The sequence below is a fragment of the Myotis nattereri genome (genome assembly GCF_964212035.1).
Source record: "Myotis nattereri genome assembly, chromosome: 12".
Lineage (NCBI taxonomy): Eukaryota > Metazoa > Chordata > Mammalia > Chiroptera > Vespertilionidae > Myotis > Myotis nattereri.
Window position 1 is genome coordinate 5,612,558 of NC_138087.1, and position 142,341 is coordinate 5,754,898.

General features: G+C 53.5%; 1 protein-coding gene and 1 long non-coding RNA gene across 3 annotated transcripts; both read right to left on the reverse strand.

The window, feature by feature from the left end:
* Positions 1 to 10,997: 10,997 nt before the first annotated feature.
* SYK (spleen associated tyrosine kinase) lies at positions 10,998 to 95,433 on the reverse strand. Its single transcript, XM_081103986.1, has 14 exons — positions 95,319 to 95,433; positions 55,205 to 55,643; positions 52,976 to 53,136; positions 41,005 to 41,143; positions 37,673 to 37,754; positions 37,249 to 37,298; positions 35,827 to 35,895; positions 29,050 to 29,134; positions 28,201 to 28,378; positions 24,754 to 24,963; positions 23,760 to 23,949; positions 19,301 to 19,441; positions 18,553 to 18,665; positions 10,998 to 12,495 (listed from the first exon to the last, which is right to left on the reverse strand). Exons 2-14 carry the CDS (start codon positions 55,607 to 55,609, stop codon positions 12,423 to 12,425), a joined length of 1,896 nt encoding a protein of 631 aa, XP_080960112.1. The 5' UTR covers positions 55,610 to 55,643; positions 95,319 to 95,433; the 3' UTR covers positions 10,998 to 12,422.
* Positions 95,434 to 133,801: 38,368 nt separating this feature from the next.
* LOC308528156 lies at positions 133,802 to 137,304 on the reverse strand. 2 transcript variants are annotated; one of them, XR_013996677.1, is made up of 3 exons: positions 136,896 to 137,304; positions 134,664 to 134,857; positions 133,802 to 134,363 (listed from the first exon to the last, which is right to left on the reverse strand). It is a non-coding gene; the product is annotated as an uncharacterized lncRNA (long non-coding RNA). The 2 variants fall into 2 exon arrangements; XR_013996678.1 differs by lacking the exon at positions 136,896 to 137,304 and adding an exon at positions 136,073 to 136,295.
* Between the last annotated feature and the right edge of the window lie 5,037 nt (positions 137,305 to 142,341).

The following is a 142,341-nucleotide window of genomic DNA, read 5'->3' on the forward strand; positions in this document are numbered from 1 at the left end:
GGAGTGGGGGCGGGGGGAGCTGAGGGGTCATCCCTCCAGACACCCCCACTCGGTGAGGTGGTTTGGGCAGGGCTCAGAGCCCCTGAACACCTAACGTTCTCAGGAGTGGCCCAGGCCAAACCTTGCCCCCCTCTGGCCTAGAAGGAAGGAGAAGACAGCAGCCTGGGCAGAGGGTGGGAGGCGAGAACCCCCGGGGTCTCCTCACAGACCTGGCAGGGCCACCTGGAGCCAGGCAGGCCTGGGGTGTGTGGAGAGGCCGGCCGTCCCAGGGCTGTGGGCACCTGGCCCAGCGGGAAGCTCCGGAGGCCGGAGGGCCCGTCAGGCTGGCAGGAGACCAGGACGAAGGGCCCCAGGCTGCCTGGGAGTCAGCATCAGGGAAGGACCGTTCGCTGAGGCCTGGTTCACTCGTGGGCCAATGCACACACAGGTAAGCACACACATGCAGACACACAGTGACACCTAGAGACATGCCCAGCACTCAGCCGCACATATGAGCACACACGGGCCGACACACAAACACATACACATACGTACATGTCACTCACAGACACGCCCAGCAATGGAACTGTCTCCTCTGGTTCTTCAAAGACAGAAGGTGATGCCGTTTGGCCCAGTGAACGCCTGCCAGCGTCAGGAGCTGGTCAAGGCCCAGGCGCGGGGCTCTGCCTTCGCCCTCCCTGCCCACCTGGGGGAGGCAGGAGCAGGCCAGTCTGGCCGAGTCCTCCAGGAGGAGGCAGGGAAGAGAACAGAAGGCCACTCCCGCCTTCCGAGGACCAGCAGCCCCTCGAGGGCAGGCACCTCCGCGGCTGGGACGTTGTGGTCCAGGGATGTGAGCGCTGAGGGAGGCGAAGGTGCGGGGGCTGGGAGAGGGGACATTTCCTGGGGGAGGGGCGCTGGCTGCTGGGCTGGGAGCCCAGAGCGAGGGCAGGTGGGACGGAGCAGGAGCTGGCACTGAGCCAGGGGAACTGTGTGTGTCAGAATGTCCCCCGGGTCTCTGACGGGGGGCGCAGTCCACAGAGGGCACCTTCCGTACGCCCTCAGCCGCAGGACACCGCTCTTCCAACACACAGACAGCCCGCACGCTGCTGTGAGCAGGTGGCGGCGGCTGTCACGGCCACGGTGCCGTGGTGACAGGGCAGGAGCGTCCCGGTCCTGGCCCAGCATAGCTAAGCCTCCTGCAGGCCGGGGGTGCATGAAACCAAGAAACCATGGCTCCTTAAAGGGAAAAACCCATGCCTGGCCGGTGTGGCCAAGTGGGTAGAGTGTTGGCCCGCGGACCAAAGGGTTGTGGGTCCGATTCCCAGTCAAGGGCATGTACCTGGGTTTCAGGCTCGATCCCTGGCCTCTGTCCAGGCATGTGCGGGAGGCAACCAATCAAGGTGTCTCTCACATTGAAGCCTCTCTCTCTCTCTCTCTCTCTCTCTCTCTCTCTCTCCCCCTCCCTTTCCCTCCCTGCCTCCCTTCCACTCTCTCAAAGAATCTATGGACAGCATTCTCAAGTGAGGATTAACAAACAAGCGAACAAAAGGGCAAAATCCAGGGTGGGAGGGAGTCCCTCAACCCTTCTGCGAACAGCTCTTGGTTGAATGTGCAGCCTAGCATGGGGACAGGAGACCAGGCCATGGCTTTGGGGTCTCGATCCCGACCTTGGGGGCCACCCTCAGGCCTGCGGACAGCCAGCGGACGGAGGAGGCGGAACCACACACAGAAAAGACATCTTTCCGGCCAGGAGTGCCCCGGCACTCCCCTGACGTGCCTCAAACATGGCTGGGGTGTGTCCGGAGGGGCTCCCCCTTGCTTTGCTTCCTGTGTGGGAACTGGGACAGCAGCTGGCCTGGTGCTGGCCCCCGGCGGCCGTGCAGCAGCTCCGAGCAGCGGCCATGAGGGCGAGGCTGGGTCCTCGCCACCGCAGGCACCTCGGGCTGTGCCCCCAGCTGGCCTGGGATCACAGAGGGTGCATCTGACCTGGGTCCTGTGCCACCCCTGAGAACCCACACTCGGAAAGGGTTATCCCCCCAACCACGTGGCTGCCAACAAATCCACGTTTCGCTCCCTCCCACCATCAAGGCCGGACCATGCGGGGCCCAGTAGGGAGCCCGTGTATCGCCCAGGGGTGAGTCTCCAGGAATGCGTCCCGAGAACTCCAGGCCCCGGGGGTGGGGGGTGGGGGAGGGTGTCCAGCTCAACAGCTCAGCTCAGCCTCCTCCTCAAGATGGGCAAGGCCACGGTCAGGCTGGCAGGAGCGAGCGCGTGCCCGGCAGAGCTATAGCAGGAGGAGATAAAGGAGCCTCGGACCTTCACTGCTGTGCCCATGGCAGATTAGACATGCTTCCCTGGAAGAGGAGGCAGCTGCCAGCTCTTCGCTCTGGAGAGAAACCACTTCTGGGTCCTCCCGCACCTGTGAACGGGTGGCTTCTCGTCGCACCCTGCTGGCGGGTTCAGGCTCTTGTAGAAAGAGCTGGAACCTGAGCAGCAGCCCCAGGACCCAGGAGAGCTCGTGCTCAGGTGTCGGCTGCCACCTGGTGGACATGTGGGGAGCGGCTGGCGGTGCCGTCTGCAGCTCAGGCTGTGCCTGCTGCTCTGCCCACCTCTGCGTGGAGACCAGCGTGATGGCCACCTTCCTTCTTCCTCCCTCCCGTGGCCTATGGGAGGCTCAAGCCAAAGAAACGAAGCCGGAGCCGGAGCAGAGGCCCAGGGTTGGCCCTGGCGCAGGCGAGCTCCGTTCTGCACTCCCAGCTGCCCAAGGGCAGCCCCGCCCCGCGGCCTCCTGGTTCTGCCCGCCGGCTCCGGGGGACGCTGTTGGCCTCCGCACCTGCTGGTCGTCGGTTATGATGACGAGGTGCCGAGGGGCCCAGCGCTGGGCCTGACTCGTAGCTGCCATGTGGGCATCAGAGGGCCCTGCAGCCTGTGCCAGGCGGTGCTCCCCTAGGTGGCATCACAGCACCGCCGCCCATGTCAGGACGGACCCTCAGAGCGCGGAGCTGGGGCCCAGGCTCCCCACAGCCTGTGGAGTGGTGTCTGCACACAGCGCGTCTCGCTCCTCCCGGACCCCCAGTGCAGGAGGACTGCTGACTTGGCCTTGAAGCCCGGCCGGGACATGGGTTCCTCAAGGTCTGTGGGCAACACAGTGGGGCCTGGGGCACAAGCCACGGCCAGGCGGGGGGAGGCCCCGCTCCGGCTCCAGCCTCACCTCCCTGCAGGCCGGCGTGTCTCCCCTGGGCTCCTTGCCCTCAGGCCCCAGCTCCAGGCCTTCTCTGGCGCTAGGACACTTTCTGTTGCCTCTTTCTCCTCTTGACTAGCTCTTTTTTATTTATTTACTTATTTTATTTTTTAATCCTCACCTGAGGATATTTTTCCCATTGATTTCCTGAGAGAGTGGGAGGGAGGAAGGAAGGGGAGGAGAGAGAGAAAAAAAATATTGACTTGAGAGAGACAGATCGGTTGGTTCCCTCCCGCATGCACCCGTCGGGGAGGGACGGAACCTGCCTCGAGGTATGTGCCCTTCAGTCTGTGAGCCGACGCTCTGACCATGGAGCAGCCAGGGCATCTACTAGCTCTTTATCTCTGTCTCACACGTGCACACACACTAGGCCGAGTCCCAGAATTTTGGTGACATTTCCTTTGACCTTCAAAGCCGTAGCTGTTTCACAGACTGTTTCTCAGGGGAGGGGCCTGGGAGCACAGGGCTCCGCCCGCTGGCCTGCCTGGTGGGGCTGGAGCTGACCCCATGGCGGTGTCGAGGCCCTTTGAGGTCAGAGGGTAAAGCCGGAACATGCCGCTGCACTGGGCACGACCGCCCCACAGATCTGGCTGGGCAAACCCACGTGGCCAGGGCGTCAGAGCTTGGGGGGCCACTCGTCCTCGGTGGACGAATTCAGGACCCGGGAACCACCCTCCTGACCCAGGTCCTCTGCAAAGACGTGAGACGTGGCCTTCATTACGGCCACACTCACCGGCGCTTGGCTAGGACCCCAACGTCCCGCTGGGGACACCTCGGACCTTTGCCCGAGGGTCTCAGGTGAGGCTGGCCCCACAGCAGGGGGTGGAGCCGGCCCGAAGGCTGCGGGTCCAGGGCCCCAGGGCTTCAGAAGCTCTGCCACTTGCAGCCGGGAGCAGGGTCCAGCTGGGGAAGGGCCCCCAGCAGGTCAGCCCGAGACTGAGCCGGAAGCGAGGCCCCGGTCTGAGCCCGTGGGGACTCAGCCCCTCTGAGCGTGGAGAGGAGCGGGCAGTGGAGAGGGCGCCCTTTCACAGCGTGGTGGGCTGACAGGCCCGCAGGTTCACGAGCTGGAGTCCCAGCCCCTAGTCCAGTGATGGCGACCCTTTTGAGCTCAGCATGTCAGCATTTTGAAAAACCCTAACTTAACTCGGTGCCGTGTCACATATAGAAATTTTTTCATCTTTGCAACCATAGTAAAACAAAGACTTCTATTTTGATATTTATTTTATATATTTAAATGCCATTTAACAAAGAAAAATCAACAAAAAACATGAGTTCGCGTGTCACCTCTGACACGCATGTTGTAGGTTCGCCATCACTGCCCTAGTCCCACAGATGCGTCCTTATTTGGGTTAGGGCACTGCAGGTGTAATTAGTTAAGAAGTAACTAGGGTCATAGGAGAGTAGTGTAGCCACTTATAAAAAAGGGACATTTGGAACCAGAGCCGGACACACACAGAGGGACGAGCGCCCGAGGACAGGAGGAGAGGGTGCCTACACACCCAGGGGAGTGGCCCCGGTACCTGAGATGCCAGCCCCGGGAGCAGGAGTGAGAAAAGCCAGGCCGGGCCCCGTAGGCTCCCTGGCACAGACCACGAGCGATGAGGCTGGGAGCCGGGCTGGAGCGCGGGCCTCAGGGAGAGTGTGTGAAGCATGGCCTTGGGCAGGCCTGGTGGCCACACCTCCTCCAGATGTGCACAGGTGTGCAGACAGGTGCAGCAGATGCAATCTGAAACCCCTGGGAAGGCCTAGACGTGGCCAGGCCTGGTCTGCACGGCCGGCCACCTCATCAGTATCTCTGGCCTCGGCCCACATTGAGACCCGGGTCGCCCAGCAGTGGGCAGGCATTCACAGGTGAGAGGATCCAGGATGTTCCATCCTCTCTAAGTTTGGCCTTGGTTCCACCGCAGCGGCAAGGCCTGGGGAAAGGAGAGCAGATGCAGAATGTGCTGGGCAGGGCCTTCTGGGCCTGGTGCGGTGCTCATGGCATGCTGGGCCCCGGCTGCGGCTGTAGGGGCAGTGAGGCTGCAGGGGCAGTAAGGCTGCAGGGGGCAGTGAGGCTGCAGGGGGCAGTGAGGCTGCAGGGGGCATTGAGGCTGTAGGGGCAGTGAGGCTGCAGGGGCAGTGAGGCTTCAGGGGGCATTGAGGCTGTAGGGGCAGTGAGGCTGCAAGGGCAGTGAGGCTGCAGGGGGCAGTGAGGCTGCAGGGGGCAGTGAGGCTGCAGGGGCAGTGAGGCTTCAGGGGGCATTGAGGCTGTAGGGGCAGTGAGGCTGCAAGGGCAGTGAGGCGGCAGGGGGCAGTGAGGCTGCAGGGGGCAGTAAGGCTGCAGGGGCAGTGAGGCTGCAGGGGGCAGTGAGGCTGCAGGGGGCAGTGAGGCTGCAGGGGGCAGTGAGGCTGCAGGGGCATTGAGGCTGCAGGGGGCAGTGAGGCTGCAGGGGCAGTAAGGCTGCAGGGGCAGTGAGGCTGCAGGGGGCAGTAAGGCTGCAGGGGCAGTGAGGCTGCAGGGGGCAGTGAGGCTGCAGGGGGCATTGAGGCTGTAGGGGCAGTGAGGCTGCAGGGGGCAGTGAGGCTGCAGGGGGCATTGAGGCTGCAGGGGGCAGTGAGGCTGTAGGGGCAGTGAGGCTGCAGGGGCAGTGATGCTGCAGGGGCAGTGAGGCTGCAGGGGGCAGTGAGGCTGTAGGGGCAGTGAGGCTGCAGGGGGCAGTGAGGCTGCAGGGGCAGTGAGGCTGCAGGGGCAGTGAGGCTGCAGGCAGCCACACCAGGTGTCCCTAGTAGGAGGCTCTCTCTGGGGGCACTGCCCATCTGCCTCCTCCCACACCACCCACACCCAGCTCTCCCCTCTCCCCCTCCCTTTCTCCTTCCTCAGTCTTTCTCCCCTCTCTCCCTCTTCCTCCTCCTTTCCTCCCTCTTCCTCTCCTCCGGCCTCTCCCTCGCACTGGCTGTGGGCAGGCAGGTTGTCCAGGAAACAATGCGGGCATCCTCGGGCCACGTTTGCATGGGCTCCTTCCAGGTGCTGGGAGCAAAGACCAGTCACATTTTTAAATAAAATTCCCAAAGGGAGAAGTTTAACCTGTAACCTCTCAGGACCGCCGTCTCTTCCCATCCCCTGGGCAGCGCTGGAACCGCTGCGGGCAGGTTAGGATTCAGGGGAAGGAGAGACCAGCGGCGGTCCCACAGCCCGGCAGTAGAATGATTTACAGTGGTTTCCGGTCCCTCCCAAGCGAAGTCACCCCAGCTGTCCAGCACCAAGGCCACCGCCCCTGTCCTGGGCGCCTGCTGAGGCGCGAGGTGGCAGGTGACAGGCTCGTGTCCTCCCTGCTGTTTGCTCCCAAGCCCCGGGCCACGCCTCATCTCTGCGCCCTGGGCCAGAGCAGCCCTGTGGTGCCCGGGCGTTCCCTTCTAGCGGCTGCGCCCCTGCGGCGGGAGCATCAGCCCACAGCCGGCAGGGCCTTGGCGCTGGGATGGCCTGAGGGACCCTTGGGTCGCTGCTTGGGGAGGGACTTGTCCACGGTTCCCGGATGTCTGAGCTGACCCATGTGGATCTCTGCCGGGTGTCTGCCGGGGAACTGCTTCTGGCCGCAATTGCCTTGGGTTTTGCTCACTGCTGGGCATCTCCAAGCCGCCGGGAACGGCTACTGGGTGTGGCATTTGAGCTGGGCTCGCCTGGTCCTTCTCCTGGGCAAGGCCTGGACCCCGCAGGTCCCTCTGGGTCCTCCTGGGCTGACCACGGCTCCCAACGTGCCCGCTGACCTGCCCCCAATCTTTCAGCCGCTACGCACAGGCCGCGTGAAGGATGCGGCCCGTTCCCAGCTGTTCCCGGCCTGAGAGCCAACAGGGACGGGCTGCTCAGGACACGGACCTCCCCTGCTACCGGTTTCCCGGTCTCCCATGGAATGTGGAAGCCTGCCTCCCAAGAGTGACGGCGTTTCACAGAGGAAACGAAGAGCCAGCCTTCCTGCCAGCCCGGGGCCAGGCCGCCTGGAGCAGGATGGAGTGGTTGAGGCACTTGTGAGCCATGGTCCCAAGTCACACCACTTAGCCTGGAACGGAGAAACCCGACCTGCTGGGACTCAGGTCTCTCTGACCTTCAACTTCCTGCCCCAGGCATCCTAGGGACATCCTGGGGGATATCCTGGGGGATATCCTGGGGGCATCCTGGGGGATATCCTGGGGGCAGAGTCGGGGCACATCAGTGCCAGTGCCGGGTCAGCAGATATTGTCCGTGTGGGAGAAGACGCTGCCCGCATCTTGAGAAGAACCAACTTCCTGAGCTGCGCACGTGGGGACTGCGTCCCTGGAACCTCATCTTCGGGAAAACCCCCCTGAAAAGAACTGGAATACAACACGATGGTTTTCTGCATGCTTTCCTTAGCCTGGCTCCCTCGAGGCCTGGCCGCTCCTCTGCCCCAAGCAGGGAAGGGAGGAGTGCCCACACCCGGTGGTCTGTGGGTGCAGTGTCTCCTGTGGGTGCTGTGGAGGGAGGAGTGCCCACACCCGGTGGTCTGTGGGTGCAGTGTCTCTTGTGGGTGCTGTGGAGGGAGGAGTGCCCACACCCGGTGGTCTGTGGGTGCAGTGTCTCCTGTGGGCGCTGTGTTTGTGGGAGGAGTGCCCACCCCTGGTGGTCTGTGGGTGCAGTGTCTCCTGTGGGCGCTGTGGAGGGAGGAGTGCCCACACCCGGTGGTCTGTGGGTGCAGTGTCTCCTGTGGGCGCTGTGGAGGGAGGAGTGTTCATACCTCAGTGATCTGTGGGTGCAGTGTCTCCTGTGGGCGCTGTGGAGGGAGGAGTGCCCACACCCGGTGGTCTGTGGGTGCAGTGTCTCCTGTGGGCGCTGTGGAGGGAGGAGTGCCCACACCCGGTGGTCTGTGGGTGCAGTGTCTCCTGTGGGCGCTGTGGAGGGAGGAGTGCCCACACCCGGTGATCTGTGGGTGCAGTGTCTCCTGTGGGCGCTGTGGAGGGAGGAGTGCCCACACCTCGGTGGTCTGTGGGTGCAGTGTTTCCTGTGGGCGCTGTGGAGGGAGGAGTGCCCACACCCGGTGGTCTGTGGGTGCAGTGTCTCCTGTGGGCGCTGTGGAGGGAGGAGTGCCCACACCCGGTGGTCTGTGGGTGCAGTGTCTCCTGTGGGCGCTGTGGAGGGAGGAGTGCCCACACCCGGTGGTCTGTGGGTGCAGTGTCTCCTGTGGGCGCTGTGTTTGTGGGAGGAGTGCCCACCCCTGGTGGTCTGTGGGTGCAGTGTCTCCTGTGGGCGCTGTGGAGGGAGGAGTGTTCATACCTCAGTGATCTGTGGGTGCAGTGTCTCCTGTGGGCGCTGTGGAGGGAGGAGTGTTCATACCTCAGTGGTCTGTGGGTGCAGTGTCTCCTGTGGGCGCTGTGGAGGGAGGAGTGCCCACACCTCCGTGGTCTGTGGGTGCAGTGTCTCCTGTGGGCGCTGTGGAGGGAGGAGTGTCCACACCCGGTGGTCTGTGGGTGCAGTGTCTCCTGTGGGCGCTGTGGAGGGAGGAGTGTCCACACCCGGTGATCTGTGGGTGCAGTGTCTCCTGTGGGCGCTGTGGAGGGAGGAGTGCCCACACCTCCGTGGTCTGTGGGTGCAGTGTCTCCTGTGGGCGCTGTGGAGGGAGGAGTGCCCACACCCGGTGGTCTGTGGGTGCAGTGTCTCCTGTGGGCGCTGTGTTTGTGGGAGGAGTGCCCACACCCGGTGGTCTGGGGGTGCAGTGTCTCCTGTGAGCGCTGTGGAGGGAGGAGTGCCCACACCTCCGTGGTCTGTGGGTGCAGTGTCTCCTGTGAGCGCTGTGGAGGGAGGAGTGCCCACACCTCCGTGGTCTGTGGGTGCAGTGTCTCCTGTGGGCGCTGTGGAGGGAGGAGTGTTCATACCTCAGTGGTCTGTGGGTGCAGTGTCTCCTGTGGGCGCTGTGTTTGTGGGAGGAGTGCCCACACCCGGTGGTCTGGGGGTGCAGTGTCTCCTGTGAGCGCTGTGGAGGGAGGAGTGCCCACACCTCCGTGGTCTGTGGGTGCAGTGTCTCCTGTGAGCGCTGTGGAGGGAGGAGTGCCCACACCTCCGTGGTCTGTGGGTGCAGTGTCTCCTGTGGGCGCTGTGGAGGGAGGAGTGCCCACACCTCCGTGGTCTGTGGGTGCAGTGTCTCCTGTGGGCGCTGTGGAGGGAGGAGTGTCCACACCCGGTGGTCTGTGGGTGCAGTGTCTCCTGTGGGCGCTGTGGAGGGAGGAGTGTTCATACCTCCGTGGTCTGTGGGTGCAGTGTCTCCTGTGGGCGCTGTGGAGAGAAGCAGCCCCGGACACTGGCTCTGTGCATGAATGAGGAAGGGTTGTCTGTGGGTGCAGTGTTTCCTGTGGGCGCTGTGGAGGGAGGAGTGCCCACACCTCTGTGGTCTGTGGGTGCAGTGTCTCCTGTGGGCGCTGTGGAGGGAGGAGTGCCCACACCTCCGTGGTCTGTGGGTGCAGTGTCTCCTGTGGGCGCTGTGGAGAGAAGCAGCCCCGGACACTGGCTCTGTGCATGAATGAGGAAGGGTTGTTGCGCATTTTCCCTCAATGCTCCATCCTTATATAATAAAAGGCTAATATGCAAATCGACCAAACAGTGGAACGACCTGTCACTATGACGTGCACTGACCACCAGGGGGCAGCCACTCAATGCAGGAGCTGCCCCTCATGGTCAGTACACTCCCAGGGGGAGTGCCGCTCAGCCAGAAGCCGGACTCACAGCCGGTGAGTGCATCAGCGGTGGCCGGAGCCTCTACCCTCTGGGACAGAGCTAAGGAGCCCTCGGGGGGTGTCCGATTGCCCTAGGATCCCCCGGGGGAAGCAGGCCTACACCGGCACTCAGACATCCCCTGAGGGGTCCTGGACTGCAAGAGGTCTGAATGTCGGGCACCGGCCTCTAGTAGTTTAATGGCAGCCATGGAAACAGCCATTAGAAGCCCTGGAAGAGGACAGGTTGCAGTTGAGGTGGCTTTGGTGCAGTATTGCCTCTGAGACAACTTGCCCTGCTTGCTCGGGCTCCGGGGGGTGGTGGCCCCAGCGGTCACGGCCTGGCCTGGCCAGGGAGCCTGTCTGTCCATGATGTCCTTTGTTCCCACTCAACCAGGGCCAGCGTGGGAAGCACGTGGAGTGAGCCAGACCAGGCAAGGACGTGGCTAGGCCCAGGAGAAGGCAGCAGGCGCGTGAAAACCAAGCGCAGGCCAGCGGCCAGGACGGAGCCCTCAGCTTCCAGGCTCAGCTCGTTCCCTGCACAAATCCTTCTGCAGTGGCTCCTTCCCCCGCCCTCCCCTCCGCTGCAGACCTGGGGAAGACCTGGCACAGGACCCTTCACTAGAGAAGATGGACACAGGGCGCAGCGGGGATCCCACACACGGGACACCGCCCCGGGCCGGCACGGGGGCTGCCGCTCCCAGCCCTCCTCGCTCTGCCCACTCGCCTCTGGGAGGGGCAGGAGTGGTGGGGGCATGGGCGACGCCTTCTGCGGCTTGGCCTGCCCCACACCTCGGGCCCAGGAGGGACAGCAAGCAGCCTTCCTCAGAGGTCATCTCCGCTGTGCCCAGCCCTTCCTCTCAGGGTTCTGAATCACCTGACTACAGGCTTCATCATTAACCTTTCAATTTCAGGCACTATGTGTATTGCCACTGGTTGGACTATCAGCGGTTCTCAACCTGTGGGTCGCGACCGCTTTGGCGGTTGAACGACCCTTTCACAGGGGTCGCCTAAGACCACCCTGCATATCAGATATTTACATGACGATTCATAACAGTAGCAACATCACAGTTATGAAGTAACAACGAAAATAATTTTATGGTTGGGTCACAACATGAAGAACCGTATTTAAAGGGGCAGAAGGTTGAGAACACTGGACTATCTGCTCAGCACACAGGGATCTTCTCTAACAAAACCACTAAACCACCAGGTAGCACAATTCTAGAAGAAGGAATGGTTTCTAAAAGTTTCTCAACAGGAGCCCCATGACTGACGTCTCCTGCCAGGCCAGGGCCCCGCTGCGTTCTCCAGCCGCACTCCCCTCGGAGCAGGGCCTCGCGGCTGCGCACGGGGGATGCACCCCTGCAACGTGTGAGCAGAGCGGAGACGGGACGGTCTGAGTGTGTGATGTGACTGACCCAAGGAGGATGGCTAAGTAGCTCTAGTTTTCAAGAGCCACAGCAAAACTGACTAGCAATGGTTTTGAGTAAAATCAGACACTAGTTAAGGATTAATTAAGACCAGGGGATGAGAAGATAATTCTTGGGTTTTGTATCTTCAGCCCCAAATCACACCCAGTAAAGCCTGCTTGTGGCGAGAAGTGGGTCTGCGCTTTATTATGGATTCACACCTTCTGTAGGAACTCGTCTCCACCTGCCCTGGCCGGGGCCCGCTGCTGACGCAGGCAGAGTGCTGGCGGCACCCTCTCCAGGCAGAGGAGGCATGGGCTCCACACAGTGGCAGCGGCCTGCTGTCTGTCCTCCTCCTGCTCCAGGCGACAGACAGCCTTTCCCTGGAGGTCACCGTCTATGCGTGAGGACAGTCTTCAGAGTGGCCTCGGGAGAGGGTTTCTGGGGTCCGCGAGCCACGCCACCCCTCCCGCAGGCCACCCTCAGGAGACATGAGTCTCTGGCTCAGAGGGCACAGAGCAGAAGCAGCGTCCTGACTTGATCCTTGCCTGGCTACGCCTTACACACGCGCTGGTAGAAAGTGACCTGTGAAAGCCTCAAGCACGTTGCCATCGGGAAAGCTTCTGGGGCCAGGGCGAGTCTGGTGGCCCGTTCCAGCAAGTCCCTCCTCCCACTGCCTGCCTCACCGTCGCATCGTGTCCCTGCCCCGGGCACGCCGAAACGCGGCGAGGGGCGCTCAGTGCACATGGTGTCTCTGGGCGGCGGCTTCCGGTGCAGCCGGGAGCCAGAGGACTGGACAGACAGCGAGGGCCTCCAGACACAGACCCTGCAGATGACCAGCCTGGGGAACCACTCAGACGACAGACACGGAGGAAGCCACAGCCCTCTGCCCCTGCTGTCCATCTTTCTCCCATGCTCCCTGGGCGGGCGGTTGTTCTGTGGAGGGTGTGTCCGGGACGGGCTTTGGGGACCACAGTCAGGCATGTCCCGTGAGGCTGGCTCTCCCGACGGGAAGAGGGAGATGGAGACTCAAAATCAGTGACTGTATACGTTGGCCTGCGCCTCATCTGCTCACAGGCGGCGCGACCGGCACAGTCTTAGTTCACCACGTCGTAGTAGTAATTGCGCAGCCGCAGCTCCACCGCTGCGAAGCCAGGCCTGCTCTCCACGCTGGAAAGGGAAGACAGACATTAGCGGTCAGTCGCCCTGGTGACAAGCAGGCCACAGCTGGGCCTTGGGGCGAGTGTGCATGTGCGCCCCCTGGTGGCTTCCTCCAGAACCTGCAGCTCTCAGCATGTCCTGCTCCCAGCCCTCCTGGACCTACAGAACCCAATCTGCATTCAGCAAGACCAGGGTGGCTCATTCCACCTTAAAGATGGAGAATTTTGCACTGGAACTCCGGATCCTTTAACCCAGGATGTAGCAAAACAGCCACGTCTGGAAGGTATCATTGGTCAACATGCCTCGGACACACCGTTAGGTTTGACTCATAACCTTGTTAAGAAGAAAGTAACCACAGTTAAACTGTCCCTCCCCCCCCCCCCCCAACTGGATGGCTCAGGGTTTCTGAGCATGTGCTGTTGATAAGGTCTAATCAAAACTCAGAGCCTGTCGGGCAGAAGTGGGGACACGGGCCTTGTCGTCATCTTAGCACAGCAAGGCCTCCCCGTCGTCGCTTGCCAGGTGCCGTAATGGCGTCAGTACCCCGTGGGAAAAGCCTTTCACAATTTGCAGTCTCTGAACAAACGTCACACGTCTCTGCTCTACCACAGGCACTCTGAGCAGGACCTGTTGCCAGCAAGTATTTCTTAAAATTCAAAGAACCTATCCTTGTTTGGGAATAATTTTTCTTATTTTGCAAGATTTTTGGCTATATTTTAAGTGGGTAAACTTGCCCAATAAGTGAAACAAAACTTGAAATTAAACTACGAACTGCCCAAAGTCAACCTTTTTGACCTACGACTACAATTTCATAAGGTTCAGTGTAGGTGTGAGAACAGCTAGGGAGCGTGCAAGAGGCCAGGGGTCACCCACCACTGTAAGGGCAGAGCGGTTTCTACAGAACCAAAATGGGTCGTCTAGTCAAATGGCATCAACATAGAGTAAGTCCGCAGTGGGTCTGTGACTTTAAGCGAAACAACATATAACCGAACCAATCTGACCATAGGCTATTGCTATAAGCAAGAGTTAGGTCTTTGGCACCTCATCAATGTCATCACAGATGATGTCATTCCAGACCTGCTGTCATGGCTGCACCTACAGCTTTCAAGAGCAAGCAGCCCTGCTGAGAACACCAGCCGCTGTGGTCAGGCTGGGACCTGGCCTCGCCGTGGGGGCCGTGTCCTGGCCACCAGGTTGTGGTCTGGGAAGGAATGTGGTGGCCAAGCCCGGGGTGCAGAAACACGGGCAGAAACTGTGTCCACACCGACAGACAAGGGAACACACACTGACCATCTTTGCAAATCAGAAAGTTCTGCCCCGACTACTGGCGCTGAGTGCACAAGACCTGCCTGAAGCTTGCTGTGCAGGATTCATTCACCCAGCAGCTGAGCACCAGGAAACTCGTGTAGAGAAACAGAACAGACTGGGCCTCAGGGAAGGCAGCGGCCCGGGTCCCAGGAAGCCTCTCCTTTGCTGCACGGGTCGGGCTGCCTGGAGGAACCCAGGACAACCTGAGCCTGGGCAGGGGGGGCACCGCAAATCCTGGGCCTGCGCTGCTTCCGCCCACCTTCCACCCAGGCCGAGGCTTTGTCCACTCTTCCCCTTGTGCCTGGCGCACCCCTTCTTCCCTCTCATTTCCTGACCCCAAGCTCCCCACCCTGTAGTTGTCAGGTGGAAACCCCGTCCAAAGGGGCCACATGGACCCTAACAGAAGTGAGACCCCTAACCCTGTTCCCATCCTGTGCTCCCGGCAGCTTGCGCTGCAGCACCCACCGCGATGTGCCATCACATGCTTGTGTGGTCTGATGCTCTTGCTGGCCCCGCACCGCCAGCCCAGAGGTGTGACCTGCGGGAGGGAGTGTCTCCGCGCGCAGGAAATGAAGGGCAATGCACGGGGCATCTGCCATCGACCTCAGGTGTGTGGGCATGTCTTTCTGTGTAAATTGTTATTTATTGGTATCTATCTATCCCACCATACCTATCCATCACCCACCTATCACGTATTGATTTACTGATCTATCATCTGTCACCTATTATCTATCTATTGATCTGTCTACCTATTTTCTATGTATCTATTCTTCCACCCATCACCTATCAATCAATATATGTAACTATCCATCTGCCTTTCTATCCACCCGTTCACCCACCCTTCTGTCTGCCTATCTATCTACCAACCCACCTATCTACCCACCTACCTTCCTACCCACCCACCTACCCACCTACCGACCTACCCACCTACCTTCCTGCCCACCTACCTACCTACCTACCTTCCTACCTATCTACCCACCTACCTACCCACCTACCCACTTACCTTCCTACTCACCTACCTACCTACCCACCTACTTTCCTATCTACCCACCTACCCACCTACCCACCTACCTTCCTTCCTACCTACCCACCTACCTACCTACCACCTACCTTCCTACCTTCCTTCCTACCTACCCACCTACCTTCCTACCTATCTACCCACCTACCTTCCTTCCTACCTACCCACCTACCCTCCTACCTACCTACCCACCTACCCTCCTACCTATCTACCCACCTACCTTCCTACCTACCTACCCACCTACCCTCCTACCTATCTACCCTCCTACCTTCCTACCTACATACCTAGCTATCAAAATCTATCACCTTGGTAGCCCATTAATGTTTCTATCTCTCTATCCCTCTCCTGTCCTCTCTAAAAAAAAATCAATAAAAACATAGAAAAAAATAAAATCAATCACCTTGGAAAAGGTGGCTGACTGTTTACAGTGGAGGAAAGCTTGGAGACTATACAGGGGTCGTTTGTGTTTGCTTCACTGACTCCAGGTTCTGGAAGCTCCCAGGCGTCATGCCCAGGCAGCCACTTCCTCTCCTCCTCACCCGCAGGCTCCTACGGGGAGGGTGGGTCTCTGTGAGGTTGGCCGAGGTGACTCCCCGTCACCAGCTCCTGCACTCCCCGGCCTCCTGGCTGGCCATGCTCCCAAAAGGTTCTGTGTGTTCTTCTTCATTCAACTGCACATCATTTAACTGCTTCTAGCAGACAAAGTCTCTGACCACCGCTCCCTGACCGGCACCCGCACCCAGGCATCCGTAGAAACCTGTAAGCTTCCGAAATCCAGCTTTTGGGACAAGAACCTCAGTGTGATGAGGATTCGTCCTTCCTAATTGGGGCATGGCCGCCATCACTGCTGCTCCTCCACGGACCCCTGGGCCCTGCTGCCCATTCCTGGAGGAGGGGTCTGCGTAGATCCCTGGACAGCGTCCCTGGGTGGCGTGATGGGGAGACCGCCACCTGGACCTCCCTTGGCTGTGACCTCAGTCTCCGCTGGAAAGCACCTGGGCCAGGGACAACTGTCTCAGAGCAGTTCCGCCTGCCCTCCCGCCACTGCCACGCGCCCTTTCCTCCTCGCCTCCCTCCTGGGCCTGGCGGCAGCAGCACCAAGCGCCGCGTGTCCAGGGGGACAAAGGCGGTGAGCAGATCTGGCACCGGTTCTCCGCCCCATCCCCCCAGCCACGCTGGGGCACCTCACTGCATCACCCCCAGTCCTAGCCAAGCTGGGGTGCCTCGCTGCATCACCCCCAGTCCCAGCCAAGCCTGGGTGCCTCACTGCATCACCCCCAGTCCCAGCAAGCCTGGGTGCCTCGCTGCATCACCCCCAGTCCCAGCCAAGCCTGGGTGCCTCACTGCATCACCCCCAGTCCCAGCCACACCAGGGCACCTCACTGCATCACCCCCAGTCCCAGCCACACCAGGGCACCTCACTGCATCACCCCCAGTCCCAGCCACACCAGGGCACCTCACTGCATCACCCCCAGTCCCAGCCACGCCGGGGCACCTCACTGCATCACCCCCAGTCCCAGCCAAGCTGGGGTGCCTCGCTGCATCACCCCAGTCCCAGCCAAGCCTGGGTGCCTCGCTGCATCACCACCTTCTGCCAGCCAAGCCAGGGCACCTCACTGAATCACCCCTCCCCCAGCCAAGCCTGGGTGCCTCACTGCATCACCACCTTCTGCCAGCCAAGCCGGGGCACCTCACTGAATCACCCCTCCCCCAGCCAAGCCAGGGCACCTCACTGAGTCACCCCTCCCCCAGCCAAGCTGGGGTGCCTTGCTGCATCACCACCCCCCGTCCCCCCAAGGAGCACATCCCCTAACGCCTTCTCCCGCTGAGTGCCCCCTGCACACCCTTCCACTCCTCACTGGTCAGCATCCACCGCGGAGAGCAGCGGACAGAAATAACACGTCAGGGTTCACATTCAGAGCAGAACGCTAGCTTTAACCATCTCCCGAGAGTCCACTTTAATTCTTTTTTCCACCTGTCTCAGAATGATTTCAAATTCATTTTTCTCAGAGGAAGTGAAACCTTCCACATGACGGCGCAGGCAGGCTGGAGAGCTATAAACGCCCCAGGCTCCGGCCCTGGCGGCCCTCCCACGGCCTCGCCATCTCCCCACCTGGGTCTGTTCTGCTCCGGTGACGCCTCACAGCCACCAGGGCCCCGAGCCCCGCCAGCAGCACAGCACACAGCCCCTGCGAAAGCCAGGCCAGCCCCTGCTTTCCCGCGGGCCGCGCAGAGGAACGGGTGCTGGGAGAGAAGCGTGGGTGCCCTGGTTCCTGCCGGAGTCTCAGGGGCAGGTCCACCCTCTGCCCTGCCTGCCTTCCAGAGGTGCCTCCAGGCAGGTGGCTGCGGCCTGAGTCAGTGCAGGTGCAAGGTGTCGAGTCGAGGTCTGTAACATACTCAGGGCCGTTGGTCTTCCGTTTCCTGTAGGACCCACCCCAACCGCAATTTCTAGTCCAGACCTTTGAGTTCCACTTTGAAAATGGCCGGAACCCACCTGTCAATGAGTCTAATGATTCTAGTTTGGGCCCCATGGGGTGTAGTTAGTCAAGACTCAAAGAATGGACACCCCACCTAAAGTCTCCTTCTTGCCTCTCTCCCTGGCTGGCACTGACAGCCCAGTTCAAGAAGCGCCCAGGGCCCAGCGGGCAGCTTTGGTACAGAAAGGGCCTTTCTCTGAGAAGGTCAGCACCAGCAGCTGGACATACCGCCCTTTCCCTTTGGGCTGACCACATGCTGCTTCTAGACCAGAGTGAGATCTCTTACATGCACGCCCAGCCGTGGTGAGTGGTGCTCCCTGGGTGCAGAGTCCCAGGTGGCACCTGCAATACTCCTCTTTCCCAGGATGCTCCAGCATCACTAACCACTGTATCTCAGAGCAGAGCTAGTACCCACATTATTAAATCTATTGCAAATTATGAGTGCCTCCCCAGGTGCGATGCTTCCCAGATCCCCAGATGTGATCCTTCCCAGATCCCCAGATGTGATCCTTCCCTGATCCCAGGTGCGATCCTTCCCTGATCCCAGGTGCGATCCTTCCCTGATCCCAGGTGCGATCCTTCCCTGATCCCAGGTGTGATCCTTCCCTGATCCCAGGTGCGATCCTTCCCTGAAATCCAGGTGCGATCCCTCCCTGAAATTCAGGTCTGATGCTTCCCTGATCCCAGGTGTGATCCTTCTCTGATCCCCAGGTGCGATCCTTCCCTGATCCCAGGTGTGATCCTTCCCTGATCCCAGGTGTTATTCTTCCCTGATCCCAGGTGTGATGGGTCTCCCTTCCTGCTGAGCTGCCATAAGATCACATGCGCTCTGAGGGCCACCCTCCCAGGCCTGGGGCACTCCTCGGCAGTGGCAGTGCTACCTCACAGTTCATCTGAGAGCCAGCCAGCATCGTGTCCACGCCCACTCCAAAAGGTGGTCAGGAACTAGGAAAGTACACATTTCCCTCCAAGTACCCCTCACCCTCTGTCGCCAAGTACGGCCCACAGCACTGGGCCAGACGTAGGGACATCTTTCTACTGTGGCCACCCCCACCCCGCCAATATTATCTACACTTAAATTTGACATCCGGGATTAGAGTCATTGTCTAAACTTATTCTTAGACTAAAGAATAGAAGTGCCTGGTCCAGAAAGCCAGGCAGCTGCCCCGCTGGTGCAGGAGGGCGCACACCCTGCCCCAGGGGAGACAGCCCGGCACGCTGTGCCCGAGCGGCTGCGTGGACGGCAGGAAGGGGGGTACTCACTTGTAGGTCCAGCACAGGGTCATCAGCTCATACATCTCCCTCGGGCACCCCGGAGGGCACCCCATCCTCTCTCCTTTCTCCAGCATAGCAGACACTTCACTTCCTTTCATCCCCTAAAACATGTAAAATACACCTGAGATTTTTAAACATAGCACTCAGCAAAACAAAACAAAGCCACAAATACCTCCCATCTGCCATCCCCAGGGAAACAAGAGTACATGAAGCGCAATTTCAGTGATAGCAAGAACAAAAGCAGGAGCACCAGCTAAGGTCTGGAAGTCAGTGAGGTGACCCTTGGCGGGAGGCGTGCGTGCAGGGCAGGGGAGTTGGGTTCCATCTGTTTTCATCTGGGGCTGCTTTCATGAGCATGTTCCATCTGTGAAGGTTCATCAAGCTGCATCCTAGCAACTGCGCCCTTTTTGGTATGTGTACCTTGGTTTAAAAAAATCTAACAAACTGTAATGAGCTGCCAATTTGATACTGAAATAGCCATACTTCCTATTTCAATTTTAATTAATGCTGATTTGGGTACATTTTATGCATATTTACATGCATAATATGCAATGAAAAAAAGATGTACTGTTCAGCTAGCATGAGCTATTTCTCCTGCCGTTTAGAATAAACTGAGGTCCTATTGACCGTCAAAAGACAGCACAGCCTCAGAAGCAAGGCCAAGACTATGGTGTCAGGTGCTCATCTGTTCAGACAGACTAGGCCGCAGGACAGGACACGGGAAGCAGAGGCTGACCCGGTACGGCTTCTGCCCGTAGGAAAACGCCTCCCACATCAGCACCCCGAAGCTCCAGACGTCGCTCTTGCTGGAGAACTTGTAGTAGTTGATGCACTCGGGGGCGTACCACTTCACGGGCCACTTCCCGTGCGTCTGCGCCTGGAAGCAAGGCAAACGGACGCCTGAGTGAGAACAAACTCACACACACTGTGTCCACGCAACTCTGCTCACCAGAGCCCGAGGCGGCACCCCAAACGCCCACTGACCAAGGACAGACAGACAGACAGACAGAATGGGCTCCGACATACAGCGGGTGTCCCAGCCTTCCGAAGGAAGGGATTCTTTTTTTTTTTTTAATTAGTTAAGGTATTACAAATGTGTCCCCATCCCCCCCATTAACCTCCCAACCTCCCCCCCCGCCCCCCTCCCCGCACACTCATGCTCCCATCCCCCTGTTGTCCATGTCCATTGGTTTGGCTTATATGCGTGTATACAAGTCCTTCGGCTGATCTCTTCCCCTTACCCCCTCCCTCCCCTACTTTCCGAAGGAAGGGATTCTGACACATGCGCCGGCCTGGCTGAGCCACGAGGGGCCCTTCCAGGTGCTGCGTGAAACAGGCCAGTCCAGTCACAAGGGGGCAAGCGCCGTGCGGCTCTACTCATCCAGGGCCCTAGAGTCGCCGAGGAAGAGACAGGGAGTAGAGGGGGCGCAGGGCCGGGTGCAGAGGGAGTGGTGGGGCCTAGCTTGTAGTGAGTACAGCTTCAGCTGGGTCAGATGAAAATAATTCTGGAGATTATTGTACATAAAGTGAACGTACTTCACATCACTGACCTGTAATCCTGAAAATAGTTAAGATGGTAAAATTTATGTTAAGGGTATTTTACCACAATTTAAAAAAAGAATGAAATCATGACTCACAACACACCATGTGTATGTGCACACATGCAGGTGCTGTGTGTGTGAGTGTGCACCCACATACATGTGTGCATGTAATTGGTATGAATCTTAAACATACGATTAAATCTGAAAATCTTAAACTTCATTTTCAAATACATTTTTAAATGATTGAGATGGACTTTTGTGTATCTTAGTCATTTCTCTCACCTCCTCCTCTGGCCCTCACAGCCCCTGGGCCGGTCACAAGGTGAGCCCCGTGGATCACCGCGTCCAGGTCCGGCGCCCAGGAACCCGGCGGCTCCAGGTGCACTGTCCGCAGCTCTGAGCCAGCACTCCCTGCTTTGGCACAGGCTGCTGACAGTATCACTTTACATGCTCTCATTTTAAAGAGGGTAGTAAGAGACCCAAGCTGTGCCTGCCAAAGGCCTTTGCTTAGGGGCTCGGGGTCCGTGTGGCCTGCTGCCTCCCGGGCTGTCACTTTAATCTGGTGAAGTCCCTGGGGCAGAGGGAGGCGGGTCGGGAGGGGCCCCTTGGGGAATGGACGTGAGACCACAGTGCCGGCCGCTCTCTGTGCCACACTGACCACACCTGTCACGTCCACGTTGTGCTTTATGTTTAGATTTAGATTTTCAGCAGCTATGCCCACCACCACCTCCTGCTTCTAGTCCACAGAGACAACCGAGTTTGAGAGCTTTCCTGGGATCCTTCCAGAAAGATACACATACAAGTGTAAACAGGGCACATATGCTCCTGGGGTAATAAGTTAGAGGTGTACCCTTTTGCACTTTACTTTTTATTTTTTCTGCTAACCATGTGTCTTAGATATATGTGTATGTCAGTACATGCAAATGAAGTCCATTTTTGAAGAGTTAATTGTGTGCTTCATATCAATCTCCTACAACTAACTTAACCAGCCTCCAGCGAGAGGCCAGTAGGGGCTTCCGGATTTTGTTATTACACATCCTGCTACAATGGACAGAGCTGACAGTGTGTGAGGCGGGCCTCGGAGGTTCTGGAGTTCCACTCGGGACACCACAGTAAAGGCATAAAAGTTATGTCTACACTATACTGCAGTCCACTAAGTGTGCAAACGCATCCAGTCTAAGAGAGCAGTGTGCATCCCTTAATTACAATACTTTATTGCTCAAATGTTCTAACCACCACCTGGCCTTCAGCGAGTCCGAATCGCTGCTGGTGGAGGGTCTTGCCTCAGTGTTGATGGCTCCTGGCTGATCAGGGTGGTGGTGGCTGAAGGTTGGGGGTTGGGGGGGGGAGTTGGTAAAATAAGACAACAGTGAAGTTGGCTGCATTGATTGACTTCCTCTCACGCGGGTTTCTCGGCAGCTACTGAGTGACGGCATCTCGCCCACAGAACCTTCAGACCTGGAGGCAGCCCTCTCACACCTGCGCCGCTTCCCCAACTAAGTTCACGTGAGATTCTAAAGCCGTGGCTGTCGTTGCAACAGTCTCCACGGCCCCCTCGCCAGGAGTCGGTCCGTCTGAAGCAACCACTTCCTTTGCTCATCCAGGAGCTGCAGCTCCCGACCCTTAGGATTCCATAACGAGCCAGCAGCGCTCTCCCCGCAGCTCCCCTGGCGGCCGCTCGCTGTCCCCCATGTCCGTCCTGGCACATCCCGCACGTCTGTCCGCAGGTGCCTCCTACTGAAGCCCGAGCTCTGTGGGCACCGCCCACTTCTCCCAGACTCCTGGGTGCTGACATGTTGGCCTCTCCCAGGGATCTGAATGTGCCCAGGGACAGGAGAGGTTTCATTTCCTCTGCCCAGGTCCATCGGAGGAGCCGTGGTCTGTGGCAGCCATAGGGGCCACTGCAGGGTTAATAGTTGGTCTAATTTCAATAGTGTTGTGTCTCAGGAGCAGGAAGGCCGTGGGGAAGGAGACAGAGGGGGAGGCTGGCCACTGGAGAATCAGAGCACACCCAGCATTTACTAAGTTTGCTGTCTTGTGTGGGTGCAGTTCATGTTGCTCCAAAGCGTTAATAACAGCAACATCAAACATCACTGATCAAAGATCAGCGTAGCAAAACTAATAATAATCAAAAGGCTTGAAATATTGCAGGAATTACCAAAATATGACACAAAGACGCAAAGTGAGCAAATTGCTGTTGGAAAAATGTGCCAATAGACTTGTGTGACGCAGGGTGTCCCAAAACCTTCAATTTGTGGAAGACACATCTACGGAGACCACACGAGGGAGCCTGTCTGTGCCCACGTCGGGCCTGTCTCAGCTGCGTGGCAAAGGGCGTGGGCACTGCAGGCTCCGTGCGGCGTGGCCTCAGCCCCGCACACAAACACCGACGGCCACGCTCATTTGCTTCCACCCCTGTCACTTCTTTTTAATCCCCTTCAACTTTTTATTCTTTTACCCCATTTTGCTTTGTTTGCTTACCAAATACCCTCCATGTCACCATCTTCTTGGAGTGTGTAGTCTCTTTTTACAGGTTCTAACTTGGCTTTTAATTTTTTGTGCAATAGGATGATTTCATACACATATATCTTGTGAGCTGTTTACAACAGTATAGTTAGCTGCACGTCCTTCACCTGACATAATTACCGTGTAGTTGTTGCCATGGTGAGAACATTTAATATCTCCTCTCTTAGCAACCTCCTTGCTTACGAGATGCCCAGCGCTTACTCGGCTCACAGCTGGGAGCTTGTACTCTGACCACCTTCATCCACTTCCTGCCCTGGAACCTTCTCTGTTCCCAGGGACTCAGCTTCTTCGGTTTCACATGTAAGTGAGACGGTCGAGTATTTGTCTTGTTCTGTCTGATGTCACTCGGTATCATGCTCTCAAGCTTCATCTGTGTTGTTGCAAATGGCAGCATTGCCTTCTTTTTATAGTTGCTGTGTGTGTGTGTGTGTGTGTGTGTGTGCATTTTCTCTATCCGTTTACCCCCCGGTAGACATTTAGGTTGTTCCCAGATCTTGGCCATTGTGAATAACGCTGCGATAAACATGGAGGCCACAGACCTCCCTCACACAGCGACTGTCTCTCCTCCAGGAGAGTATGCAAACGCGGGCCTGCTGGGTCGTAGGTAACTCTGTTCTTAATTTTCTGAGGAGCCATCATCCAACTTTCCACAGTGGCTGTGCCCATTCCCACCAGCAGTGCCCAGGCGGCCTGTCCCCCTCCCCCCGCCAACACGCCTTCCTTCTTGTCTTTGGCAGCAGCCGCCTGACCGGTCAGGAGATTCCCCTGAAGCACAGGCCTTCCACTGCCCGGGTTAAATTTATTCCTCTGTATTTTTTATTCCTTTGATGTGATGTAAATGGGGTTGTGTTCTTAACTTCTCTTCCTGTCACTTAATTGTTGGTTCCCTGTCGTCCAAGGAACGTGGTTTGGAAGACACTATTCTGAGTAAATCTCAGGTTGCGATAGATTACAGCATTTCCATGTTAACAATAGAATCCAGCCTAAGAAGCACATTTTGCATAGCTGTTTTTAAATAGGGAAATTGCTCCTTGAAACCCCATCATAATAAAATATAAAGGAGATGCATTTGCACTTCAGATTGTTACCGCCTGCTGCTCTGCACACCGGCTGGCTGGTTATGCCTACCTTGTAGTAGTTCTCGTCGGCGCGGAGCGCTTTGGAAAGTCCGAAGTCACTGATCTTGGCGTAATGCTGAGTCACCAGCAGGACATTTCTCGCCGCCAGATCTCTGTGCACGAAATTGCACTCCTCCAAGTACTTCATCCCCATGGACACCTGGTGAACCAGCTCGATGATGTTCTTGTCCTTGACGTGTCTGCAAGGCAAGTGTGTCATTAGTGACGGTGGACAGGGGTCCATTTAGGAACAGCCGACGTGCGCCTCACAGACAGGGGTGGGCCCTCTCACTTCCTACTCTCCTCCAGCAAGACTCACGAGTGGTAACAAAGGACCCTGTTCCCCTATAGCTGTTCAAGAGTGAGCACCATCCTCCCGGTGCTTAACGGTGCCATTTTCGAGGCTTGCTTTGAACTGCATGCAAGCGTACAGCAGGCTGGCCATTCCGGCTAAAGGAGAACCAGGTTTCACTAGTGGACAGAAAACAAAACCCACCCTGAGTCCCAGTTTTCCCCCATGAAGTGGGAGCAATGCCTCCCTTCCAGGGGATTAAAGGCACAGCCTAAGTAGAAACGCAATGTAGTGAATGAATAAGCAGCCAGCGGCTAGGCTAGGAGTGGTCCCGTCAGCACCGCAGCGGCGCTCTCAGCAGTAACTACTCGTGGGGACGGAGAGGTCAGCCAGACAGGCAAGCTGCCGCGGTCATCCCTATAAAAGCGCGTGAGATGTACTTGTAAAAAGCATGTCTTTCCTAGGAGGCGACGCTGACTGCCGAGACATTCTGCAGCTGACTTTCTATCTCTAGCGGGCAGAGAATGAAATCCAAACTGGCAAATTAGAGGTTTTTGTTTGTTTGTTTTCGTTTTTGCCCAAAAGGAGCTAAAACACACTTGACCCCAAGACAGCAGCCACCTCCTCTCGCAGGGTGCCCGGGAGGACGGAGGAGGGAGGCTCCCTGGCCCCGGTGCTCTGTGCGCCGCAGCGGAGGCGCGGGCGGCGGTACCTGTTCTGCTGTAGGTATTTGTTGAGCGGGCCCAGCTCCGCCATCTCCATGACCAGCATCCAGGACTCGGCCTCGCAGATCCCGATCATGCGCACGATGTACGGGTTGTCGAGCTGCTGCATGACGTTGGCTTCTGCTAACAGCTCGTCCTTCAGAGCCGGGTCGTTGGCCTCGTTTTTGAGGATTTTCACAGCCACCGTTTTCACGACTCTGCAAAGAAGCCACACACCTCAGAACCGCTCAGTGGGCTCGCTCGAGGGAAACGTCCTTTAGGAACAGGCTATACACATAACAGCCTAGAAGGGACATGCATCGTAGGAAGCTGTAAGTGACTAGTTTCCCAACAACGCTCTGTCACTTCACAGACAAAGGGAGTAACAATTCTTCGTTTAAAACTAATGGGCGGGGGTGGGTGCTGCAGAATGCCCCAGCCAAGCAGCAAGCCTAGGACAACAGAGCAGGTAAGTCACTTCCAACGAGACCTGACAGACAAGGCAGGAGTGGGCTCCGGTAACGTTTTGGGATTTGCCATCTCAGATTGTATGTAACGTAGGTGAACAGAGATGCAGACATAACAAGCATGTGCTGTTAAAGTTCAGCTTACCCAACTTTTAAAGTGCTCTATGAATTTTGAGCAAGCCTCAACAATTTTGCAAAAAAAATGAATTATTTTTTTTTTATTTTCTAATAACATCACACAGATCATGTTGGAACTCTGGAAAACATCTTGACACAGTGGGGCTTACATCAATGAATGGAACTTAACTATGAATGATTTGAAAACTGCATCTCTCTGTGATACGATTCCCACAAATGCGGGGAGTATGGAGCTCCTTTGTTGAACTCCACAATGGGAGAATAAAACGAGAACGATGGAATAAAACAGGTAAAGTAAAAGAATAGCAGAGTAGGTCTGACATGCTCTCAGACAGGCGCAGGCAGTGCAGAGCAGAGCTCAGCGAGCCTCTCAGTTGCCCTCTCCCACACAGATGGGCACAGAGCGGCACTGGAACCCCTCCTCCTCCTCAGTCATGGAAGCACTGTTTGTCCTATGCTGTCTCTAGACAAGTTATTGTTTGACCTTCACATTTCATCAACCATCCATCCAGACTGGTTTTGTGTATGGTGTGAGGTAGGGGTCAAATTAACATGCAAAAACCTCTCAATTCTTCTCAATGTTTAAGGGGAAAAAATAACACTACAGCCTCTTCCAGGATAGAGAAAAGGAAAGAAAAATTCCCCAATTCATTTTTATAAGGCCAGCATTACCCTGATGCCAAAACTAGCCAAAGAAATGACAAGAATATAATTTACTGATGACCTTCATGAACATAAGATACAAAAGTTCTATGAGAAATAATAAAAATTTCAGTAAATTATAAAAAATTATGAATATATAATTCATGAACAAGAAGAGTTTATTCTAGGAATGCAAAATGGGTTTAATATTTGAAAAATCAATTCGTATAGCCGGGTGGTAGAAGCATCCTCTGTGCACCAAAAGGTTCTGGGTTTGATCCTTGGTCAGGGTGCATATGAGAGGCCCCTGATCCATGTTTCTCTATCATCTCTCTCTCTCTCTCATCAATAAATATGTCCTTCAATCAGTGTATAAAGTACCACAATAAAGGAGAAAACCTGTTTATCTCAGCAGTGAAAAAAAATGTAATACACATTCATGATTAAAAACAAAGCTCTCAAAAAAGTAAGAAAAAGGGGAAACTTTCTTAATCCAATAAGAGCAGCTACAAACCTAGCGGGGAAACACTGACATTTTCCCCAAAATCAGGAATGAGAAGAAGGCCACGGCCACTTTCCTCCCACGCTGAGCCGCAGCCCCGGCTACTACAGCAAGGCAAGAAAGAAACGGAGCATGCGCAAGGATCAAACAGAAGGACGTAAGACTCATTAGTCATAGATGACACATTTCTGGGTGGAAGACTGCCAAGATACGTTACTAGAAATAATTAGTCAGAAATAACAGGTGAATTTAGCCAGGCTGCTGGGTATCAGGTCAACAGGCAAAGCCAGTTCCATTTCCATATTCAACCAACACCAGGGATAAGCACATCAAACCCTAAAAATTATACTGTACATATCACCATCAAAAGCACTAAACACCTTCAAATGGACCCAACAACAAGTTGAGCCAGACCTCGACACGGAAAAGCAACTGGGGAGGCCGCGAGAAGTACAGAGGGCGCAAGGAAAGGGGGCCGGGCCGTGTTTGCTGACGGGAGTTGCGGTGCTGGGTGCTGCAAAGACCTCCTGTGCCCCTGGCCTCGGGGCCTTCCTCTCCGATCCCTCCAGCTGAGGTTGTGTATCCACAATCATGTCTATGCTCATTTACATATATAGCTAAGCCAGACATTTACTATCACAGACTAGTTATGAAAATGTATACTTTAGTACAGGATAATTGAACCCATTTTGCAAAATGACTGTGGTATGCGTCCATATATTCTAAAGTGAGAACATTATTCAAACATATATAAATATACATTTAAAACACACACATATACTAGCATACATGCATGGAAGGCGAGTGACGGAGAGCAAGACTTTTGTGTTGACCTTTATCTACATTCTTGGCCCTTGTATCATGCGACTTACCTACTCAAAAACATTTACACAAATTCCTTACATTTAAAACAGCATCGAATAACAAAACCAACTTTATTCATACCAGTAACATACTAATTCAAACACACATATTCAAAGGGGGGGTTTGTGCCAAAGGACTTTGGAAACTAGTATTTTCACTGAACATTCCATGTGGGTAATTTTCCAAAGGCCAAATGAAGTACAAAGAGATTTTAGTAGTTTAGCAATTCTAATTATTGCATAATAGGTATTGTTATTTGAAATTATGCGTAAAAGCAAATAAATAATTATAAATAATGATATTTGAAATTAGAAATTTTCGGGGTAAGAAAAATGAGACATAATTTGAAAAAATCGAAGAAAACAAGTAGACAACACTGTTACTGAATGATTACATTTTAATTAAATAGCGTGTGTATGTGTGTGCATATAAAGATCTCTCTCTCACACACACACACACACACACTATGGTTGATTCACAATGGTGATATTTGGCTGGTATAAATATGACATTTTCATATTCTTACTTTTCACTTGTTTCTATTTTCTAAGTCTCTACAAGACACCTGTGTAACCTCCAAACTCACATATATAATTATTATCTACATAGTTAATATACATAATGGGTGCTTTCATGGTAACTGTACCAGAAGTGGACAAAAATTATACTATGAACAAAGACAGACTCAGGTCTGGGGCGTTACCCTTCGTGCTTGGGGTTCAATGAACACAGCACGCCCCACACGGCGGGAGCGGGAGCGGGGTGGCGGGGGCGGGGGAGGGGGGGGCGGGGTGGCGGGGGCGGGGGGGCGGGGTGGGTGTGGGGGGCCGGAGCCGACCTACTTTTTCATCTGGTAGTAGCCCTTCTTCACGGTGCCGAAGTTGCCGGAGCCCAGCTCCTTGTCCTCCAGGGTCAGCAGCTTCCGGTCCAGGTAGACCTCCTTGGGCCGGATCTCCTCGGGGTCCGCGTAGGGGCTCTCGTACACCTCCGTGTCCATGGGCAGCGCCTCTCTCTGGGCTTCTGCAGGGCGTGGGGAGCACAGGCTGGACGGGCGGGTGACGTCCCGCCATCCACCCGCCTGCCTCCGGGGGCCACAGCTGCCCTTGGCCACTTCGGTAGCGATGGGGCCAGGGGGAGTCAGGCGGGCCCCACCCGGCCCGTGGGGCAGCAATACGCCCGAGGGCCCGCTGTCCGGGAGCCCCATTCCTGCGCGAATGTTCAATAAAGCATGTCCTGGGGCCACCTAGAGACCCGAGAAGGCCGAGCAGAGGCCCGTTCCCGATAGCGAGTCCGGAGAGGACACTGAGCCCGCGGAGCGTGGTCTCCCTGGGCGGCCTCGGCGTGGGCCTCACACCGCCGGCACCTCCCTCACCAGGCGTCCGGCACCTCCCTCACCAGGCGTCCGGCACCTCCCTCACCAGGCGTCCGGCACCTCCCTCACCAGGCTCCCGCGGCCCAGGCGGCTGCTCAGGGTGCACCTCCCCCCCTGCCCCCCCCCCCCCCAGGCGTGTAGTGGGCGCAGCACCCGCCTAGACGTGCCCTCAGGACGCGGCCCTGGAGCAGAGCTGGCACTGAGGAGGCGGGAGCTCTGAGCAGCGGGAGGAGCGGCTCCCAGCAGGCCCACCCGCCAGGAGGGAGGCTGGGGGATGTTCACCCGCAGGAAGCGTCTGGGGCTGAGAGGGCGCTCTCACCTCTTTCCGAGGCCCAGGGCGCTCCCTCCGGCTCGTAGGGGTTAAAGGTCACGGAGCTCTCTGGCCGGGCCCCCTGCGAGGAGACCTGAAGCGCAAACAGGGAGCAGGTCACCTCTGCATTGCTGCTGCTGTGGAACTACTTTTATTTGCGAACAATCACATTTAGCTGGTGCAGAAAGACGGGGAAGAATGAGGAAGGAAGCAGAAACAACGGGCTTATCCCATTCTCCGGGAAACCGCTTGGGTCCCGGGCGGCCGCTGGGACCCCAGACCTGCGGGGCAGAGCTCCCGCCTGCTCACAGCCCCTCGGACTCCCCCTGCGCCTCCCAAAGGCGCTGCGGTTCTCGTTCTCCTCTTCACTTGCACGTGGAGGTCGTTTAGGAGCAGGCATTGAACACCCCCAGCTGCCCCCCGCCCCCCGCCCCCCACTCCAAAGCGCACGCAGCGGGGCTGGCCTCTGTCCGAGCTTCTGCGGAGACCAAGCGACATCTGGTGAGCGGAGGGTGGCCGGGGACAGTCAGCAACCATCACGCCGGCACCACCACGGCCTCTGGGGCGGAGCCTCCACTAACCCAGGACAGCCATCCTCCTCACACCTCACACCGGAGCAGGCGCCAGAGGCCGCAGGAAGCCTTGTGCTGGTGCTAATGGCAACCTCCCGATTGTTTCTTTGATGTAAGTTTGCATCGTGAAACGGGGAAATCTATTCCTGCTATTCCTATAGCCTTCCCCTTTGAAAGTCTCTATCTCGAGCCTCCTGACCCACCCTCAGCACAACTTAGACCAGAATCGCTACTAAATTTGACTCATGGAAAAACCTCTTTTTTTTTTTTTTTTTTTTGCTGTGAGTTGAGTAGAAATTTTACATTCCCTTGACCTTATCAGTGCCCTAGCACTGGCCCCACCTGCCCTCAGTCACCGCGGCAGCCCTGGCCCTGACCCACGCCCTGCCGCCCGCCGGGGACAGAGGAGGGCGCTGCACCTGGGAGGCCCTTCCCTGAGAGAAGCTGGAGGTTTTCCGTTGCTTCCGTTAAAAGGGCAGTCGTGACTTTGCGGTGAAATGAAGACAGAGCAAGTTTCATGCTCCCTGAGCACTGGATGAATGTGCCGATTAGCAGGACAGCCCACAGCGAACCGCTGGAGTCTACGCTCAGGGGAAAGGAGAATGAAGACTTTGTAAAGCATGAGCCGCTGTAGCCCCGGCCAGCGTGGCTCAGTGGTTGAGCATCGACCTATGACCCAGGAGGTCAAGATTCGATTCCCAGTCAGGTCAGGGCACATGCCCTGATTGTGGGTTCAGTCCCCCGTAGGGGGCATGCAGGAGGCAACTGATCAATGATGCTCTCTCATCAATGTTTCCATCTCTCTCCCTTCGTCTCTAAAATCAATTAAAAATATTTTTTTGAAAAAGAGCGTGAGATCTAAGGCATAATGGTGAATTATAACAGTACTGATTAGTATTTAAAATTTAATGAAAATCATATTGTTAGTCACTACACCATTGATTGTTACTTGGTCTGCTTTGTATTTGATGATTTATTCCTCCCTAATCAATAGCATCACCTTTTCTGCTTAGAGAACGAAGTGTAAGTGAAAGTTGACAATTGCCTTTTTCCTGTTTTTGCTGATATTCCAAACAGAAGTCAAACCAGCAGGGCACCACGAGGTGGCACTAGCTGCCTTAGCTTTCTGCAAGGAGAAATGTGTGCCCTTCCAGTTGTATGGACTCTGGTAAAAACAGACCACTCCACCAGGGGTCCTCAAACGACGGCCCGCGGGCCACATGCAAATACAAATATTGTATTTGTTCCCGTTTTGTTTTTTTACTTCAAAATAAGATATGTGCAGTGTGCATAGGAATTTGTTCATAGTTTTTTTTTAAACTATAGTCCGGCCCTCCAACGGTCTGAGGGACAGTGAACTGGCCCCCTGTTTAAAAAGTTTGAGGACCCCTGCCCTACACAGTAACAAAATAAAAATTAGGCTCCAAATCACAATCCCTGGTCTCTTTTCTTTTTTTCCAGGATTAACTGCAAGTAGAAAATGCATCTGACACATTGTCACACGTGCCTGTGTGTAAGAAGTGGGGACTCGGAAGTGAACAAAAGGGGAGACAGAATTGCTCTATGGAGCTGCCAGGCGAGGGCAGTGTCCTGAACCGGAGTCCTGGGCATGCTCCAGGAATGCCCTTTCTGGGCTGTAATTTTTGGACTCCTTCAAAGACATTTTTGAATCAGCCAATAGCAGTGATGAAGATGTAGACAGACTTGTCACAATCGCAGCGGCAGAAAGAACCAGCAGGGTTCAGGAGCACTGGCTGCCGGAAGCCGGCCCGCTCTAGTCCCCAGTGGGAAGGCCGCAGCGCCAGAGGGGAGCAGGTCCCACGGCCGGTGGAGCCTCCTCCGCCAGGGCACGGGGTGAGGTGAGGTTTCCTTAAGGTCCACGAAGATCCGCCTGACCTTCACAATGAGCGTCCCTCACCTTGGAAGCACAGGTATTAAATCTTGCCCTTTACTAGTAGAATGACACAAACGCCCTTCTCAGGCCTGGCCCTGCCTTGGCATTTCCAACCAGTATGACTTGAGAGTTGCTTTCTCTCCTCCTCCCTCAGCGGGACCCTAGCGGACTGGGTATTTAAATGTCTTAAATATTCCAACCATCACTGTATGTGTTGGAATAAGACATGGAGAGTGGACTGTAATCTGAAATTCTGGACACACTCCACGGCTGAGGCAAGTGGGACGTGCCTCTGGGTTGCGGAACTGAAACCCCGTCTTTGGTTCTGGGAGGAGGCTGCTCAGTCCAGCTCCTAAGGGAAGGAGAGGTGCCTGTGTCTCCAGCGTAAGCACCCAGGTGCCAGGACCACCCGGAGGGTCATCACAGCCAGGCCCACCACGGGGCGGGCAGAGGGGAGTCACACCTGTGTTCTTCAGTTAAATCCTGTCATATTTTAAAGTATTGAAATGTTACTAATATCTAAAGAAATGTTTAAACTACATCTGCCCTTAAGTTTTTATTATAAACTTTAAGATTATTTGACTAATAATCATCTTCAAATCAAAATACACTTTTCATTAACTACACACATGCTAGATTTAATTCAAGCTTTAACATCCACCTTTTTTTGTGCTTGAATTATTAAAAACTATGTATATAGATCAAATTAACAAATTGAAGGAAGTTATTTACACCTTAGTTAAACAACCGAAATATTTGAAATAATTCCTTGTAGTCTTTTCTCATAACTGGTTAAATAATGGAAAATCCCCTTCTATTTGTGAAAACATAAATATTAGTTCTCCTAAAATATTTCTTATGAGCAACTAAAATGCTTTCAACCTACAGTTTAAATCTCACAATTCTTTTATCAATTAACTATTGATATTTTTGGCATCCATGAAAATTTAATGCACACTTCAAAGTTGTTATAAATTTAAATAAGCCCCCTTTTTGGCCAAAAAAAAGTAGTTTCACAGAATTAATCGGAGTAATTTTTCCCCAATATTTAATTCTTTTAAAAACTGATGAAGTAACTTTACTAGGTGCAAGTTTAGAAATGCACAACAGGCCCTGGCTGATTTGGCTCAGTGGAAGGGTCCCGGGCCTGATTCCAGTCCAGGGCGCAGGCCTGGGTTGTGGGCTCAATCCCTGGTGGGGGGGTGCAGGAGGCAGCCGATCCATGATTCTCTCTCATCATTGATGTCTCTCTCTCCCTCTCCCTTCCTCTCTGAAATCAATAAAAATATATTTTAAAAAAGAAATGCACAACAGGGTGTACAGCGAGAAGTGGGTCTCCTTGTCACCATCTGCTACTCCCAAAGCAGCTATTTTCGGTACTCTTCCAGAATATTCTATGCCATATCAGCACCAACATATGTGTATGATGTTGCTGTTTGCAATTAACATTGGATTTTGGAAACAGTTTTAGATCTCAGCTGCCTCTCACAGTATGCATATTACTGTAAATGATTTTATGTCTTTTCCATTGATAGACTTTTGAGTTTTTTCCAGATTGTCAAGTATACCATGTTGCAATAAACACCTTCATATGAGTGCAAGAATATGTGTGTAAATGCTGAGAGATGAGAGCCTGCTTTTAGTTTTGATGGGTGTTGTGAAAATACCTTCAGGAGGAAGTGTGAGGTGCTTATTTCCCAGTCCTTTGCCCCACCCTGTCACCACGCTGTTTGTCTGGATCAGTTCGCAGGTGGACACGGAGGACGACAGGTCTAACTTGCATCTCATTATAAAATGGAGCATCTTTGCCTGCGCTTAAGGGCTATGTATGTTTGCTTTCCTAAAATCAACCTGCCGACACTCTCTGCCCAATCTCCTGTTAGTTAAAACTTTTAGTGATTTATTGACTTTCTTTATATATTATGATAGTAATCTTGTATGTCATTACTAATACTCCCAGTTTATTATTTCTCTTTGATGGTGCTATGATTCTTACCCATGATTCTTTATTTTTAGGCAGCCTTACTAATATTTCCTTCAACTTAACGTTAGACACGCCTCCTTAGTCTAAAGCTCTATTAAAACTTATTTTCTGGATTTGCTTTAGTCCATGTGAGTGAGCAGAGCGGCTTCCACTGGGACCGACGGGTGGGGTGGGGAGGCTTGCCCCTCGCGAAGCGGGCTGGGTGTCCTGCCTTTCTGGCTGTCAGCCTGGCTGAGTTGCCCGGCCTCCCACTGCTGGGGCGGTTTTGCAGATGTCAGTCACGTCCCTAATTAGCTTAGTTAAATGGGAGAGCTTATCCTGGGGGCCTGGTTCAATCAGTCCAGGGGCCTTCGAAGAGGGCTGCGACTTTCCCGAGAGAAAAAGGTGAGGCGGGGCCACGACTGGGCCCTGGCTGTGGGGACAGCGTGTGTGCCCGAGCGGCTCCGTCCGGTCCTGCCCGCCCCGTCCAGCGGCCTGCTTATCCAGCCCCTGCAACTGTGTACGGCTCAGCCTGGGGTTAATCGGCATGTGTGTGGGGGTGCATCTGCATACAGATGTGTGCAGACACTAGGCATGTGCCTGCGTGATTATGGAGATACCTATGTGTGTGTGTGAGGGCGTGTCTCTTTCACACATAAGTCTTCGTGTGGTCACGCGCCTCGGCTGAACTCTGGCCGATACGCCTGGAAGCACAGGCCGGGGTGAGCCCGGAGTCAGGCCTGCAGTGACCGTGCTCCCCTCCGGGGCTGCCCGGCTGGGCCGCTATGAAGCAAGTGGTGAATGAACAGGTGGGAGCTGGAGGGGGTCCAGGTCGCCGGGGCTCCTGCAGGGCTGCCGGGCAGACCCTGTGTGTGTGGGGGGTGGGGGGGGAGGAGGCCTCAGGCACACAGCGTGTCCTGCCGAGTCATCTGTCCAAGCAGCAGATGATGAACTCTGGTGTGGCTGCCGCCCCATGGCGGACAGTCACGACTGGAACTGAATTTATAATCATAACATTGAAAGGATGATTCACAACTGAAAGGCACCCTAAGTCAGAACACACCGGACACCGGCATCACCTCGGCTGACGGGCGCCATCCTGGCACCCGAGGGGAGCCTCTCCGAGGAGAAGGGCGAACGCGCCGGGCCCAGGGCCAGGCGGGCCGGGAGGCGCAGCTGTGGAGAGGAGCCTGGGCTCAGGCAGTGCTGACCTCTCTAAGGCCAGAGCTCAGGCACCGCCTGGTCCCGACCTGGAAATGGACACCTAATCGTGGGCAAAAGGAGCTGCGAGAGGGTGTGCTCCCGAGGCCTGGCCCCAGCTCCTGGCATGGGCAGCCCTGCCTGTCACCCCCGAGAGCGATGCCCCTCGGAGCGGGCATCTCCAGGGGCTGACCTACACTGCCCGGGACGTTACCAGAACGTATTCTGCTCTGGTTATCACATTGCTTTCCCTCAAGCCCCCCCTACACTCCCGGCCGTGCGGTCTGCCTTCCACGGTCAACAAGGTGAGAAGGCATTGAGCATGGCTGCCCCCTCGGAAAACTTTCACTAAATAAAGCCTCAGGGCGTTTATGCTTTTTATTGGTTTCTCATAAGCACTTAGGCAATCTGCTTCATGAGCTGGTGCCCAGTGATGTGCTGAAATGTTTGGAAAATACCAACTGATATGAAAATGGAAAGAATTATTAGTAAAAGAATCACTTTTACAGCACCAATGGTAAAAATAGGAAAGGGGAAAAAAGAAATCCATATACATGGATTTATGATATATGGGTTTTGAGGGAGGTGATTCATTATAAATAAAAGTCATTAAAAAAGAACTTTTTATTTCCCTCATAATTCAATAATATAGCACAATATAAAAATATATGGCAATCTTACTGCCTCAAACAAAATTGGTGTTTCTAACCCTTCAGTTTCACCTCATCTCTATCCGCGTCATACTTAGCCCCTGGCATCTATGAAGCACACAACGCAGGCCCTCGCTGGGCAGCCCTCGCCAACCTCGGCTCCTCCATCCACATGTGCTTATGCCTCCAGTGACCAGAACACTCAACATGGACTCCCTGCAGCCGAAGGAACCGGCTCACTTGGCAAAGTGAGAATCAGCTCCAACCTGTCATGCTGACACAGTGGCTGCGGGCAACAGAGGCAGCACGCACACAGCGTGGCCAGGACATGGCACGCACAGTGCGTCCCAGGTGGCTGCCCGTGAGAGCACACTCGGCAAGAGACGAGGGCCAGAGCGGCAGGAGGGCAGGGCGCACAGAGCGGGCAAGCAGCACACACAGCAGGGTGCCCAGTGCGGTCCGTGCGACCACTCAGCCAGGGGCAGCAGGCAGGGGGCGCGTGAGTACCTTTCTGTGGCCGGGCTTGGGGAAGGAGTACGATTTGATCCTTGAGATGATTCCCCCTGCTGTCCAAGTCTAGAAACCGCAACAGCAAAGAGGAAGAGTCAGTGTTTGAGCAGACAAATGCGGTCTACGGTCCACAACATGCTCCTTTTAATAAACGCGCTTTCTAACCACAATGCCGCACCCTCTGGGTTGTGCCCACGCGACTCGCTCGTAGCCATTAGTAATTCTGCGAGGAGAGCTGGGCGCCCGAGCTAAGGACCTGGAAAATCTCTTGGGGACTATTTTCCACAAAAGGCTATACGACTGGGGCTGTTGCATTAAACAGCCCGTGCCTCACAGAGTTGTTCAGCTGCAACTGCAGGTAAATCACCCAAGAAAGTGAAGGCACACCTGCCAGCCCCCTGCGCGCCTCCCTCGGGGCGGCCCAGGAGAGTGGGCGGTCACGGGGGGAACATGGGCTGTGCACCTTTCTTCTGTGCGCATCTCATCAGTCAATAACAAGTCGTCCCAAAGCCCTGGCTTCTTGAAGCCATTGGGTGACATGTGGCTAAACAGAGCGCTTGGGTTCTTTGAGTTCCAGCGCCATCCACCCCGGAGGAAGGGGACTCGGCCTCACGGAGCGCACGGGGGGCAGTGGACTGACTGGCCAGGAGCCGCCGGAAAGGGGCGCACAGCTTGCAATGGGGTGATTTTACACTTCCCAGATGACACGAGGGGAACCAAAGGCCCACAGTGAGGCCCTCCAGAGGGAGCAGGAGCCAGCTCACTCGCTGAGTGTGAAACGGTGCGTCAGCTCCTTGCCGTCTGGAATCGCTCTCTTTGGGGCGTCCGGCACATTTCGGGCAAATCCATGAGAAGTATGGTCAGGCCACCTTCTCACCTCCTCCTGGCACGCAGGGAGGTAGGTTCTGGCCCAGTGCTGGCATCCCCGCTGCCCTGAGGCTCCTCACTGACCATCCAGCACTGCCCCTCGGCCTTCCAGCGGAGGTCCGAGCGAGCAGCCTCGGGGCAGGGCCCGTCTCCCCTAACCCTGTCCTGGCTGACTGAGCCCAGCGGATCGGCCCACAGCACACGGAGACGTCCCGTACCCCAGGCGTGCTCCCCCACCGTGCACGTGGCCGTGCGGGTCCACAGACAGCTCAGGCTGAGCCGCACTGCTGCCCTTTCCCCAATCTGCCAGGAGGCATACTTCCAATTTAACACTGGGTTTCACGGTCTTTTGCATACCTTTAGGGAATGGAGAGGATTTAACCCCCCAAAACATGAACTTGGCTAGCTCGGGACGGGGCTGACCTAGCTGACACCCGCAGTCCGTTTAGCGTAATGGACACAATGATGACCACTACTCCTGTGAGCCCAAAGCGCCCTTCCTTACCTCCCCCACCCTGCTTCCCCGCCCGTGATGTTTCCGGAAACACTCACCGCAGGGTTGGCGCCGGGGAGCTGCGGGCGGCCTCCAAAATTCACATTTCCTGGTGAGGAAGGGGATGGTTACTGCTCGCCCCGAAGCACCAGGACCCCCTCCGAGATCACGCCTCGACCGCAAAGCGCGGCTGCTGGGGAGCATGCGGCATCTGCACACACTCCTCCTCATTACTATCTCCACTCCACTTCTCACCCCTGCAATTAGCACTAGTTTTTTTAAAGTTAAAGGTTTTGGCTATTTTTTTTTAATCAATGATATATGTAAAATTGGAGCAATCTGACATTTTTAATCAATCACTCAGTAAAAACAAGGCCTCATCCCACCTGAATTTGCAACAGGCGGAATCTGAAACACGGCTGGTGATTATGGCATTATTATTATTATCTAAAAGATGGAAATTCCAATGTCTTAGTCACTCACCCGTTTGACCGCCGATTTTTTGACATGGAACTGTAAGGACTCGTAGCAAACCATCTGGTTTATAAGAATAGTGTTCGACCAGCTGGAAGAGAAGCGGTAAGGAGTGCAGTAAGGTGGCAGGAAAGGGAGTCGTACCTGGAGCAGCTAGCTCCCCTCTCGAACTTTAAAAGTGATTCAAAGACAACCCTTCACTTCCTTGGTGTGTCTGCCTGACCCTCCCCATGTCTGTCTCCTCCCACCCTCAGACTCAGGACAGATGTCCACAGGCCGTGTTCCCTTCGGGATCCTCTCTCTCTCTCTCTCTCTCTCTCTCTCTCTCTCTCTCTCTCTCAGCAAGTTGCATAACCAAGATTTGCTCGCATGCTCTACATCTGTGTGATGTTATGAACATAAACTCATAGTCAGTCAGTCCTCCAACAAGCGCTGCTTCGCCGGGCCCTGAGAGAGGACGGGGTAAACGATGGTGGGTGTACACATATTTCCTGCCCTAAAGTGCTTCCTTTCTCGGTGGAGAGACAGAGAAATGGTGCGGAATGCTGTAACAGTGCTGGGGCCAAGACTGTGGAGGGACCAAGGCATTCTGCCCAAAAGTTTCAGAGAGAAGCCATCACAGTACAGGTGACAGGAGCCGGGACATGGGGAAAGGTGGCCTTTTGGAAAATAACCTCATATTCACAGGCCCTGGACATCTTTGGCTAATGGTTCCTGAAAACTACGATTATGAAGTCTAATCGCGACATTAAAAGTAAATTCATGCAAGTGGATTTATTTTTATCTTATCAAAACTATGCAGTAAGATAGCCCTGAGCCCTGGCCGGTGTGGCTCAGTGGGTTAAGCATCATCCTGCACACCGAAAGGTTGGTGGTTTGATTCCAGGTCAGGGCACAGGCCTGGGTTGTGGGCTTGACCCAAGGGGTGGGGGGGGGGGGGCGTGTACAAGGCACAGATTGATGTTCTGCTCCCACATCAATGATTCTCTCTCCCCCTTGCTCTCTCTCTAAAAATCAATTAACGCCATGGCCAGTTTGGCTCAGTGGATAGAGCGTCGGCCTGTGGACTGAAAGGTCCCGGGTTCGATTCTGGTCAAAGGCATGTACCTTGGTTGCAGGCACATCCCCAGTGGGAAGTGTGCAGGAGGCAGCTGATCGATGTTTCTCTCTCATCGATGTTTCTAACTCACTATCTCTCTCCCTTCCTCTCTGTAAAAAATCAATAAAATATATTTTAAAAAAATAAATAAAAATCAATAAAAAATCTTAAAGAAAAAGACAGTCCTTATATTTCAGCTTTTCTTTTCTCATAACAGATATTTTCTCTTCAGACAACCTAAAATATTTATATCTGATACCCCTTCCCTGTCTGTTTATTGGTACTTTTCCAGTCCTCAAACTTACCTACTTGTGTGAATGTTTGTTGAATGAATATATTTCATCCTTCCAGGTGACATTCTTTTTCAAAATGTGAACTATTGTGGTAAGAACACAACATGAAATCTACCCTCTTAGCACGTTTCAATCCGATGAGCCTCACCTGCTGCTGGGAGGACCCCAGAGCGCCCCCTGTCTGTTAAGTGCAGTGGTGTGTTCTCAGGCCAAGAGTGTTGAGGTCCCTAAAACAAGGGAGACATCCCGCCATCTCTCCAGCGTTGCTGTGTTTTCAGACAATCTATTCTGCAAGGGAGGCTGCGGGTAGGTGGACCCGTAGGGACTTCCCACTGGGCAGGGGTCTGCAAACGTGTTTTGTAGAGGGTGAGACAGTGATATTTTTGGGCTTTTCAGGCCACATGCCATCTCTGTCACAATTTAAAACAATCCTGTAGAGTGTCAAAGCCACTGTCATCAGGGACTGCACCAAGCCAGGCTGGGCCAGACCCGGCTCCTGCTGCTGACTCCTGCGCCGCAGAAAGGACTGCTAGTGTAGGAATCACCAGCAGAAACAGCGCCGGCCGCCTGGGTGGGGCGGGCACAGAGGCACCTTACGCTGCTGTCCAGAAAAACCCATGGAGCCACACCTATAAAACTGAAAGGTAGTGCTAGCATTTGGGGTGTTGCTTCTTAGACACAGTGGCTAGACAACAGACCATGGAAGGGAGTAATTAGGGCGGAAGACTATATACTACACCAGAGAAGTCCATAAGCCTGGGACAACGTCTTGGGAAGAAACTTCCCAACGAGCGGAGCTGTTCAGCACTGCGGCAGCAACAGACTCTGAAACTGAGGGGACGCGCAGGGGACAACAGTCACACGCCCGACACATCACGTGGAGCCAAGAGACTCTGGTGGGAAATTAATACTGCCAGGCAGAATTCCACTCATCTCTTTAATTTGCAGTGGACTACTTGGTAGGCTAAATGCTCTTTCAAAGTGATACCATTAAAATAAAGCGAAGTCTTTGGCCAATAATGAGCCATAAGCTAATGAGCTACAAACCAAAAGACAAGGTCAATGCCATAGATGACGAGAATAGCGTCACGTCCAGCATTTGGAAAAGAAGGGTTTCTCTTTCTAATCACAGCACAGGAGGCGGTGGTTCCTGTAAGTGCTCTGAGGCAGGAGGGTCCTGGTCTAGTGTTTAGAGGCAGGATTCTGAGTTGGGACCTCTGGCTGCTGCTACCACAGGAGGCTCCTGGCCAGGCCCGGGAGCGTCTGCTCGCTCACCTCCCTCACCCACAGGAGCTCACGCAGTTGCTGCTCCCGGGAGGCAGAGCCCGGCCTCTCGGTCTCCGCCCCAGCATGCTTTGCTAAAGTCACACGGCTGTGACTTCAAATAAAGGCAAGCTGGTTCCGCCCATGGCGAGCTGCTTAGGGCTGCCAGCAGTTGGCCAGGACTGAACTCGGCCCATGAGCGCGGACAGCCCGCCGGCGGTGGCCGGCACAGGGGTGCTGCCTTGCCGTCCGAGGTGCTTCATTTCAATGGAGGCTCATTTTGCAGCAAGAATGGTACTGACATCTTATATTCATCTCGGCCTCTCCCAGCTCAAAACGAGTCTGATCGGCCACCTCCGTCCCTCCTCCCAGCCAAGCACACTGTCTTTGTGTGTAAATGTCTTCAGGGCTGTTTCCTGCCCCAGTGCCTCCCAGCTGCAGGCACACAGCCCCGAGCAGCGCTGCCCGGGGGCTCCCAGTCCTGGCGGGGCGGGAGAAGCTGCAGAACCCTCTGGAGCTGCCTGACCCTCATGAGGACCCTAGACCAGTGCTTCCCAAACTTGGGTGTTGGTACTCGGCCCCTGAGCTGGGAGCAGGCCCTGGCTGGGCCCGTCTCAGGCAGGGACCCCCAGGGGCTTCCTCGCAGGCTCTGGAGCTATTCCCTCACTGCCCGGATGGCTGTGTACCTGCCAGAGCGTATCAAACTTCTTCCCGTCGGGGATGGAGAGCTTCCCCGTCTTGTCCTTGTCTATACGGTAGTGCAGCACTCTGCCCTCATGCAGCAGGCACAGGGCGTAGGACCCGTTGTTGTCCCGGGCCCTGATCCTGGAAGACAGGAAGAGCCAGTCACTCCCGAGCCCACCCTGGCAGAAACAGTGCCCTGGGCCTGATGCCGGCCACAGCGCCCCCACCTCAGAATCAAGGGCTTTGCCCACTGTGCCCAGGGAGGCCCCCATGCAGCTCCGTGACACTACGAGCTTATGACGAAGACGTCCCAGGGCCTGGGCTGGACTCCGCTGGGCATCAGAAGAGGCTGAGGTTCACCTGGGCGCAGAGCCACTCAGGCGCCAGCACTGAGACCCACAGGCCCCGAGGCGGGCGGGGCTGTGAGCCCTCCACCACCTCCTCTCTCTGCTGAGGGCAGAGGCCCAGCCGCTGCTCCCACCAGCTGGGCACAGGCTGGGGTGATGCACACTTTTCTGGGAACTTCGGGACCACCCCCAGGGTGGCTCGCGCTCTCCCTTCTTCATGAGGGATTTCATGGTTGTTGCGCAGGATACAGTGAGAAGAACCCTGGGAGAAGGGAAGTCACCCACTGTGGGTGGGAGTGACAGGCGAAATCAGGGACTGCCCTGTTCTGCTTCCGCGTCCTGGTGGGGTCACCGGCTGACCCTTCCCTTATCCAGTGCACGAGAGGGGGCTTTTGTCCGCAGTGGAGAGAGCCCCCTGGGAAGGCCAGGCGAGGCTGCAGAGGAACGGAATCGGCGGGACCTCCCAAAATGAGCTGCTTAGCCACCTGGCTCTCGGCCCATTTTCCCCTTCTAGCAACTGGAGCCTGTTGGATCATGAGAGCGGAGAGAGGGTGAGTCCAGATGTGCTAGAGAGCCGTGCAGTCCTGGCATTTCCTACAATGAGGGAACTGAGGCCCCAAATGCTCAGGGCCCAAATGCACTACATCCCGGGAAGAGCTCCAATGTGCCCACCTGCCTGGGCCTTCTATGTTTGGGGGACATTTGTGATGCCTCCTCCCAGTTGGGCTTTGGAAACAGACATGGCCGTACTTTCCCGTTGTCCCTCCTATAGATTCTTCTCCAAAGCTGACCCAAGACTTGAGAGCTGAGCTGTGGTGTATGGAGTGGAACTTGGTTAAAAAATAAAGCTCTCCAGTCCTGCTCAGCTGTGCATGATGGATGGGCTCCCACCATGCCCGCAGCTCGGTGGCTGGTGCAGGTGGGGAGACAGCCTTTTCTGCCCCTTTGCCAATCCAGCACCCTGAGTGGGAGCTATGCTTCCCAGCCACGTGGCCCATGGAGGCCAGCTGGTTGCTGTCAAACTAAGAACCAACTACACAGTAAAGGCCAAAAAGGCTTTTACATGGGGAGAACCAAGCCTGCTTCACAAGGGGCACACAGGACTAGATATTTTTGTTTATTATATATGCACTAGAGTCCTGGTGCACAAAATTCGTGCACGAGAGGGGGGGTCCCTCAGCCTGGCCTGTACCCTCTCCAATCCGGGACCCCTCAGGGGATGTCCAACTGCCGGTTTAGGCCCAATCCCTAAACCAGCAGTCAGATATCCCTCTCGCAATCTGGGACCGCTGGCTCCTAACTGCTCGCCTGCCTGCCTGATTGCCCCTAACTGCCTCTGCTTACCTGCCTGATAGCCCCTAACCACCTCTGCCTGCTGGCCTAATTGCCACTAACTGCTCCCCTGGTGGCCTGATCGCCCCTAATTACTCCCCTGCCTGCCTGATCACCCCTAATCACCTCTGCCTGCTGGCCTGATCACCCCTAGCTGACACCCCTGACAGCCTGGTAGCCCCTAACTGCCTCTGCTTTGGCCCTCGCCACTGTGGCTTTGTCCGAAAGGACGTCCAGATGGATATCCGGAAGACGTTGGATCTAATTAGCATATTACCCTTTTATTAGTATAGATTATACAACATAAGCTTTAAGGTAGAATTGCATTATTAGAAAAGAAGACATTTCATTAAAAATGTATATTGGTTTGATATGATTCAAATCCACTTGTTTATGAGTACACGGGCTCTTAAGAATAGGATTGCTTGCCTTAGCTGGTGTGGCTGGAGCTTCGGCCTGAGGACTGAAGGGTCCCAGGTTCGATTCTGGTCAAGGGCACATGCCTGGGTTGTGGGCTCGATCCGCAGTAGGGCACGTGCAGGAGGCAGCTGATCAATGATTCTCTCTCATAACTGATGTTCCTATCTCTCTCCCTCTCCCTGCCTCTCTGAAATCAATAAATAACTATTTAAAAAAATAAAAGAATAAGATTGCTTTGCTATCAAAACCAAGTAAGGTGTGTCATTCGTTGTCCCTGATGAAGTCTGAGCAGCTCAGTTGCTGATGGACTTCGCTGGGTTCTTATCAAATAAAATCCGTGGAGAAGCAGCTAAGCCCACCATGCAGTTAGGCTGTAAAGACCGAAAGCTGGGGAGGACAGAGGCTTCTGGGGCAGGAGACAGTGAGGGTCAGAGGCTGGGAGGCAGGGAAGATGTGGGGATGCCCGGTGCCTGGAAGCACTGGAGGGTCTGGGATATGCAAATCTGCTGGGGGCGGGGTCAGGCCCTGCACTCCAAGAGGTCAGGTCCTGAGGGAGGGCAGGGGTGCGGTTCCAGGGGATCCCCTTCCTGCAAGGCTCCTCCTCCTCCCCTTAACCCCCTAACCTGTCCATGTGGAGGAAGGGGGTGGGAAGCAGGTACGCAATGCCTGGTCAGGATGCCCTTCAGTCCTGGATCTCTCCAGGGCGGGGGAGAGGTGTTTGCATTGGTTTATTTGATTCTTCTTACATGTTGAAGGGGGTGGCAGGGGAATGTCCGCCAGACATGGTTTCCTTCTGCTTGCTTGCCCGAGCTGCCCCGTGTGATGCCTTTTCCCTTCCTTCCCGCTGCCCCAAGCTAACATGCATGAGATCGCCAGAGATGGAACTGGGGTCCCCGTTGTACTGTGTGGAGATCACGCTCCACAGGAACCTGCCTGATCCAGGGAGGGTTGGGGTCATTCACTAAGAGAAAGGCTCAATTTCAACGAAGCCACAGCTTAGATAGGCGCTGGCTGAGCTGTTGTGGAGGGTTTATCAACCCTTCTGGCTGTTTCCTTGGAAACCACAAACTCAAGATAGCAGTGGAATGCTGCGTCCCTTTATCTGAAACCCTGATTCTCTAGGCCAGTGACTTGGATGCCCCAGGCAAGTGTGGGATGTCCCTTTCTTACTGATATGATGGCACACAGCCATGTTTTAGGTAGGCTAGGATTTGGGCTCCTACCCAGGGCCAGTGCAGGGGTTGGGACGCAGCCTGCTGATCCGGTCATTATGTGACGGTGTCCGGAAAATTTGCATATTCCTCTATTGTTAGTATAGATTAGTGTAAACAAGCAGGAGAGCTGGGAGATTTAAGGAACTACAACAACTGCTAAGACTACTAGTAAGCATTGAGAACGTATGCGCACAGTGTGAAAGCAGTGGGAGCACAGTGTCCATGGGCCACTCCCAACATCCCTGCCCTTTGACCTTGGCGTCCTGGGACAGTACACGGGCTCTGAGCTCTGGTCTCCAGGCTTATGCCCCATCTCCACCTTCCCTGGTGCCTTGATGGACTCCCCCCTTAAACTGAGACAGAGGATCACAGGTTGCCCTGGGACATAGTGCAGTCACCTTGCTAGAGCTCTGGGAAATGCTGATTAAGACCACAATAAAGAAGTGGACCTAGGGCACACCGTTCCAGCAGGCAAACGCTCAAAGGCTTGAGCATACTTGTGTTGCTGAGAATGGGGCCGCCAGCTCCTTCCTGTCCTGCTGGAGGGAGTGTGAATCTAGCCATTTTGGAAAACGATGGGAATTTTCTACTGAGATCGAACCTACTCATCCTGAGTCAGCAGTCCCTCCCGGGTCTGCACTCTGCACCCCGCAAGCACCCGCGGTCACCAGGAGCTGCACTGTCCCCCGACCACAGAGGGAGCAAACACACGTGAGGCGCTCACACACAGACGCTCAGAGCAGAGCAGCAGGGCGAGCACGGCCGGCTTGGCTCGGCACGGCCCTCCCGGCGCCACATGCACCACGCTCCCCGCAGCCCCAGCAGGCGGCTTTGCTCAGAGAGTGCACTGGTCTCAGGTGGCAAAATAGAAATAAAAATGAAAAAAGTGAAGCACAGGAAGAAGGCTGAAGGCCTGCTGGGCACCAGCCCCGGAAATGGTGTCCTGGGCGGGGTGTGAGCAGGACCTCCTGCGATGAGGTGCTTCTGTCCTGACTCGGGGTGCTGGCTTGGTGATGACTCGCAAAGACTCTCAGAGAGGGCCGCGCTCCTGGGCGTCACTTCATTGTCAAACAGGATGGAAGCTGTGCAGGGGGAGTGGGTGCTTTCTGCCTGTGGGCCAGCGGCTGCTGGGAGGCATCACCTTCTGAGGCTCTGCAGGGCACAGGGCCGAGGACCGTCTCGCCTGAGCTCCAGCCACTCTGCCTGTGCCAGGCCCAGGACACAGACGACCGCAGCCTGGAGCAGCTGTGAAGACCAGGCCCGCGGCGTGGCCGAGCAGCCTGAGGGCCCGCAGCTGGCAGGAAGCGAGGGCACAGAAGGGAAACCCACAGGCCCGGCAGCTGGAGGTGGCGCAGACCAGAGGCTGGTGACATTAACGGCCAGCAACGGTGAGGTGCCTGCTGCTGGGGCAGGTCCTGGCTGTTTTAATCTAAAAGACGGGCAACACGGGCTCGGAAGCTGCTGTGGCAGCTCTCTGTGGGCCCCTGCTCCTCAGGGGAGTGCGCTGCGCCCCACACCCACCAAGTTGGCCACACAGGCGCCCAGAAGGGGACGCTCAGGGCCTCACCTCCAGCCTCCTACCGAGCCCTAGGGCATACATGTCCATGGAAACCCTAGGGTGCTACACTCCCCCCTACCCATCCCCCACCCCTCCACCCGCCCCCGCATCTCCTGGAAGAGCCAAGCTCAGGACAGCCTTGTGTTTTGCTATCACAGAGCGTGGGGGTCACTGCTTTGAACTGGAGCTGGGCTGTGCAGGGCCTTCCTGGCCTCGGGCCATCTTGGCGTCATGCGGTATGAACACTCTCCTCGGGGGAGGCCAGGGGAGCCCCCCTCCCCCAGGGCGCAGTGGCAGGCTCTGTGATGGCAGGGCAGGGGCGGTGGGGACAAGGCTGGTTCTGCAAGGAGGGGCTGACTCTGAGGCCCTCTTCTATGGGAGAGAATGCACAGGGTGATGCCCAGACACTGGCGGGAGGTGAGGACCCAGGAGGCGGTGGGACCCTCACGGCGGTCTCCACCCACCAAGGTCCCAGGACATCTCAGTGTCCGCTGCTGACAGAACAGAAGAGCGGGGGCACACCCAGCCCACCAGGCTCCCATTCTCCTCTCCGTCTTGCGTGGTGGAGCAGAGCGTGGCTGGCTGGAGGGGAAGGAGGCGCCTGGGACGGGTGGTGTGCCTGCGATGATGGCACCGTGGTCTGTGCAGACAGAAGCAGGGTGCCATGGCAGCTTCCTCCCTCCGGTCCAGGCCCCGCACAGCATCAGGCGGTCAAATATTGCCACAGGGGGCCCAGCAGCGCCTTCTCAGGGAGTCAGCGTGGAAGGCAGGCCAGAGCGTGTAGGAGTGACCTGCTGGGCGGTGCACAGCTGGTATGAGGAGAGCCCTCACTCAGGGGAGGCACAGCCCTAACGACACAAAAGGCATAAGAAACGCGGCATCTTGGTGCTACTGCCTTGCACCATCGCAAAGTGCAGGCGCACGTGCTTCCCATGTGACGGAGGACAGTGCAGAGCACAGCCCACACCTGGCCAGGCCCAGCTTCTCCCCATGTCTCCTTCCAAAGGCTGCGCCACAGCCCCTCTCCTTCCCCCTGTGCGCACGCTCCTGGGTGGGACAGGGGCAGTCTTCTCGGTCAGCTTTGTGGGGACCGCGATCGGACTGATGGACTGATACTGACCCATCTGCCACCCACTTTGCCTGTTTTACTTCAGACAGGTCAAGAGTGTTTATGCCAGTCTGCACTGCACAGCCACACCTGTCACGTGGAATGGTGGACTTTGATCAACGATAGCGGCACTTGAAGGTGCTGATAGGATTTAGCTTTTATTTTCACATCTGAGGCTCAAGACAGCCATATGCTGTTCCATTCATCAATGAGCAAGGATAACATTTTTTCTAAACGCACATTTGCTTTTGAAATTTAAGGATATAGTAAAAAGTGAGTTGACATTTGAGCAGTGAGAAGTGAGTGGCAAATAGCAAAAAAAATAAAAAATAAAAAAAAATGTGAGTTTGGCCCAAGAGCCATGTCCAGTATTAGCCCTGCAGTGGACAGAGAGCCAGCACCCGGGCCAGTACCCGGGGGGACTACTGAGGCCGAGAGCCCCTCATTAGAGCACAGACCTGTGGAGGAGGGACCCTCGCCAGCTCTGGAGAACAGCAATCCCCAGTAGGTCCCCACAGATGAATAGTGGTAAGTACGAGTGCTAAAAGGCCACCCCAAACATCAGGAAACATGAGTCACGAGAGGGCGCCGGGAGAGAAAGAGAGCAGGAGAGACAGAGATTACACCCCCCCGGACTTGCAGTGCTGTGACAATCGGATATGGAATATAGACTAACTATGCATGCAATATGCAAAGAAACAAAGGATGGAATCACAAAACTAGCAAGCAGTAAGATACTCTCAAAAAATGCTCAGGGATATTTGAAACAACAGTAACAACAACAAACAAAACTGGTAGAAATGTTTACAAAATGCAATTGGTGGGAAAATTTCAGCAAATGAGTGTAACACCAGATTAGACACAGATGAAGCAAAAATGAGTGAACTGGAAGACAAACCTAGAGATATTGCCAGAATGTGGCACACAGTAAGGCAATAGAAAATAAGAAAAAATGTAGAGGATGAATTGAGGTCTAACATATGTTTAATAAGAGCTTCTGAAGGAATAAATGGTAAAATATAAAGTCATATATGAAGGAAAAGTACCTGAGTATTTTCCAGAACTGATGATAGAAAAGAATCTGTTGTTGTGAGAAGCACAAAAACCTGACCACCACTGGCTTAGACTTATACACATTACCTAGTTCGACCCCAAAACAACCGAGATAAAACACTAGCTTCCCCATTCTATCGTGGAGCACACAGGGGTCAGAGACAGGAATTAAGTGGTCTTCACAGAGCTGCCTGTCTGGGCTTGTCGGACATCATGGCCTGAGTTTCTTTACTATCTCACTTAAGTTTTTACTAATAGAAGCAATTTTAAGGTTATCTATGCCAACCAGTGAAATAACACAGGCTTTGGGATGTGTTGCACATATGGTTAGAGACACCCACCCCAATGAACTCTGAAAATCTCAAATGATCATTATTCTTAACCTCGATGAGTGGGTACCAGCATCTCCGACAGCCTCGATGTGGTCCCCAGACCAGCGACATCAGCATGCCTTGGGAACTTGCTAGAAATGCAAATTCTTGAGCCATAATCCAGCCTAGTGAGTTAAAAACTCGGGGAGGGGGTGACCCAGTAATCTGTGCCTTTAAGCTCCTCCAGGTGGCTCCCTCCTCCCCCACAGAAGGTTGAGAATCATCGTGGGCTTCTGTATACATCTTGTGGAACACAACGGAAGGTACAGCTCTCATTCCTCACCCTTTATCCTGATTTACATGTTTCCTTGCCCATAGGGAATACAAGTATATGTTCTTATAAGCCATCCAGACATCGCTGAGAAATGTGCCATGTTGGGAATACTTCTTTATGGCTACCTTTCACAGCTGCACGTGCACTGAAAAGTGTTCCCAATATGGATCTATTTCCAAAGGGAGGCATCCACCTGCAATCGAGTCCCCCTGGCGGGGACAGAGGGGAGGACACTGGGGGAAGGTATTGTTCTGATAGTCGAGGGGGACAGGGATGCCCCCTGGTGTCCCTGAGCCAGGTCCGTCCTGGACAAAGGCTCTGATTTGCACTCCTCTGATTCTGGTGGACACCAGCCTTTTCCTTAGAGAGCCCTGGCCCTGAGTCCTCCAGGCCCCAGTGTGTACAGAACAGTGTGCCCTCACCGGTCCATCTGTGCATCTTGATCACTGCTTCAGGGCAGCGCCTCCCACAGGGCCCCGCAGCAGGATGCGTGAGTGGGTGAGTGAATGTGTGCATGTGAGTGTGTGTAAGGACAGGAAGAATGGCATGGATGTGGGGTGGGGGAGGGAGAGAGAAAGTCATGGGAGCTAACACAGAAGGCTCGACTCAAAGACTGCAGTGTTCATTTCCCCCCGAGAGTGACGGACAGAAAGGTCAGGGCCCTGCATTTCAGATGCAGGGCGGGTCAGAGCCGCCACGCAGACCCGCCAGCTGTCCCCGAGGACGGGACACTGATGGCCTCTGCAGGGCAAACCACACTTGTCCTTGGCCCCTACCCAGGCCTCTGCAAGCGGGACAGAGGCCCCCGGGATGACTAACTAACACACTGGAGAGCGGCCATGGAAGGATGGGAAGGGAGTGTGTCTAGGGGTCCCGCCCATCGTGTGCAGCAACCACAGGCCAGCGCACGCTGAGGCCCGCACCACCGAGCGGGTACCGGGGGGAGAGGGGGCGATGAAACCGCAGGCCACAGCGCCTGGCCTCCTTGCACGCTTGCAAAACACGCGTCTGTCAGATCATGGAACTCCACCTCTCCTGGGCTGTCCCTCTGCCTCAGTTTCTCACATCCCTGAGCTCAAACACTCTCAGCTACTGCATGGGCAACACTCTCTCCTGATTTCTCCAAACTTCTGGGCCTGATCTAATGCTTGCCTCTGGGCCACCTCTCCTGGCAGGACCCTTGGGGCCACTGCCCTGCATGGTCCCCACTCCGGGGCCATTCAGGAGATCGGGGTCCTTCTCAGACCGGACAAGTCTCCCAGGCGTGCCTGGCCCGCCGGCGTGGCCCGGGAGGCTCTGCATGGCGGCTCCCACTCTCCAGTCTGCCATCTGCCCCGACCAGGACCCCACTCTCCTGTGCCCTCCGCCGTCTACTCCTTGCCCTCCGATCCCACGTCAGTGCTGCCTGGCACTCACGGGCATTTCCAAAATAGCACCTGCGGCCAGCACCTGGGCTCGGCTCTGGGTTTGTAAGAACTTTAGCCCAAAACGATAAAATATTTACCTGGGTACTAAACACAGAGACAATGACAACTCCTTTCCTTTCTTTTGCAGGACATGACATTGGGAGCATTTTACTTGTAACATATTTTACAGAATGAAACAAAGAGCACAGCACATGGCACGGAGGAGATGGCTACGCACCATGAGCCGCACCGTGCCGGGCCGTGCACTGCCCTGGGCACACCGCACGGGCACTCCTGCAGGGAGGGCCCGGGCCTGCCCACCACAGCCTGCCCCCCGGCCTCCGCCAGCCCCAGCGGGCCCAGCAGTGTGACCACATGGCTTTAGGGTCTTATCTGATTAGTAAAAGATGCTTAATCATAACCACAGAAGACTGCTTTTCCTCCTCCTCCAACTTCCTTCCAAAGCTGACAGCAGTCCTAACTGAGAACGTGCCTGCAGTACTCACAGCGAGCGTGGGCCTGGGAGGGTCTCTCCTGTGAGCGGAAAGTGGTCGTGCCCAGTCATAACCAAATGAAGAGGCAAACGCTGGGCGGCCAAATGAGGGAAAGAAAAGGTGCTAACAATGTGTCAGGCAGGGAAGTAAAAATTACACCATTTTTCTAAACTGTGTACGCTTACAGCTTTAAAATGACGATTTAGTGTGATCTATTTCTTATTCTAAAAAAGTATGTTTTCTATTTTTAAAAGAGGGTCTCCTAATTGTATATGCTTTGAACCCCACCGATCTTGGATCCTTCCCCTAGGGAAGGAATTCATAATTTTGGGAAAATAAGTTTGTTTCCCTTTTTTAACAAATTTGTGTTTTGGTCACACCTGAGCTATGACTGATTTGACAAAATGGCCAACTGCGCCATCATGCAAGCCCTCAGGAGCCCAGGGCACCCCCACGGCCCCAGTCCCTGGTGTCACCAGCGAGGCAGGCCCTGGGCTGGCACCTGTGGGTGCTCACAGGAGCGTCTCCTCTGCACCCCCAGGCGGGTCCTACTGAACTTTAGTTGGATCTTCCCTGACACGTGCCCGTACATGGGCAGACCAACGTGCCCACAGCCAGGCCTCCCATTACCCAGGAGCGCCCAGCACGCTCCTGCCTCAGGGCACCCACAGGCTATCCCCTGCTGGGTGGCCCCACTGCCTTCGGGTCTTTGCTCACGTCTCCTCGCACAGGCCCTGCCTCACCCCCAGCCCAGGACAGTGCAGGCACCTGGCAGCAGCCCCGTCCTGCGTCGAGCCCCAGCGTCCTGTGCCGCTCTGTTCAAGGCTCCAGGTCCATTTCCCCACTAAGAGGCAGGCTCCACGAGGCACGTGTTGGCGTAGCTCACGCCTCCACCATGCCCAGAGCAATGCCGGTGTTTTGCGCCCCAGACAGCTACGGACACCAGTGAGTGCGGGTCCAGAGAGGGACACGCAGTTTACATGGTTGAGAGTAGGCAGGAGGCACGGTCTCAGGTGAATGTGAATGTGGGGAGGAGCCACCACTGTGGACCCGGACGTTCTGCAGCACCCCCTGTGGCACCCCCTGCAGCACCCCCTGTAACACCCCTGCAGCATCCGTCTCAAGGCTCCTTGGGCACGGCCTTCCCATGGCAGCACCTGGCCCAGGGGCGTGGCCTCCTCCCCTCCCCCCACAGCCCCTGGCCGAGGGTCATGACCTCCCTGACAGCAGCACCTGGCCCCAGGGACACGTCCTCCGGGTCCTGCAAGCCCTGGACCAGCAAGGCAGAGGCCTCACCAGCTGTTGAGAGATGCAGTCTGGCTGATTAACACATTGAATGCCCTGTCCACAGCCCCATGACGTTTGTGTTGGAAACTGTTCCTGAGAAGCTGGTAATCGTCCAAACCTCGGGCAGCAGTGGAGGCCTCTGAGCACAGGGCCTGCCGGCCGCCGCACCCACTACCATCCCTCCGCCACTGCCAGGCGACCTGGGTGTCTGTGCTGGTTCTCAGGATGACTTTTTAATAAGATGATGTGTTTAAGATCATTTCTTAAATAAGAGGCATTATGGTAAAGTCTACGAAAACTTCTTTGAAGAGATACTTTAGAGACACTGTACTTGGAGGGAAAGTTTACGAAGTCAGCTGGGATGAGCCTACCTGCTCACGGGCTGCCTGGCCGTGTCAGTGTCCAGGTGAGGGGGGCGCCTGCCCTCCGAAGCCCCCGTGAGCACCTCTGGGGTCCCTGAGCCGGGACACACAGGAGAGCGGCCCTGCCAGCAGGCTGTGGTGTCGCCTTGGCCAGGCCCCTTGGGGAGGAGGGGGACCCTGCCCGAGACAGCTTCTTTCCTTCTCTGGGCCATGCCCGCCCTCAAGGTGGCCTGTGTCTCCAGGACCCGACACTGAGGGTTCCCTGGCCTCTGAGGATAACAGTGAGCAGGATCGGAGTGCCCGTCTCCCCCTGAACTGAGGAGGCAAAGACCAGACGGCGGTGATCAAAGGCCTACGCCGCCTGCACCCCCGGCACTTAGTCCCCAGGAAGACAGAGTGGGAGGCTAAGACTGGGCGGGCCCTGCTCAGCCTCTGGATTAGACAAACAGCCACAGGCATCCCCATGCAGCCGAGCTTGCCATCAAGAGCTGGCTGTGAGGCTGAGGAACAGCCGTTAAATGACGCACCCAGTGCCCATAGGAGGCTCCCCGTGGGTCAGACTGAGCTAAACAAACGGGAGTGACGAGGGGCAGCTCAGACTGGAAACGCCCCGGGTGGGACGGAGCCCGCACGTGTCTTCGGGTGAGAGTGTGGGCTCCCGGTCATGTGGGTCGGGCGATGGAGGCCCGAGTCAGCCCTGACGCCCAGCAGGCTGTGATGCTGGAGAGGAAAAGAGGCAGTACTTACAAAAACTTCCCGTTCGTCTTGGACCCGATCAGGACAATCTGCTCGGACTCGTCCCGGGAGATCTTCCCGTGGAACCAGGGCATCTTCTCGTGGGCGGTGGTGGCGATGAGCTTCTCCAGCTGCGGCTTCTGGCTGATGATGGCCTGCTCCAGCGCCTGGCCCTGCGGGCAGAGCTGCGCTCAGGCAAGGCCTCAGGCGCCCACCGGCCTGAGTCCTGACGCACCATCACCGAGTGTGCGCGTGCACGCCCTCATAAACAAAGCCAGTAAGATCTGCGGAGTATTCCAGCACCTTCCAGACGTGAACAACAAAGCAGGCTTCAGAACACTGAGACGTCTGGCCTTCCAAAGGCCACACCAGGACGAGAAACGCCGGGACGACCCAGCCCCGTCCCTGGCTCAGTCGTCTAGGACAGTGTCCGTGTCAATCAGCCATGAGCAATGGAGCAGCACGGAGCCCTGCGCTCCTGCCGGCCCCGAGGGCACCGCGCGCAGTGCTGCCTGTGCGGCAGGGGTGGCACCGCGGGCACTGCAGGGCGCACCTCGCTGTGGAAACGATGGCCCCGAGCAGAAACAGGAGGGGCTAGCCCTGGGCGAGCTCTGTCCTCTGTTCTTAGTGGGGGAGAAACACATATCCCGCAGAGCAGTCAATGAAGGACCAGAGTCTGATGATCTGAAGTTATAAAACAAACCACAAGAATCAAAAAGTAAAAGTAGAACCAACCCAAACTAGGAGCAGGAAGGGGAGGGCAGGTGAGGATGGGAGTTTGGTCATGCCTCACAGATGAAATGAGAAACCAAAGCAGCGATAAGTTACATACCAGGGAGGCTGCAAAGCAAATGCATCAAGGTCAGAGTGGAAGGGTGTGGTACTGCACAGCCCTGACAGAGAGGATGACCATAGCCGACACACTGCCTTTCTCGCCAGGCCCACGCGGCTGCCTCACCAGGGCACGGCACTAAGCGAAAGCAGCTGGTCTGACAGGCTACCTGCTGCGTGAGCTCGTTTACACAGAGTTCCGGAGGCAGCAAAGCTATGGGACCGAAATCAGATGGGGGGCTTCCGGGGGCTGGGCACAGGGTGCTCGATGGGAAGTGGAGCTGCTGCGTATCTTGGTTGGATGGGGCCTCGTTATACCATGTGTCAGTCAGGAGGCACAGAATTGTGCCTATGAAGGATGTGTAAATTACACCTCAATGAATCTGATCCACCTGACTTTCAAGGAGGAGAAGGATGGTCTAACACACCCAGTGCCTGCTATCGAGCACGCTGGGCACAGTACGATCACACTCTGCAAGGTGGAACTTAGTCCAGAATGTTTTCCCGGGAGGAAGCAGTCATGGCACGCGGCCCGGGAGCCTGTACAGCCGTCCGTGCACGGACGATGACTCGGCGGAGCACAGGCGCACCAGAGGCTGGCGAGGAGGCGAGCCCAGAGAGGGCCTGGAGGCTGTGGTGTGAGTGGTCACAGCCTCCGGGACGTTCGTGGACGACAAGTTGTCCACACACACAAACCAGACATGCACGCCCTTCGCTGCGGCAAACCAGGTGCTCGGCCCGCCCCCAGACACGGCGGTGGCTGGAAGGATGGCTGTGGAGGGTGCTCCCCACCCACTGTGTGTAAACAATGGAAGTCCATCAGTGGAACCGGCTAAGGCAGTGGTCGGCAAACTCATTAGTCAACAGAGCCAAATGTTAACAGTACAACGGTTGAAATTTCTTTTGAGAGCCAAATTTTTTAAACTTAAACTATATAGGTAGGTACATTGTTACTAACTTAATTAGGATACTCCTAAGGCTTAGGAAGAGCCACACTAGAGGGGCCAAAGAGCCGCATGTGGCTCGCGAGCCACTGTTTGTCGACCACGGGTAAGTGAACCGCGGGACAGGAGGAATGCCAGGCAGCCACAGCGGTTAGGTAACATGGGTGCTGACCCAACGTCCTGCGAGAGGTCACGGAGCTATAGAATCCTGTCTAGTGCGACCCCCTCGGGTAAATAACGGACAGGGTGCCTGCCACGCTCTCCGAAAAGGCCGGCATGAATGGTGACGCGGTTTCCTGGTGGAGAAACCCACATCGCTGCACGCAGGGGCCACCCTCGCTGCTGTGAGCACAGGGAGGAGGCTGCCTCCTGGGGCAGCGCTTTGGTCCAAGTGGGTGATGGCTCGGGCTGCTGATCTGGGGCAGCGGGCCCTGGGGAGGGCGGGGCTGCGCCCGCGGCGGCTCACCTGCAGGTTCCAGGTCTGCTTCACGTACTCCCGGATGAGGTTCTCCTTCAGGTCCTCGAAGGGCCCCGTCTTGGGCTGCACCCCGGGCGGCCGGTGGAAGGGCTTCTTGAGGAGGCAGACCAGGCCGTCGGACTCCTGGGAGTGGTAGAGGCAGAGCTCAGCTGGGCTGGGGTGCGCCCTGCCGCCCGCGATGGCGTAGGTCCCGTTCAGCTCCCGCTCGATGGTGTAGTGGTGCGCTTTGCGGCCGTGCGCCACCGACAGGGCGAAGCCGCCCAGGTAATTGCGGCTCTGGCGCAGCAGGTAGAGCCCGTCGCTCATGCCGCCCTGGACCAGGTAATCCTCGGCCTCCTCCCGGGTGATGTTGCCAAAGAAGAAGGGCAGGTGGTCAGCCACGCCGGCAGCCATGCTGTCTCCCTCACACCACGCCACACGTGTCCACCTGGCAGCACAAAGAGGGACAGGGGTCAGCGCCCGAGCAGCAGGAACTGGAGTGAAACTGCCAGCCTTCCGCCCCTGGAGACAGGAGACAGGCCTCCAGGGGAGCCCCTCCCGGGAGCCAGCACATGGCACCAGTGAACGCACTGTCCCCCCTCCTCACCCCACAGCCCCCTGCTCCCCACCTGAACCCCATCCGCTCACAGAGGCACTGGGTTTCCCGCACACGCGTGCTGCATGGAGCCTGAAACCAGAGACTTGGACACGCGTGCCCACGGGACAGGATTCGAAGAGACGCGTGAGAAAGAGAAGTCCTGTTGCAAGCGGGGCTCAGGCGCTGGCCCGACGGTCAGCAAGGAGCAGGTGGGGCCCGGATGTGCTAGTGCCTGCACTCCCTGGCACGGAGACCCGGCGCGGAACTGGCGGCTGGTCAGAGCTGTGAGCAGGGAGCCTCCCTGGACACGGTCCCCTGGCGCCAGGCACCTGCCCGACGCAGTTACTTCTAGGAACTGGAGTGCAGGGCCAGCCTCACACACAGACCTGTGACAGCATCCTCAGGGCTGTACACCTCAGGCCCAGAGACGGGCCTACCAGCCTCTGCCCTGGGGCATGGAGAGTGACTTCCTCCCAGGGCCCGGCCTCGGCTGTCCCTGTCCCCTCCGGCCCTCCCCCAGATCGCTCCCGGCACCTGCCCACCCTCCCCACTGAGAAGCAGTGCAGGCTCCACACCGATGAGACCTGTTCCAGCCCACACACTTCTTCACTAAACAGACCCACAGACAGACACACAGACACACACACACACACACACATACACACGCACTCAGAAACACACAGACACACACACAGACAGAAACACACAGACACACACACAGACAGAAACACACAGACACACACAGACACACACAGACACACACAGACACACACACAGACACACACAGACACACACAGACACACACAGACACACACAGACACACACACAGACACACACAGACACACACAGACACACACACACAGACACACACAGAGAAACACAGACACACACACAGACACACACAGACACACCCCGACACAGGACAGGGTGGAAGCCCTGAGCAGGAGGTGCTGGCTGGGCGTGGTGGCCCCGGGAGCACAGGTGCCCGTGGAGCAGACCCTCTTCCTGGCCATGTGCCAGCCCAGGGCCCCCGATGGGCCCAGGACACTGCGTTTATTATGATTTGATGGGACAATTGATTTCTTGCTTCCAGCATTTGTGTATCAGTGATTACTTTCTTTTGTCCAGTTTCTGAAAATCCACCTGTTAGCACAGTCCACAAGCATGTCAGGCCAAGGGCTCAGCTAAGGAGCAGACGCCAGAGGCCAGGGATCTGCTGCTCTGCGGGGCCTTCTGCCCGGTGCTAGCCTCGCAGGGGCCCTGCCTCGCAGTGCGGCTTGGCTCCTTCATTACACTCGCTCTGCTCCCGCGACCCTCTAAGGCCTCGGCCGCCCTCACTCCCTGGGCCTCAGTCGCCCCCCTCGCTCCCTGGGCCTCAGTCGCCGCTCCCTCCCTGGGCCTCGGCCGCCCCTCCCTCCCTGGGCCTCGGCCCCCCCTCCCTCCCTGGGCCTCGGCCCCCCCTCCCTCCCTGGGCCTCGGCCCCCCCTCCCTCCCTGGGCCTCGGCCCCCCCTCCCTCCCTGGGCCTCGGCCACCCCTCCCTCCCTGGGCCTCGGCCACCCCTCCCTCCCTGGGCCTCGGCCGCCCCTCCCTCCCTGGGCCTCAGCCGCCCCTCGCTCCCTGGGCCTCGGCCACCCCTCCCTCCCTGGGCCCCATCCGCATTTCAGCCCACCTCAGCCCAGCACTTACAAGCCCGCACATGAGCATCACCTGGATCTGAAATGCAGGGCCTGCGGGGCTGCAGGCCAGCGATCTCGGTGCTGCCGATGCGGGCCCGGACCATGCCTGTGGCCGGGACCTCCACCACTTGAGCCTCCCTCGCCCGGGCACTGCCCAGCCAGGGCCCAGCCTCCTTCCAAAAGCTTGAGTGGCAAATGCCTTTAGTGTGACCTCCATTCTGTCATACACATTCCCTGTCTGGTTTGACCACATCGTCCCAGCTGCACCCTGCAAGCATGGCGGCCGCCAGCCTGCTCCTTCCTGGTCTGCCTCCCATCCCGGCAGCATGTCCCTGTCCCTCTGTCCCTGTCCCTCCATGCCGGTCAGCCTCATCCCAGCTGGCTGTTCCCCGGGCCACGGCTGCCCTGGCCAGGTCCTGCTCTCACTCTCTCTGCTCTGGGCGGGGCAGGAGGATCATCTCGGAGCCCGGCCTCAGCACCCTTGCTGTCCGCTGTCCCTACACTCGGGGCCCTTGGCATAGCAGCTGCCCACCGTGAGCTCAACTGAAGCTGTGAGTCTTCAAGAACAATATTTTAAGTGTGAACACATACTTTTAAAGTTACATAACTCCCAACACAAGTTACATTCATCTAACAGGCACATTGGTGTGCCTCTGCTGTGAGCCACCCCGAAGCAGTCGGCATGGGGCAGGCAGGCCCACGGGCACTCCTGTGTGGCTCCGCGGGACACTGCAGTCACCCGGGCGGTGCGCCTCCTGGCTGCCCTGCGTGGCGCCATGGCTGCCGGGCCGCTTCCTGTGCGGAGGATGGCCTCTGCGCACTGTGCCGGCGGACGGCAGGCATGGGCTATTGCAGGGACAGTGCGGGCACTTTCTTGGGCTATTTAACTGGGGGGTGAACATCTCTGATACCCGTTCATGCCTTGTCAGGACTGGCTCCCACAGGTGCCCACCCAGGGCCTGCTCCTGGTCTCTGACCTGCTTCCTACAACACAGACCACGGTGATGGGGCTGCCACCTCTGTCCCGGCCGCTGTCTGCAGGTGCTGTCACCACAGCACAGTTCCAGCCGGTTTTGTACATACCACTCGCTCACTACAGAGTCTGCCTGGCGCTCAGCCTCAGGTGGGGCCACGCTGCCGGCCAGGTGGACAGGCTTCCTGCTCTGCACCCTCCCCGCGCCCAGCAACCTGGCTGGCCCTGGGACTCATCACAGGCGCTGCTTCACTCTGCCTTCTCCTGGGACCCAGAGAGTCTGCACTCAAACCTCACAACCAGGAACGCCCTCAGCGGCCGAGAAGGCTGCCCGTCCCTGTGCAACTCAACATTCCAGGCCTTTTCTCCAGGTGGGGAACCACCTATTCAAATGCTCAGCGCTGAGAAACGAACAGGTAGCTGCCAGCAGGCGAGGCCTCGGGCTATTGTGAGGTGAGCTCCCTCACGGTCTGGGCCTTCCCAGGCACAGGTAACTACATTTCGTGATAGAAACATGTTGTGGGACATGAAGTAATGCCTTGCGATGCCCAGGCCACCCAGGATGCACCCTGCTCACCCTTCTCCGCACGTCTCCCCACGGACGAGGCCCTTTAACACCTGACCCCTCCAGCCCGGCTCCCCCAGCGGAGAGTGGGCAGGAAGGGATGCCTTTCCCGCTGCCCTGTCCACCCCTGGAACATTCCTGCACCTGGCAGGTGGACAGACTTAAAATTACATGAAAGCCAGTTTCCAAATAAGGGTACAGAGAGTCCAGTTTTGTTTTTAAAGGCTCTGTGTGCAAAGACGTGGCCGTACACACACGAGGGAGAGGAGAGAGCCTGGGCAGCTTCCCATGCGTCCACTGCTGACCCTTCCACTTGGCCCTCCCCTCCGCCCCCACCCCTCTCCCCGCCTCCCCTCCATCCCACCCCCCTGTCCTCTGCTCCTCCTGATGTCACACCTCCACGGGCCGAGCCTCCCGGCAGTGCCCACTTCAGGGGTCAATCTCCCTCCTGACAGCCCCTTTCCCTTCGGGGCTCCCCTCCTCTCGCTCAGCACCCAGCGCTGGGTCTGCAGCCCGTCGTCTCCATCCACACCGCCTACCAGCAAGGCCCCTCCACGCCGCCCTGACCGGATGCCGCACGTCTGAGGCCTCCACCTGGGTCTGCCCGACACTCAGCCTTCGTGTGCTCAGCATGGAGCCTTCGTGGCTCAAGCATGCCCTCCCTCAGCCTCTCCCACCTGAGCAAATGGCACCAGCCCTGACCAGGCGCCCGGGGCGAGGCCCTGGCCTTCCAGGGTTCCTCTCAGTCTTCGTGCACGTCTCACCCACGGAGTCAGAAAAGACATGACGTGACCACCCGACGTGACCACCCGACGCAGGAACGGGCTCCTTCAGGGAGCAGGAGTCCAGGCAGGGACCACCTGCCCGGGCTGGGGACCTAGGAGACAGCCCCAGCTGGTCTCCAGGGACCTCACAGCTTTCTCTAACATGACCCAAGTCCTGGCTGCGGTCTTCCCCGACGCTGCCTGGAGCCGCACCACCTCTCCCTGATGTGGACGGAAGCTGCACCCAGTCCTCCCTCACCAGCCCTCCCTCTTGGCCATGCCCTGCACTGTGCACAGTGTGAGGCGGGCGAGCCCTCTCCCAGCCCCCGGACACCCCAAATCCTCCTCGAACCCTGCTTCCCTGCATGGCCCGAGCCCTGGCTCCTCTTGCCCGCCTGCGCCGTGCTCGCCCTGCCCAGCGCTCGGCTTTCCTTCCTGTCCTCACGTGGTGGCCTCTCCTGACCCCAGGCCTCACGCGAACCTGCTGGGCTTCTCCTTCTCAGGCGCGTGGTCTCAGCTCCGGCCACCTCAGAGAGGCGTGGGCCCAGGACTGCGGCCGAGGTGGCTTCATGGCCCCGCTTATCTTTATCTCACCCAAGTGAGTGCTTCCTTCGCCTTCAGCTCAGCCTGCCCTCTGGCCTGGCCCTGAGCCTCGAGCTGGAGTGTCCCCGGCCCCTCACCATGGAGGCTGCCATCTGGGAGCACAGGGGCCTCTGTTTCGATTCTACGTGAGCGCACATGACGTCGCAGCAAAAACTCCCGGGTGCAGGGTGCTCTGCCCACGTGGACGGCGCAGTGTGGAGCCCAAGGAGCCTGGGGAACATGCATCCAGCCCGAGGTTCCCCATCCTGTGGGAGCAGGACGCAGGCACCAGCTCACTGCTCCCCTGCAGTGGCCCTGGTCCAGCCTGGGAAGGACCAGCCTGGCAGAGAGGGCTCTCTCAGCCCAGGCCCTACCTCGGCGCCTCCAGCCCTGACCCAGAACTGCCCTCGGGATGCATAGGGCATCCGGATCAGCATCCCCAATGTCATCAAGAGCCTGCTCCCAGCTCTGCTCCAGGCTCACCGGCTCCCAGCTCTACTCCAGGCTCACCTGCTCCCAGCTCTACTCCAGGCTCAACTGCTCCAGGATCACCTGCTCCCAGCACTACTCCAGGCTCAACTGCTCAAAGCTCTACTCCAGGTTCAACTGCTCAAAGCTCTACTCCAGGCTCAACTGCTCCCAGCTCTACTCCAGGCTCACCTGCTCCCAGCTCTACTCCAGGCTCAACTGCTCCCAGCTCTACTCCAGGCTCAACTGGTCCCAGCTCTACTCCAGGCTCACCTGCTCCAGGATCACCTGCTCCCAGCTCTACTCCAGGCTCACCTGCTCCCAGCTCTACTCCAGGCTCCCCTGCTCCCAGCTCTACTCCAGGCTCACCTGCTCCCAGCTCTACTCCAGGCTCACCTGCTCCCAGCTCTGCTCAGGCTCACCTGCTCCCAGCTCTGCTCCAGGCTCACCGGCTCCCAGCTCTGCTCAACCTCACCTGCTCCCAGCTCTACTCCAGGCTCACCTACTCCCAGCTCTGCTCAGGCTCACCTGCTCCCAGCTCTGCTCAGGCTCACCTGCTCCCAGCTCTACTCCAGGCTCACCTGCTCCCAGCTCTGCTCAGGCTCACCTGCTCCCAGCTCCCAGCTCCCAGCTCTACTACAGGCTCACCTGCTCCCAGCTCTACTCCAGGCTCACCTGCTCCCAGCTCTGCTCAGGCTCACCTGCTCCCAGCTCTGCTCAGGCTCACCTGCTCCCAGCTCTACTCCAGGCTCACCTGCTCCCAGCTCTACTCCAGCCTCACCTGCTCCCAGCTCTACTCCAGGCTCACCTGCTCCCAGCTCTGCTCAGGCTCACCTGCTCCCAGCTCTGCCAGGCTCACCTGCTCCCAGCTCTGCTCAGGCTCACCTGCTCCCAGCTCTGCCAGGCTCACCTGCTCTAAGCTCTACTGCAGGCTCACCTGCTCACAGCTTTGCTCAGGCTCACCTGCTCCCAGCTCTAGTCCAGGCTCACCTGCTCCCAGCTCTACTCCAGGCTCACCTGCTCCCAGCTCTGCTCCAGGCTCACCTGCTCCCAGCTCTACTCCAGGCTCACCTGCTCCCAGCTCTACTCCAGGCTCACCTGCTCCCAGCTCTGCTCAGGCTCACCTGATCCCAGCTCTACTCCAGGCTCACCTGCTCCCAGCTCTATTCCAGGCTCACCTGCTCCCAGCTCTGCTCAGGCTCACCTGCTCCCAGCTCTGCTCAGGCTCACCTGCTCCCAGCTCTGCTCAGGCTCACCTGCTCCCAGCTCTACTCCAGGCTCACCTGCTCCCAGCTCTGCCAGGCTCACCTGCTCCCAGCTCTGCTCAGGCTCACCTGCTCCCAGCTATGCCAGGCTCACCTGCTCACAGTTCTACTCCAGGCTCACCTGCTCCCAGCTCTGCTCAGGCTCAACTGCTCTCAGCTCTACTCCAGGCTCACCTGCTCACAGCTTTGCTCAGGCTCACCTGCTCCCAGCTCTGCTCAGGCTCACCTGCTCCCAGCTCTACTCCAGGCTCACCTGCTCCCAGCTCTGCCAGGCTCACCTGCTCCCAGCTCTGCTCAGGCTCACCTGCTCCCAGCTATGCCAGGCTCACCTGCTCCCAGTTCTACTCCAGGCTCACCTGCTACCAGCTCTGCTCAGGCTCACCTGCTCCCAGCTCTGCTCAGGCTCACCTGCTCCCAGCTCTGCTCAGGCTCACCTGCTTCCAGCTCTGCTCAGCCTCACCTGCTCCCAGCTCTACTCCAGGCTCACCTGCTCCCAGCTCTGCCAGGCTCACCTGCTCCCAGCTCTGCTCAGGCTCACCTGCTCCCAGCTCTGCCAGGCTCACCTGCTCCCAGCTCTACTCCAGGCTCACCTGCTCACAGCTCTGCTCAGGCTCACCTGCTCCCAGCTCTACTCCAGGCTCACCTGCTTGCAGCTCTGCTCAGGATCACCGGCTCCCAGCTCTGCTCAGGCTCACCTGCTCCCAGCTCTACTCCAGGCTCACCTGCTCCCAGCTCTACTCCAGGCTCACCTGCTCCCAACTCTGCTCAGGCTCACCTGCTCCCAGCTCTGCTCAGGCTCACCTGCTCCCAGCTCTACTCCAGGCTCACCTGCTCCCAGCTGTACTCCAGTCTCAACTGCTCCCAGCTCTGCTCAGGCTCACCTGCTCCCAGCTCTGCTCAGGCTCACCTGCTCCCAGCTCTACTCCAGGCTCACCTGCTCCCAGCTCTACTCCAGGCTCAACTGCTCCCAGCTCTACTCCAGGCTCACCTGCTCCCAGCTCTGCTCAGGCTCACCTGCTCCCAGCTCTAGTCCAGGCTCACCTGCTCCCAGCTCTACTCCAGGCTCACCTGCTCCCAGCTCTGCTCCAGGCTCACCTGCTCCCAGCTCTACTCCAGGCTCACCTGCTCCCAGCTCTACTCCAGGCTCACCTGCTCCCAGCTCTACTCCAGGCTCACCTGCTCCCAGCTCTACTCCAGGCTCACCTGCTCCCAACTCTGCTCAGGCTCACCTGCTCCCAGCTCTGCTCAGGCTCACCTGCTCCCAGCTCTACTCCAGGCTCACCTGCTCCCAGCTGTACTCCAGTCTCAACTGCTCCCAGGTCTGCTCAGGCTCACCTGCTCCCAGCTCTGCTCAGGCTCACCTGCTCCCAGCTCTACTCCAGGCTCACCTGCTCCCAGCTCTACTCCAGGCTCACCTGCTCCCAGCTCTACTCCAGGCTCACCTGCTCCCAGCTCTGCTCAGGCTCACCTGCTCCCAGCTCTGCCAGGCTCACCTGCTCCCAGCTCTGCTCAGGCTCACCTGCTCCCAGCTCTGCCAGGCTCACCTGCTCTCAGCTCTACTCCAGGCTCACCTGCTCACAGCTTTGCTCAGGCTCACCTGCTCCCAGCTCTACTCAGGCTCACCTGCTCCCAGCTCTAGTCCAGGCTCACCTGCTCCCAGCTCTACTCCAGGCTCACCTGCTCCCAGCTCTGCTCCAGGCTCACCTGCTCCCAGGTCTACTCCAGGCTCACCTGCTCCCAGCTCTACTCCAGGCTCACCTGCTCCCAGCTCTGCTCAGGCTCACCTGCTCCCAGCTCTACTCCAGGCTCACCTGCTCCCAGCTCTATTCCAGGCTCACCTGCTCCCAGCTCTGCTCAGGCTCACCTGCTCCCAGCTCTGCTCAGGCTCACCTGCTCCCAGCTCTGCTCAGGCTCACCTGCTCCCAGCTCTACTCCAGGCTCACCTGCTCCCAGCTCTGCCAGGCTCACCTGCTCCCAGCTCTGCTCAGGCTCACCTGCTCCCAGCTATGCCAGGCTCACCTGCTCCCAGTTCTACTCCAGGCTCACCTGCTCCCAGCTCTGCTCAGGCTCACCTGCTCTCAGCTCTACTCCAGGCTCACCTGCTCACAGCTTTGCTCAGGCTCACCTGCTCCCAGCTCTGCTCAGGCTCACCTGCTCCCAGCTCTACTCCAGGCTCACCTGCTCCCAGCTCTGCCAGGCTCACCTGCTCCCAGCTCTGCTCAGGCTCACCTGCTGCCAGCTATGCCAGGCTCACCTGCTCCCAGTTCTACTCCAGGCTCACCTGCTCCCAGCTCTGCTCAGGCTCACCTGCTCCCAGCTCTGCTCAGGCTCACCTGCTCCCAGCTCTGCTCAGGCTCACCTGCTCCCAGCTCTGCTCAGCCTCACCTGCTCCCAGCTCTACTCCAGGCTCACCTGCTCCCAGCTCTGCCAGGCTCACCTGCTCCCAGCTCTGCTCAGGCTAACCTGCTCCCAGCTCTGCCAGGCTCACCTGCTCCCAGCTCTACTCCAGGCTCACCTGCTCACAGCTCTGCTCAGGCTCACCTGCTCCCAGCTCTACTCCAGGCTCACCTGCTTGCAGCTCTGCTCAGGATCACCGGCTCCTAGCTCTGCTCAGGCTCACCTGCTCCCAGCTCTACTCCAGGCTCACCTGCTCCCAGCTCTACTCCAGGCTCACCTGCTCCCAACTCTGCTCAGGCTCACCTGCTCCCAGCTCTGCTCAGGCTCACCTGCTCCCAGCTCTACTCCAGGCTCACCTGCTCCCAGCTGTACTCGAGTCTCAACTGCTCCCAGCTCTGCTCAGGCTCACCTGCTCCCAGCTCTGCTCAGGCTCACCTGCTCCCAGCTCTACTCCAGGCTAACCTGCTCCCAGCTCTACTCCAGGCTCACCTGCTCCCAGCTCTACTCCAGGCTCACCTGCTCCCAGCTCTGCTCAGGCTCACCTGCTCCCAGCTCTGCTCAGGCTCACCTGCTCCCAGCTCTGCTTAGCCTCACCTGCTCCCAGGTCTACTCCAGGCTCACCTGCTCCCAGATCTACTCCAGGCTCACCTGCTCCTAGCTCTACTCCAGGCTCACCTGCTCCCAGCTCTACTCCAGGCTCACCTGCTCCCAGCTCTGCTCAGGCTCACCTGCTCCCAGCTCTGCCAGGCTCACCTGCTCCCAGCTCTGCTCAGGCTCACCTGCTCCCAGCTCTGCCAGGCTCACCTGCTCTAAGCTCTACTGCAGGCTCACCTGCTCACAGCTTTGCTCAGGCTCACCTGCTCCCAGCTCTAGTCCAGGCTCACCTGCTCCCAGCTCTACTCCAGGCTCACCTGCTCCCAGCTCTGCTCCAGGCTCACCTGCTCCCAGCTCTACTCCAGGCTCACCTGCTCCCAGCTCTACTCCAGGCTCACCTGCTCCCAGCTGTACTCCAGTCTCAACTGCTCCCAGCTCTGCTCAGGCTCACCTGCTCCCAGCTCTGCTCAGGCTCACCTGCTCCCAGCTCTACTCCAGGCTCACCTGCTCCCAGCTCTACTCCAGGCTGACCTGCTCCCAGCTCTGCTCAGGCTCACCTGCTCCCAGCTCTAGTCCAGGCTCACCTGCTCCCAGCTCTACTCCAGGCTCACCTGCTCCCAGCTCTGCTCCAGGCTCACCTGCTCCCAGCTCTACTCCAGGCTCACCTGCTCCCAGCTCTACTCCAGGCTCACCTGCTCCCAGCTCTACTCCAGGCTCACCTGCTCCCAGCTCTACTCCAGGCTCACCTGCTCCCAACTCTGCTCAGGCTCACCTGCTCCCAGCTCTGCTCAGGCTCACCTGCTCCCAGCTCTACTCCAGGCTCACCTGCTCCCAGCTGTACTCCAGTCTCAACTGCTCCCAGGTCTGCTCAGGCTCACCTGCTCCCAGCTCTGCTCAGGCTCACCTGCTCCCAGCTCTACTCCAGGCTCACCTGCTCCAAGCTCTACTCCAGGCTCACCTGCTCCCAGCTCTACTCCAGGCTCACCTGCTCCCAGCTCTGCTCAGGCTCACCTGCTCCCAGCTCTGCCAGGCTCACCTGCTCCCAGCTCTGCTCAGGCTCACCTGCTCCCAGCTCTGCCAGGCTCACCTGCTCTCAGCTCTACTCCAGGCTCACCTGCTCACAGCTTTGCTCAGGCTCACCTGCTCCCAGCTCTACTCAGGCTCACCTGCTCCCAGCTCTAGTCCAGGCTCACCTGCTCCCAGCTCTACTCCAGGCTCACCTGCTCCCAGCTCTGCTCCAGGCTCACCTGCTCCCAGGTCTACTCCAGGCTCACCTGCTCCCAGCTCTACTCCAGGCTCACCTGCTCCCAGCTCTGCTCAGGCTCACCTGCTCCCAGCTCTACTCCAGGCTCACCTGCTCCCAGCTCTATTCCAGGCTCACCTGCTCCCAGCTCTGCTCAGGCTCACCTGCTCCCAGCTCTGCTCAGGCTCACCTGCTCCCAGCTCTGCTCAGGCTCACCTGCTCCCAGCTCTACTCCAGGCTCACCTGCTCCCAGCTCTGCCAGGCTCACCTGCTCCCAGCTCTGCTCAGGCTCACCGGCTCCCAGCTATGCCAGGCTCACCTGCTCCCAGTTCTACTCCAGGCTCACCTGCTCCCAGCTCTGCCAGGCTCACCTGCTCTAAGCTCTACTGCAGGCTCACCTGCTCACAGCTTTGCTCAGGCTCACCTGCTCCCAGCTCTAGTCCAGGCTCACCTGCTCCCAGCTCTACTCCAGGCTCACCTGCTCCCAGCTCTGCTCCAGGCTCACCTGCTCCCAGCTCTACTCCAGGCTCACCTGCTCCCAGCTCTACTCCAGGCTCACCTGCTCCCAGCTGTACTCCAGTCTCAACTGCTCCCAGCTCTGCTCAGGCTCACCTGCTCCCAGCTCTGCTCAGGCTCACCTGCTCCCAGCTCTACTCCAGGCTCAACTGCTCCCAGCTCTACTCCAGGCTGACCTGCTCCCAGCTCTGCTCAGGCTCACCTGCTCCCAGCTCTAGTCCAGGCTCACCTGCTCCCAGCTCTACTCCAGGCTCACCTGCTCCCAGCTCTGCTCCAGGCTCACCTGCTCCCAGCTCTTCTCCAGGCTCACCTGCTCCCAGCTCTACTCCAGGCTCACCTGCTCCCAGCTCTACTCCAGGCTCACCTGCTCCCAGCTCTACTCCAGGCTCACCTGCTCCCAACTCTGCTCAGGCTCACCTGCTCCCAGCTCTGCTCAGGCTCACCTGCTCCCAGCTCTACTCCAGGCTCACCTGCTCCCAGCTGTACTCCAGTCTCAACTGCTCCCAGGTCTGCTCAGGCTCACCTGCTCCCAGCTCTGCTCAGGCTCACCTGCTCCCAGCTCTACTCCAGGCTCACCTGCTCCCAGCTCTACTCCAGGCTCACCTGCTCCCAGCTCTACTCCAGGCTCACCTGCTCCCAGCTCTGCTCAGGCTCACCTGCTCCCAGCTCTGCCAGGCTCACCTGCTCCCCGCTCTGCTCAGGCTCACCTGCTCCCAGCTCTGCTCAGGCTCACCTGCTCCCAGCTCTACTCCAGGCTCACCTGCTCCCAGCTCTGCTCAGGCTCACCTGCTCCCAGCTCTGCTCAGGCTCACCTGCTCCCAGCTCTACTCCAGGCTCACCTGCTCCCAGCTCTGCTCAGGCTCACCTGCTCCCAGCTCTACTCCAGGCTCACCTGCTCCCAGCTCTACTCCAGGCTCACCTGCTCCCAGCTCTATTCCGGCTCACCTGCTCCCAGCTCTGCTCAGGCTCAACTGCTGCCAGGTCTGCTCAGCCTCACCTGCTCCCAATTCTATTCCAGGCTCACCTGCTCGCAGCTCTGCTCAGGCTCACCGGCTCCCAGCTCTGCTCAGGCTCACCTGCTCCCAGCTCTACTCCAGGCTCACCTGCTCCCAGCTCTCCTCCAGGCTCACCTGCTTCCAGCTCTGCTCCAGGCTCACCTGCTCCCAGCTCTGCTCCAGGCTCACCTGCTCCCAGCTCTACTCCAGGCTCACCTGCTCCCAGCTCTGCTCAGGATCACCTGCTCCCCGCTCTGCTCAGGATCACCTGCTCCCCGCTCTGCTCAGGCTCACCTGCTCCCAGCTCTGCTCAGGCTCACCTGCTCCCAGCTCTACTCCAGGCTCACCTGCTCCCAGCTCTGCTCAGGCTCACCTGCTCCCAGCTCTGCTCAGGCTCACCTGCTCCCAGCTCTACTCCAGGCTCACCTGCTCCCAGCTCTACTCCAGGCTCACCTGCATCCAGCTCTACTCCAGGCTCACCTGCTCCCAGCTCTACTCCAGGATCACCTGCTCCCAGCCCTGCTCAGGCTCACCTGCTCCCAGCTCTACTCCAGGCTCACCTGCTCCCAGCTCTACTCCAGGCTCACCTGCTCCCAGCTCTACTCCAGGCTCACCTGCTCCCAGCTCCCAGCTCCCAGCTCTACTCCAGGCTCACCTGCTCCCAGCTCTAATCCAGGCTCACCTGCTCCCAGTTCTACTCCAAGCTCACCTGCTCCCAGCTCTGCTCAGGCTCACCTGCTCCCAGCTCTGCTCAGGCTCACCTGCTCCCAGCTCTACTCCAGGCTCACCTGCTCCCAGCTCTACTCCAGGCTCACCTGCTCCCAGCTCTGCTCCAGGCTCACCTGCTCCCAGCTCTGCTCAGGCTCACCTGCTCCCAGCTCTACTCCAGGCTCACCTGCTCCCAGCTCTACTCCAGGCTCACCTGCTCCCAGCTCTGCTCAGGCTCACCTGCTCCCAGCTCTGCTCAGCCTCACCTGCTCACAGCTCTACTCCATGCTCACCTGCTCCCAGCTCTACTCCAGGCTCACCTGCTCCCAGCTCTACTCCAGGCTCACCTGCTCCCAGCTCTGCTCAGGCTCACCTGCTCCCAGCTCTGCTCAGGCTCACCTGCTCCCAGCTCTACTCCAGGCTCACCTGCTCCCAGGTCTGATCAGGCTCACCTGCTCCCAGCTCTGCTCAGGCTCACCTGCTCCCAGCTCTACTCCAGGCTCACCTGCTCCCAGCTCTACTCCAGGCTCACCTGCTCCCAGCTCTGCTCAGGCTCACCTGCTCCCAGCTCTACTCCAGGCTCACCTGCTCCCAGCTCTACTCCAGGCTCACCTGCTCCCAGCTCTACTCCAGGCTCACCTGCTCCCAGCTCTACTCCAGGCTCACCTGCTCCCAGCTCTGCTCAGGCTCACCTGCTCCCAGCTCTACTCCAGGCTCACCTGCTCCCAGCTCTCCTCCAGGCTCACCTGCTCCCAGCTCTGCTCAGCCTCACCTGCTCCCAGCTCTGCTCAGGCTCACCTGCTCCCAGCTCTACTCCAGGCTCACCTGCTCCCAGCTCTACTCCATGCTCACCTGCTCCCAGCTCTGCTCAGGCTCACCTGCTCCCAGCTCTGCTCAGGCTCACCTGCTCCAAGCTCTGCTCAGCCTCACCAGCTCCCAGCTCTACTCCAGGCTCACCTGCTCCCAGCTCTACTCCATGCTCACCTGCTCCCAGCTCTGCTCAGGCTCACCTGCTCCCAGCTCTGCTCAGGCTCACCTGCTCCCAGCTCTGCTCAGGCTCACCTGCTCCCAGCTCTGCTCAGGCTCACCTGCTCCCAGCTCTAATCCAGGCTCACCTGCTCCCAGCTCTACTCCAGGCTCACCTGCTCCCAGCTCTGCTCAGGCTCACCTGCTCCCAGCTCTGCTTAGCCTCACCTGTTCCCAGGTCTACTCCAGGCTCACCTGCTCCCAGATCTACTCCAGGCTCACCTGCTCCCAGCTCTACTCCAGGCTCACCTGCTCCCAGCTCTGCTCAGGCTCACCTCCTCCCAGCTCTGCTCAGGCTCACCTGCTCCCAGCTCTACTGCAGGCTCACCTGCTCCCAGCTCTGCTCATGCTCACCTGCTCCCAGCTCTGCTCAGGCTCACCTGCTCCCAGCTCTGCTCAGGCTCACCTGCTCCCAGCTCTACTCCAGGCTCACCTGCTCCCAGCTCTACTCCAGGCTCACCTGCTCCCAGCTCTACTCCAGGCTCACCTGCTTCCAGCTCTGCTCAGGCTCACCTGCTCCCAGCTCTGCTCAGGCTCACCTGCTCCCAGGTCTACTCTAGGCTCACCTGCTCCCAGCTCTCCTCCAGGCTCACCTGCTCCCAGCTCTACTCCAGGCTCACCTGCTCCCAGCTCTACTCCAGGCTCACCTGCTCCCAGCTCTACTCCATGCTCACCTGCTCCCAGCTCTGCTCAGGCTCACCTGCTCCCAGCTCTATTCCAGGCTCACCTGCTCCAGGCTCACCTGCTTCCAGCTCTGCTCAGGCTCACAAGCCCTCCCCACTCAATGTCATTCTAGCACATTCACTATCCTGGTTGCTTGGCTCCACACAATTCCATTTTGCCCAAGACCCTCCTGAAAATGCAGCCGACACCAACATCTAGACACATGTGGGCACAACTCCGCCTGTGTCCACACTCAGTGGCCACAGATGCATCCAGGGCCCCAGCCCCTGGCACCCACACCTGCCTCTGTGCACAGAACGTTGCCTCTCCACGCAGGGCCTGGATTCACACAGTGAGGCCCTCACACTCCATCGCGTTGCTGCTCCCTCCTCTCCCCTCATTCTATGAACTCCTCTCCTCTGCCTATTCTCGTCGCCTTGGGCGTCTCTAGTGGATTCTCGTTGTGCATGGCATCAGGTCCCATACAGTCACCGTGGGCATGTAGTTCTCGGCACCGAGTCACTCCTGCTCCTGGGGAAGGGCAGTGCCTCTCCCTGGAAGCCCGTGCTCATGACATCGCAGCCCGTCCATAGAGCCTGGTTTTCTGTGCTGCTGTTCGAATAAACACACTGTGTGCCTGCTACTGACGCTGTCACACCGAGCTCAGGGCCCACAGCGCTGCACAGCGTGGTCTCCTTCACCGCGGAGCAGGCTGCACTTGGCCCTGTGAGCAGCCATTCAAGCAGCACAGCAACACAGAGCACAGCAAATGCCGGCAAGTGGCTCTGAGGTGGGAGCTGAGGCAAGGAGGCGCAGCCACCCCTTCAGCCTCCGCTGGGAGTTGGCGTGTGGGTGAGGCAGGTTGCCCTTCTCTGTGCCGGCCCCCAGAGCGCACGCAGCACAGCGAGTATTCACTGGGGTTTCACAGACACACTAGGGAGAAGGTGAGCTATGAATATAGATCTCAGAAACAATGAGGGTCAACTCTCAACCACCTTCTGCTCTCCCCGCCTGCAATAAGGCCCAACCTCATCTGCAAGGGCAACCATTTGTCTGGGTGTAAGAGTGTTTGTAAAAGCAGCACTCTTGTTCCCCAAATCTGTGCTCATTTCAGTGCTTTTAAGCTTGACCTGGGAGCAGCAGGCCGCGGGTCTGTCCTGGTTCTCAGAGGCCCAGACTCAGGTCCAAGGCTTCTGCTTTTCTGGAGACCCACCGAGCCCTGGCACTGAGCCCTGGCACTGAGCCCCAGGGTGCACCCCTCCACTTCCTGCCGAGAGCATCTCCCACGGCGCTGGCAGTCAGGCGGCTGCTGGCTGCATTCGCATCGCTGGCCACAGCCTCCCCGTAGGATATGGCTGAGGTAACAGTGGAAGCAGTGGATGGTGCTCTGGGAAACAAACAACTGGGGACAATGTCTGCCCTATCCTTCCACGTTGGGGAACAAAGTGAAGAAGGTGTAAACAGCCATCTGGGCGTCTCCTGCCAAAGCCACAGCCAGCTAATGCAGAGCAGCCTTGGGAGCTGCTCGGAAGTCTCCTCTGCAGCTTGATGATGAAGAAAATGGAGTCAGGTCTTGGGTAAAAAGAAAAACATCATCTGTGGGTTCAATTCATTTGCATACGAAAGCGGAAAGAGGCCAGGCCTACAGAGAGGTTCTGCCTGGCTGGTCAGGGTGGCTGGTCAGATTCAGAGAAGTGACAGCAAACCCGGTTCTGACCACCGGGAGGAGCGGTTCCCTCTGCACGACCTCCTGCCCACACGCACAGCTGTGCCGGCCGGAGGCAACTGGCTACTGAAAGGAGCCCTGGGCTTAGTGAGTGACCCATGGACTGGGGCCCACCCACGGTGTCACTGTAATGTCCCTCTTTTTATTCTGTAAATTTATTAATTTATCTTTTTTAAACCTCACTGGAGGACATTATTTCCATTGATCTGTAGCGAGAGAGTGTGGACAGGAGGGAGGAGGGGGAGAGAGAGAGAGAGAGAAACATGGATGTGAGAAACACTGATCAGTTGCCTCCTGTCTGTGCCCTGACTGGGGACCAAACCTGCAACCTAGGTATGTGCCCTGACCAGGGATTGGGCCCACAACCTTTTGGTGCCCAGGAAGACGCTCTGACCAGCTGAGCCACAGTCGGGGGTGACGTTCCTCTTGAGCAGAAGAGGGAGGGAAGGTGCATCCAGTGGGCTGAGGCAGCTGGACCCCGAGCGGGTCCAAGGACACCTTCCCACTGACCGTTACCCAGCCAGTGTGTCCCGTACCGCCTCCCTGCTCACTTTCCGCTGGGGAGAAAGAAAAACAAGAGAGAAAATAATACAGAGAACTCGCACTGAGCGCCGCTTAGCGCTCTCGCTGGCTTTCTCGTCAGCGGGCAAACCTCCCAGGGAAGACAGACAGGCTGCAGGTGCCTGGGCTACGGCCCTGCTCCCAGTGGCGCTCCCAGACCCCTCTCAGAGCGCAGAGGCTCCTAGGGGCCCGGCCACCTCCGTGATGGGGTCCTCCTGTCTGGTCCACAGGTGCTGTGTGGGGGTTTCAGCTGTGGGCACCCTTTCCTTGCCCAGCCCTCCCTTCTCTCAGGATGTCTGCGGGCCCTGCAGCTGCTGCAGAAGGCGCCCTCCTGCTCTGAACACAGGGCCCGCGCCTGCGGACCAGGACAGCTACAGAAAGTTTTACTGAACATGCATGTGAAAACCTCTATCATTCTTCCTAATCAGTTAAAGAATAACTGAGTGACTCGTTGCCAACTCTTAGAGAAGCTTATGACGGTGTCCTTAGATTTCACAAACCCGTGACATAAACACACCCAATGCTTAAGCAGGCGGCAAAGGTTATGTGACAGGGAGACAGGAGGCTTAGCCAGGTGGCGAGTGCAGGAGGCAGGATGGCTGAGGGCTGACCCCAGCTCTGCGGGCAGGTGCTCAGCGGGGGAGCGCGGCCGCTCAGGGGAGACCCAGGAGCACAGCTATGAGCCTGCTGAGACCAAGGCGCCTTCCCACAGAGGGCGGACTTCCGGGGTCACAGCTCTGGATGGACTTGACTCATATATTTGACCCAAACGCAGGCCAGAATCAGGAGCCCAGGCCAGCGTGGAGTTTGGGGGAAGAAAGCCCTCCAAGTGGACAGAAGTGACCGAAGGGAGGACGGGTGTGGGTGGGGGAAGAAGCAGCGAGACAGCAGCAGCCCAGCCCGCAAGCTGGTGCGCCTCCTGCTCCGGCCGCGTGGGCCTCGGGACCTGGGCTTCTCCCGTGTCCGCGTGCAGAGCCGCCAGAGAGCAGAAATGCAGATCTCCCGCGCACAGGGCCTCTTCCAACTGCACAGGAAATGAGGCCAGGACACCCCGAGGACAAGGCCATGGATCCCCAAACAGACCGGAGTCTGAGTGCACGCCGATGGACTTGAAATGCACTCTCCCGAGAGTTCTTACCGAGTGAACCTGATCTCAAACTGCCAGGAAGTGCATACCAACATTTCTTCATTATTGCATTGTTTTAGAAACCCCTAGGACAGTGTGATACTAAAGCTCCAAATAGGAGAGAAATCTACCCAGGCCCTACCTGAGACCTGGGCGTGCCAACTCACAGCGGGACCGGGAGGCTGGGTGGCGGGATCTCTAAGCCAGGACGGCGACGCCAGCGCTCTCTGACCCTGAGCCCAGAGGTGCTGCACACGGCGGCTCCAGCCAGCAGACACCGCTTTACTGAGGCTCCTGGCCGCGCCCTCGGCTGACACGGGGTGCTTCTCGAGCGCCCACTAAACACTTGCGTACCCGAGGCTTTCACTCCAGGCTCCATTGCCTCCCACACGCGAAACGCCGCTGGGGGAAGGGCAGCCAGGCTCCCCTCCACACCGGAGGGCGCGTCACTGGGACGCAGGCTATTGGGGAGCCCCCTCTCGCCTGGGAGCTGGAGGAGCCCTGTGTGGGTGCACCAGGTGCAGCACGGGGACGTGTTCCAGAAAGCAACAGGCGCCGGCCTCACCCAACCGGGAGGTGACAGCGCTGTGACGCAAGCATTGCCGCTGTACAGTCAGAAGCTTGGACTGGCAGGGCCTGGCGTCCATCTGTGTGCGGCCAGGGAGCCGTGAGGACGACGTCCTGGGAAAGAGGCCCAGGACGGCGGAGGAGCACCGGTCCAGCAGCACCGACCCGCCCGGCATGGTGCCCGCTGACCCACACGATGCTCCCGAAAGCCACGCTGCCCTCCTTCCCACTCCACAGCTGGACATTGGCTCAAGGTGGGCGGTTGCCTCTGAAGGACCCGCCAGTGCCGGGCAGAAGCGTGTGCAGGTCAGCAGTCTCCTCAGCCACAGCCAGGGCCGCAGGGTCCTCCTGGCCTCCTCCCAGGCCCGGCTCTCCACGCACAGCCCTGGCTCCGGTGCCACCCGCACGGCGGGAATCTGCAGGAGCTGGAAATGCTCAGGCCCCGCCGACTGCAGAACCAGGCGCTGGGCTCCTGAGCTCAGGTCTGACAACCTGGGCGGAAGAGTGCCACCCACGTGCCCGCGGGAGACAGACATCCAGACCCTCGTAGGTGGCTCCTCCGCCACGGCTGGGAGTGACACCTCAGTCACACTCCTGTCCGCCCTCCAGCCCTTGTCCCACATCACGGAGCCACTATGGGCCTTATCATCTTCATGTCCTTCTTTTCCTTATGCACAGCCTTTAACAAAATGTGAACACTAACCCAGAGAACTACAGTGACTACACAGTGCAGGCCTGTGAGGGCAATTTTCCCTCCTTTCTTCATCACAGGGCAATGTCCACGCTCATGGTCCATGCTCACTGACCACGCTCACTGGCCATGCTCATGGTCCATGCTCACTGACCACGCTCACTGGCCATGCTCACTGGCCATGCTCACTGACCACACTCATGGTCCACACTCACTGACCACGCTCATTGACCACGCTCATGGTCCATGCTCACTGGCCATGCTCACTGACCACACTCATGGTCCACGCTCACTGACCACACTCACTGACCACACTCATGGTCCATGCTCACTGGCCACGCTCATTGACCACACTCATGGTCCATGCTCACTGACCACACTCATTGACCACGCTCATGGTCCATGCTCACTGACCACGCTCATTGACCACACTCATGGTCCATGCTCACTGACCACACTCATTGACCACGCTCATGGTCCATGCTCACTGACCACGCTCATTGACCACGCTCATGGTCCATGCTCACTGACCACGCTCACTGGCCACACTCATGGTCCATGCTCACTGACCACGCTCACTGGCCATGCTCATGGTCCATGCTCACTGACCACACTCACTGGCCACGCTCATGGTCCATGCTCACTGACCACACTCACTGGCCACGCTCATGGTCCATGCTCACTGACCATGCTCACTGGCCACGCTCATGGTCCATGCTCACTGACCACACTCACTGGCCATGCTCACTGGCCACACTCACTGGCCATGCTCACTGGCCATGCTCACTGACCACACTCATGGTCCATGCTCACTGACCACACTCATTGACCACACTCATGGTCCACACTCACTGACCACACTCATTGACCACGCTCATGGTCCATGCTCACTGACCACGCTCACTGACCACACTCATGGTCCACGCTCACTGACCACACTCACTGACCATGCTCACTGGCCATGCTCACTGATCATGCTTATGGTCCACGCTCACTGGCCAAACTCATGATCCACACTCATTGGCCACGCTCACTGCCCTCACTCACTGGCCATGCTTGCTGACCACTGTCCTCGTTCGATGAGGGCTGAAACTCTTGTGGAGCCACAGAGAGGCTGGTGGGGCCAGCACCACTGTCACCTGCCAATATTGAACCATAAATATCCCATAAAGCCCAAAGCTTTGGGCCTGTTCTGGTGAGGCCATGGACGCTGTGCCTTCAGTGTTCAAAGTGAAATCTGGCAACCTGGCTGCTCCAGGTACAGGCCTGACCCTGGCACCCATGCTGTGTGATGGAGCGACCACCACCCAAGGAAACACTTGCTGGCACCCTGATGTGATGAGGGGGTTCTGTCCGCCAGCCTTCTGAGACAACCTGTGCCCAGTGTGAGCTGAGCTGGCCTGAGACCCTGGTCCTGCAAGCTGGAGGGGCCTCCTGGATTCTATTACATCACAGTTCTGCTGGGTGTGCATCTATTCCATCACACTTCTGCTGGGTGTGTGTTCTATCCCATCACACTCCTGCTGGGTGTGCATCTATTCCATCACACTCCTGCTGGGTGTGTGTTCTATTCCATCACACTCCTGCTGGATGTGCATCTATTCCATCACACTCCTGCTGGGTGTGTGTTCTATTCCATCACACTCCTGCTGGGTGTGTGTTCTATCCCATCACACTCCTGCTGGATGTGCATCTATTCCATCACACTCCTGCTGGGTGTGTGTTCTATTCCATCACACTCCTGCTGGGTGTGTGTTCTATCCCATCACACTCCTGCTGGATGTGCATCTATTCCATCACACTCCTGCTGGGTGTGTGTTCTATTCCATCACACTCCTGCTGGGTGTGTGTTCTATCCCATCACACTCCTGCTGGATGTGCATCTATTCCATCACACTCCTGCTGGGTGTGTGTTCTATCCCATCACACTCCTGTTGGGTGTGTGTTCTATCCCATCACACTCCTGCTGGATGTGCATCTATTCCATCACACTCCTGCTGGGTGTGTGTTCTATTCCATCACACTCCTGTTGGGTGTGTGTTCTATCCCATCACACTCCTGCTGGATGTGCATCTATTCCATCACACTCCTGCTGGGTGTGTGTTCTATTCCATCACACTCCTGCTGGGTGTGTGTTCTATCCCATCACACTCCTGCTGGATGTGTGTTCTATCCCATCACACTCCTGCTGGGTGTGTGTTCTATTCCATCACACTCCTGCTGGGTGTGTGTTCTATCCCATCACACTCCTGCTGGGTGTGTGTTCTATCCCATCACACTCCTGCTGGGTGTGCATCTATTCCATCACATTCCTGCTGGGTGTGTGTTCTATTCCATCACACTCCTGCTGGGTGTGTGTTCTATTCCATCACACTCCTGCTGGGTGTGTGTTCTATTACATCACACTCCTGCTGGGTGTGCGTTCTATCCCATCACACTCCTGCTGGGTGTGTGTTCTATTACATCACACTCCTGCTGGGTGTGTGTTCTATTACATCACACTCCTGCTGGGTGTGCGTTCTATCCCATCACACTCCTGCTGGGTGTGCATCTATCCCATCACACTCCTGCTGGCTGTGCATCTATCCCATCACACTCCTGCTGGGTGTGCATCTATCCCATCACACTCCTGCTGGGTGTGCATCTATTCCATCACACTCCTGCTGGATGTGCATCTATTCCATCACACTCCTGCTGGGTGTGCATCTATTCCATCACACTCCTGCTGGGTGTGCATTCTTTTACAACACACTCCTGCTGGGTGTGCATCTATTCCATCACACTCCTGCTGGGTGTGCATTCTTTTACAACACACTCCTGCTGGGTGTGCATCTACTATAGCACCATCTATTTCCACTTGTGAAGGCGGCACTAAACCTGCCATAAGATCAGTCTCTGGTTATGAGAAATATATTTGTTTAGAAATATTTTTAAACAGTAAGATCCCCAACAAAAAGCACAAAACTCGAAAATGTGGCCCTCAGTTGACTGGAAAAGGACCCCTGGGCCGAGTGTCCCCGTGTCCCCGCTCAGGGACACATGCACACCGGGGGTGACTCAGGCGCCTCGCCCCACCATGAGACCAAGGCCGTCTCCATCCATGTGGTGAGTAGGCGAATTCACGTGTGTGCAGAAGCACAGGACTGGGTTGGAAGGTCTGTGAGGAGGATTCTCTGAAAGGTCAGGGGCCTCTGGGGGGACCTGGCCGAAGGCAGCAGCCCCTACCTTGACTTTTCCAAACAAGTCTGATCCCCGGGGTGTTTTGCTAGAATCTCTGTTTAGTCTTTAAAGGCACGACCTTGTAGAAGCATGTGCTTTCTCAAGGATACCTACCCTGCTGATTGTCACTAGAGGTTAATTTTAGTTCAAGCTGTTAGGACAATAAAATCCAAAGGAGGCAGGCGAACGGGGCTCCTTGGCGGCGATAGCCGAGTAGTGCCTTAGCCCCTCTTTCACTGAAACGTGTGTTAATCATTCATCCGTCACTGAGGGTCTGCTGGTCAGTCCCGGCCACCGCGCAGACCTGCACATCTGAGGACACACTGGACACTGTCTTAAGAGTGCTAAACGCAGGCCTCAGGCTTATGCTTACCCAAGTGAGAGACCTCCAGACTATCACGTGGCCTTGTTGGTCATAAGCAGACATGATGGGAAAGGACAGGTTACTGTGGAAACCAGTGCAAGGTGGAGCCAACAACACCATGGCCTGGCTGGCCCCTGGGTCAGAGGCCGGCAGAAGCCGAGGCTGCGTCAGCTTAGGGGCCATAACTGTTCCTGCAGACACTTAGTTGTTCAAGAAAAATACCCAAGACTCTAAGTCAGTGGTTCTCAACCTCCCAATGCCGCGACCCTTTCACACAGCTCCTCATGCTGTGGTGACCCCCAACCATAAAGTTATTTTCGTTGCTACTTCATAACTGTAATTTTGCTACTGTTATGAATCGTCATGTAAATATCTGATATGCAGGATGTATTTTCATTGTTACAAATTGAACATAATTAAAGCGTAGTGATTAATCACAAAAACAATATGTAATTATGTATGTGTTTTCCGATGGTCTTAGGTGACCCCTGTGAAAGGGTTGTTCGATCCCCAAAGGGGTCGCGACCCACAGGTTGAGAACCGCTGCTCTAAGTTACTCCATACGATAAATATCAGGTAGCTTGGGACAGAGTAAAGGTTTCACAACCCCATTCTCTCTGAAATCACCCACCGCGAGAACAAGACAGGGGCTTGCCGTGGGACTAGTAGATTCCTTGAGCCCCAACCCTACGGTGAGCAGAGCCTGCACAGCAAAGGCTGCACCTGGGGCACGGAGACCCTCAGGGAAGAGTGTCGGGGGGGGGGGGGCACCTGCAGACCTCAGGCCACACCCGGGCCCCACAGCCCTGGGAGCCAGCATCTTCCTGAGGGTGGAGAGATTCATAATGGCCAGCAGCCTCCCTGGGGAGAAATAAACATTCAACCAATTCTCTCTCTGTCGCGGGGGGGGGGGGGGGGGGGGCGCGCACACACACACACACATACACAGCGCTAGTGAGAATTAGGAAAGACCCTGGCAGGCTAGAACACACCTTGGGCTGCTCTCTAACACGCGTCACTTCCATGATAAGGAAGCTGCCCGAGTCCCCACTTACACTAAATGAAAGGGGAGGACCGTGTGGCCCATAGGAACACCCACCAGATTGCCGTTCCGAGGGCAGAGGACATCAAGGCCATGCACCTCCGTGAGATCCAAGAACGTGACGACAGCAGTCGCTTCGTTAAAGCAAATCAAACCAGTGATGCACACAAGTTAGGGGATGAGTGGGGAGTGGGGAGGCACAAAGGCATCAGAAACCAGCTGACAGGGGTCAGGAGACAAAGGAGGAAAGAAGTGATGGTGTTATTTCAACAGCGAAAGGGAACAGGCATTAGGTTGCAGAGAGCATGGTGGGCAGGGTGGAGTAGCTTGAGAAAAGGCAATGGAATTAACAGAGTGACAACGCAACAGAAAGACACGAGGACAAAGATCCAAAACACGCAAGACAGAGGCCCTGAAGCAGAGACTTACGGAGTGGCGCCTACGCCCGAGTTATAATGAAAGTAAACTTCCAGAAATAAAAGAAGCTTTTCTCCTGGATTCTCTTACCCAGGCGCCAGCCAAGGAAATTCCCGGGCCTTCTGGCCACACTCCGAGCCAGCAGACCGGGAGCCATCCTAGTGGGGGCAGCCTGGGCGCGCACGGGCTGCTGGGAGCCCGCAGTGGCAGCGCTTCGGCAGAGATAGCGGTGGAGGTAGGAAGGCGCTGGTGCTCCGCAGAGATGGGGCGCAGCGGGGCCCTCACCCTCCCGGACACCTGCTTCCCACCCCCTCCAGATGCTCCTGAAATGTGAGGCCGGGCCTGGCCCCAGGACTTTCCGACGCGCAGACAAGCGTAAGAACGGCTGCTTTCACCAGCAAGCCGGCTCCCGGCAGAGCCAGGCGGCTCTTGGCAGGACCCGGGCTGCCCTCCTGCAGGGCAAGCAGGGGCTGCGGTTCCCGGGGCCTGTGAGCCGGGCCTCACGCAGAACCTCCGGGGCCCGGACCTCAGTCTCCTCACAGCCTCCAGGTGACACAGGCCTGCAGCCAGGACACAGGACAGGAGGACCAGGGGCTCAGAGCGACCTGGACGGAGCTGACCCCGATGTGGGCAGCGATGCGGGGCAGCGACGAGGGAAGATGCCAGACCAAAGTAGAGTTGGGAATTTCACATGGAAATGGAAGAAAGCAATGCCAAAGCCATAACTCAAGAAGACACTCTTAGTTGGCACCCTCACACACTATATTTTAAATATATTTTATTGATTTCAGAGAGGAAGGGAGAGGAGAGAGAGATAGAAACATCAAAGATGAGAGAGAATCATTGATAGGCTGCCTCCTGTACACCCCCCACTGGGGACTAAGCCCGCAACCCAGGCATGTGCCCTTGACCGGAATCGAACCCGGGACCCTTCAGTCCTCAGGCCAACGCTCTATCCACTGAGCCAAACCAGCTAGGGCTATTTTAGACATTTTGGTTTTGCTACCACAGTAGCCTGGGTGGCGGGGGCTTGCCCGGGTCCCTGTGCCCAGGCATATGCCCAAGGCCGCTGCAGGAGCAGCACGCGTTGCTCCACTTCCTGAAGTCAGGCTGAGTCATGAAAGGAAGTCCAACAACTTGCAAACCTTCCAAACTGTTTCTCTGTGGTACTTTATCTTTCCTAAATTCAGCAGCTCGGAATTCCAGCGACAGCAAAACGGCCCTCTCCCCTACCCCGGACAGGGGAAGCCCGGGGCCAGGGCTCCAGCCCAGAGCACAGTGCCCCGCATCACCTCCTCCCGCACAGGCTCCTCAGGTGCACCCGCCTCCCACGGGTGCGCCCGCCTCTCAGCCCTCAGCCGCTGCTGCTCCCGGGCTCTTTGGTGAGCACCTGTTCCCAGGAAGGAGTCTTGTTCTGCTGAACTTGATGGAACAGACGAAGCCACACTTTCTTCATTTTGCCTTAATGAGGAACATGTTCCCTCTTCAAACCTTCCTTTAAAGGACAGAAACCCGGATCCCAAATATTTTGAGAAAATGATGTTGGAGTTGCTTTTACTGCAGAGAACATAATAAGTACTAAGGTTTCTCAATTCTGAATCCTCTGGAACAAAAGTGCTTTATTCTTCCAGAAACCAGACTGAGCGGGTGTGCTTAACCCGAGGACCCCTCCCTGTTCTCCGAGGCCGGCCTCCCCTGCACTGCTCCAGGGAGAACGGAACCACTTCCGTTCCTGTCACTGAGCCAGACTGTGACAGTGCATGTGTGTGCTGTGTGCAGGTGTGCAGTGTGTGCATGTGCATGTTGTGTGTGCTGTGTGTACCTGCTATGTGTGCATGTGCTGTGTGTGTGCATGTGCATGCTATGTATGCCTGTATGTACCTGCTATGTGTGCAATGTGCATGTTGTGTGTGCTGTATGTACCTGCTATGTGTGCATGTCCATGTTGTGTGTGCTGTATGTACCTGCTATGAGTGCATGTCCATGTTGTGTGTGCTGTATGTACCTGCTATGTGTGCATGTGCACGCTGTGTGTGCTGTATGTACCTGCTGCGTGTGCAGTGTGTATGCATGTGTGTGTGCTGTATGTACCTGCTATGTGTGCATGTGCATGCTGCGTGTGCTGTATGTACCTGCTATGTGTGCTGTATGTACCTGCTATGTGTGCATGTGCATGTTGTGTGTGCTGTATGTACCTGCTATGTGTGCATGTGCATGCTGCGTGTGCTGTATGTACCTGCTATGTGTGCTGTATGTACCTGCTATGTGTGCATGTCCATGCTATGTGTGCTGTATGTACCTGCTATGTGTGCATGTGCATGCTGCGTGTGCTGTATGTACCTGCTATGTGTGCTGTATGTACCTGCTATGTGTGCATGTGCATGCTGTGTGTGCTGTATGTACCTGATATGTGTGCATGTGCATGCTGTGTGTGCTGTATGTACCTGCTGCGTGTGCTATGTGTGTGCATGTGTGTGTGAGGCTGCTGTGTTGAATGGGAGATTGTCACTATGCTGAGGATGAAAGGGTCAGGCCAGAGGCTGTGGACAAGATACGGGGTCTCTTGGTGCTGCCGTCACGTCCCACGGTCAGGTCCCCTTAAGGAAATGGGTGCTCAGGAGTCAGCGTGGACAAGTGCACTCACAGCGGTTAGGAAGGTAGGAGGAGGAGCGTGCTTTTCTCTCGAGTCCCCAGGACGCACCGGCTGTGGCTCAGGTGTAGCGTGGCCTCTGGACCTGCCTCACACGCGTGCTGGACGACCAATGCCTGTCCACTCGGCCCCACACAGAGCCAGCACTGGCCGCCTGTGGCTTCTGCCCTCCATGTATGGCGAGTGTGACTGAGGACTGAATTTTCAATCTTATGTCATTAAGTACTTGAGTATGAATGGCCATGTGAGGCCGTGGGGGCGCACAGGACAGCGTGGCAACAGATTCTTGGCCGGGAAGCTGGGAAAGGCCTGCCTTCACCTGGGCCAGTGTCGGAGGTGGAGGAGCACAGAGTGCTCCTTAAGACCAAGGCGTGGGCTGTGGGGGGGTGGGGGGTCTAATAGATCAAATCACCACGGGGAGGCTGTGTGGCCCTCCCAACACCGCTCCTACTTAGGCCGGATGTGGTGACTCCGGGCCTTATTTTTATTAAGGAGAGACGCATTTACCCCAAACGCCTCAGCTTTGTATCGTAGCTCATATGGATCCACTGGGACCTGAGGAGGGAGTGTGAGGGTGCCAACGCGTGCAGAGAAGGCGCGCTGGGAGCAGAGCACACACATTTCTACAACAGGGGCTCCAGCTGGACGTTTTTAAAGTGCATGACCTGTGCCCCCAAAAGTCACCGTGTCCTAGCGCTTCAGGTGCCGTGAGCCCTGGGGAGGGGTGTCCCTGCGCGCTGGGGACAGCTGCCAAGGAAACTCCCAGGGGTCCTGGCAGGGTCCCCAGGACATGGTCAGGGAACAGACTTGCAGCACAGTCCAGAGCCACGCTGCCTCTGGGCCCTCCCACTCTGTCTTCTACAATCGCTTTCTCCCGCATGCCTGCTTTTTCAGCCCCAGGTTAGCAGAGGCTGTTCAGTTCCTGATCGCTGGGAGCCAACCTGCCAGGAGCCGACCTGCCAGGAGCCAACCTGCCGGGAGCCGACCTGCCGGGAGCCGACCTGGAGCATCTGGCCCCTGATCCTTGGCAGCCGCTCTGCTCCGCGTCTGCTCAGCCCGTCTCTAGCCGCCCGCCGCACGCCTGGGCACATCGCTTTGCAGGTGCGGTCCCAGAGCCTGAGCCCTTCCAGCAAATGGTGGAATCCACCGCACGTGCCTGGTTTGCTCCGGCCAACCACGCTGCCCCCAGCGAGGGGCTTCAGAGCCACTTCCCTGAACTGGACGTTTCTAGTTCAAGCCCCCACTCCTAAAAGTTTTATTACAAAGTCTAACACAGACACACGGATGAGCCCTGGCTACAAGGTGTTCCCGCGTGTGTGTGTGTGTGTGTGTGTGTGTGTGTGTGTGTGTATCAGGGCCAGGGAGGACACAGCTACAGAGCATCCCGAAACGGCCCGCAGCTCCCCATCTGCTGCACCCTGAGGCGCAGAAGCCAAGCCACGTACACCGAGAAACCATGTCCTCATGAGAAAGAATCCACATGAAACAGCTGGACAGCGAATTGTCCGGCAGAAAAGCACAGAGGAAAAATGCTGAGCACTGTTATTCAAGAGGGAAATATTCAAATTACCTTGTGCAGAAAATGCCACAAACGCACGCACTCTCTCCGAGGACCCTTTCCCACTCACTCATCCCTACAGGCCGCGAGCACGTGCTGAGGATACGGGCCTCTCTCACCCCCGCAGGCCTCCTGGCCTCCTGACTACGAGCTCCCACAGAGCCCACACATAGTCCTTCTCTGTCTTCTCCCGGTCTCTCTCTCTACCTCTCTCTCTCTCTCTCACACACACACACACACACACACCTGTATAGGCAGGCCTGCATCTGTACACAGCAAATAACAACTCACTGCCACTTACCTCATTAAGGCCATGTATGTGTTTTTAAAAATATATCACATCTTTCCCTTTAAGTGAGTATCAGTTGGACATATTCATAATTTGTGGGGAAGTATGGGACTTGGTTGGAAGGTCTGTAAAGAGGATTCTCCAAAAGGTTGGGGGCCTCTGGGGGGACCTTGCTGAAGGTAGAACCCCCTATATTGACTTTTCCAAACAAGTCCGATCCCCTGGGTATTTTGCTAAAATCTCTATGTTTAGTTTTTAAAGACCTGACCTTGTAGAAGCATGTGCTTTCTCAAGGATACTTACCCTGCTGATTGTAACTAGAGGTTAATTTTAGTTCAAGCTGTTGTTATAATAAAAGCCTAAGGAGGTGGGCAATCAAGGCTGCTTTGTTCCTAAAGCGAAGCAGCCCCTTAGCCTTCTCTTTCACAGAAACGTGTGTCAGAGTAATCTGTTCATCCGTCACTCAGGGTCTGCTGGTCAGCCCCAGCAATAATTTGGTTCACAAAGACTCCACACTTGTGCAAAGCCCACAGGGGTTCCAGGCACAGGCATACCATGGCTGATTCACAGTCCTTCACAGCATGCAGCCCTTTCCCCTTCCTTTTCTTTTATTGCTCTTACAAAATAAAATGTTGCAATGAATTACTGTATGCATATACTTCTCCACCTTTGTCAATTTATGTGTGAAATAAGTTCCTAACAATGAGGTTGTTCAGCCAAAGCACATGTGTGTCTAAAAGGGGGAACTGGGCACATCGTAATGGTGTCAACAATAAACAAATAAATAAGCAAGTTTCAGAAGCTCCCACCCAACAGCTGTGCCAGTGCCCTTGGCTGCGCCACCCTCTGCCCACATCTTGCCACAGAGCAAACCACGCCGCTGCGGGAGCAGGGCATTCATGCACCAGGTCCCTGCCTGTCTAGCTGCTTGCTAGTTCTTGACTGACTTTCCTGTTGGACTGTGCTTATTCTCCTACGTGATTTGGAAGACCTCACTGCATATTTTATCCTATCGATACTTTGACCACAGGCATTAAAAATAAGTTTACCTTATACTTTCCCCATTTATTTATATCTATTTTTTATTCCCCTGAGAACTTGCTTAAAATTTTATAAATCATGCCCATCAATCTTTCTTCTATCACGGTTTCATATTTTCTGTCCCATTTACAAAGGCCTTCTTCTCTCCACAATTATTTAAAAACTCACCTAAGTTTTCTTATAGAGCTTTTATGATTTCACTGTTATATTTTTATTCATTGTTCAACCTGGAGTTTATCTATCTTACCTAATAATAGACAAACATGTAAATTGACAGTCCTTCCATTATGTGCACCAGCCAATCAGGAGAGTATGCAAATTAACCCAACAAAGATGGCGGTTAATTTGCATACGTAGGCGTGCAGCAGCAGAGTGGGAGTGGTGAAGACTGAAGGCTCTGGCCGGAGCGAAGGCCTGGGTCCTGGGTGCTGGAGGAAAACTGGTGCCGGCAGCCAGGGGAAGGGAAGGCCTATTACACGAACCTCTTCGTGCAATGGGCCTCTAGTATATATATAAAAGCCTAAGCGACTGTTATGACCGGTTGACTGGAACGACTGGTCGCTATGACATGCACTGACCTCCAGGGGGCAGATGCTCAATGCAGGAGCTGCCCTCTGGTGGTCAGTGTGCTCCCGCAGCGTGAGTGTCGCTGTGGGAGCCGGGGTCATGGCTGGCGAGCACAGCTGTGGCGGTGGCAGGCAGTGGTAGCGGCGGGCGGCGGGCGGTAGGCAGCGGTGGCCAGTGCAGCGGGGAGCAGAAGCTGTGGGGCGCCCGGCCCTGGCTCGGGTTCCTCCCCAGCCTCCTGCCTCTTCGGCACTGCTACATCCCTCAGGGGATGTCAGACTGCCAGTTTCGGCCTGATCCCTGAAGGCCCGGCAGTCCAACATCCCCCGATGGGTCCCAGATTGGGAGAGGGTGCAGGCTAGGCTGAGGGATCCCACCCGTGTAAGAATCCATGCACCAGGCCCTAGTTTTGGTATAAAGAACAAAGCTTTATGTTCTTCCAAATTATTAGCCAGTTTTCCCAAGACCTTTAATTAACAATAACCTCTTCTCCCCCTGACGGCAGGGAAGTGCCATCCTTGCCTTGTAATAACTTTCCATGTGTAATCTGGGTTTGTCAGTCCACTTAACATTGTAGCTTTGCCTTAAGATCCTGTAGAATTTGCCATTCCTTATCACCCCTAGTTTTATTTTTTCTCTGGGTCTTCTCGTAAGTTCCTTTAAATTTTTTCATCAATCTAAGGTGGAAAATTGTGTCTTAGGCATAACCACTTGCTCAGTGTGGTGTTTACGTCCTGCCAAGGCACAGAGGGAGGCCAGGCCCCGCCTAACCCCCTGCAGGGGCTGATCCCATTCCCCAAGTCCTATGTTGGATCCTAATTCCCTTCCTCTGAACGGGACTCTGGAAACAGGGCTTCCACAGAGGCTAGTAAGTTAAAATGAAGTCTTTAGGGTGGGCCCTGTCCATATGCCTGTCCGCATAGAAAGGGGACACTAGGGCGAGACACACCCGGGAAGATGATGGGGATGCAGAAGCAGGCTCAGTCCACAGGCCTCTGACACCTGGGTCTCAGACTCCAGCCCCCCAGCCGGAGACTCGATGCTGAAATTCCACCTGTGTCACAATATTCCCACAGTGGCTGGAGAGGCATGTGAAATGGCCCCTTTCTCCTGCTCCCTTCCCACCCCTAAGGACTCTTTGTACTTCCCCTCCTGGCCCTGTGACAGGGGCATGTGCAGGCCATCTTCCTGCTGGGGAAGCAGACACGAAGGCTGCTGTGCTCTCTGCCCGCTGTGCTCTCTGCCAGGGCTGTGCCCACTCACAGCCTAGAGCTGTGCTGGGGGGCAGGGGTGGGGTGCTTCGCTCACTGTACCCACTGCTGGGGGCTGTGCTGGGGGGGCGGGGGTGTCTGTACTCACTGCCCAGGCTGCGCTCACTGTGAGGGGGACTGCCACCCTTCACCAGCTGCCCGCAGGGCTCTGCTCACGCTGGATGGCCAGTGGGAAGTCGGCTGAAGCTGAGGGAAGAGATGCTGTCACATCTCTCATTGATTTGGGGTTTTTTGGTCCAAGTCATATTGAATTTGCTTAATGTTTCAACACAAAACTATAAAGATAAATTACATAGTTTCCAGAACTACAGGTGACGTGTGAAACTGACGTGTCCGCCGGAGCTGAGCCCATGGCCTTGCGCTGCCTCTCAGCTCCCAGTCCACTCACGTGGCTCCACTCCTCAGCGCGAAGCCCGGGGCAGACCCTTGCTTTCACTCTCTGCTAGAGCAGTGGGCATGGATCTGGTTCTGAATTAGAAACACCTCGGGCTGGGGCCTGGAGGAGCAGCAACATTCAGAGTCTTCCCAGCAGGTTGGCTTAGGCGGCTCCTAGCTGGGCACCGCCAGCATCCCAGCATCCTCACCCAGGCCGCGAAGGAATGAGGTGTGCATTGCGAGCTCCTGAAAATCAGAATGGACCTGGCAAGGCCGCCCTCCCTGCAGACACACTTTCTGCCGGAGCCCAGCTCCCAGGCAACAGAGAAGCCCAATCCTGGGACCCTCCCCGCTCCAGCGAGCTCCTCTCCCTCCTCCCCGCTGTCACTTCCTTCACACAGGGCGACCATCAGCTGATTGGTGTTGCTAAAAAAACAAAAAAGGAAGTGGTGGACTTCCCCTGCAAGCATGTGCAGCAGCTCTAAACGCAGAGAAAGAAGAGAACTAGCACTGAGGACATGACACAGTGTAAGTCCACGCCTGTTCTGGGAGCAGAGCAGCGCGTGGAAACCAGCACGGGCCTGACAGACACAGAGCAACGTGGGCCCCAACGCAGAGGGCGACCCCGCCCAGCTGCTGCAGGACAGCGGAGGGCTGGAGAAACCTTGGACATGACCGAGCCCTGGGGAGCCGAGGGGAAGCCAAGCCCTCTTCAAACCCTCCGCTGTGGCACCCGAGCAGCAGCAGAAGGCCCTCTCCAAGAAAGGCCTGCGTGTGCAGAGGCGCATGGCCAGCTGCAAAGAGCAGGGAGCCCCAGTCCCCACACACGCTGGTCAGGGGCTCACATTCCCTGTGCACAGGTCACCTGCCTCCTCTCTTGTGCGGCACCGGCTAAGAGAGGGCCACACAACAGACGCAGCCTTAGAAGACTGACTCCCAGTTAAAATAAAGGCCAGCCCTCTGGTGGAGCAAAATACCAAGCAGACCACGGAAGCAAACCCTGTGCGGGAGGGTACGATGAGCAGGGGGTCGGGGCAGAGATCAGGAAGCAGCAAGAGAATGTCCACACTGGCACCAGCAATAACAAGCAAGAGCCCAATGTGTCAGCAACAAATAAAGAACGAAACACACTCCCCGGAAATTAACCACCTGCTCGCTACAATGTAAGACAGGAGGTGGACTACAGGTCCTTCCTGACCCACAGGTCAGCCCCGCGGCTCCATGAAACATGCAGAGGGCAGCGCGGGGACGAGGGCCGGCCTCGGGACTCTGCTGGTGCTGCCAGTCAGGGGGAGCCTCGCGTCCCCCAGTGGCAGGCGCTCTCCCCTTGGCCGAGTAAGCCCACAGTCATTGAGAGCCAGGGCTCCCCATCCCTAGCAGTAGCTGTTGATGAAAAAAAGAAAGGTGCAGAATGATACTGGTATTAAGAAGACACACACACACAAGGTTGTGTCTCCTGAAGATACACACATACACACACAGGACAACCAAGTGGAGAAAATCCCTCCCGTTGCCCCCAGGGGTGCAGGTGCCTGTCACCTCTGAAATCCTCACTAATGGACTGGTGCATCCATTACACAACTGAACACTTTTCAGAAAGAAAACGATGGAGAGTTCTCTCACCGTGGAGGTCAGAGAAAACTGTTTTAGAAACGGAACTCCCTCACCGCCCACCTGTCTGGGAGTGCTATCATTAGCTCCGCCCAGGACGGCAGGGGCCGGCTCCCAGGGCCACCCACCAGGAGGGGCTGCAGCAGAGGCGTCAGCTCTCACCCGCTGGTGCCAGGTACCTGTGCCCACGCGGCCTCCATCCTGCATCACAGTCACACCCACAGTGATCGTCCCGTCAACGAAGACTAAGAGTAGCTTTAAAACACAGTGTGGGACTGGAGCCCAGTGGGGACTCAGAAACTCTCAGCCACTGTTGGTACAGATATGATGAGGCTAATTCCAGCAGGTCATGAACACAGCAGTTTCATCAGAGGCTGATGGAACCTTTCGGCTCAGCAGGGCTGAAGATATATATTATTGCCTCCTGGAATAGCTGAAAGCATTTCCCCAAACCTGAAAATCTACGTTATTACCTGCAGCTGGCCAAACAGCTGAACAACTGTAGGCATTTCCCCAAACCTAAAGATTTGCATCTATTATTGCCTGCTGCCTGATAGCAGTGCAGCTCCCCCACACCTGGCCACGCCTGCTGTGTACCAAACCTCAACCTTTGAAATGTGTATCTGCTTTGCCTTAGGGCAATTTGTGTTAATGAAGAGCCAAGGGTCCAGAGACTCAGAGAACTTGGTTGCTGTAGCTAAGTCTCCTCTGGCTCCCCCTGTATTACAAATTTATATTTCTAGTCTCTTTATTACTTAAACGCAGCCCTTCTCCAGATTCCCGAACCCTTCTAGATGCTGGATAACACCCCGGCACAAATATTCAGGAACTGGGACTGAGGCATTAGAGCCATCCGATGATTAAGATACAATGCACCCTGGACTCTGCCTCCGCCCCAGCAAGGGCTGAGACTCTTGGAAAGGGGAGCAGAAGGCCACCGTCTTCCGAGAGCGGACCCCAGGAGTTCTGGTCCCCAAGCTGCTCCCAGAACCAGCGCGCCCACTCCACAGAGGTGTGCGAGGACAGGACACGGCCCGTGCACGTCACGCACATGGCGCTGAGGACCTGCCGCATGATCTGTGCTTACCTGCTCGGCCAAGGTGCTCCCAGCACTCCGCCTACTGGAGCAAGGGCTGCTCCCCCAGAGCGCCACCCACCACTGCACGGCACTGCTCGCTGCCTTCACCCCTCGCCCGCTCACCCACTCACTGCTCTGGGACCAGCCTCAGCCAGCTGTCCGGGGAAAGCCCGGACTCGCCACTCCCCGGAAAGTACAAAGTCCCACAGTCAGATGATAAAACATCAGTGTCGGACAAATACAGAGGTGACATTGAGGCTGATTTTAAATGGAGACGCCAATGGCTAAAATGGAGTTAAAAATCATCTTTCACTATTATGAGTCAAGTCATGTTCTGATGGAAGAAATAGAAAAGTTCTACGCTACAAATAAATAAATAACCACAGAAATCCTAAGGGTGGGAGGTGTTCCCATCAATGACAAGGGCTCACAGCAGGGAAAGTGCATCTCAGTGCAGTGGGAGGCGGGTTAAGACACCACAGGTCAAGCAGAGGCTCTAAGTAATTGGCAGGAAATGCTTTCAGACAGCCAGTCCCACACTCACACCAACCGGCGCTTCGTTATTAGTGTGTGTGCAGCGAGACTGAAGAGAAACTATCCGACTGGAGCAAGAAGACGGGGGCGGGGGGGGGGGTCCAGAAAAGCAGAGAGAAAAGTGGAACTGATAGGCTGTTTGGTCTGACTCAGTGGGAAGCTGTGTCAAGAGTTTGAGCTCAGTCTCAGAGTATCGGGGAGACTCATGTAACCGGCACAGGACCCCCTGGGAACACAGCACACAAGCATTTACCCAGGAAAGTCACAAGGAGACCAGGAAAATGGGACTACATTACACCCCATGGTTCAGCGGAGAACGTCAGCACGTGAAGTGCACCCCGATGGCACACAGCCCGTTCTCGAGTGCTCCTCCCGGCGGCGGCCAGCCGAGGACGGCCGCAGCCCGTTTCCCAGAAGGAAGTCGGCAGACATTGTCCAAAACTGATACAGCCAAACATAAGCAAATAAGCACAGGATACGCAAATGAGGAGAATTCTAGAAGAAAGAGCAATAAAAATTTAAAAGATTGCTTTTGGGGAGCAGTACTACAGAATGAGAAAGTATTGTTATTAATTAAAATTAAGTAAAAAACAAATTAACTCTGGTCGTACTAAAACATTTCCATGACAGCTCAACAGAAACGGGCAGGTTTAATAAGTTAAATTATTATACTGGGCAGAACAGAATGAAGATTTATCAATTAAGACAAAGTGAGAAAGTAGAAGTCACGCGTTGGACATCCAAATGCTCTTTGTAGCTACAGAGTGTCACCCCACAATCCAACGCTTCAGGCCTTTGCTGAACCTCCTGCCTCAGGCCTCTTCCATCCTCCACACCCTGCAGCCAGGCCTGGGTCTCACCCTGACCGCAGCCCATGCTCCCTGTGGCTGCTGCCTGCTCCTGCTGGCAGGTCTCCAACACGCAGCATGCCCGTCTGGAAGGCCAGCACCCCACATCCCTGCTCCCTCCAGTCCTCCAGCACAGCAGGGAGGGGTCCTGCCACCAGCTTCAGGAGCAAGGACTCCGTCTCAGAGCCTGGTACCCCAGGACAGAGGATGCTGCTCCCCACACCCTGCCCATCTTAATCAGGACACCCTCCTTTGCCATGGAGGCATCACCAATATTCTAAATCCTTGCTACCTTCCTCTTCTCATCACCCACCTTTGGCAGCTTCCAAAAATAAATGCACGGTTTCTCCAAGAAATGAAAGAATCAAAAGAGAGTCATTTTTTATTTGTTTAATCTACTACTATATAAACTGAATGTTCTTCCTGCTGGTATGTATTACCTTGGCTAAATTTGATTATACTTAAGATTCCAATTCAACTATCTTTCAAGTTTCATAAGCAAACAGTACATAATTAATTATTAAGGGTAAAAAATTCAAAGTGATACAAGATAACTTTGTCAGACAAAGTTATAACCTAACAGAAAATTTCCCTGATAATAGAGTATCAAAATGAATAAAATTTTCCTTTAAAATTTAATCAGCCTACTTTATTTTTTCAACCTTCTCACAATTCCGCAGTTAAAAAAATAAAAACTCTTTTCCAAGTGAAAAGAAACCAACTCGTTCAAATCAAAGTAGAACAGTGGTTCTCAACCTTCCTAATGCCACGACCCTTTAATACAGTTCCTCATGTTGTGGTGACCCCCAACCATAAAATTATTTTCATTGCTACTTCATCACTGTAATTTTGCTACTGTTATGAATCGTAATGTAAATATCTGATATGCATGATGTATTTTCATTGTTACAAACTGAACATAATTAAAGCATAGTGATTAGTCACAAAAACAATATATAATTATATATGTGTTTTCCGATGGTCTTAGGCGAGCCCTGTGAAAGGGTCGTTCGACCTCCAAAGGGGTCGCGACCCACAGGTTGGCGACCCACAGGTTGAGAACCGCTGAAGTAGAAAGATAAGATGCTAGGACACATCAGGCGATTTCATTCCACCCTCTCCTTAAAAGACTGCCTTTTGATTGCAATTGCTTTTTATGAAAGAGAAAGTTAAGGATGTAGACATTTAAGAAAAATTCTCCCCAAAGGCCTAAATTCCTAATTTTTCCTCCACTCATTTATAGCTAAATTCCAAAAGTGGAAGAAAATGTTAAAACTTGCACAGGCGGGAGAAGAGGCGAGTTAGGGTGTAGTTAGGAAAAGTCTACGACAGTTAAAGTTAAAAAAGCAAAAAGTAGCCCTGATTGTGAAAAGCGCCTCCCATCCCTTGGGCACCGATGGCGGGTGGAGCCGGGGGCTGACAGAGCCCAGGGCCCGTGTCCCCGGTCCGGTGCCAGGGCTGGAGAGCCAGCTGCACATGGACAGGAGGCAGCTCTGCTCCCGGGGCCACTGCCTCCGGAGGATGACCACGCCCCTGCCCGGAGCTGTGCTTTTGCTCTGCAATCCTAGACCGGCAGGAGAGCTGCTGCTTCAACGTGTATCAGTAAGGATGCACCTCCCATTCTCACTTGCAGGCTCCTATGCTAATGGTTATCATTGAAAGTTCAGTGAAGTCCTGATATTTCAGAATCTGCAGAGGGGAAATTGCCTGTCTAATTACTGGAAAGGGCGAGGATTGGGCAATAGAAAAGCAATTTGTTTCCCAAAACACAGTAGCTTGATGGAGTCAGTTCTTTAGCTCAACTCCAAAAAGCTCTAAATAAGGAGGTTTCTTAGTAATTTTGGGGACCTTCATTTAGTGGCAACGCCTGCCCTAACCCGACACAGCTATTTATAGTTGTTATTTATGCCACCTGATGAGAGAATTCACAGTGCAGGTGCAGAGACGGTGTGGGGTCCCAGGCCGCTGTGCTGGGGCAAGGTGTCAGCATGCATGCACCTTTCTAAATTCTCACAGGCGTTCTCAGCGCTGACACTCACATTCTAAATTTGAATTCTAAATTCTGAAAAGTCCTGAGTTAAAAACTTATCTGAGCACAAGGGTCTTGAATAATGATTATGGACATGCAATGTGCTGCATAAGTGATGTCCTACTAAGAAATCTTTGGTTTAAAAACAGAGAGAGTAGACCTGCACTTACAATATTAAATATGAGCCTAAGGAAGGCTAAGGTGGTATTTCTGAAATGCAAACCTAGCAATGAAATGATCTGTCAATTTCATCCCTCGGGAAAGGCAAAGACCTAAAATACACACCTAATTTTTACCTTAGCTTAAACATTAAAACATTCTAGTTAAACTATATAATCCTATATATCTGAGCACTACAGAGTAACAAATCAATTTCTATTTACTGCAAAATTTCTCTAAACATAAAAAGTATGATGTAGAAACAAAATGATTTGATAAAATAATTTTAACTGACCAGATTCCTCACCTTTAGCTCAAATACAAATATATCCATGCACTTGGGGGGAGGGTGTGAAGGGACCATTAATGAATTTAATTGCATTTAATTGAAATGCTTCCAGCATGATACTGATGAATTTGTTCTGACTAAAACCAAGAAATCAGTTAGTATAGTCGATTCCATTGCTTCCAGAAATTCTCCGTCGTTGCATGATTAGCTTTTCATTATGAAGATTCAAATGTCAGACTTCTTAACTACAAGCTGAACCGCTCTGCCGCTTTAAGAAACACGCAATCCGCCAGCCAACAGTTTAACTCGGGCTCAATGAAATCTATGCGAGTCAAGCAAACTCATTAAAACAATCCGCAACACCGTTCCCAACGTGGGAAGATTCAAACTCTATGTCTCCAATGACTGTCTTTCTAGTTTTTGAACATCCAAACAAACAAACATGGATCGCCTTTGAATAGTTATTCAGTTCAGTTTCTAAAAAATTAGCTCAAATGTACGTTTTACTACATAAAACTTGCATGCTCTCCAAGCACTCACTGGCAAATAAGTTGCTTTACCATGAAAACGCGTGGGGAAGGGGGAACCGCTCTAAAGGAGCAGGTCGGGAGGGCTCCTGCGCTCCGCCCTGCGCCCCCCGCGGTGGGACCGGCCCGGCCCGGGAGTAACTGAAATGAAGGTGAGCGCCAGGGAATGTGCCAGGCTGTCAGGTCAGTGGCGGAAGGAAAACGTGCCCGCGGACCCTGCTCGCGCTCCCAGGACCCGCTGCCTCCGCACCGTCTCCGCTGCGACCCTGGGTCCCCAGTTCCCCGCAAAGTCCCTGGGCCCAGGCCCCGCTCCCGTGGGAGCCGCACCCCGGAGGCTCCAGGATCAGGACGAAAGGCTGCGTCCCCTGCTTCTATCTCATCAATGTCCCGTTGTCCCAGGGCCGAGGGCTCCAAGCGTCCCTGGCACAGCGCCGGGCACCCCGAAACCGGCCGAGTGGGCCCGCGACTGCCCCCCAACCCGCGCTCGCCGCCTTCCCCGTCCCTAGGCGTCGGGCCCCGCGCCCCGCAGGCAGGCAGGGAGCGCGCCTCCTACCTGTGCAGCGGGCCTTGCGGCGCGGGGTCCGGCGGGTGGCGGGCGCGGGCGGTGGGTCCTTGGGGCTGTCCCGGAGCAGCGCGGGCCGAGAGGTCCTCCTCGCTCCTCCCGCCGCCGAGTCGCCTCAGCCGCCCAGAGAGCAGCGCTTCCTCATTTTGGGCAACTTCCTTAACGAGCCCGGGCAGGCCCCGCACTTCCTCCCGGCCGCGCCCCAGCGCCCAGGCGCCCCCTGCGCTCAATGTCCCCCGTGCGCTCCCTGCGCCCAATGCGCCCCCCTGCGCCCAGTGCACCCCTGTGCCTAATGCCCCCGGGTGCCCCCTGCGCCCAAGACGCCCGGAGAGCTCAGGGCGGGCGGCTGCAGCCTGAGCATGCGAGGATCCTAGGAAAGGTTGGCCTCAGAGGCCAGAGGTCAGAGGGAAGGAGGAGAGAAGCCCGCCAGTGCGCCACCTGCCTCCCTGGCACAGGCAGGGGCCTTTTACACAAAGAGGGCCACTGCCAACAACAGAAACCTCTGCCCCTGTCACCTGCAGCCCATTCCTGCTGGGATGACAGGCCCTCTCCCCAGGCAGGCCGCTCCCTGGTGCTACTGCTCAGGAGGGAGTCTCCTTCCCGGCCCGGGATTCCCAGTCACCAACCCAAGACATCCCCGCTGACAGGTGGCCAGGAGGCCACGGATGGGGCCAGGTGGCCTTAGTGAACGCCAGAATTCACCATGCCTTTGGCTTTAAATATTACCAAGTTCTTGGCAGTGAGTTTAACTTGTTTCCTTCTACCGACAGAGGCTTGCCCTCTGGAGCTAAATTAAGTTTCATGGTTTTTCTGCAGTTCTTCAAATGGTTTAAAAACACCAGGTTCCCCCGTCCCATCCCCCCCTTTTTTTCCTGTTGGACAGTCCTCTTTAAAACCTCTCTATAAGTTTCCAGCCCCTCACATTCTCGCTGGCACTGGGTGGAGTGCCTGTTTTTAAAACCTGTACCCTGAGCCCAAATACAATAACCCAAACAGAACACTCAGTGTGTTAGCTTATAAATGCATGGAGACAGCTGGGTGATGGCACACATTCACATTCCCGTGGAGCCCCTCAGCCTTCCCACGGACACTCTCCCATTCAGTTTGCATTACCTTTTTAACCCAAGTGAAGGGTTTTTATTATGGTTACTAGAGGCCCGGTGCATGAAAATTCATGCACTGGAGGGGGGGTCCCTCAGCCCCGCCTGCCCCCTCTCACAGTCTGGGAACACTCAGGGGTGGAAGGCGACCCGGCTATCGGGGGGAAGGTGATGCCCCATCACACCTCGGCTGCTGCCACTGCCGGCAGCACAAACCTCGGCTGGTCCTGGTTATCTGAGCCTCAGGAGGCCCTGGGCAGCTGAGCAACTGCCATCCGAGGCTTGCCTGCAGCTCAGGCTGGGCCTGGGGAGCTGGGGGGCTGAGGGGACTGGGCGCCGCTATCTTGTGGCTGTGGGCACCGCCATCTTTGAGGGCAGGGCAGTCAATTAGCATATTCCCTCCTTATTGGCTGTGGGTGCTGCCATTTTGTGATGGTGTGAGGGTCAATTAGCATATTTCCTCTTTATTAGATAGGATACTTGCTGACCGTTGGACTGTATTGTGTTTCAAAAGCCAGTGAATCGCCATTGTTCTCTAAATGAAGGTTACAGGACGTCTACACAGGTTTTCAGAGCTGGTGATGTTGCTGGCCATGGGCACTAGGACCTGTCTTGAGTTTACTAAGATGCCATTTCTTTATGGACTGCTCATTGAGATGAGAGCTGTATAGGTCCACCTTCATGCCACCCTCTAGCGCTGCTGTGGGCCTTTATGAGTAAACTTTAAAAAGTTAATCAGCATGTATGTTTGAAATGATTTTTAAATATGTTAAAATCATTATACAAACACCTACAAAATTTCTTCCTAAAAGTCAACACACTTCTCACTGGCTTCCTTCCTTTGCCCCATGTCCTGACTTTGCTTTTTATCTTTCACTAGGGGCCCGGTGCATGAATTCATGAACCTTGAAAGGAACTGTGAGCCGCAAGGCTGCAGTGGGCACAGGGGTGGGTCTTGGCCCATCCTCAATGCCCCCATACACCCCTCCCAGCGTGGCCCCCAGCCCCCTATCTGTTGGAAGCCCCACTCCCACTGCCGCCACTCTCACATGCTGATGGTGCCAGCCCCCCTCACCTGCTGAAGGTGCAGAGTGATTAGGGCTGGCACCAGCAGTGGGTGCAAGCGGGGCTGGTGCTGTCAGCATGTGTGAGCAGCAGCTGCTGCCCCGATCATCCCTCAGGAGCAGGGGGAGGTGGAGAATCCCTGAGGGGTGATGGGGGCCAGTAGCTGCTGCTTGCAACCGCTAATGGCACCAAGCGATTGGGGCCAGTGCCTGGTGCCATCAGTGAGTGCAAGCAGCAGCTCTGGCACCAGCAGCAGGTGCAAGTGGCAGCTCTGGTGCCAGCAGCAGGTGTGAGTGCTGGGTGGACCGTGGCGCGTGGGAGCAAAGAATTCTCAGTAACCACCAGAGGCTTGCCCCGATGACTGTGACTGGCACCCTGCCTTGATCTGGTACCCCCACTCACCTGCTCCACCATCCCACTGTGGCTGATGCCCACCATGTTCCGTACTCACTCCCTGGTGGTCAGCACACATCATAGCGACCAGTTGTTTAGCTGTTCAGTTGTTCCACCATTCAGTCTATTTGCATATTAGCCTTTTATTATATAGGATGGTAATAATTCTTATCTGGGATTGTACCTGAGTCCTGGAAGCCCTCCTGGCAAAACTTGAACCAGGATGGTCTCAGGGACATCCAAAGTCAGTGGTTAAAGTCTCCTGTCCCCTGTGGAGTCTTCTTGAAATTTCTTTAAAAGTAGTCAACCTATGTTTTCAGTTTTGCTATGGAAATTCCACCACATGCAGTCCCCTGTGTGGTGCCATTGTCAGAGAGCTTTTGTGGTTCTTGTCCCTGGTGCATGGCTTCCTGTGTGTGCTTGGCCACATCTGACCGGCAGCCACTCATTGTCCCTGAAATGTTATTTGTGGGAATTAGTTGAGGCCTAGGAAGCGGGTATTTTCTTTCAGAAAGAATTTGCCTTTGCTTCTGTCAGAAGTCCAGGGTACAACTAGTTTTTGGACAATTAAGAAAATTTCCCAGCTTCTCTTTTCTGGACCAGCTGAGTGATGTGAATTTGGGTACAATTTTGGTCAACTTGTGGTTACACCTTCTCAAGGATGCATTTCTTCTGTGTCTGCTCTATGCTTCCTTTGCTTCTCCTCTATTTCAGGGTCCTCGTTTCTTGTATGCATGCATTTCTCTTCCTTAGCTTACTCCATCATTTTGGTGGATCACAAACAACCAGGAGTTTCTGGAGAAATGGAAGTAGATATTATAAAGACCTTCCATATTCAAAAAGTTCTACTCTCAAGTTTGATTGATGGCTTGGATTGTATAGAATTCTCCTTCAGAAATTATTTTTCTTCACAGTTTTAAGTCATTATTCTATTGTTTTCTTGCTTCCAATGTTTCTGTTGAGAAATCCAAGCCATTTGAGTCTTTACCTACCATCTTTGCATTCTGATTCTTTATTCTTGGAGCATAGTTGCTAGTCCATTGTTTTACCTTGGCCATGCTTGCCAGCTTTCTCCACACTTTCTATTTGCTCCTCCTCTGCAGGCTACAGTTGATCCTTACATCATCAGGTCCTTTTACTTTCCCTTTTCTGGGTGACAGTGTGAGGGCTTATTAGCCCCTTTGCTGATTTTCCGTAGCCTTTGAGCATGGAGGATGGAGTTGTGTTGCAATGACTGGGCCCTCCCTCCTACATGAGACTGAGTTGAATATAGGCGGCTTCACTGCTCTTTGGGGGAAGCAGGGGGACAGCTCCCCCACTCTTTCAGAGGCAGCTTTAAGCATTGGTTCCCCATTCCGTGGGTCCCTGGAGGCTTCAGACCCTGACAGCCATGCTGATGGCAGACATTTCTCTTTTTTCTTTGACTCCACTGCAGCCATTTTCACTACCCCATAATCCAAAATGGGAAAAGCTAAGAATAGATTGTTATTCCTTTTTCAGAATTTGAGTGAGAAGTGTCAGGATTTTGTGGACTGGCCAGGTGTGGTTTCTGGGAGGTGGGCACGTGACCTCACCCTGATCCTCTCAAACTTCTGTTTTCTACATGAGCCAGCATTTCCCCGAGTTTGTCTCCTTCAGCCCTTCTCCGTTTCCTGTTTGGTCACTGTTGGTAACTTTTACATTCTTGTTTGCTCCTCCTTCCCTTTTATCTTGGATGGCAAGGAGGGAGGGATCTTTTTTTCCTAAAGATTTTGGGGTCTTAATACTCACTGAATAGTTCACCACTTTTATCCAAAATTTAATATCACACATTTTTACTGTAGAATATCCATTGCACATTTTAAGATTGAGAATGCAAGATCTTCATTTTATCTCTTTCAAATTAAAAATATGCCAGTCACACAAGATATATGATAGGATGTTTTAGGTTGCAAGTAAAAGAATATTTAACTCCAACTATTGACATAGTAAAATTTTATTGGCACAAAAGAGAGAAATCTCCAGAGTTAGGACAGTATCAGGCTTACTATACAAATTATTATTATTATTTGGTCAATCCTCACCCAAGGATATTTTTCCATTGACTTTTAGGGAGAGTAGAAGACAGAGGGAAAGACAGAGAGAAACATTGATGAGAGAAACACATTGATTGGTTGCCTCCTGCATGAGCCCAGACCAGGGCCCATTCCAGGGAGGAGCCTACAACAAAGGTACTTGCCCTTAACCTGAATCGAACCTGGTGTTAGGGTCATCAAAGGAGGGACACACGAGGCCAAAGTGGTAAGGGATTATAAATTTATTAGGTCATCTAAATACCAGATGGGCTGAGCCCCCAAATGGCACCAGCACCCAAAGGCAGGAAGTCAGCAGTTTTAAAGGACTCTAGGTGGGCTTTTTCTGGGTGGAGCATTCTCTGGGAAGGTCCTGAGGGGAAAGATAATGGTCTTAGCAAGTGGCTGTGGTCTTAGCAAGTAGACGTGGTCTTAGCAAGTGCTGAGCAAAAGAATGTCTGTTGTGAAGTGGCCTAAAGGTCAGTTCTCAGGGGAGGGAGTATTAATTCAATTATTTTATCAAGCCTAATATCCCAGCCTTTTTGTTTTATGGGCTAGAGTAGAAGGTCCTATCTTCTGTAGCTCCTTCCTGCTGAGGCAGATGTTGAGACCACAGGGGGTGGACTGTGATGTTAGTGGCTGGACGAAGGGTTGCAGCATGATTTCCCCAAGAGACGGGCTGGTGACGGCTGGGGGGTGTCTTGTTGAGTGGCTGGGAGGCAAAAGCTGGTCCTGAGGCTGCCACAGCATTACTTGTCTGGTTTTGCTGCTTTTCTGGACCTGGAGCTGAAATACAACTGAGGCCTAGATATTGTCTTTAGGGAGGAAAAGATCAGGGGTCTAAGCTGCCTGACTAGTGATATGAAAGGGGAGGATAGGTTACCCTGAGGATGAAGTTCTTGTTTTAACAGTTTTGCCCTTTGCTAGGCATCCAGAGCTTTCTGCTTCAGTGAGTTGCTGTACCCTGTACCTGGCCCTGTCCCATCCTCCTTGCTCTGGGGCTCAGAGGGATGATGAGGCCTGGGCACAAAAGGAGGTTGTGACAGTGTCTACGGGTGGTATTTCCTGAATACAAGTAAGGCTTGTAACCTGGTGGAGACAAAGTTTTATACATTTAGTACTACTTGGGCAAAAGCTAGAACAGTAAGAATTATGATAAATGGTCTGCTGGAAGGAAAGAGACATTAGTTTGGAGGGTTGTAGTCTAATATACCAAAATGAGGTTTATTCTCAAATCGTTTACTCTTAAGTGTCCTTGGTTTTATAGGTGTCTGCAAGCTGTGGTTTTACATTAGTTTCCCTATTCTGCTTGTCCTGGCTCAGTGGCCTGTGTCATTCTCACTTTCTTTTCTCTTCAAAATGCATGTCTATGCCTTATGACTTCTATTATCAAAACCATATAATTTATTTCCAATTTAATTAGAATTCTTAACTCTTAGAAACTTTAATTTCCAATGATAACCAAAAAGTAAACAGCCAGCATTTCTCAGATTGACATTTATCACTCTTACTTTCAAGAAATTATATCTTCAGCAGAGCACAAGAGACCTTCTGTAATGAAAACTAAGAACAGGCAAATTAAAACATGCCTAGCAATCAATGTTTCAGTATTTTATGTTATTTAAAAATATTTAGATGTTTATCATTTAACCCAGCAATGCTCCAAAGCCTTTAAGTTCCCGAAGACTGTGGATAATGATGTACAGGCACATGGGGCTGGAGAAAAGGTGGGGGAGGAAGGAGCAGGCCCTGCAGCCTGTTCTAGGACTGCAGTTCCTAGGCCTCCAGCCGCTTGGATTTAAAGCTGCCACATTTTCCTTAGGGATAACAGGCTAAGGTTTGGGTGATAATGAGTTCAGCTTCTGATAGCAGCAGGACTGTTACATAAGCATTTTCAGTTTTGCAGTAAAGAAAGTTGTTCTTTGGGAAGGGGGGTGAGAAGGTACTGAAGTGAGAGCAGTTTTCAGAGCATTAAAGGGGTGAGAATGCTGGCCTTGGGATCTAAGGCCTCAGTGAGGGGTCCCTTCACTTATCATAGAGGGGCTTTGTGAGGAGACTAAAGTTGGGAACCAAAGGTGAAAGTACCCAGTGAGCCTGAGAAAGGAGAATATTTCTAGTCTAGAGGAGGGGACAGCCATGGAGGGAATAATGCATTTACAGTCCAAGGAATGGCTTGGCTTTGTGGGGTGAGAGTGAAACCGAGGTAGGTGACTGTAGTTTGGGACAACTGGGCTTTATGAGGGGATGCACTGCAGCCCTGGCCGGGCACCGAGGTAGGATGAGAAAAGGGTGGATAAAGGGGTGCCTAGTAAGATGCAGTGTAGAGGTGAGGTGGCTAATGGCTGTGAGACTAGTCTGTCAACCCCCATAACAGAGACTGAGGAGGGGACAAGGGTCCCTGTGAATTCGTGGAGGGCAGAACAAGTGGCACCAGTGTCCATTAAAAGGAGATCAGCTTATGTGCCACCACAATCACTACCCGAGGCTCTGCCCTGGTGATGTTAGTCTGTGGGGCCCTGTCAGGGCCTGGGCAGCTTCAGTCTTCAGTGCCCAATCCCAGGAGGTCTGGAGAGCTCCAAACCAGATCCATAGGGTTGCCTTGCTGGGCTGGCTGAGGTCCTACCTAGAGGGGCCAGACTACAGCCTGAGTTCCAGTGGCCTTCCCTTCTTCACCTTGGGGAGGGGTCGGGAGGGGGTCTCGGGTTTGGGCAGGACTTGGCCCAGTGTCCTTCCTTGTTGCATTTGAAGCAGGGCCTGGAGGAGGCTTAGCCCCTGACTTACCCTCGTTGGAGGACTGGCACTTCGTTTGGGGTTTGTGAGAGCAGTGGGTAGGAGCTGGAAGGTCTCCTGAGCCTCACCCTTGGCCTGATCTCACCCTGTTGTTGGATTTGGGTCTCCTCATCTCCATTGTTAAAGGCCTTAGAGGCCAGGTTAACGAAGTCTTTTTAAGGTGTTTGTGGACCTGGGTCTATTTTTTGAAGCTTGCAGCATATGTTGGGATATGAAATATGTGTTCAGAAGAAGGGTTCCCTCTGGGGAGGTGGGGTCTAATGTGGTAAATTTCTGTAAGGCCTCCTTGAGTTAGGGGAGGAGGAGAGCTGGGTTTCCGTAAGGGCCCTGAGTGATTTTATTGTGTCATAGATGACTGCCTTATGGACAGACTTTTGAGTCTGGCAATGAGACAGGTGATTATATGGCTTCGGATCTGGTGCCCTGGAGAAGGAACCTTTAGTCCCATCTCAGGTCAGTTGGGGATCACAACAGCGCCAACTGGGTTGGCCACTGAGTCCTGTCTATGGAGGGCACAGCATGGTCCTGGGGTGAGAGAGGAGGACAGGATGACATAGATGTCATGCCAGTCAGGTCATAGGACTGGGTCAGGTACTCAGATTCCTTAGTAAAGGTGGTTGTGTCAATGGGAAAAGACCAAGACGTCTCTCAATCTGTGTGAGGCTGGACATAGAGAATGGGACGTATAGCCAGACAATACCCTCAGTTCCTGGTACCTCCCACGGGGGTAGAATGGGTGTGGGAATAAAAGAGGCTATTGAGGAGGGTGGCCTTTGGGTGGCCCAGAAGCGAGTGTTAGGTGGGAAAAGGCTATTTAGGAGCTTGCATTCATGGGATTTGGGCTCTCAGAGGCCGGGAGGTGGTTGCTGGTTAGGAGGGTCTAGGTTTTTGGAATCTACTGCAGGTGAGGGAGGGTGTGTGTAAGGGAGTTGGTGGTCTGCTGGGTCAAAAGTAGATTCACAATCAGAAGTGTTAGGGGTGATGTTTTGTGTGAAGGAGAAGGATCTGACGGGTAGAGCAGGACTGGCAGAGAGAGGGCTGGGACTGAAGGTGAAAAGGCCTGGACAGAGGGAATCTCTGACCATTTTCCATTGTGGTGACAGCAATTATCTAAGTCGCGCAATGTGTTAAGATGGAAAGTGCAGTTTTCAGGCCATTGAGACTTATTATTTAGCTCACATTGTGGCCAAACAGTGTTAGAAAAGAAAATGAGGGCCTTGGGCCTGATCTGCCCTGTGAGTGTGCAGAGGGAGTGTAGCGTGGCCCACGAGAGAGGAAGGGTGAGTGACGGATCACAAATCCAAAGGTGACTGCTTAGGGCAGGTATCCCCAGTGCTAAACAAATCAGTACGAGAAAGGAGGGGTAACCCCCCAGACTGGGCGTCCCCAGTCCAGAAGGACCCAGGCTGAATGGCTGAGGAGCCTTCTGGCCTAGCGCTAGGGCTTTCGAGAAGAGAGACCTTCGAGAAGTCAGTGAGAGAGTGGACAGAAGACTCCAGACAAGGGAAATTGTGGAACGTCACTCACCTAGAGAAGACTGGCCGGTGTGGGATGGAGGGTCAGCGATGGAGAAGGGGAGGTTCCGATCCGCTGTCCTCCTTGGCTGGTTCGGGAGGGCCCGTGAGGGAGGGAGGCCTGATTGAGGCCGGCAATAGAGTCACCTGAGTAGGGTTGGGAAGTAAGCCCAGGACGAGCTGCCGCTGCCTACTGCTCTCCAGTAGCAAACTCAGGGTGACCCTCTTGGGTTTCAGCACCAAGTGTAAAGGTCACCAAAGGAGGAACACACGAGGCCAAGGGATGAGAGCGGAGGTCATCTGGATACCAGATGGCTGAGCCCCCAAATGGCGCCAGCACCCAAAGACGGGGAGTCAGAGGTTTTTAAAGGACTCTAGGCGGCTTTTTCTGGGCGGAGAATTCTCTGGGCAGGTCCTGAGGAGAAACATAATGGTCTTGGCAAGTGGATGTGGTCTTAGCAAGTGCTAAGCTAAAGAATGTCTCTTGTGAAGTGGTCTAAAGGCCAGTTCCCAGGGGAGGGGATATCCTGTCAATTATTTGATCAGGCCTAACACTGGACCCTTTGTTCCACAGGCCTCCGCTCTATCCACTGAGCAAAACCGGCTAGAGCTATACAAATTATTTCAAGTTGAGATAAAAGTGACACAACATGAAATTCACCATTTTAACTGTTTTACATTGAAATAACTTAACCCTATCCTGTCTTATGTAGGCAAGTTACTGTTCTCAGCCAGCCTCACTGAATCTCCTGACGCCCACCACCTGGCCACACCTCTCGACCTGCCGGAACGCCACCGAATGTGACAGCCTCCATCTGCCGCTGGGTCCCTTCCATTCAGCCCTGAGTTAGTGCCCTTCCAGCTGGCTGGTGTGGCTCAGTTGGCTGGAGCGCAGTCCTGTTCATCAGAAGGCTCCATTCCGTCAGGGCACATCACAAGGTTGTGGGTGACGATTAAAAATAATTATTTTAAAAAGTGACCTTTCACCTACAAATGGTAGACTTCCTTCTTTTTCTGTTGTCAGTGAGGTTTTGAACAAGAAAGAAAAAGTTACTTAGGACCTAGGATAGCATCAGAGCTTAGCCCATGTGCAGAGGCTTGGCCCGGTGGTGAGAACTCTGGCCCGGGGTCGCAGCATGGGCTATGGCCCAGGCATCCAACACTGCTCCTTTCCTGGGCCTGTGGCTCTGAGCAAGTCAAGTCTCCTCTGTGTACTTCAGGTTTCTCATCTTCTGTGAAATTCAAACTGGCAAACAATTACTGTGTGTCTTTACTGCCAGAGGTGATCCTTGGCACTAGAGATTAGAAAGGAAGAAAAAGGAGGGAAAACCATGCTGAACATAACTTCCCTTTCACATACCTCAACATGCAGCCATGCATTTGCCTAGGTTACTTTTTCAAAATATAACAGCCAGCTCTCAGTATGGGCTACAGATACAAATATTTGGGGTAGGGGTGAGGAGCGGGGGGGAGAGAGGGGAATCCCAGAAAGTACCAAAAGGCAAAATTGAAATTTGCCATATCAGAGCACTACACTGAATCCACACAAAGAAAGTGGCCTAGGCATATTTGCATATACTCTATTTGCATATACTCTATGTGCCTCTAATGCAAATGTAGGTTATTTGCAATGGACTCACTTATCTTTTTTAATTTTGATGAAGTTAAAGTTATTTAATTTTTCTCTTATTGCTTGTGCTTTCTGTATTAGATCTAAGAAACCATCCCCTAATCCAAGGTCCTGGTATTTATTCTTATGTATTTCTCTAGGTGTTTTATCAATTCTTACATTTGTGAACAAAAAGGGGCCACATGCTAATCTGATGAGCCCAGGGAAGGCCTACATGGTGACCTTGCAAACTCAGAGACCTAAGGTAACCACAAAGGATGGTCTGAAATTAAAACTTTTTAATGAAAAAACAATTTATGGTGGGTAGTCATGCCTAGGCCAGTATCTTCTCTGAAAAAGATCAATCTTTACCTTAACTTAGCCTATTGTCTTTTTGCATCTAAGATAACTTATCTAACATACTGTTGGAGTGTCAAAGTAATTTCCCTTTTCCCAGACCCCTCAAAGCACAGGCACCACTCTGCAGAGACCATAAGTCCCCTTATTGTTATTGAGTTAACTAGAGGCCCAGTGTACAAAATTCGTGCACCCGTCCCTCGGTCTGGCCAGTGATCAAGGCCAACTGGGGCAAGGCTAATCAGGGCCAGGCTGGAGAGGAAGTGATGGTTGCTGGGCCGGGCACAGAAGGAATGGATACCACACAGTTCCCGGACTCCCCCGCTCCTCCTTCCCTTGCCACTGCACCGCCACAGCGGAGGGCCGATCAGGAGGGAGGGATGGAGCATGGGAGGTTGGCTGCTGGCGCCGAGGAGGGAGCTGGCCCTTTGCCCACCTAGGAAAGGGGCCACATCTGCCAGCACCCACCCCTTGTTCCCCGTCCCAGAGCGATCAGGTGATTGGGGCCTGCTGGCCAGGGGAGGGACTGCAGGAGGTTGGCCGGCTGGGGGAAGTTGGCTGTGGGAGTGCACTGTCCACCAGGGGGGAGCTCCTGCATTGAGCGTCTGGCCCCTGGTGGTCAGTGCGCCTCAGAGCGACCGGTCGTTCCAGTCAGTTAGGCTTTTACATATATAGATTGTTGACTATTAACTATCCTGCACCATCTAAGTAAAACAAGTAGGTGTATATATTTTTTTTAACTTTTTATCCAATCCCAGAGGTCTCCCGCCTTTTCTTTCTTCCATCTCCTTAATCTATCACCAGTGGATTTCATGTAACCCACTTACGCCTCGTCTCCTCCTTTGTTGGTAATGTATAAAACAAGCTGCCAAACTGCCACTCTCCGGAGCATTAGCTCAGCCCCTTGCAATTCTGCGGCCCAGCATTTGTTGGCAGTTTGGCCCAAATAAACTCACAAAAATTCTTTAGATTTGATTTTTTCTTATGTTGACAAATAAATAGTCAAGTAACACATATTTCATATGTTATATTTATTATATACTGTATTTGTACAATAAAGTAAGCTGTAGAAAAGAAAAAAAATATTGAGAAACTCCAAGGAAAAGACAATACATTTACAGCACTATATGTATTTATTGGAAAAAGTCATCCTAAAATCGACCCACACCATTCAAACTCCTGTTGTTCAAGAGTCAGCTGTATTCTGTCCACAACTAATTGTCTTGACACCTTTGTTGAAGATCAATACAAAGGCTTATTTCTGGACTCTAAATTCCATCTCATTGATCTCTGTATCTATCCTTACACCAGAATTACAGAGTCCAAATTACTGTAGCTTTGTAGTTACTCTTTAATTGGAAAGTTTGCCTCTTCCAACTTTGTGTTTCTGGTTTTTTTTTCAATACGTTTTTAGCTATTATGCTTGCTTTGCATTGTGATAAGAATTTTAGGATCAGCTTGACACTTTCTATAATAGAAGCTGTGATTTTGACAAGGGCTGTGTTGATTCTATATATCAATTTGGGACTATTGCCGTGTTAACAATCTTAAATATTCTCATCCATGAACATGGTTCACTTGTTTTTAGATCTTCTTTAATTTCTTAATCGTTTAAGCATGGTTCCTTTACTTCTTTGAACATATTTGTAACTCCTCTGAAGTCTTTGTCTGCTAGGTTCACACATCTGGGTCCCTCAAAGGCCCTTTCTATTTGCTTGCTTTCTATACCCGTGGACAGGTGATGCTGTCCTGAATCTATGCACCTCTTTTTCTTTTTTGGTTGAGGACTGGACATGATAGGTGACATATATACCCGTATAATCAGTCTGGACACTGGCCCTTCCCTTTAGCGCTAGCTGATGTTTGCCTGTTGGCGTGTGCATTTCTCTAGTCTCCTGGCTGGACGAGTCCCTGGCTCCTCCCAGGGCTCAGCCTTGGACGTGAGGCATGAGCATCTCTGACCACAGGAATGACTGTGGTCTGAGGGCTCTCGTTGACTCTCTCTCGTCTCCCTGCTAAGCGTCTGGCTTGTTGTTGGCTCTTTCACCTGCTTGATTTCTTTGTTGTTTTCTACAACACCTCAAGGTATAATTTGCTTCACCCTTTGAAACAAGAAAAACCCATTTTCTTTGCAGAGACAGGTATCACCGGTCTCTGAGGCTTGTAACTACTAACTACTCAGGAGGAGGGCTCTCCTCAGCTCCTCTTGTCTGCTTCTCTCTGCTAATCTTCCAGCGGCACTATGTTCTGCTTGTTGCTACTACTGTCATCAAATTGCCAGCCTCCTTACTAGTATAATTGCTCACCTCCGGAGCCTCATTTGTTTTCAACAACACTCTTAGGTGTGAACTTCCTAATGTTCTACTCCCAGGAACTAACCAGCCCCTGTAGGGAGAGCTGGGAGCCTTCTGTTCTTACAACCTACCTCTCCCCTGGGAGAGACACTGTGCTCCTGCACTGAGCTGAGGCTGAGGGCCGCAGTCTGCTGCTTCTGGGTGATACCTTCTTCCAGCACGGGGGTGGGGAACCTTCTTTCTGCCAAGGGCCATTTGGATATTTATAACATCATTCGTGGGCCATATAAAATTATCAACTTAAACATTAGCCTGCTATATTTGGTCAAACATTTAATTAACTCACCTTAATGCCTTGGCAGGAACAGACCAAATGATTCCAAGGGCCTTATATGGCCCGTGGGCTAGATGTTCCCCACCCACCCCTGAACCTAGCAGGACATAGGGTGGGGTGGTAGTCTTGATCTTCTCCCTGTGGAACTTCTGCCCTATGAGTGGGGGCTGGGAGAGGGAGCCCTGGAGCAGAACTTATGCAACATGGAGCTGGGTGTGGGGAGCATGAGAGATCCCAGTAGCCTGCCCCTCCTTGGTGGAACCACTGCTGTAGACTGGGAGCTGGGAGGGAGGCAGCCCTGTTGGCTGCATCCACCCAGAGTGAGGTCCTGGCCTGCTGAGCTTGGGGGAGGAGGTAGAAGTGGGTCATGACTCAAATGACACACACCCTCCTGTTCTTATTGAGATTTTGCTATTCTTCTTGAATAAATATTTTTCTATTTGCTGTATGACCACAGAACAACTTCCAGAGATTAAAAATTGTTCAATGACATATATAATTTTCTTCAGTTAAATAATAGCTTCGCTGGAGAGAGTTCTCCCCAAACTCCTCACACTCCTCATTCTAGAATTCTGACTCTTATTTTTTTCTTAGGCACTGAAATTTGAGGGTTTTTATGAAGGAGTTGTGGGTGGAGAGAGCACATGCCCCCCAGCAAATGGGAGGATAGGGCAGGGGGTTGCAGGAAGGAGGCCTTGACTAGAGCAAAAGTATCCAGCACTGGGAAGAGGGCCACTAATTAAGGATGTCCTTGGGGCTGAAGTATTAGTACCAACTTACTCATGGCCGCCCAGACAAATAACCTGTGTGTCGTCCTTGGCCCCGGCACACTAGAGATTATAAATGCCTACTCCAGACAGTAGAAAATTAGCCACAAAACTGACACTGTGTGACAAAGGACTGGTATTTTTCTTTCAGTTCAGTAGTGTTCCTTTCAGTCTAAATGTGGTCTTAGGGGGATTGTGAATTATTGATTAGAAAAATTAAATTAAATATAAAATAACTTGACAAACACCATAACATGATTTTAGGAAAGTCTTCTAATGTAAAGCATTAAGTGTGTTGTTGTGAAATCTTATTAAATATTACTACTCTGGTAATCACAATCTATTTTAGATGTACCCCAAATAAAGTATGCATAGAAACAAGGAACAGAAATTATATTTTCTGACTCAAATACGTTTCAGTTCCATGAGTGGGCATTTCTTGCTTGCTCACACATCTGTTCCATTAGTAATGTTTGAAAAACCTGACTAAATTAAATTTTTAGGATTGACTGGGGCTAAGGTTGGATAAAAATGAAACTCAGATAAGATTGAAAAGGTTTTATTCTTTTCATTCATACAGATAGCCAACAGGTACATGAATACATATAGATGGCCAGCAGGTACATGAAAAGGTGCTCAACACAATGCAAGTCAGAACCACAATATGTTATCAATTCACATCAGTTAGTGCTATTATATATATAAAAAAACCTAAAAATAATGTTGGAGAGGACATGGAGAAAAAGAAACCCTTTGTGCACTGTTGGTAGGACTTTAAATTGTGCAATCTATGGAAAACAGTATATAGGTTCCTCAAAAAATAAAAAAAAATAGAACTACCATAATTCAGCAATTCCACATCTGGGCCTTTAGACAAAGAAAACAAAAACAATAATTCAAAAAGATAAATGCATCCCTGTTTATTGCAGCATTTATAATAGCCAAGATATGGAAATAACCTTAGTGTCCAAACAGATGAATGAATAAAGAAGATGTGATGTATATACAATGGAATATTATTAAGCAACTAGAGGCCCAGTGCACAAAAATTTGTGCACTTGGGGGGTGGTCCCTCAGCCTAACCTGTGGCCACTCACAGTCTGGGACCCCTCAGGGGATGACCACCTGCTGGCTTAGGCCCGTTTCCTGAGGGATTTGGCCTAAGCTGGCAGTCAGGCATCCCTCTGACAGCCCAGGAGCCCTCGGGGGATGTCCACTTGCCAGCAGGGAGCAGGCCTAGCTGCAGTCGGACATCCTTAGCGCTGCTGAGGAGGCGGGAGAGGCTCCCACCACCACCACTGTACTGGCAGCTGTCAGCTTGGCTTGTGGCTGAGCAGAGCTGCCCCTGTGGGAGCACACTGACCACCAGGGGGCAGCTCCTGCATTGAGCGTCTACCCCTGGTGGTCAGTGTGTGTCATAGTGACCAGTCATTCCCAGTCGTTCTGCTGTTAGGGTCAGTTTGCATATTACCCTTTTATTATATAGGATAGAGGCCTGGTGCATGGGTGGGGGCCGGCTGGTTTGTCCTGAAAGGTGTCCCTGATCAGGGTGGGGGTCCCGCTGGGGTGCCTGGCCAGCCTGGGTGAGGGGCTGATGGCTGTTTGCAGGCTGGCCACAGCCCCTTCAGGATGGGGGTTCTGCTGGGGTGCCTGGCCAGTCTGGGTGAGGGGCTGAGGGCCGTTTTCAGGCTGGCTAAGCCCTCCAGCGGGTACCCTCACCTCATGAGGGTGTGGCCAGCTGGGTGAGGGGATGATGGCTGCTTTCAGGCTGGCCAAGCCCCCCAGCAGGGACCCTCACCCCATGAGGGTGTGGCCATCCTGGGTGAGGGGCTGATGGCTGTTTGCAGGCTGGCCACGGCCCCCAGCCACCCAAGCTCCCAGTGGAGGCTGGCTGGAAGCAGGTATCTGGGAGTTATTTCGCTTCTATAATTGAAACTTTGTTGTCTTTAACAGAGGCCACAGCCGGCTAGGGCAGGTGGGAAGTTTGGCTTCCTCCATCACCTGGGCAACCAAGCCTCCTGCTTGCTCCAGCTCCATGGCTGCCGGCAGCCATCTTGGTTGAGTTAATTTGCATATGGTCACTCCGATTGGCTGGTGGGCGTGGCTTGGGGGCATAGCAAAGGTACAGTCAGTTAGCATATTTGTCTTTTATTAGTGTAGATAGAAAAGAATGAAATCTTGCCATTTGTGACAACATGGCTGGACCTTGAGGGCATATGCTAAGTGAAATAAGTCAGACAGAGAAAGACAAGTACTGTATGATATCACTTGTGGAAAGTAAATACATATATAGCATGTCCCAAAAATGTATACACACTTTGAATAATTATTCATTCCAATGGGTTAAATCTAAAAAGAAAGTAACATCATCTGAGCTATCAAAAACATGTATATACATTTTTTGGGACACCCTGCATATAACCAAATTCATAGATATAGAGAACAGGTTGGTGTTTGCCAGAGTCAGGGGGTTGAGTGGTGGGATAAATGTGTAAACTAGGTTTTTATTTTAGTTCAAATAAATCGTATTTATTTTTAACATTAAAAAATGAAAAGTTTTTAACTTAATCTATTTTTGTAATTGTTAACACAGTTTGCTGCAAAATGTGATTGTCAAGTAGGAATTGAAGAAAGGAGTGATTGACTAAAATTATCTACACTCTTTGACTTTTGAATCCGCGGGTCCAGAAGCCCAGGTCCCACCTCTCTAAAGGGGGACTCTTTGATTTGAGTCAAAGACAAAATGGATTCTGAGGAGAGTATGGGAACCACTAGATAAGTGAGGATAAATGGGAACAAAATTTATGAAAGGACCTGAGTTTATAAAGAACTCTGGTTTTCCAAAGATAATATGTATCCAGTAGAAACTTTAATAATGAAGGTAAAGATTAAAAACGGCAGTAGGGTAAGTGGATGCTACACAGACATGCTCCTAAGACCAAACTGGAATTACAACTAAAATATAGAAAAACTTCCTGACTAATCAACAAAAGACTCACTGGAAAGAACCCTGATAACCGAGGACAGAAAATGGAGACTGCATAGAAACTGGTAGGAGGGGTGGATGAACAAAAGGGCTGGCCAGGCTCTGACAGACAGCAACTAAATTTCCAGAGAGATATCTCACCTGTGGGGAGTTGCCACTGAGAACTCTGGAGTCTAATCCCCAAGTTTGGCCCCCCAGAAGAGAGTACCAGAACTGAGAAGGGTACCCACACAACATCTGGCTGTGAAAAGCAGTGGGGTTGCTATCTGCCAGGGAGAGATGGCTGGAAATGCTGGCACCCTCTTAAAGGGCCAACACACAAAATTCCTGTGGAGCCACTTACCTTGTGCTCCAGCAGAGGGAGGGCAGAGTGCCTGGAGCTGTGTGAGCAAAAGCCAGGATTGGGGGCTCTGGGGTTAGAACTCAGACACACTGGTTTCCTATCTGAGTCATTCCCTCAGTTGCAGAGGTCATCTTTCTCATGCAGACATTTTCTATACTGGTGGCTTTGCCTGGGGGGAAGACAGGTGACCCACACTATGGGAAAACACCTTGCCCCATGGTTCAGTGTTTCTGAGGTAACACTCAGAAACAGTCTGAGGTAAGAGACTGTGAATAACAATTAGCCTCCAGGCAGAACCAATTGCCCCACCTTATTGAAAAAAATCCCGCCATATCTGTGGACAATTGCCTAAGGGCTATTCAAGATGAATCCTATCTGTCTGTAGGCAGAGGCAGTCTCTGGAGGCTTTAAGTCTTTGCCTGATCTAATTAGTCAGAAACAGCATTTGACACTGTCCTGCACTGGAGACTGAAAGGTGTAGCAGATCTACCTGATACATACTCACAAATCTCAACAGGCAGCTAAAAGAGGATAAAAAGAAACAACCCCCCAAAGGAAAGAACAAGAGCATTCTCCAGAAGAAGAGATAAATGAAATGGAGATAAGAAATTCATCTGATATGGAGTACAGATTAATGAAGATAAAGATGTTGAACAGCATGAGGAAATATATAGTAAATATGAAAACAGAAATAAAGAATGACACAGGACAAATAAAGAACACATCAGAAGAAATACACAGCAGATTAAGGGGAGCTGAGGATTGAATCAGTGAATTAGAAGACAGTGTTGAAAAAAATACTCAATCAGAGAACCAAAAAGAGAAAACAATTAAAAACCCAACTATATGCTGTCTACAAGAGACCCACCTCAGAACAAAAGACTCACACAGAATGAGAGCGAAGTGATGGGAAAAAAAAGCTAGAGTATCACTGCTCATATCTGACAAAATAGACTTCCAAATGAAGATAACAAAGGTCACTACCTAATACTAAAGGGATCAATCCAACAGGAGGATATAACACTGGTAAATATATATGCACCCAATCTAGGAGCACCTAAATGTATAAAAAACTTTTAGAGGACTTTAAGGGAGAGATTGACAACAATACAGTCATAGTAGGGGATTTTAACACCCCACTGACTTCACTGGATCTGCCTTCCATAGAAAAAAATGAACAAGGAAGAAGTGACTCTAAAAGACACACTGGGTCAGATGGATTTAACTGACATTTATAGAACATATGACCTCAAAGCTGAAGAATACACATTCTTCTTAAATGCAAATGAGTCATTCACAAAGATAAGCCACATGCTAGGAAACAAAACAAGTCTCTATAAGTTCAAGAAAACTGAAATCATATCAAGCATCTTCTCAGGACACAGTGGAATAAAATTAGAAATCAACTACAGTAAACACACCTCAAAATATTCAAACTCATGGAGGTAAATAGTATGTTATTAAACAATTAATGGGTTACCACTGAGATCAAAGAAGAAATAAAAAACTCCCTAGAAACAAATGAAAATGAACACACAACAACTCCAAATCTATGGGACACAGCAAAAGTAATCCTGAGAAGGAAGTTTATAGCACTCCAGTCCTACCTATAAAACAAGAAAAATAAATAAAAAACTATTTAACCCTACAACTTAAAGAACTAGAATGAGAACAACAAGAAAAGCTCAGAGTAAGTAGAAGAAGAAAATGATAAAGATTAGAGCAGAAATAAATGACAGAGAGATGACAAAAATATTGCAAAAGGTCAGTAAAACCAAGAAATGATTCTTTGAAAGTATAAAAAAGATTGAAGAACCATTAGCCAGACTCACCAAGAAACAGAAAGAGGACCCAAATAAATAAAATCAGAAATTTATGAGGAGAAGTAACCACTGACACTACAGAAATACAAAGGATTGTAGGGAAATACAATGAACAACTATATGCCAATGAGCTCAACAATGTGGATGAAATGGACAAATTTGTAGAAAAATATAATCTTCCAAAACTGAATCAGGAAGAATCAGAAAACCTGAATAGGCCAATAACAACTGAGGAAATAGAAGCAGTAATTAAAAAACTCCTAGCAAACGAAAGCCTGGGTCCAGATGGCTTCACAGGGTAGTTTTACCAAACATATAAAGAAGAACTAACACCTATAGTTCTCAAACTATTCCAAAAAATCCAAGAGATTCCCACTTCCAAACTCTTTTTGTGAGGCCAGCATTATCCTAATTCCAAAACCAGATAAAGACACTATAAAGAAAGATAATTACAGGGCAATATCCTTGATGAACATAGATTATAAAATCATCAACAAAATATTAGCAAGTTGGATCCAGCAATATATTAAAAAGATCATACACCATGACCAAGTGGGATTTATTCCAGGCATGCAAGGTTGGTACAATATTTGCAAATCAATAAACGTGATAAATCACATAAGCAAATTGAAAAACAAATATCACATGATCATATTAATAGATGCAGAAAAAGCATTCGACAAAATCCAACACCCATTTTTTGTAAAAAACTCTTAGTAAAGTGGGAATAGAAGGAGCATATGCCAACATGATAAAGATCATATATGACAAACCTACAGTGAACATCATACTCAATGGGAAAAAATTAAAATCATTTTCCCTAAGAACAGAAGCAAGGCAGGGATGTCTGTTGTCACCACTCTTATTCAACATAGTACTGGAAGTCCTAGCCACAGCGATCAGACAAGAATAAGAAATAAAATGCATCCGATTTGGAAAAGAGGAAGTAAAACCCCCATTACTCGCAGATGACATGAGATTGTAATAGAAAACCTTAAAGACTCCACCAAAAAAAATGACTATATTTAATAAATGAATTTGGCAATGTAGCAGGATACAAAATCAACACCCAAAAACTGATGGTATTTTTATACACCAATAATGACTTCTCAGAAAGAGAAACTAAAAAACAATCTCATTACCATTGCAACAACAACAAAAAAAATTAAGATACTTAGGGATAAACTTAACCAAGGAGCTAAAGACCTGTACTCAGAGAACTACTTTGAAAAAAAAGAGAGAGAAGAAGATATGAACAAGTGGAAGAATATTTCGTGTTCATGGATTGGTAGAATCAACATCATTAAAATGTCCATACTACCTAAGGAAACTACAGAGTCAACGCCATCCCTATTAAATACCAATGGCATATTTCACAGATCTAGAACAAATCCTCCAAAAATTTATATGGAACCAAAAAAGTCCCCAAATAGCTGCAGCAATCTTGATAAGGAAGAACAACGTTGGAGGAATCACAATGTCAGGTATCAAGTTATAATACAAAGCCACTGTAATCAAAACAGCCTGGTACTGGCACAAGAACAGGCATCTGTACTAATAAAAGGGTAATATGCTAATTAGACCAGACATCTTCCAGATGTCCTTCCAGACAAAGCCACGGTGGTGGGGCTGAGGCAGAGGCAGTTAAGGGCAATCAGGCCAGGAGGGGAGAGCAGTTAAGAGATCAGGCTGGCAGGCAGAGGTGTTAGGGGTGATCAGGCAGGCAAGCAGAGGCAGTTAGGGGTGATCAGGCAGGTAAGGGAGCAGTTAGGGGCATCAGGCAGGCAGGCAGAATGGTTAGGGGTGATCAGGCAGGCAGGCAGGGGAGTGGTTAGGAGCCAGAAGTCCTGGATTTCAAGAGGGATGTCCTGGATTGGAGAGGGTGCAGGCTGCATTGAGGGACACCCCCCATGCACAAATTTCATGCACCAGGCCTCTAGTCTATATATATAAAAGCCTAAGTGACTGTTCAACTGGTCGACCAGTCGACTGGTTGCTATGACATGCACTGACCACCAGGGGGCAGACGCTTAATGAATAAGCTGCCCCTGGTGGTCAGTGTGCTCCCACAGTGGAAGTGCCACTCAGCTGACTAAGGGGCACCAGATGCAGGGCTCATAGCTGGCCGCCACAGCCTGGAGACCACAGCAGAGCGGCAGCAAACCTACTAAGAGGTGTTGGTGGCAGCAGGCGCAGCAGGGCTGGGATGAGCAGGAGCGGCAGGTGTCATTGGACTTCCGGTTTCGGCCTGATCCCCACAGGCCACTCTGAGGGAGCCCACTGGTGCACGAATCTGTGCACTGGGTCTCTAGTATAAATCATAACAGAACAGAAAACCCAGAAGTTGACCCAATTCATTGCACTCAATTAATATTTGACAAAAGGGGCATCAGTATACAATGGAATCAAGACCATCTCTTCAGTAATCGGTGCTGAAAAAATTGGACAGATCCATGCAAAAAATGAATTAGACCACCAACTTACACCATACACAAGAATAAACTCAAAATGGATAAAAGACCTAAATGTAAGTCAGGAAGCCATAAAAATCCTAGAAGAGACCATACGCAGCAAAATCTCAGACATGTCTCATAGCAATATATTTATGAATTCATGTCCTACAGCAAAGGAAACTAAGGAGAAAATAAATGAATGAGGTTACATCAAAATAAAAAGCTTCTGCACAGAAAAAGAAACCATCAACAAAACAAAAAGGGAGCCCACTGTATGTGCCCTTTATCAGGGTTAATCTCCAAAATATATAAGGAACTCATACAACTTAACAAAAGGAAGAAAACAATCCAATTAAAAATGGGCAAAGGACCTAAATAGACACTTCTCCAAAGTGGACATACAGGTGGCCAAGAGACATACGAAAAAATGCTGAAAGTCACTGATCATCAGAGAGATGCAAGTTAAAATGAAAATGAGGTCCCATCTCACACCTGTCAGAATGGCTACCATCAACAAATCACCAAATGACAAGTGTGGTGAGGACGTGGAGAAAAGGGAACCCTAGTACACTGCTGGTGGGAATGCAGACTGGTGCAGCCACTGTGGAAAACAGTATGGAGTTTCCTCAAAAAATTAAAAATGGAACTGCCATTTGACCCAGTGATCCCACTTCTAGGAAACACCAATCAGAAATAATATATGAACCCTATGTTCATAGCAGCATGATTTACAATAGCTAAGATCTGGAAACAGCCCAAGTGCCCATCAGTAGATGAGTGGATAAAAAGCTGTGGTACATATACACCATGGAATACTATGCAGCTGTAAAAAAGAAGGACCTCTTACCCTTTGAGACAGCATGGAGGGACCTGGAGAGTATCATGCTAAGAGAAATAAGCCAGTCAGAGAAAGACAAGTATCCCATGATCTCAGTCAAATTTAGAATCTAAGAAAGAAAATAAACAGATGAACTGAGTGAATCCAGAGATATGGAAGCAGGGAACAGAGTGAGGAATCTGGGAGGGGGGTGGAGGAGGGTAGGTGGGTGGGTGGGAGGTAATCAACTAAAGATCTTGTATGCATATATGCATAACCCATAGATGCAGACAGGGGTGGGGTGAAGGCCTGGGGCAGGGAGCAGGGTGGGCCAAATTGCTCTGGCTTGGACTTAGACTGCTCTGTGTTGACTAGAGTGTGCACCCTGGACTTGTTACTGATGTTAGGGAAAAAGCTTTTAGGTTTTCACTGTTGACTGAAGATGATGTTAGCTTTTCATTATTTCCTCCTATTTTTTTCTAGTTTTATTTTTTTTAATTTATAATTTTTGAGAGAGAGAGAGAGGTGTTGTCCCACTTATTTATGCACTCCTTGGTTGTTTCTTGTATGTGCCCTGACCCGGGATCAAACCCACAACCTTGGCCTATCAGGACGACCCTCTAACCAACTGAGCTATCTGGCCAGGGCCTATTCCTAGTGTGTGTGTGTGTGTGTGTGTGTGTGTGTGTGTGTGTGTGTGTGTGTTTATAATGAAAGGATGTTAAATTTGTTTTATTTTTATCCTCATCCTAGGAGTGAGGATATTTTTCCATTGATTTTTGGAGAGAGAAGAAGGGAGTGAGGAGGGAGAGAGAGAGAGAGGAGCATGGATGTGACAGAAACACACTGATTGGTTGCCTCCCACACATGCACCTCACCTGTGGTGGTGGGGGTGGGATGGAACCTGCAATCCAGGTATGTGCCCTTGACCAAGAATCAAACCAATGACCCTCTGGTGTGCAGGCCAACATTCCAATCACTGAGCCACATTGGCCAGGGCAAGAATGTTAAGTTTTGTTCAATGCTTTTTCTGCACTTTTAAAAGATGATCATCTGATTTTTTCCTTCATTTTCTTAATGTGGTCTATCACTTTTATTGATTTGCATACGATGAACCATCCTGCATCTGTGGATCAATCCTACCTGATCGCGGTGTCTCATCCTTCTACTTTGCTCTTAAATTCAGGTGGCTAGTGTTTTGTTGAGAACTTTTGAGTCTAAGACCACGAGGGATGCTAGTCTGTCGTTTTCTTTTCTTGTGGGTGTCACTTCCTGCTTTTGGTTTCAGGGCAATGCTGGCCTTGTACAATGAGTTATACAGTACTCTCTCCTCCTTAGTTTTTGGAAGAATTTGAGAAAGATAAGTGTTAATTGTTTTAAGTATTTGGTAGAATTCACCGGTGAAGCCATCTGATACTGGGTTTTCTTTTGGGGAGGTTTTTGATAACCTATTCAGTGTGTTCACTCACTGTTGGTCTGTTCAGGTTTTCTGTTTCTTCATGATTCCATCTTGGTAGGCTATATGTTTCTAGGAATGTATATGTTTCTTCTAGACTATGCAGTGTGTTAGCGTATATTTGTTTATAGTAGTCTCTTATGATCCTTTGAATCTCTGTGGCTTCAGTTATAATGCATCCTCTTTTGTTTCTGATATTTTTTTGTCTTCTTTCTTTTTTCTTAGGCTAGCTAAAGGTCTGTCAATTTTGTTGATTCCCCCCCCCCCCAACAAAAGCAGCCCTGCCTGGCCGGTGTGGCTCAGTGATTGTTGACCTATGAACCAGGAGGTCACTGTTTGATTCCTGGTGGGGGCACATGCCCAGGTCTCAGACTTGCCCAAGTTGCAGACTCCCCCGGGTTGTGGGTTGCAGCCAATCAATGATTCTCTCTTACCATTGATGTGTCTAACAATTTCTCCCTCTTCCTTCCTCTCTGAAATCAATAAAAAAATAAAAATGAAAAAAACAGCCTTTAGTTTTGTTGATTTTTAATTTTTTTTTCTATTTCATTTGTTTCTGCTCTTATTATTTTCGTTCTTATTCTGACTTTGGGCTTAGTTTGTTCTTTTTTCTAGTGCCAGTCAGGGCACTCCATGTGCTGAAGCTCAGTGACTGGGCAAATAGTGTGCATGTCACCAGGTAGGCCCACCTAGATGCTCCCCTGGTTCATTGACGTAGGAATCACGAACAAGGCCTCTCTTCCTGTTGGACTGTTTCTGCAGGAACATAGCCAAGGCTTCCAGGGCCATGCTTCTTGTCTCTCAGAGAAGCAGGTCCAAACTAGGAGGGAATGAGGCCGGCAAAGAGGAGGAAAGAGAGAAGCATATGGCGGGAGCTGGGAGAAAGGCCCAAGAAAGAGAAAGCCATGTACACATCACCTAACCTGTGGTCCTCTTACTAGTAGCCATAGCTCCACCTTGGCGCCCCAGTCCTGGGAGCAAACATTCCTCTCTCTCTCTCTCTCTCTCTCTCTCTCTCTCTCTCTCTCTCTCTATCTTAAGCCATTTTGGGTTAGGTTTGGAAGTACTGAACAATGTGGTGCTCTATTTTGTTACTGTGAAACTAAAAGAGGTAACTTGTGTCAGATCCCTGACACCAGTGAACGTGTTTATTTTATTTATACCCCTCTGGATTCCACTTCCCTTTTTTCTCGCGCACACAACAACTTCTGTATCTCCTTTCACTCTAGGCAGGGCACTTCCCTCTTTTTATCGCACTTAGAGCATCTACATAGCCCCTTGTTTATGAGAGGCACTAAGTATATGTTTATGAATATACTCGGTTACTGGGCAAACGCCAGTAGTAGCAGGTCACCTAGTTAGGGCCCTGTGAAGTGGGGGTATCGTGACGTGGGTCATGTTGTAGATGGACACCCCGAGGAAGAAGAGGCGAAGTAGCACAGGCAGGACGTTGTAGACGCTGGATTTGAACCCAGATCTCTTTGCTCTTAAATCCCTCACTCCCAGTTTTGTTCCTTAAGTTCCTGGGACCCCAGCGCGTGTACCTGCCAACCCGAGAACAGTTTTCAGGATTACGTGTACAGTTGCTTCAGAACACGAGTAACTTATTCTCATAGTTTAAAACGCAAGCGAAGCAGTTTGTATTAGTTCAACAAATAGTAAGAGTGTTATTGTAACCTAAGCAAATGGGGGCAGGGAGGTGTCGCCAGCGTGGGCCTCCATGATGAGCGTCCGTGCAGCCGCGCTTTGTCTGGGGAAAGGCACCAGCCCTGCCCCGAGGCCAGGCCCGCTGCGGGACCAGAGCAGCTGGAGGGAGAGCCGCATCGCTGTGCGTGTTGCGGGGTCACAGAAGAAACGCTCAGATGAGGTGATGGTCACATCTGTGCCCACGTTCCACAGCGGTCCTCCCACAGCCGCTCAGAAACGGAGCGGGGTTTCCTGTGTGCTTGTCAGGCTGCGGGAGCATCATTTGAAAGCAGGTTACGTCTGTGAAACCCGGTAACTTCAGCCTTTGAAAGGCTCTAGATATTGCAGACAAGGTGTCATTATTAATGAGCGATCGGTAAGACGGTTACTGCATGAACCTGGGTACATCTCACCAGCAAGGTGGTTACTATGGCATCTGGCGTCTACGCACTTACCACCAAACTTTCCTCGGTGGATTCTTACATATTAAACAGCCTCCCTCCCTCCCTCCCTTCCTTCCTTCCTCTCTTTCTTTTTCTCTCTCTCTTTCTCTCTCTCTCTCTCTCTCTCTCTCTCTCTCTCTCTCTCTCTCTCTCTTTCTCTCTCTCTCTCTCTCTCTCTCCTGAGGTATAAGTGATTTTTTCAATTAATTTATATTTGAGGTAGAATTGAAACAACCTGTTATTTTTCAAGGGGAGTGGCCTAAGTCAGGTACTTGTTAGCTGATGCGATGTTTGCATTCCCGCCGAGTGGAGAGCAGCGCCCCGCGTGTGACCTGGCGTGTCTGTCTCGGGCGTGTGCTCTGCTCCCTAGCACTTCTCCGCGGCGTGAACAGTGGGGCCTCTGGAGGAGCAGAGCGTCCAGGAAAACTTCTACAAAGCCCTTCCCAAGGTCTCCACGTTCACGTGGAAACGGAAGTGCTTCATGTAATCAAACCAGGGGCGCCATCTCTCCCCCACGGTCCTTGTTCAGCGTGTATGTGAGTCTGTGTGTGTGTGTGCACGCATGCATGTGTGTATGTATATTGTGTGCATGTAGGTATGTGTGTGTTGTATGTGTGCATGTACATATATGTGAATGTATGCATGAATGTGTGTGTACGTATGTGGGTGATGTCTGCTGTGCACCAGGCAGTACTAAGCCCTGGGGACACAGGACCCGCAAGGTCTCTGTCCCCCGAAGCTGATAGACAATCAAGCAGCCCGCTGGCACACCTGCAGTTTGATTCCAGGCAGAAGTGGCGCGTGGGCGCATGCGGAGGGGCAGGCCCTGTGGGAAGGGGTTGCGGCCAGAGGCGTCTCTGGAGCAGACGTCAGGGTGGGAGCGAAGGGAGAGTCATCACGAGGGGTCTGTGGGCAGCTGTGGGCAAGAATGTCCTAAAGAGGGGACAGAAGCACCTGGGCTTTCAAGCCGGGGTTGGCGGGAGTGGAGAGGAGGAGAGAGGCTAGATCAGGTCAGCTCATAAATCACAGTAAACGCTTGGAGTTTGTTATAAAACCAAAAAGAAGCCATAGGAAGATTTTAGTACGGGGGGATTTCATCTGACTTTTAACAAAATCCTCAAGCAAAATTCCATTTCACTGGGTTGACCTTGATCTACTCATAAAATTGAGGCAACATGCACATACAATAAATACAAAGCTCGGGTGCGTGTTTGAATTAACTTTGACAAATGTGTATCAAGCTGCCTGCTGGGTAACCCCACCGAGTGAACACAGGCATTCCCGCCCCGTGGCCGCGATGTCAGCGCGTCTCCACTCTGCGGGGTTCCCTGCTGATCTCTGTCACCTTTCGTTAGTTTCCCGTTTGTGCACTTGGCCAAGTGGGCATATTTACCCCCTATAATCGCAAGAGTGTACATATTTTCCTTGCCTCCAGCATTCGACTAAATATTTTATGCACAGACATAGAAGTTGGTACACATGTTTTCACATGCATCAGTGTGTGTGTGTGTGTGTGTGTGTGTGTGTGTGTGAGAGAGAGAACTTCCATGCACACAGCACATATGTGCACACATTTCACGTAGGTGTGAGGTAATGACTGCCTGCCATTGATTGAGCACCCATCTCGGTCAGCTTCCGGGGGCTTGACATTTACTGTCGGGTCCTCGCAATTCTTCATCATCTGATGAGAAGCTGGAGACAGGAAAGGCTAAACCCGCGACTGCAGGAACTCACGGTGTGAGTGGCTGAGCAGGGTCAGTCCTGGAACGCCAACCCGAGCCATCGGCGCCGGTGCTGCCGGCCCGGCCTGTGCAATGGCCCTGGGCTGCAGGGGGGCCTGCCGGGAGGACACTGCGGTGCTGGGCAGTCGTGGTCGCCCTGCCAACGCCATGTCATTTGGTGGCAGGCGGTGTAACGTCAGAGTAAGCCCTCACCATCTGTAATTTGTTTATCGGAGGGCCACTCCCTCCACAGCAGTGCCTGTGACCCAGGGTGGGTTCTGGTCACACTGGCGATGTGACAAACCACACAAAAGGGGAACCAGCCCCACCAGGTGCCCAGGGGTGGGGCAGAGCCCATCTGCAGCCCAGTCACCGTCACTCTCCTTCACCCTGGGTGCGGAGGAGACGCGCTTGGCAGATGGTGGCACTCAATAAAGGCCTGTGAGTGAGTAAATGTAAGTGAGGGATGAACCCTCCTATGGGTCCTACATTTAGCCAGTTGACAGCCCCGCCCTCAGGCCTCACTGCCCCAGCCGATTGGTGATGGCTAGGGAATGCTTTCCCCACTAGAGATCTCATATTGCCCCTGCATTACAGCCCCTGCTCTGGGAGAAGGCAACACTTCCTTGTGTGGGACGACGGGGTTGCTCAGGCAAAGGGTCAAGGCCAGGCGTCAGCAGCTAGGCAGGGGAGGGACAGGAGCTCATTGGAGCCCAGGACCCGATGTGGGGATGGACGGTTCTGGCCTGGGGTTGCCCTCCTTTAACCCTACAGAGACGCATGGCCTTGGGACCCTTGGTCCAGTCCTCTGAGCTTCTGCATCTTTAAGGAGAAGATGGAAGCAATAATGCTAACCAGTATTATTTTTTTATATATATTTTATTGATTTTTTTACAGATAGGAAGGGAGAGGGATAGAGAGTTAGAAACATCGATGAGAGAGAAACATTGATCAACTGCCTCCTGCACACTCCCCACTGGCGATGTGCCTGCAACCAAGGTACATGCCCTTGACCGGAATTGAACCTGGGACCCTTGAGTCCGCAGGCTGATGCTCTATCCACTGAGCCAAACTGGTTAGGCAATAATCAGTATTATTGAAATTCTGTGTCACATGCTCTGTGGGGCACTGTGCATACCTTCTCTTTAATGTTCGGGTATCCTTACGATTGTCCCATTTCACAGATGAGGAAACTGAGGCTGAGAGGGGATGTCAGACTTGCCCGAGATGATACAACCAGGCAGGAAAGCTGGGACCCAGCATGAGCCTGACTCCACATCTGCCTGTGCACACCCTACACTCCCACCGGCTACAAATTCTCCAAATTCTCCAAATTTTAGCCCCTGATGCCCAGCAGAGGGCAGTGCGGTCTCAGGCGGGAGCCTGTTCACTCTGGGCAGGGCACTGAGTCTCACAGCTTCCAGGACCAGCCAGTGCCAGCCGGCCAGGGCTGCCCCTGAGAGGGCCCTGCGGGCGCACGCAATAGATTCCGATGAAATGCCATCTCATCGAGAGGCACAGTTTCAATGTTGCTCCTCGGGAGGTAGGAGACATGTTTGTTAAATAGAGCTCTCATTTCATGCACAGAAAGGTGACAGAGGTCTGTGCCTCCTCTCGCCTGTTGACACAAGTTCCTAGCAGGCCTGTGGTGGAAGCCATTTGCCCTTCCCTGGGCTGAGGCAGAGGCTGACAGGGCACCAGGAGCCCCGCCCAGCATGGCGAGGCTCAGATTCTTGGAAATGATCAATTTATACATTGGGCAGCTCTCAGGTGCTTTAAGACCTTATACATTTTCTAGGTTATTCCCTTTCACATTACAGGCAACTAGGATTGGGAGCTGAGCGCCGGATTATCGCAGTAACTAGCAGTGGCTGTCGGTGACGAAGCTACTCTGCAAGTGACCTCGGCCGCAGCCCCTGGCCACACTGCCCGGGTTCTCTGGAGACCAGCTCATTCCCAGCAATGCCTCTGTCGGTTCTTGGTTCATTGTAGTGAACGAGGCAAACTTCTGAGCACTTGCACCCAAAGGTCAGTTTCAGTTCCTGGTCAGGGCACACTCCCAGGTTGCAGGCTTGATCTGGGTCAGGGTGCATACAGGAGGCAACCTCATGCTTCTCTCTCACATCAATGTTTCTCCCTCTCACTTCCTCTCTATCATCTACACTAATAAAAGAGAAAAATGGTAATTGGCGTACGACAATACCATTTTCATTGGCTAATCAGGGCTATATGCAAACTAACTGCCAACTAAGATTGGCAGTTAACTGCCAACAAGATGGCGGCTAATTTGCATATGTAGGCACAATGCAGGGAGGTGAAAGGGAAAGCAGGAAGAAGCCCCCTGCCACTGACAGTGATCGGAAACCCAGGGGGAGCTAAGAGCTGGGGGGCAGGGCAAAGGCGGCCCTGGGGCCACCTTTGCCCTGCCCCCCAGCCATGATCGGAGAATCAGGCGCCTTTGCTGCCCTGGTCAGTGACAGCAGGAAGTAGGGGTGGAGCCAGCGATGGGAGCTGGGCACGGTCGAAGCTGGCAGTCCCAGGAGCTAGGGGTCCCTTGCCTGGGCCTAAAGCAGAGCCCGCGATCGCGGTGCCCCCCGCTGCCACTGCAGGTCCCCGCTGCCCGGGCCGGATGCCTAGGCCAGAGGCGTTAGGCCTGGGCAGGGGCGGAGCCTGCAACCGTGGGGAGCTGGGGGTCCCCTGCCCAGGCCTGACACCTCTGCCAGAGGCCTCAGGCCTGGTCAAGGGGCCAATCCGGTGATTGGTGATCGGAGGGTGATGAGGGTCAACTCCTCTGGCCGAGGCATCAGGCCTGGGTGGGGGGCAGAGCCGGGGATTGGGGGGATATGATGGTCCCCTTGCCCAGGCCTGAAGCCTGGGTCAGAGGCGTCAGGCTTGGGTCGGGGGTGGAGCAAGCAATCAGAGGGAGATGGGGTTCCCCTGCCCAGGCATGATTCCTGGGCCAGAGGCCTCAGGCCTGGGCGGGGGCCAGAGCCAGTTATCAGGGGGAGATGGGGGTCCCCTGTCCAAGCCTGACACCTCTGGCAGAGGCGTCAGGCCTGGGCAAGGGGCCGATCAGGCGATCGGAGGGTGATGGGGGTCAACGCCTGAGGGCTCCCAGTATGTGAGAGGGGGCAGGCTGGGCTGAGGGACACTCTCCCCCACACACACACCCAGTGCACGAATTTCGTGCACCGGGCCCCTAGTATATATATATATATATATATATATATATATATATATATATATATATTTCCTATATAATAAAAGTCTAATATGCTAAGTGTCTGACTGTTTGTTCAACTGTTCAACCAGTCACTATGACCACCAGGGGGTAGATGCTCCAACCGGTAGGTTACCTTGATGCTGGGATCCCAATCGGGACTGGGCAAGATGGGCCAGACACGCTCTGGAGCCCTCCTGCAGTCCCTCCCCAGCCCCGATCATGCACCAGTGGGGTCCCTTGGCCTGGTTTGTTTCCTCTTGCAACCTGGGACCCCTCGGGGGATGTCTGAGAGCTGGTTTCGGCCTGATCTCCGCAGGCCAGGCCAAGGGACCCCACCAGTGCATGAATCTGTGCACCGAGCCTCTAGTATATATATTTAAAAAGAAGCAATTCACAGAAGCTATAGAATAAAAACCATTTGGGCACTAATCATGCTGCGTGCTTTTTAAGTGCTTTATCTGTATGAACACACTCAATCCTCACCACAGCCTCACCAGGACACTGCCCCCCTGACACCCCTCCCCCCCCCCCGCCCCTTGCAAAGAGGAAAAAGTCAAGCAGACACTAGTGGCTTTGCTGGAGCTCACGGAGCTGCAGGGCCTCGCAGGGCCGGCCTAGAGGTCTGCCTGCAGGGCTGAGCTCGCCTTCTGCCCGCTTTGCCCCGGCGGCCCACTGGCGAGGCTGCTGAGCTGGCGTGCGGGCACCTGCGGGAGGAACCGTCATCCCTGGCTTCGTCTGTGTGTGCCCAGAGCCGGAGCACTGAGTACTGGGCGCACAGGCCCGCGGTGCCTCCGCATGGCTGCCTGTCGGATCTGGGGTAACTCTGAGTGTGGGCTCCACCGACACTGTCTCCTGTGGGGCGCTCCAGCAGCTTGGAGGGGTGCCGGCCCGCCCAAGCCTGGACCCCGCTTTCTCCCCCCACCCCCTGCCCCTAGGCTTCCCGCTGCACCACCCATCCCAGGCTCCTGCTGGGCTGGGCTTGGGCCTGCCTCTGGGGGAGGAGGAGATACCACAGGTTGGTTGGGGACGACATAATCCCCACTCTGGGATGAGAGCCAGCACCTGTTCCATGAATAACAGCCCGAAGGAGATGAGCAGGGTCTGCACGCCTCTCTGCACGGAGCCGGTCTGCCCTTCCTGCACCCGCACAGGTTAGGGCGTCCCTGACCAGCTCCCCTGGGGCGGTCCCGCCTGGGCGGGCGCATCAGGAATGGTGAGTTCCTTCCCCAGGCTCTGCACGTGGTTGTCTCATGACATTGACGGTTCACCATGTGCCGAGCCGGGCTGCTGGGGGAACCGCGAGGGTTGCGGGGGGAGGGGGTGGGAGGGGGGGAGACCCTGCTCGGCTTCCACCCAGGCTGCCCTGGGCAGGTCCTGGATTTGCAACTACTTCTCCCCGACCTGCTCTGTCAGCTTCAGGAAGGCTGAGTTCCTCTTCTTCACGCCTCACCCCTTCGGCAATGATGTGGCGGGAAGTCCCAGCCCAGCCAAGGGCGAAGCGGAGAAAACAACTGCGGAGGGCGAGGACCTCCCTCAGTGGGGCCTTCCCGCCACTAGCCTGTCGCTAGCCACGCGGTTTATTTTTATTTTTTCAATATATTTTATTGATTTTTTACAGAGAGGAAGGGAGAGGGATAGAGAGTTAGAAACATCGATGAGAGAGAAACATTGATCAGCTGCCTCCTGCACACCCCCCACTGGGGATGTGCCCACAACCAAAGTACATGCCCTTGACCGGGATCGAACCTGGGACCCTTCAGTCCGCAGGCCGACGCTCTATCCACTGAGCCACACCGGTCAGGGCACAGCCTTGTGGTTTAGACCCCTTAGAGGGGGAACAGGAGGCGGAGAATAGTCTCATTCAGCTGTGCATGCGTGCCCTGCACAGCCACTCCCTTAAGCATTAAGCCCTCAGGACACGGAAGTTGTGGCCACATCAAACAATCTTAGGAGCAAAGCCTGAGTTCTGGTCATCCTAGAGCTAGTACTTAGGCCTCAGTTGTGTGTCAGCTCCAGGCCCAGAAAAGCAGCCGGACCAGACCAGTGATGACATGGCTCCTCCAGCCCAGCTGCACTGCCCAGTGCCCCTGCCCTGTGCCCACCAAGCAGTGGAGACCACGCCCTGGAGGAGCCCCCGGGAGAGCTGGTGGACGCTCTGCGGGGGCTCCCTGCACCTCCCCGAAATCCTGCAAACCCCTAAGGAAACAGGTGCAAACCCCTAAGGCAAGGGCCAGGGCATGTGCTCGCTATCGATTACACCTGCGCCTCGCCCGATTTATTCCTATTTCACAGCACTCACTGTTTGTTGACTGACCAACTTGCAAAAGCCACATTGGCATGTCCCTCAGCTCACCCTCCCAGCAAGCCTGCTGATTGGTCTCGTTCTGCCTCTCGCCCTCTGCACCGTGGGGGGGTCTGCTTCATTCGGCTGTGTGGAGACCACTGGAAGGGCCGCGGGAAGTTGTTTGCTTTTTGGATGCTTTTCCCGCCATCTCATGGACGGGACCCTCATGCCGATGATGTCATACTTACTTCGACATCCAGCAATCACTGTTACCGTCAGGGCAGTGCGCTTGTGTTGAGTTTGCCATGACCACTTGTGGATCGGTCACCACTGGCACCAGGTTTGGGTCCCCCATGCACTGTATGGTTCCGGCTCCCTGGGCATGTTCATCGAGCCTGGCTGAGCTTAGCCAGGGGCCCTTGGAGACCTGGCGAAGGCGCGGGCGCTGCAGCACCTCTCGGCCCTTTGGGCTCGCACCACTGATACCTCTGACCCTGATGACGATGTCAATTCGGTTCCACGGGTACCTGGCAGTTACCAGCTTTTCTTGCCATCCTGGCCATCCGAGTCTCAGCTCTGCGCATCTGCCTGTGGTAGTGCTTAGGTTTCTCATAGGTCAGCTTCCTCCTGGCTTTTCAAAGCGTCCTCGGGCAAACGTCTTTCTCAGGTGCTTGCTCTTCAGCTCTGGGAAACTCCTTCACCTTGCCTTAGGGCAGCGGTTCTCAACCTGTGGGTCGCGACCCCTTTGGCAGTCAAACGACCCTTTCACAGGGGTCACCTAAGACCATCCTGCATATCAGATATTTACATTATGATTCATAACAGTAGCAACATTACAGTTATGAAGTAGCAATGAAAATAATTTTATGGTTGGGTCACAACATGAGGAACTGCATTTAAAGGGTCAGAAGGTGGAGAACCACTGCCTTAGGGGTTTCGGCAGCAGAAAGGGCTTCCTCTCTTCTGCACCCTGGTGGTCCAGCCTGGATTCCGCCCTCAGGCGCGTTATCTTCGCTTCTTTCTCCTAAACTCCAAGGGCCCTCCTTCTGCCTTATAACTGTTTCCTGAATCCGCACAGCCCAGCTGATGCCTCATCTGCCTCTGACTTTCTAAATAAAAGTTCTCTTGCAGTAGAGTCCTGGCTCTGAGTTCTTTCTTAGCTGAATTGAAGAGCCGAGGTCCAGATCCACAGCTATCAGTAACGCGCTGGCGATGTCTTTTACATCGTTTTTCTTTCTCCAGTAAAACATCTGTGCCTCATAGTTTTTAGAAATCAAATCAATGTATGCAAACCGTAAAACTGTTTTCTAAGTGCAGCCTGGAGAGATCAGCCAAAGGCCTTGTATGCATGCATGTAAGCATCACCAATAGACGCGGACACTAGGGGGCTGAGGGCACGAGCGGGGCCGGGGGTGGGGGGCTTGGGGGAATAAGGACACATATGCAATACCTTAATCAATGAAGGAAAAAAATGAAGAGAAAAAATACTCTTTTTCCAATGCGGGCTTTTCTGTGGACAATAGCCCCACCCCCACCCATGGTTTTACTTTCTGTGGTTTCAGTTATCTGTGGCCAACTGTGGTCTGAAAATATGAAATGAAAACTTCCAGAAATAAACAATTGTGCGCCATTAAAAAAATAAAATAAAAAATAAAAGTTCAGCCTCAGGGGCTGCCTCCCTTCACTGTCTGCAGTGAGCCCAGCGTGGCGTGCGGGGTCTGGGCAGCACTCACCTGCTGCCTGCAAGGTCCGGCGGGGGTTTGGGACAGCACCCAGCCTGTGCCACGCCCCTCCGGGACTGCTGGTCCACGCAGTTAGCTGGGCACATGTGCTCAGCTCTCCCTGCCCTCCTACCTCACCAGGACTTGTGGGGAGGGGATGAAACTATAAGAGACCACGGTAGGCACGGCCCACGGACTAGATCTTTCCAGAAGGTGTGCTCTTGCTCTGAGAGATAAACAAGGGGACCCTCTGTGAGCAGGGCCTGCAAAGAGGCTTCCTTTCTCTGGATGTTTATTCTAGCGAAACAAGTGCAAACAAGCAGTGTGAGAGGGAGAGAGAAGTTGTTCTTCATTCTGCTAGCAGTTGTTTCCGTAGCTGCAAATAGGAAATAGGTTTTTGCCCTGTTTTTTTTGAGTTCCTCATTTTGCTCCTTTAGATTCACACACTGACTACAAGTGTTTAATGATGTCACTTGAGCTCAAATTTTTATTTTTCATCTGCTATTTTACTTGTCTTTGCCTCCTCTGATTTTTGGCATGCATGTCTCCATTTCTCAGAGAAGAGGCGATGACAGAAGCGGAGTTTGGAGTGAGCCTGGTCGGGGCCATGAGCCAAGGAAAGCAGGAGGCCTGGGAAGCCAGAGGCGAGCAACAGCCCCCGGAGGCACCAGCAGGAGCACAGCCTCGCCAGCACCAGGACCTCAGCCGACAAGACCTGGTCAGACTTCTGGCCTCCAAACCTGCACAGTGATAAGCTCTGTGTTGTTTTAAACTCAAACCACTAAGTTTATGGTCGTTTGTTAGGGCAGCAACAGGAAACTCATACGGCCTCCTGGGGTTTTGTCTATTGGTTTTGTGCCATTGTGTCTGGGGTGCTTGACACATGTTCTTCCACTTAGTCTTCTAAACCACCAGGACTGCTGCTTTACAGAGGAAGAGCCTGAAATTCAAGGTGTTAGCACCTCAGTGAATGTCACGCAAGCACATCCTTGGGTGGCGGCTGACCCATGCCTTTGGAGGCCAAGCTCTGACTCTTGTCATCCACTAGCTCCCTGATGGAAGAGGCAAAACCTACCTTCAGGGCTTACAGTTCACAGGAGTGGAGATTTGGGGTTGGAAAAAAGAAGAAAAAGACTAAATTGCCAGTGTCTCCGAGGGAAGGGCACAGTTTGTCTGTTGGTGGTCAGGCCTCTGCGATCCTGTGGGAGGCAGTTGGAAGTTAGCGGAGCGAGGAGATGGGCCGGCACAGGAAGGAGGTCACCAGGTGGAAAGCCCCCAGTGCCTGGAAGGGACCATTGCAGGGCAGGGCCTCACCCCCAGGGTGGCCTTTCCTCCCCTGGCATATGGTTTGGACCCCCTGACCTTTCATCTCTAGAGATAACATCTAGGCCTCAGCTGTATTTCAGCTCCAGGCCCAGAAAAGCAGCAAAACCAGACAAGCGACCCCACAACTGCCCTCAGGACCAGCTGCTTTGGATAATGACCCCTGCCCTGGTGTCACCCAATCAATCAGCGGAGACCACACCCTAAAAGGACACACCTGGGAAGCTGCTGAATATTCCATGGCTCCTTCCCCTGGAACCTCCCCGACAGTCTCCACCCTTAAAGCCCTGAGGACAGAGAGCCCAGCACCTCTCACTCCTGGGAGCACAGCCTCACCTCCGCCTCTCCCCTGCCGCTCCCCACCAGTGTAGCACCTTCGCCTTCCTCACTTCCAAGCTCCAAAGGCCCTTCCTTTGCTTCTGTAACTTGTTTCCTAGCCCATTTCTTCTAGGCATTACTTCTTCCACCTCTGTGACGTTCTAAATAAACTTTCTCTTATAGTGTGAGTCTTGATCCTGAATTCTTTCCCAGCCAGAATCCAACTACCCAGGTTGTGAACCCATGTCCGGTCTAACACCTGGTGCTGGTCTCATCATCATCAACAATCCAACTGTCCTTTATTGGACCCCAGGTCTGGGCTCTCTGTCCTTTCCTTGGGAAGCATCCAAATGCTGGTGAAATACAGAGCAGCTGGGACACCTCAGCCTCCACACACAGAATAACCGAGTGGCATGCAGGCCAGAGAGGTGTGGCTGCAACATCTCCTCTCTCTGCAAAGTGGATCAGTCTGGGAAGATGAGAAGCCCGGACCTCTCTCTAAAGAGGGGGCTTATGTCCCTACCCCATCACATTGAGGCTTCTCTAGCGTCTTTTAGAACTCTTCAACCAGGGTGACAAGACAGCATGACAACAAGCTGTGATGGACAGTCCTTTGTAGCCTTGCTGGGCAGGTGACCCAGCTGGGAGATATGGATGAAAGGGGGCCACATGCTAACCTGACCAGCTCAGGGGAGGCCTGTGTGGTGGTCTTCAAACTCAGAGACCTAAAGTAACCACAAAGGGTGGTCTGAAGTTAAAACTTTTTAACTAAAGGCAGTTTATGGCTAGTAGTCATGTCCTAGGCCAGTATCTTCCCTGACAAAGGTCAATCTTTACCTTAACTGAGCCTGTTGATTGTCTTTTTCATCTACCATAACATACGTTTAGAATGTTAGGATAACTGCCCCTTTTCCAGACCTCACAGGGCACAACTAAGACATCAGGGCAGAGACCATAAATCCTCTCATTGTTATCATTTTTTTAGTTGCTGACTGTTAACCATCCTGTACCCACCTCTGTAAAAGGTGTGTGTGTCTATCATTTTACTTTTCATCCAATCCCAGAGATTTCCCCTCTTAGCTTTCTCCCACCTCCCTAAACTCTCACCAATGGATTTCATGTAACCCACTGTGTTTCTCTCTTGATTGTAATGTATAAAACAAGGTGCAAAACTGGAGCATTCATAACCTGTTGAGATTTTGCTTCCTGGTGTAAGAAACATGCCTTTGATTCATCTTCATAGAAAGAAACAGCATGTGGCCAGGGGGTTCCTGAACTTCCCCAGAGCAAACAGGATGTAGGGGGGTGGGCGAGGGTGAGAGCTGTGCATGTGGCTGGTAGCACATGTTCCAGTAAGATTCCCCTAGACCAGTGGTCGGCAAACTGCAGCTCACGAGCCACATGTGGCTCTTTGGCCCCTTGAGTGTGGCTCTTCCTAAGCCTTAGGAGTACCCTAATTAAGTTAATAACAATGTACCTACTTATATAGTTTAAGTTTAAAAAATTTGGCTCTCAAAAGAAATTTCAATCGTTGTACTGTTGATATTTGGCTCTGTTGACTATAATGGGGCAACCTGCGGAGACGACCACCAGGCACTCAGATCAAGATTTAGGAGCCTTTATTAAGCTGGCCAGTGACTACAGTTACAGCACTCTGCCGAAGCAAAGGCTGAACTGCAGTGCCGACTACAGAAGTTACAGCGTTTTTATTTGCAAAAACCACAAAGTTAGTTACAAAGCCTTGTTTACACAATTTGTTCCCGACACAGTACAGCATCAGTACAGTGACCACCTTCCTACCTATATGTTCTAGGAACAGAGAGCACATGTGTCCCACCTGGCCGAAGCACCAGATATGCAGCCCAGCACATTCCCTACTGGTCTTATTGGGAATCAAATCATTGATTCTGCTTCCTGCCAGCCTTCTTGATGTGTGTTCAGTGAATCCAGCGCTTCTTTCCCCAGGCTTTGACAGCAGTTGGGGTGCTTAGGATGACCTGGAAAGGCCCTTCCCACTGAGGCTCAAGAGTACCTGGATCGTGTCGCTTCACCCAGACCAAATCACGAGGGGCACACACAGGTGGGCTGTTCGGGTTGGGTGCGCGGGCTTCCTGATGAGCTGCCCAGGCGATTTGGTGCACAGCCGCTGAGCTGGTCTGGAGTGCCTGTAAGGATTTGAGAAGATTTTGGTTATGGATTTCAGCTTTTCTAGATTGGGGTTCCATGTAAGCTGGTGAGATGGGTAGTTCAGGGCCTGGAAGAGTCACGAGAATCTGTAGAGGCCCCCCCACTGGTTTTAGGGCACCCTCCCGGGCTGCTTCGTCTGCAGCCTAGTTCCCTCTTGCTTCTGGGGAGTCCCCTTGTCTTACATACATAGAGTTGAAAAGACTTAGTTACATCTGGCAGTGCCAATTGGCCCATCGTCCTTGCTCTGCTCATGTCTGTCTAACTGCCTACTATATTACCTCAAGGATCCTGGCTCTGAATTGTTTCAGGGAAAATGGATGTTGGATTTCTTCTTTAATTACTTCCTGCTGAGGCGGGTCAGAAGTTTCTCTCAGAGCCAAGAGATCCTTGCTGCCTGTCAGAGGGACGATGAGGCCTGGGCATAGAAGGAGGTGGGCTTGTGACCTGGCAGAGACAAACTGTAACAAATGATCTGGTGGGAAAGAAAGAAAACATTTCAGTTTTAATAACCTCTATTGAAATAGAGTTTTTCTCCTTAAAATTATTCTTCTGTTTATTAAAATACTAATTTATTTACTGTATTCAATTTGGCCTGATTGTTTGCATAAACACAACAAGAATGGTAACTGACTACCTTTGCTGGAATTTCATGATTGAATCTTAATGTGCCCCATAGGGTCAGGAAGCCAAGCCATCCAGCTGCCATCAGGCCTGCCTGCAGTATCTGCTGAGTTAGGTGAATTCCTCACCTGCAGTGGCTCTGCCCGGACCCATTGTCCTTGCATTAATGTCCTTCTCAGCAGCCCTCCTACTTGTCATGGTCCAGAGTGCGCGGGGGTTCTGTAGGGATGCAGAGGTGCCCTTATTGCTCCCCTTGTACTCTGACCAACCGCCAGTGATGGTAGGGCATGGGCCTGATGCTCCAGCGCCAGCTATTTTCAGGGCTACCAAGCAAGATACCAGGCTTTCTCCATGGCACTCTTATTGGCTTTAAGTCTTCAGAGCTCAGACAGGGCTCTTTAAAACATGATACTCCAGTCAAAATTTTCAGTCAATAAAATCACTACTGGAAACTGGTCTTACTGAATTTATGCAAAGAAATGTATTGCCATGATTTATTTATTAAGTATTGCCAAATTTCGGAGGAATTACATAAGGAGAAAAAGCTACTGGCCTGCCTTAAGATCTTCTGATTTTCCTTGTCAGTCCTCTTTATGGACTCTCCAGAGTTATAACAAAACAGTAACTGTTGGATTTCTTTTATCAGTACCCCCTAAGTCATTTGGCATAACTATTTACCCTCTGTTTAGGGAGGCAGAATATAAATTATTTACTCTTTCTGGCTTACTGGCCTGTATTATTTAATTAATTTCCTTTTAACATTTCTCTCCTCCTTCTTATTGCATACACAACCTTTATAAATTTTACACTTATAAATTAACCTTAAAACCTTAACCTTCTCTCTATGTCCTTTAAAAATGCATAACCATGCCTCAGACCTTCTACTCAGTAATTCCTTATTCTTAGAAACCTCAATCCTTTAATGATTACTATAAACAGCCAGTGTTTCTTAGTTTACTAAGAACAGGTAAGAACTGCTTCCTTAGGTAATTTCAAGTATATTTTATCAGTCTAATTTAGTATTGGAAGGGTTAAAGAGAACCAAACAGGACAGAGAAAAACTTACTGTGCTTAGTATCAGCTTGCGGCCTTGAGTCCAGCATAGTTCAGATAAGTAAATATCAACAAAAACTATCTCTCCCTGGTCTCCCTGCTGATGCCCTCCTCCCCGCTTTTCTGCATTAACCATTTACTCTGTCCTTAGCTGCTCTCCCTCCTAGATTTTTCCTTCTTTACTCTAAGCCCCAGAGGCTCAAATCCTTCTCCTCTTTTCCTGAGACCTCATCCTCGGGGTCATTGGGCGAGACCTTAGGGTCTGTCTTTTTTCCTCCACTTGGGGGCTCGGTCAGCAAAATTGTCTCTGTCCTAATTTTTCTTCAGGGTATTGGCATTTCTTTAACCACAGGGGTTTCTCAGTGAGGATGTCTACCCATATCTGGATGTAGGGAATTTGGTCAGGGTGGCTAGGACGACCGTAAACAATGTGAAGAACCCAATATGCCATCCCTAGATCAAAGGACCTGGTGGATGGCCACCCAAACCCAAACGTGGGCCACTCTTGTTCACAAAATTTCTGTAAATCAAAATAATTAATGAGGGTGGCATAGTCCTCTATGCGTCTCTTGAAGTTCTGAAAATTCTCAAGAAAACATTGTAAGGGAGTCGACGAAGACGACTGACCCTGACCCATTTTGACAAAGACAAAGACAAAGACAAATACAACAAAGAACAAAGACAAAACAAACCAGACAAATGCAACCTAAGGGTGCCCAGACCAGGACCCCCCAGACGCCGTCGCATCTGGGCGGTCGGACTCTGAGGTTCCGCTGCTTCCAGTCCTCTTTTGAGTCTTAAAGGGAATGTTCCACAGACAGATACCAGATTCTTACCTCCCCACTGGAGGTCCAAGTGGCTCATTGTTTTCGGATTGCAGTTTTGGGAGAAAAACACTCCGCCGCCCTGGGACCAGGGACAGAGACTGGAGTGTCCTCGCCTGGGGTGTCCGGGGTGTCCTCCGGCAACTTAGCCGGAGTGGATCTCACTGGGGGCCTCCAAATGTAATGGGGCGACCCGCGGTGACTCAGATCAGGCACTCAGATCAAGATTTAGGAGCCTTTATTAAGCTGGCCAGTGACTATAGTTACAGTACCCTGCCAAAGCAAAGGCTGAACTGCAGTGCCGACTACAGAAATTATAGAGTTTTTATTTGCAAAAACTACAAAGTTAGTTACAAAGCCTTGTTTACACAATTTGTTCCCGACACAGTACAGTATCAGTACAGTGACCACCTTCCTATCTATGTGTTCCAGGAACAGCGTGCCCTGCCTGGCCAAAGGGTCAGCACATTCCTATCTATGTGTTCTAGGAACAGAGAGTACAGCATGCCCCGCCTGGCCAAAGCGCCAGATATGCAGCCCAGCACATTGACTAATGAGTTTGCTGACCACTGGTCTAGACAAAGGGAGGTGGAGGCAACTAGAAAAGTCCCCAGCCCCCTTTTTTTTTTTTTAAATAACCCAATGAGAGACAGCAAGACCTGGGCAACCTATTTGGAAACAGGTGACCAAACAGTCCACAGCCAATGAGGAACTGGAGGAGGGTCTAAATAAATAGGCTGTGTCCCCTGCCCCCTGGGTGATCCTGTACAATGGGCACCTACTCTGGAGAGTGTTATTAAAAGTCTCATTTTACCACACTTCTGTTTCCTAGTCTGTCATTTGACATGGACAGATGAGCCATTTCTCACACTGGCATTTGTCAACACTGGCTCAATAAACTCACAAAAATTCTTCACAGGTTTGAACGTTTCTTACATTGACAGAGAGCTACTCACACCCTAAGTAGGACTGCAAGTCAGAACTGTGACGGCTGGTGCCTTCCTGGCTTTCTGCACTCATCTTCTTTCTTTTTTCCATTCATTCCTCCTTTGCTCTGATTCCACATTTGCCTTTTCTTCTCTTTACCATTTTTTTTTTTCTGAAGACTCCTCTGTGAAATTCCCTCTCACTCTCTAATTCTCTCATTTTCCCTCCCTCCAGGTCATCCTCTGAAATGACTGGGAGGAACATGACTTGGCAAGCAGCACTGGGAATCTCAGACCCTTACATCTGATCACTCCATTCTCAGCTAATGCTCACTTGCAAGTAGTAATATTGTTATGATAATCAGGTTATTATTTAACAGGAAAGAAGTTAAGGGGAGACTAGATAATATAGGCTTGCCATTTCTACAACTTTTCCAGAAAGCTGCAATTTAACACAGTCCAAGTCTGTTCCCCACTGGTCAAAGGCAGTTTGGATGGATGCCCAGTAAGGTCTGAGTGACATGGGAAGGTGCTTGCCCATCAGTCCCATCTGTGAGCAAGTCAGTGGTCAAAACAGGCCTGGCCACTGCCAGGGCAGGGAAACCTGAATATGTAAACTCCTAGACAAGGGAGTTTGCTTGCTCTTGGCTCTCGCCCTCTAGCTCCCTTGAGACTCCTGTTGCAGGGGGTGCATTTCCCTGCATTGGTCCTGGTGGCCCATGGCCATGTGGGCTCCACATGGTGTGTAAATAGCCTGAGTCAGTCTGTGCTGCACTGGGCCCACTGAGGCATGGAACAGAGACTGCACACTGGCCCTGCTTCCGGCTCTGCTGAGCCCACAGCTGCCCCTTTCCAGGACGGGGCTACGGGACCTGGAACCTTGCAGCCTGAAGGATGTAACCCACATGAATGAAGTCTTCTACCACATCTCACTCTCCTGCGGGGGCTTCTGAAAACGCTTACTTCAGTGGCACCCCAAGAACCCCACCCCCATGAGCGAGGGGAGACGTGGATTCTCCAGCAGCAGCAGGTCATCATTATTCCAGCAAGTGGAAAGAAAACAAAACAGAGCTTCCAGCGAGGCCCGCAGCCACCAGCTACTTCCCAGCATTTCTCCTATTTTGCATTTAACGCAGGAGGGCTCATCACTGTCAATTAGGTCTTTGTCTTCAAAACTTTTGAAAAAAGTTCCTTAATTTTCCTGATAAACTACATTTCTTGTAAGAAGGAACTTCGCCTTTTCCCCAGAAGGCCCATGGTTCCTATATTGAATAGGTGTCTGAAATGACCCTTTCGGACTGGGAATACTGCTATATTCACAACTTCATTTATGTTTGCAGAATAAGTCTATATTATTATGGTGATAACAAGGCTGCCATCCTTTTACTATGCAAATTTCTTCCATTTTAGCTGAGTGAATACTTTCCCTCTGTCTACTAGAATAATTTGAATAACAAAAGATGCAGAATGGTAAGAATAGGCTGCCTTGGTTAATTCAGCTGAAAACTGCTTATAAAGAAGTTTCTATAATAAAAATGATAGCCCCACCATAGGTCATTTAGCAGCTGTGACAGTGGAAATAGGTCCAATAAAATGATGGGATCCCTTGAAGCAAAATTCAATATTTGTATTTGGCAGGAAGATGAGACTTGTGAACTCTGGTCCCTCCCAACTGCCCTCCTCTGCCGGCCTTGTCCCTCCCAACTGCCCTCCCCTCCAGGCCGGTTTCCCCTAATTGCCCTACCCTGCTGGCCTGATCGCCCACAACTGCCCTCCCCTGAAAGCCTGGTCCTTCCCAACTGCCCTTCCCTGCTAGCCTGATTGCTCCCAACTGCCCTCCCCTGCTGGCCTGGTTGCCCCTAACTGCCCTCCCCTGCCAGCCATCTTGTGGTGGCCATCTTGTGATGACATCACACATGACACCACCTAGGCTTTTATTATACAGGATAGAGAGACTAGAGGCCTGATGCACAGATTCATGCATCGGTGGGGTCCCTCGGCATGGCCTGTGGGGATTTGGCCAAAAGTGGCAGTCCAATGCTTCCTGCTGCTCCCACCTGCTGCTCCTGCTCATCCTGGCCCCGCTGTGCCTCCCCCTGCTGCCACTCGGTAGGCTCGCTGCTGCTCCACTGCAGTCTCTGGGCTACAGCAGCCAGCTGTGAGCCCAGAGTCTGGTGCCCGTAGGTCAGCTGAGCAGCACTCCTACTGTGGGAGCACACTGGCCACCAGGGGGCAGCTCATGTGTTGAGCATCTGCCCCTGGTGGTCAGTGTGCATCATAGCGACCAGTTGACTGGTCATTTGGTCGTTTGGTCATTTAGTTGTATATGAATATGAATATGAACATAAATATGAATATGAATATGAATATGAATATGAATATGAATATAAATATAAATATAAATATAAATATAAATATATATATCCCTGAATATAATCCAGTAAAGTAGAATTAATAATACAAACAAAATAACTAAATTGATATTAAAAAACTGTCTAATAATTTTTGTGCCAAAAAAAAGCAAAAATCTAAATATGGGTGTACACACATAGACTATTTAGAAGATAATACTGATAAAAATTCTACAGATTAAAAGCCTGAGCTAAAGAAAAACTATTGAAAATAAATCAGTTAAACTTTTATATAGAAATAAATAATAATGCAAATAATAATGTAAAAATTCAGGAGGTAGAATTTGAAATGAAACCTTTTATTTAAGGTAGTTGTATGTTTAGATGCAGTTATAAGAAATAATCTTATTCTTTCAGAAAGATCTCTTTTCCTCTATCCAGTGTCCCCAGTGGTGACATCGCCGCCAGCACACTGACATCTACACAGTCAAGTCTAGCATCAGTGCTCGACCAGGGGTCCTTCAGTTGACTTTCACAGCCAGGTCCACCCTTCCATCCCAGCCCCTCCGCAACACCTGGCTACCACTAATCTGTGTTCCAGTTCTTTAATTTTGTAATTTCAAGAATGATATTTAATGGAATAATACATTATATGACCTTTATAACTTTTGAGATTGGCCTTTTTAAGACTTTAATTTTTTAGAGCTCTTTCAGGTTCACAACAGAGTTGAGAAGGAGGTATAAAGATTTTTTTTCACAAACCCCATGGCCTGACACATGTATAACCTCTCCCATTGTCAACATCCCCCACTACATTGGTTTGTTTGTTATAAGTGATGAACCCACATTGACACACCATAATGATCCGAAGTCCATAGCTTACCTTAGCGTTCACTGTTGGTGAACATTCCATCCATTTGGACAAATGTATAACAACATGTATTCATTATCACAGTATCACACTAAGTATTTTTACTGTCCTAATACTCTTTTGTGCTCTGCCTCTTCATCCCACCTTTCCCCCCAAGCCCCTGGGCCACCAGACTTTGTATTGTCTCCACAGTTCTGTCTTTTCCAGCATGTCACAGTGTTGGAATCGTAGCAGGCAGCCTTTTCAGACTGGCGTCTTTCACTTAGAGTGCACATTGCAGATTCCTTCATGTCATTTCATGGCTTGATAGTCATTTCTTTCAGCACTGAGTAATATTCCACTGATTAAATTTACCCGTCACCTATGCAGGACATCTCGGTTGCTTCCAAGTTTTGGCAATTACAAGTAAAGCTGCTATAAACCAACATGTGCAGGTTTTCAGTGGACATCCATGTCAGTTGCTTTGGGAGCACCTGATTGCAGGATCATTTGGGAAGAGCATGTTTCGTTTTGTAAAATCTCCCAAACTATCTGACAAAGTAGCTGAACTCTTTGCACTCCAGTCAGCAATGGGGGGGTTGGGGGGGGCGTTCCTGCTGCCCCACATTCTCACCAGCGTTTGGTGCTGCTGGTTTTCCAGATTTCGCCATCCCAGCAGGTGTTTAGTTGTGTCTCATAGCCATTCTAATTTGCATTTATCTGATGATATACAACACAGAACATTTTTCCATACATTTATTTGCAGTATGTATGTCTTCTTTGGTGAGGTGTTGGTAAGGTCTTTTGCCCATTTTTTTTTTTCATTCTGTTGTTTGTTTTCTTATTGTTAGGTTTTCCGAGATCTTTGTCTATTTTGATAGCAGTTCTTCGTCAGATGTGTCTTTTGCAGATCTTTTCTCTCAATCTGCGATTTGCCTTCTCACTCTCCTGACAGGATCTATTGCAGAGAAGAGCACTTTCATCTCACTGTTCCAGCACACCTTTCGTATTGTGTCTAAAAAGTCATCATCGTACCTAAAGTCATCTAGATTTTCTCTTGAGTTGCCTTCTGGGAGTTTTATAGTTTTGTGTTTAACATTTAGATTTGTAATACACTTGAATTAATTTTGGTGAAGGCCTGTATCTAGATTTATTTATTTATTTTGTATGTAGCTGTCCAGTTGTTCCCACACCATTTGTTGAAGAGATTATCTTTGCTTCAATGTATTTTCTTTGTTCCTTTGTCAAAGATGTCTGCATTTATGTGGGTCTGTTTTGGGGGCTCTCTCTTGTTCCATTTGTCCATTTGCGTATTCTTTGGCCAACGACAC

Excerpts from the sequence above, each read along its gene's own strand:
- SYK (XM_081103986.1), bottom strand. The coding sequence starts at position 55,609 with ATGGCTGCCGGCGTGGCTGACCACCTGCCCTTCTTCTTTGGCAACATC. Across the intron at positions 23,950-24,753 it reads AAATACCTACAGCAGAACAG|ACACGTCAAGGACAAGAACA; the intron begins GTACCGCCGCCC and ends CTTGCCTTGCAG. Across the intron at positions 12,496-18,552 it reads ACCCTGTGCTGGACCTACAA|CGTGGAGAGCAGGCCTGGCT; the intron begins GTGAGTACCCCC and ends TTCCCTTTCCAG.